General features: G+C 36.4%; 4 protein-coding genes across 8 annotated transcripts in view; 2 read left to right on the top strand and 2 right to left on the bottom strand.

The window, feature by feature from the left end:
• Positions 1-18,630: 18,630 nt before the first annotated feature.
• Positions 18,631-56,824, top strand: LOC121414170 (tumor necrosis factor receptor superfamily member EDAR-like). 2 transcript variants are annotated; one of them, XM_041607254.1, is made up of 9 exons: positions 18,631-18,883; positions 22,522-22,625; positions 23,047-23,202; positions 24,762-24,940; positions 27,289-27,524; positions 34,375-34,500; positions 45,885-45,971; positions 53,444-53,465; positions 54,166-54,342. In XM_041607254.1, the coding sequence occupies exons 2-9, from the start codon at positions 22,530-22,532 to the stop codon at positions 54,194-54,196; spliced, it is 933 nt and encodes a 310-aa protein (XP_041463188.1). In that variant the 5' UTR covers positions 18,631-18,883; positions 22,522-22,529; the 3' UTR covers positions 54,197-54,342. The 2 variants fall into 2 exon arrangements, with proteins under 2 accessions (XP_041463188.1, XP_041463182.1); XM_041607248.1 differs by having other exon boundaries at positions 18,639-18,883; positions 54,239-56,824.
• A 15,279-nt stretch (positions 56,825-72,103) lies between these two features.
• LOC121414154 (lengsin-like) lies at positions 72,104-77,105 on the top strand. 2 transcript variants are annotated; one of them, XM_041607237.1, is made up of 3 exons: positions 72,104-72,427; positions 74,373-74,439; positions 75,570-77,105. In XM_041607237.1, exon 3 carries the CDS (start codon positions 75,570-75,572, stop codon positions 76,914-76,916), a length of 1,347 nt encoding a protein of 448 aa, XP_041463171.1. In that variant the 5' UTR covers positions 72,104-72,427; positions 74,373-74,439; the 3' UTR covers positions 76,917-77,105. The 2 variants fall into 2 exon arrangements, with proteins under 2 accessions (XP_041463171.1, XP_041463164.1); XM_041607230.1 differs by having other exon boundaries at positions 75,564-77,105.
• Positions 77,106-80,149: 3,044 nt separating this feature from the next.
• On the bottom strand, positions 80,150-103,630 carry LOC121414130 (serine/threonine-protein kinase PLK4-like). 3 transcript variants are annotated; one of them, XM_041607202.1, is made up of 18 exons: positions 103,545-103,630; positions 97,831-97,930; positions 96,622-96,717; positions 94,978-95,073; positions 94,351-94,465; positions 93,859-93,971; positions 92,324-92,539; positions 91,191-91,364; positions 89,784-90,117; positions 88,746-89,527; positions 88,021-88,125; positions 86,968-87,226; positions 85,420-85,553; positions 84,911-85,002; positions 84,393-84,691; positions 83,265-83,374; positions 82,695-82,801; positions 80,150-81,051 (listed from the first exon to the last, which is right to left on the bottom strand). In XM_041607202.1, the coding sequence occupies exons 2-18, from the start codon at positions 97,846-97,848 to the stop codon at positions 80,952-80,954; spliced, it is 3,150 nt and encodes a 1,049-aa protein (XP_041463136.1). In that variant the 5' UTR covers positions 97,849-97,930; positions 103,545-103,630; the 3' UTR covers positions 80,150-80,951. The 3 variants fall into 3 exon arrangements, with proteins under 3 accessions (XP_041463136.1, XP_041463153.1, XP_041463144.1); XM_041607219.1 differs by lacking the exons at positions 96,622-96,717; positions 97,831-97,930 and having other exon boundaries at positions 103,545-103,573; XM_041607210.1 differs by lacking the exons at positions 97,831-97,930; positions 103,545-103,630 and having other exon boundaries at positions 96,328-96,710.
• A 2,561-nt stretch (positions 103,631-106,191) lies between these two features.
• The window catches only part of LOC121414122 (SH3 domain-containing protein 19-like), a 46,304-nt gene continuing 24,237 nt past the window's right edge, over positions 106,192-128,258 (bottom strand). The window contains exons 4-14 of the mRNA XM_041607191.1: positions 126,579-126,723; positions 125,881-125,996; positions 119,786-119,854; positions 119,155-119,283; positions 117,380-117,559; positions 115,384-115,424; positions 114,810-115,018; positions 114,044-114,105; positions 111,668-111,805; positions 111,021-111,290; positions 106,192-110,712 (exon numbers count right to left, since the gene is read on the bottom strand). Of these exons, the coding sequence (XP_041463125.1) occupies positions 110,605-110,712; positions 111,021-111,290; positions 111,668-111,805; positions 114,044-114,105; positions 114,810-115,018; positions 115,384-115,424; positions 117,380-117,559; positions 119,155-119,283; positions 119,786-119,854; positions 125,881-125,996; positions 126,579-126,723 (1,467 nt within the window). The 3' untranslated portion in view covers positions 106,192-110,604. The remainder of the gene's footprint in view (positions 110,713-111,020; positions 111,291-111,667; positions 111,806-114,043; positions 114,106-114,809; positions 115,019-115,383; positions 115,425-117,379; positions 117,560-119,154; positions 119,284-119,785; positions 119,855-125,880; positions 125,997-126,578; positions 126,724-128,258) is intronic.

Genomic DNA, 128,258 nt, shown 5'->3' with positions numbered 1-128,258 from the left:
AACGGTGGCGAGCGGTGATAATTTTTTCTCTCCGCTCCACGACCGCTCCAACAACGCTCGGGCGGTGTGACCAGGCCTTTAAGGCCTGGTCACACCGCTTCAAGATATACACCGCCCGAGCTTTGTTGGAGCGGTCGTGGAGCGGAGAGAAAAAATCATCACCGCTCGCTACCGTTCACCATTTTCGATTTCGATTGTTTTTAATTTGTTTTCGATTTTTCCCCAATTTTGTGAGCGAAATTCGACCCTCTCTCACTTCCGCTCCACGACCGCTCCAACAACGCTCGGGCGGTGTTACCAGGCCTTCAGATAGTTGATTGTACCAAAATTATTCAAGTTTATCTTTAATTAATTAATTCGCTGTAATTCCTTGACCATCGCTAAAAAATTGCTGCATCTCGGTCTGGACACTTTTTTAAGGATCATTAGTAAATCTATTTTGGATAAAAATGGCGAGACCATTTTTTTTTCTTAGATATTTGTTTTTTTGTTTTGTTTCATAAATTTCTTATGTATTTCTATGTCTTTCGACTTTATTGATTTTTATATGCAAATCCTCGGCGATACTATTTTAGCCATGAATAACATGTAGTCAATTGTTTTGATCATTACAAGTAAAAAAAGATACGTGTATGAATTTTGGCTAATTGCAGAATTTGCATTGGATTTGCACATGAAATCACGTTTTGAGCAATTTTGGATCTGACAAACTTACGAAATGTTGCGTAACCTTGGAATCGCGAATTTGATCTTAAAAGTTGAGCAACGAAAAAAAAAAGTCAAAGTGCGATTTTCAGGTGCGATATTTTTTTCGTTACAGATTTATCACGATAGATGTCGAGGGGGGGGTGGGTTGCGGGGTAAAAGGCCCTCGGGCTGGATAGGGTAAAGTTCAGTGAGGATTTTAGCGCTAGTTCTTACAAACATTTCATAAATTTGATCTACTAGCGGAGAATTTTAAAAGTGCAAATATTTTCTTTACTTTGTACATATCTATTTAATGTCAAATTAATCGTACTTAACTTTCGAAAGCACTTTAAAAAGCACTATTAAATTCATTATCATCTTGGTGCAAATGGGCTTGTTTACGATAAACAACTTTCGAGATGTGTAATTAGGGATGAGGACGTTTGATTTGAACACCATGAACATACTAATAACTTCAACGACGTTCAGATATTAGACGGTGACATCGAAGGCTGTCGATCTGCAATGATCTGTCTTGATGGTTTGTTAAACGTAATCATTCAAGGACAGAAATAAACTGGAATAAGATGATAAACATGGGAACCTATAGAGCTAAAGAACGTTCGGCAATTTACTTCATGGTAGGAGTATTGTGTTTGCCGCTTGCTTCATGCATCACCACAACGCCATCAGGTGGATTTATCAACCAACCATCTCGCACTGTCTCCAATTCTCTATTACAAACAACACCAGAGACACAAACTTTCGTCGGAAGCACAGCCAGTATTACAAAAGAGAACACATGCAACACGACTCTTGAAAAGGGACCATCCAATAAAACTCAATATGAGGGCGAGGAGGTGACTTTGGATTGTGATGTCAATGATAACAATAATCACAACATTCTTTGGAGACGTTCATCGGGTTTAGGAAATTGGCGAACCATCAGTAACAACATTACTATTTTGTATACACCTTCTGCTTCTTACAAAATAAAGTTTGATTCTGAAAAGCAAACGTACAGATTTGTAATAAGAAAAGCTGATATTTCTGATGATTCTGGAATTTATGAATGTGGGTATGAATGTGCTCCTGACGGAAACTTTTTTTCACTTGCGTCAGCAGAAGTTACAGTTATACGGAGACCGACTTGCGTCATTCACCGACTGCCTTCTTCAGTCGATCTTGCTTTGAACTGTGAATTTGAAGTCATATGTTCCTGGACTTACAGTCAGGTACACTATCCTTACTTTCAAAAACTTAATGGAGAAATAATCGATGGTGATATAAAATTCCCTGATCGTATCATCACCCGAGTGAGTTCAAGTGATGCTGATATTTCTTGTAAATCACCACTTAACGCCAATATGTCCAGAATAATTCTTACTACGCCATGTGTGGATGGCAGCCCCAGATTGGTCAGAGTGGATCCATTCATGTCTGAAGTAGCTGTCGGTTCTACTGCACTTATCACTTGTATTCTCAACGAAAACGGCAGAAAAGAGCTTTCCTGGATAGTGAAGTGCGATGGAAATACATCTGCCGTTAACATTGATAAACATAAGCTTTATCCCGACGTTACATTCTCTGTCTACCAGCGTGCAAGAGATTTGATATATGAGTGCCAGTTCACGAGGCCTAATATATTTGGTGGCAGAGTTAATTCGTCAAGTTATGGAGCTCTACGCGTTGTCGAAGGAACAACTACGGAATTCCAAAACCCATCTACCGTGTCTGATGAGACTAGTACAGCTATAGCAGCCATGCGAATAAGTGGGATATCAGAGTATATAAACATGCTAAACAAAGTGTCCGAAACTCATTCTGGACACAAGTTGCCATCTAAACAATTCTCCCCCAAATATGATAAGGAACAAACAACCGACAAAACCATTGGCGAAGAAGAAGTAAAAGCCACAACTTCTACCACAAATCACATGACAACAAACATAATAACAGATGGACAACGTACTCAGCCTGTCAATAAAATAGTAATAGTTCTAACTGTGGTAACAATCGCGTTGACATTTGTCATTGTTTTATTCATCTCCGTATCATTCGTTCAGAGCAAACTAAAGGCTAAACACAAAGTTAGTGGCAGAATGACAAATGATGAACGAAACACCTCGCCAGAGCAAAATCCGTCAGACATTAGCAGTGAACCACCATGCTCAATATCTTTGGATCGATACATTGACAGAAATGAGGTGTCCAGGTTGAAAAGTATATGTATGTCTACTTCGTCGGAGGTCGAAGGGTTTTTTTCTTCAGACTATGAGTCGAAAGGAGCTGAATCAAAATCGAATCAATTAATGGATATATCTAAGGGGCTGACAAGGAGCTCGAATCCCAGAGGAAATCCGCATGTATTGATTAATGGGCTCGAAGAGGAATATTCAACAATATCGGATTCTCAACCAATACCACATATTTATGTTGATCTGCGTAGAAGATCTTTGCCAAGGTGTCCAAAAAGCTCGCTAAGCCTCCACGCCTTGAAAGACCTTCCCCCATTTAATGGGGGAATGGCTAAAGAAATCAGCAGCAACAACAGTACCCGTGATACCTATCAAGCTTATGAAGACATGAACAGAGGACAATCATTTCCTCAAGAATTCCCTCAGTATTCCGGGATTGAAAATGACTACGAAAATTGTACTTCTACATATTTTGAACTTAAGGGGAATTCACATCAATCCTCCTGTGCCGGGGATATCTTGAATGAGGATTCACCTGAGGTCTCATTCTGCTCGGGAATGATCAACCATCCCTTAATAAGCTCCAATGGCATTGATGCGAGCCAATGTTCGGAACAACCTGAAGGTCCTGAAGATTATGTTGAAATGAAGGCAATATCAGGTAGCCCTCCGTATTTCAACATCAGGGGCTGATGGATTTCAAGATCCAGTATGTGATTTCAAACCGATGTGAAGGCAGAGTTACATCACTAAAAGGATAAATAAAACCTATTGATACTATTTATGAAAAGATCCCATCAGTACAAAATAATCATTCTTTTAACATCCTAGACAGAAAACACTAAATAGGAACAGTGGTATATCGATGTTGTAACGAGTTAAGGTGTAGATTTTTAATTCTCTTCATGATTATGTCGAACGCGCATTATCTTATATTCATAAAAACGAAAAAAATAAAGTACTAACTCTCTTCCGAATAAGGAAATAGAGCAGTGAAAGAGGCATCCGGCGTGCAGGCGCTGTTTATACTACTCGTGAAATTATGTATATGTTATTTAGGTATATGAATATGTTTAAAATACATCTTGATACCACTGTAAGGAAATGTTTCCAGCTTGGTATTTGCTGATTTCAATCTTTATGCACGAACACATTTTCTTAATTAAGAGTTCACCACGTGAAATTTTTGTGGTTCAATCTGTATATATATCATACATCATTGTCATGATGGTAAATATTTTTGTACTCATGTAAGGGAGTTATTCGATATTAGAGAAAACAAATTGAACGTGTATAGAGGAACATTGTATCATTTGTCATAGCATGTATATGGCCATATGTGGAGAGGGGGGGGGGGGGGGTTGCACGGGGCAGTTGCCCCGAAATGTAGAAACTTATTATTGTACTTAAAAAAATTACACTATTCACCCAAAGGTGTCCACCAAATCCGTAAATTTCATATTTCTTTATAAAATAAAAATGCGAAAGCGTCCTCATACCAAGATTGGTCGGTTCGCTCCCTCGATTGCAAGTTTCTTCGAATTTTATTTATGCGTTTTGATCAGCTAAGAAAAAAAAATCAGTGTACGGCCATGAACATATAGAGATACAAGATACTCGAAGTAGGCCTATATGGAGACAGTAACAATTCTGTAATTGTAAATACAACTAGCATTGGACGTTCAACACTAAATGCCAAAGTGAAGGCCCTATATTGGTAATATGTGTGTGTTGTATACACTAGTATTTTTTGCAAAGCAGATGATTTGACGCGATTTTTTATCAGTTTTAATCTTTACTTACTATGAATGAATAATTTAAGTGTAAGAATGTAAAGCTATAACATTAATGTAAGAAATGGAGTATAATGATATTAAAATAGGTAGACATGCATAGTACGTAATTTTGATCTCGATATTTCTAAAAGTATAAACGAAAAGGGACAATCTATTTAAGCATGCCATCCTGTAATTTTTTTGCGACTTGCACTCTAAAAAGTCCAGTTGTTTTTTTTTTACACCAAGCCCAACCAAAGTGTGTCATTATACTCAAAAACATAATCACCTGAAACTCTGAATAGGAATAAAGAAGTTACAAAATTGTCAAAACTCTGATTATTTTTATGAGTTTGAAATTGCACGATCCGATACTCTACGTTTCTTAAACCATTGGTTGCCTAAATATCTTGAAAATGTGAAATCGATTTTATTATGATTCAGTGAAGCGTTTTTTCATGGTCAAAATTATATTTCATCTAATAAAATGGAATAGTTCTGCATATACCTTTTTAAAATCAAACATGAATAATTATAACCTAACTTGCCTCAGATTCTCATATGATATTTCAGGATTGCAATCGTCGGAGTCTTCTTTATAAATCAATTAACTGCTTGGGTGAACTAAAGGATGGCACATGGGAGTGATGGACACCCAAAGGCAGCCCTCCCCGTCCAAAATTTGTTTTAGTAGTGGAAACTATATGGAAGAAAGAGGAGGAAGAAAATTGAAAGGTTGGGGTTAAGAAAAGAGAAGAAAGAATAAAGAATAAACTCGCAAAGGGATAGGCTGAGGTCGTGTAGCTATATACTATACAATGCTTTTAAAATTAATTTTAGTAAAATAATTCCCTTTTAGATCGCCGTGCTATTTTCGAAATATTTGTGGTCCACCCCTTTTGTATTTGACCTTGAAACAATATTTTAAGGATCAAGTAGATGAATCTTATCCATGTTATCAATGTTTTTGTGTTGACGTACGCTTTATGATAATGCAGCTTTTCTAAGAATCGATATTTTTGTGTTTAAATGTATAGTACAATATTGTGTACAAAACATTTTGTTGTTATTTCATCTTTGGCTGGAAAAACATCTGGGAGTGATCGAATAAACGATTCCTTAAATAAACAAATCTAAACTATTTCAGTCTGCAAGGCAGAGAGGCACACAAGAAGAAGAGAGAGAGAGAAAAAAACAACAACTAAGAGTCACAGAGTATGAATGACTCTAGTCTAGTCATGATAGTGTTCATTGTGTTGCAACGGAGAAAGTCTGACTGGTTATAAGATTGCCCAAAATATTTGCTTGGTTGTGAATATTTCATTTTTGAGGTTTTTATACATGTATTATGCCACTATTGTTGAATATTAGACACAGACGAGTATACATACATGTTTATTAACTAAAAGATTTTTTGGTGAAATATTCACATTGTAATTGGCGTTTATTTCATTTAATGTACATAAATAGGCTTTTGTTAAAATGTGATTTTAGATTGAAATAAATGAGTTGAATTTAACTACTACGTTAGATTTTATTATTTTTTAATTTATTCTTTCTTCAAATTCCCTGACAGCCAAAGAAAATAAAAGAATCTCGCCATTTTCGGTCTCAAGATTCTGATTTAAACGGATCGTCTTGGCTGAAAATATTTATATCTCAATAAATAGGGTAAAATTCACAAAGCAAAATATTGAAAATTTCTTCAAAATCGGATAAAAAATAACGAAGTTATTGAATTTTAAAGTTTATCAATATTTTGTGAAAACATTCATGCGCACATCGTCATAGATATTCATTATGGGCTGATGATGTCACATCCCTACTTTCCTTTTTCTTATGTTATTGCATGAAATCACATTTTCTTTCATTTTTTCATACATGTGTAAATGATGTGTCTCCATTATGATGAAATAAGTTGCGGCAATAAATAACTAATGCACTTAATCAGTTGTAAATCCGATTGTTTTATTTCTTGGTAGAAAATGTTTGAATACACCGGATTAATTGATGCGGGTGTGTGTGTGGCCGGGTGTGTGTGTTCATGTATGTGTAGAGCTACTAAAAACTTATTGGCAATGGCGTGATACCAATTGAGAAAGCAAAAGCTTTAAGGGAGAATGAGACCCTTCTTAAGTTGTGCGAAAGCAGAAAAATTGAAGGATAAGCTGAAGTTCAACGAAACTTTGAATGCAATTTCACAAGCAATACAAAATTAATTAAAAATTGAATGTCGAGATCAATAAAGATGTGGAGATCTTTCTATAGGCAATGGAAACAAGATCTGTGATATCACACTGGCACAACTCTCTTCTTTGGACAATTAATACGTGAATATCACAAAACAACTATTTATTGGATCACTCTAATGATATTGCGAACAATTCATCCATGATATAATGTTATGAAACTTCTATTACACGTCATCCCATAAAAAAGGAACACCTTGGCCCCGTCTTACAACGAGTTGCGATTGATATGATCAACCATAACTATAGACAGCCAGGAACGTGAACATCTAAAACTCATGTTTGCTCAAAATATTTTCTAGATATGATGTACATGTGTATATTCATACATCCACAGTTTTTACTTAAAAATTCAGTCTGCTTCTTTTTTGTTTTCAACATACATTGTGCAAATTTCCTGAAAAAAAATTGTTTGACGTGGATGGATTTCCATATAGGCCTACTCGAGGTTGATCGGATCAATCATAACTCGTTGTAAGACGGGGCCCTGATCTTGCGATAGACTATAACAGATAAGATAAAAGTGAAATGTGTCAATGCCGTAATGAGCCATAAATTTTGACGGGGTCAGATATGGAGTATCGGGAAAACTTAATTGGTTCAATAACAAAAGGTTTTGAGAAAGCAAAAAGAGCGAGCAAAATTTTGATTATTATTATTTTTGACAGATTTGGATATAAAATGATGCATTTATGAATTTGGCTAAATGCAGAATTTGCATTGGATTTGCACGTGAAATCGCGTTTTGAGACATTTCGGGTCTGACATGCACTTACGGAATGTTGCGTAACTTCGGAACCCGCGAATTTGATCTTAAAAGCTGTGCAAGGAAAAAAAAGTCTGAAACAATGAGGTGCGATTTGTTTGCGTTACAAATTTATCACGAAAAACGTCGAGAGGATGGGGCGGGCATAAAATAGCCACCGGGCTAGATAGGATAAAGTTCAGTGAGAAATGTGGCGCTCGTTCAAAACAAACTTTTCATGAATTTGATTTACTAGCGGAGAATTTTTGAATTGCAAATATTTTCTCTGTTTTGTACACATCTTTCTAAGGTCAAATTAATCGTACTTTACTTTCGAAAGCACTTCAAAAAAGTAGTGTACAAATCAAACTTTCGCATCATCTTGGCGCACATGAGCTTGTTCATGATTAACAGTTTTCCAGATGTGTAATAAAAGATGAGAAAGTCTGATATAAAAGAGCAAGATCATGAACATGATGAATACCTCAGTTGGCTAACAGCATCAACATGATGAAGCTAACAGCCAGGACGATGTTCAATTATTAAACAGTGGTATGTAGGGCCGTCCATCTGCATGCTCATTATGGTTCTGTTAGCGTGATTATTCCACAAAAAAGGAACAAAGTTTCAGCTAAACTGAAATCAGATGACAAACATGGGAATCCATTCAGCTAAAGAACATTCGGCAATTTACTTTTTGGTAGGAATATTGTGTTTGCCGCTTGCTTCATGCATCATCACAACGCCACCAGATGGATTTACCAACCAACCATCTCGCACTGTCACAAATTCTCTATTACAAACAACACCAGAGACACAAACTTTGGACGGAAGTACAGCCAGAATTACTAAAAACAACACATGCGACACGACTCTTGAAAAGGGACCATGCAATAAAACTCAATATGAGGGGGAGAGGGTGACGCTGAATTGTGATGTCAATGATAACAATACTCACAGAATAGTTTGGAGACGTTCATCAGGTTTAGGAAAATGGTGAGCCATAAGTAACAACACTATCATTTTGTACAAACCTTCTAATACTTACAAACTTAAGTTTGATTCTGATAAGCAAACGTATAGATTGGTAATAAGAAAAGTCGATATCTATGATGGTTCTGGCATTTATGAATGTGGATATGAATGCACCCCTGGTGGAATCTTTATTTCACTTGCGTCAGCAGAGGTTATAGTTATACGTAGACCAACTTGCGTCATCCAATCTCTCCCATCCTTAAAGATCAAATCCACCCCAGGAAAAGACTGACTTAAATAGATAGAGAAAAAAAATCAAACTAGCATAGTGCTGAAAATTTCATCAAAATTGGATGTAAAATAAGAAAGTTATGACATTTTAAAGTTTCTCTTATTTTTCACAAAACAGTCGGGTATGCACTACTAGGTGAGTCAGCCGATGATGTCCATCACTCACTATTTCTTTTGTTTTTTATTCTTTGAATTATACAATTTTCTTTTTTTATAGATTTGACAATAAGGACCATTTTGAATGAACCATATAGTATTAAATAATTCTAATTCCACATGTTCAGGGAGGAATTAATCGTTGTATCACTTGACAATGAGGAGAAAATTAGAATATTTCATATTTTATATAATAAAATACAAAAGAAATAGTGAGTGGATGACGTCATAGTCTCCTCATTTGCATACCAGACAGGATGTGCATATAACTGTTTAAGCGAAACTTTAAAATGTCATAACTTTCTTATTTTACACCGATTTTGATGAAATTTTCAGTTTTATGCTTGTTGGACTTTTCTCCTTTTATTCAAATCAGCTTTTTGTTGGGGTGGACTTGTCCTTTAAGAACAAACAGGAGGAATGAGTTTGAAGTCGTGTGTTCTTGGAAGCCAGAATAAGAAGGCGATCGAGGCATCGAGGCAGTTTAGACAAGAGAGCATCGAGAGTAGCGGAGCTCCAAAACACAAAACCACCCTTTCCTACAAAAATCGTATAAGCTAAGTTCACACCAACGGCGAATGCCGCGCTTTATATCGGCGATCAATTCGGCGTCATTTTTATTTAGGTTCACACCAACGCCGCTTTGATGGCGCTTTAAAGCGGCGTGCAAAGCGGTGGCAAAGCGTAACAAAGCTTAATTAAAGCGTAAAGACCGTAATAGAGCATGGGAAAGCTTTGAGCAATTCGGGACATTCGGCAAGAGCGCCAAATTTTTTTAAACTGTTTAAAAATTTGAGGCGATCTGTCACGGATTGAGAAAAGCGGGGAGAGCGTATTAAAGCTTATCAAGCCGTCACAAAGCTTATCAAAGTCGTAGGAAAGCTTAACAGAGTTTAAGAGAGCTTGGTTCAAAGCGGTGACCCCACTTTTGATACTTTGCCCATAGGCCCTACAGTTAAGGATTCGTTCAGCCTGATTTTTACCGGTTACAGACCTTTGCAAGAAGTACTTATAACACAAAAACCACTGAATGTGATTTGGTTATTTTTGGATCAATTACTAAATGAAGAGTTGGTCTTTTCAATGAAACAAAAAATAATGAAAAAAAAAACGACCAGAAGTGTATCGGGCATTTTTTAATGGGACACCCTGTATAAAACATGATAAAATAGAAAAGGCAATAGAATAAAAAAATAAATAAATAGAAAAACTCTTTAAAACTTGAAGTTTTCCAGAAAGTTTTTTTCTATTTATTTTTTTTATTATATTTCATTTTTTAATTCAATAATGTTTTATATTTTATTTCCTTTGTTTTATGTTCTCTTTTATAAAATTGATTTTCTAACTAATTTTTAATTAGTAAGAAAATCAATTTGAAATAATTTGTAATAATCAATTTAACACAAAATGCGTATTTTAAAAGTCTTTAATCGCACATGTCTAAATTTCGAATTCTGCAACTTGATTCCTTTAAATTTTCACTCCTGATGTACAATAGTAGTATTTTTTTATATTTAATGGGTAAGAAATCAATAAAGTCTGTATTTATATTTTTACAAGCAGATGAAATACATAACAACATTAACATCAATAATAATATTAAAATCTTCACAAGTACACACAATACAAAAATTATTTCAAACTTGTATTAAAAAAAACGAATGTGCATATGGGAGTATGTTCGTATTCCCAGACACAAAAGTCTTTATCTTCATCATTTGCTTCTGACGATATCTGAGCCACTCCTTTCTTGACTCAATCAGGAAGTACCACCCCAGCCATTTTTTGTTGCCAGTCAATAGCACCCACTGGAGAGTATTCTCTGAGATGATCTCTCTGATGTCTGGCATCCACAGTGGCGAGGTTCCCCCTTGCAGGTGGTTGCGGAACATCTTCCCAGTGAGGTCCCCCTCCCCTGGCCCCTAGTATGAAGCTGTGCTCTTCATCTTCGTGGTCCACTGCATTGGCTGCCAGCGCCACCCTCTTCCTCAGCTGGTTGTGGAGCACTACAGCAGTCTCCACCAAATCTCTGATGTTATCTACCTTCTGTTCCAGTGTTCACAACAGGCACCGGAACCTGTTGGTCATGATGCCAAAGGCATTCTCCACCACTCTTCTCCCCCTTGAGATCCTGTAGTTGCAGATCCTCTGTTCATCTGCCATCCCTCTTCTGCTGTATGGCTTCATCATGTAGCTCTTCAGGGCAAAAACATAGTCACCCTGGATGAAGTAGGGGTATCAAGCTGATTTTCTCCAGGGAGGGGGCATGATGGGGGCAGCCCTATGGACCCATCTTCTTGGCATTCGAAAAGCTCAGAGTGAGACATGTGTCATTTACCTCCCAGCTCAATCCAGATGAACTTGTACTCTGCATCTACCAATGCCAGCAGTGGTATAGAGAAGAAGCCCTTATAGTTGTGGTAGAGACTGTCTGTGATTGCTGGCTTCTTAATGGCTGTGTGCTTTCCATCCAATGTACCAATTGCATGGGGGATATTCCATCTCTGTTCAAACTGCTGGGCAAGGGTGCTCCATGCTCCAGGGGTGGTAGGTATGTTGAAGACCTCATCTTTATATGCCTCTGCAATGGCCCTGCACACTCCTGGAATCAGCTCTGATATGGTTGAGATACCACATCTGAAACCATATGCCAGTGATCTGTAGTTGTCCCCAGTGGCCAGATGTCTCAAGGTGATTGCCAGGCCAGCGGACAAAGGGTGCCTGCAGTTAGTCTCTTAGTCGCTTCTGGATGACTGGTGCAACTCTCGCAAGGATCTCATCGAACACCTCAGGGGTTACTCTGGTGAACGTTGTGAAGGCAAAAGGGTCCTCTAACCGCGGTTGTGTGTTTAAGAGGATAGTGTACTGGCCATATACTGCTGTCTTCTTTCTTCAGTGAGCCATGGCCTGCATGGTCCAGCAGCACCTGATGAATGGTCTTCTCCCTCCTGCTGGTAGTTCAATCTCCTCTTGTCGTTGCTGTTCTTTCTCCTCTGCCTAGAGGGCTATCATGTAGTTATACAGTGCGTATAAAAAAACGGGACAGATTTGAAAAGTCTATGAAATTTTTGTTTCAAATTATGATGTCTATATTTTGGTGTTAATAGGTGCTCTAAGGTGTTATCTTTCAAATGCTATAAAATTTTTTTAGTTTTGTTCATGCTTGAGCGAACACGGAATGTTTTTGTCTGGGGTTAAAAAGGAGGCTTGCGCCAAAATGGCATAAAATTATAAATTGATGATCGGACTGCTTGCTAATTAGCAGACTTCCTCTCAACCTGTTCGTTATCTTTGCCATAATTTTCAAATCATGCGGTCAAAATTCAATTTCAAATCTATTTATTTGCTTGAAATTATTCTAATGTTTCTTTTTAATATGCTCTCTGTTTGCTTGGAATATTCCTTCTTCAAGCTAAAACAATTTTGTTTCAACCGAATTATGGGAGAGCGTGGATTTTTTTCTCAAATCCTTTCATTGTGTGCTACAAAGTTTATGAAGCCTTTTGAACAGGGCCACACAGATGGGTGGGTGCTCAGGATGCTCCCCCCCCCCTCCTCTATTAAAACAAAAATCATGACCAAGAAAAAAAGTAGACAGGAAATAAAAGGAAAGATAGAAAATAAAATATGACATTATTTTCTGAATATTATGTCAAAATCTATCAGAAAATGTGATATTGTAATAAAAAAGTGGGAATATTTGCGTGCTCAATACATTTTACCCGATCTGCCATATCTAGCTCCTTCAAAATTGACTCAATACACCATTGTCATTGAAAGACATGAATCCCCTCTGTTCCTGTGTTTCCTGTCAAGCAATAAAACTTGGTCAAGGAATCAATGACCCCTTGAAAAAAAGATTCATGTCTTTTAAAGTTACATAATCTGTTTCACATAATAAAAGGATTTGAATAATCACAAGTTTTCGCAATTAATAATTCAAATCTTCTTGCTTGGGTTGACATTTTTTTTTCTTTTCTCAGTTACTTATGAAGGAAAATTAAAAGGTAAGAGAAGTTTAAATGAAAAAAAAACAAAATAATTCAATTTAATATATGAATTTGTAAATGAAATTTGACAGCATAACTCGAATATTGTGGCACAGATAATGAAAATGTCAAGAGGAAGTATCCTGATTAGCAAGAAGTCTGATCATCATATGACTTATATTCTGCAATTCTGGCGCAAGCCTCTTTTTGGACCCCCAACAAAAACGTCCCGTGTTCGCTCAAGCATGAACAAAAATTATTTTTTTTAATTGCATTTCAAAGATAAGACCTTAGAGCATCTATTAACACCAAAATATAGACATCATAATTTGAAACAAAAATTTTATAGACTTTCCAAATCTGTCCCGTTTTTTTTATACGCACTGTATACAGGGAGACAAAGGTCATGTCTACATCATAGGATGGTTCATAGTCTGGTATAATGAACTTCCACATCTCGTTCTTCTGCCAAAGATGAAATGATGTCGTGTATCTGCTGCATCTTTATATACTCTGGATCAGAGTCGGGATGCAATCAGAATCTCGAATTTCGTCATTGCGTAACAGAAATTCAATGCACAAGAGATCTTGATAATCGTATCAGAGCGTTATTTAAAGTGTGATAAGCACATCAAAGCTTATCATAGAGTAATAAAGCATATCAAAGCGTGATTTAAAGCGTAATAAATCCTGATCAATCGGCATCATAGCGTGAGAAGCCGTAGCTATTTCGGGAAATAATTTGTCGCACAAGCGGGAACGAACTTCGTATCAGAGCGCATCAGAGCTTATTAGAGCATAACATATCTGATGAGATCGTGAGATTTTTTAAAAGTTGAAAAAAAATGACGCCGAATTGATCGCCGATTTAAAGCGCGGCATTCGCCGTTGGTGTGAACTTAGCACTAAGTTCACACTAACGGCGCTTTGATGGCGCTTTAAAGCGGCGGCAAAGCGTAACAAATCTTAATCAAAGCGTAAAGACCGTAATAGAGCATGAGGAAGCTTTGAGCAATTCGGGACATTCGGCAAGAGCGCCAAAAATTTTTAAACTGTTTAAAAATTTGAAGCGATCTGTCATTGATTGCGTAAAGCGGAGAGAGCGTATTAAAGCTTATCAAAGCGTCACAAAGCTTAACAAAGTCGTAGAAAATCTTAACAGAGTTTAAGAGAGCTTGGTTAAAAGCGGTGACCCAACTTACAATAGAATAAAAAAATAAATAGAAAAACTCTGTTGAAAACTCTGAGTTTTTTCTATTTTTTTTTATATTATATTTCATTTTTTAATTTTATAATGTTTTATATTTTATGTCCTTTGTTTTTTTTCTCTGTTACAATAAGGGTTATTTATCTCACATATAGAATTTATTTTCTATACTAATTTTTTAATTAGTAAGAAAATCAATTTGTGATAATTTGTAATAATCAATTTAACAAAAAATTGCCTATTTTAAAGTTCTTTTATCGCACACAATTATTTAAATTTGAAATTCTGCAACTTGATTCCTTTAAATTTTTACTCCTGATTTACAATAGTAGTATTATCTGATTTTTCATGGGTAAAAAATCAATAAAGTCTGTATTTATATATATTTTTACAAGCGGATGAAATACATAACAACAACACTAACATCAATAATAATAATAACATCTTCACAAGTACACATAATACAAAAATTATTTCAAACTTATATTAAAAATAAACAAAGTGTGCATATGGGAGAATGTTCTTATTTCCAGACACAAAAGTCTTTAACTTCATCATATGCTTCTGACGATATCTGAGCCACTCATTTCTTAACTCAATCAGGAAGTACCACCCCAGCCATTCTTTCTTGCCAGTCAACAGCACCCACTGGAGAGACCAAGTACTATCTGAGATGATCTCTCTGATGTCTGGCACCCACAGTGGCGAGGTTCCCCCTTGCAGGTGGTTGCGGAACATCTTCCAAGTGAGGTCCATCTCTCCAGGCCCCTAGTGCGAAGTTGTGCTCTTCATCTTCGTGGTCCACCGCATTGGCTGCCAGCGCCACCCTCTTCCTCAGCAGGTTGTGGAGCACCACAGCAGTCTCCACCAAATCTCTAACGCTATCTACCTTCTGTTCCAGTGTTCCCAACAGGCACAGGAACCTAATGGCCATGATGCCAAAGGCATTCTCCACCACTCTTCTCCCCCTTGAGATCCTGTAGTTGCAGATCCTCTGTTCATCTATTATCCCTCTTCTACTGTATGGCTTCACCATGTAGCTCTTCGGGCAAAAAGCATCGTCACCCAGGATGAAGTAGAGAAAATCAGGCTGATTTTCTCCAGGGAGAGGGCATGGTGGGGGCAGCCCTATGGACCCATCTTCTAGGCATTCGAAGAGCTCAGAGTCTGTGAATATCTGAGAGTCAGACATGTGTCCTTTTTATACCTCCCAGCTCAATCCAGATGAACTTGCAGGGGCGGATCCAGCCTTCGCCAATAGGGGGGGGGGGGCCGGAATTTTTTTGAGCCATATTTTCCCCGATCGGCCGCTCGAATATGATTTTTGCCGGGATTTTTAGTTTCTTTGAAGGGGTAGTCCTAATGGTCACTTTTTAGCTTTATTCTTATGAAACATAAATGTATAATACCATAACCCTTATTTGTATAATGCGAGCGCAAAGCGCGAGCTAAATTTTTTTGGAAATCTTATGTACTTTTTCCTAAAATTTTGAACATTCTGGGAAATGTTTGTTTTCCTGAAAAAAAGTGTATGCAAGTTAATAATTACTACGAACGTAAAGAGTGAGCAAAAATGAAGTGATGGAAAAGGTACTATTAAATACTTGCTTGCAATTAGCCATGGAGACGTTACACATTTTAAAAAATCAAATAATGCGAGCGCGAAGCGCGAGCCGAATTTTTTTTGACATTTTTACCTAAGAAATTGAAATTCTTAGCACGTTTTGTAACTTAACAGAATAGGTATATAATGAAACATGCGAGCACGAAGCTTGAGCAAAAAATTTCGAGATTTAGACCTGCTGAACAAGACACTATTCATTTAGTATTGTAAATCATGAAAAGGATGAGTAAGTGGGGATCTTCCTTACATTAATAATGCGAGCGCAGAGCGCGAGCAGAAATGTTTTGTATACGTTTTGAACTGCTCGAAATTGTACCTGTTATGGACTGCTTGCATTTAGCCATGAAGACGTTACATATTTCAACATTCAAATATTGCGAGCGTGAAGCGCGAGCTGAAAAATTTTGACCTTTTTTACCTGAATAATGAAATGCTAAGCACTTTTTGTAATTTTGGAAGGACTCTAAGTATTTTATTGATGGGAAGCGCGAGCGGAAAAATTCTGGACACTCTATTCATGTTTTGTCATGAAAAAAGTTATTTATCCGCGAGCAGACACTTTTTGATATTGTGATCTGAAACTGGATAACGATTTAAATAGAGAACAATCTGCGTATCTGAATTAACGTCTGTTTTAGATTTCGACCTAGAATTTGGGTATTCTAAGTATACCTTTCTTATGAAAATCAATAAAGCGAGCGCAAAGCGCAAGCTAAAAATATATGATATTCCGATCTAACAAAGGTTCAATTTAAGCTCTGTATTGCAAACACTTTGTGGGAAATTGTGAATTGTGATGGATCACAGTTAAAAAAGAGCTGATGTATTTTATTATTATTACTTTGAGTTTTTACATATAGGACCGGGACATTCTATGAGGGCATTATGTCATCATATGAAAATGATGACTATATTCCTATTTCTCTTCCTAAGCATGAGAGCGCGAAATCTATTAATATTATCATGATTATGGCCTGAAAACTGGACATTTAAAGCACTTTGTAATTATGCATAAGACGCATTATATCTATCAATGCGAGCAGAAATCGCAAGCCGAATTTTTGATACACTGTCATCAAAGTAGTTTGATTTAGAATTAATATTGGGATATACAAAACCCACTAATCAAAATGCTAGCGTGCAGCGCTAGCTGATACTTTTTGACAATCTGACCTGAACTTTTTGAGAACTTTCTGAAATACATGAATGTAATAGGTACCTGAAAAATCAAATTTTGCGAGCGCGCAGCGCAAGCAGAAAATGATAATGTCGAGACCATAACACAGACATTTTTACAGAGCACTTTTTTTAAATTCAATTTGTAAATCAAACAAAATAATGAAAGTTCAATTTCCCAGCTGAAATATGTTTTGTATACTGACTTCAAAGTTTGATATTTCAAGCTCCATATTGAGCAAGATATGCAAATACCCTAAAAGACAATAAGAGCGTGAAGCGCGAGCGAAAATTTTATATCCCAACAAATAGATTTTTCAAAAAAAAAATTTCAAAGTCTTCCCCTCATGTTATTTTATTCAATCATGTTCCTCCTCTTACGTTTGCCTTTCTTCTTTTCTCTCTTTTCCCTTCCTTTTCTTTTTTTCCTTTTTTTTTGCTCCGCCAATAGGGGGGGCCCTGGCCCCTCGGGCCCCCCTGGATCCGCCTATGACGTTCATACTCTTCATAATTAAAGGGGAAGTTCACCCTGACAAAATGTTTATTGTAAAAATAGCAGAAAAAATAATAAAAAATATTGACGAAGGTTTGAGAAAAATTCATCAAATAATTAAAAAGTTATTTGAATTTCAATTATTTGATTTGTGACGTCATATGCGAGCAGCATTCCTACATGGTAAAAAATCAATGGTAAAATGGTAAAAAAAAAAAAAATTGTAAAAAAAAAAAAAAATCAATGGTAAAATGGTAAAAAATCAATGAAATGTCATTTTCTCAGGAAATTCAAATTTGTTTTCACTGTACCTTTTGTATATCAATAGACAAATCATTTCACACCCGATCATGAATAGAAAACATAATAAAGTCATCAGGAACCATAAAAAAATTTGAAATTAATGCATTTGATATTACATAACACATGGGGCAGCTGCTCGTTGATGACGTCACAAATCCAAAACTTTGAACTCTAATATCTTTCTTCTTCTTTAACGGATTTTCCTCAAACCTTTACAAATAATTTTTACTATTTTTTCTGCTATTTTTACAACAAAGTTTTTATCAGGGTGAACTTCCCCTTTAAGACTTTTGGGGAGGCTAGACTGCATTTTTGTATTTCATTTTAATTATTATTATCCACAATGCAGTTCGGGTTTTTTGGCAATGAACCATAGAGATATATACTAATAACGCAAACTAGTAATCCGGGCTAGTAACATGTCTCTATGGCTATGCAATGAACTGACCGAAATTATTGTTAGTCCTATTTCAGGCCCGGATTTCAGGCCATTTAACTTTTTGCTTGAGCTGGGCAAGCAGCCGATTAACATATCTACTGTTAATTGTGACTTATGTCAGTGAATCAAACAAAATCTATTGTGGGATTGATTTTTGATGAGCTATGATTTAACACGTGAGTGAATGGGGTCAATACTCGATCATGTGAGCCCTTTCATGTATCTATCCCGGGGTATCTATATGATCTAATCCTTTTTATCTCCACGGTATCATCGAAATGCGAACGTAGATGGCGTAAAGTCTCTTCCCAGGAAAAAACAAAGACAACAATTAGATCAGGGATTTCCCCTAGTCGTGAGTCATCATCACACGGCCACGGGTGAGCTTCTAGAACATTCGCATTGCAACATACGTATGCAATTCAATTAGAAACGTTGACTCGACGTTATGCATGACGTGTACTTTTTAAAGACGGATAAGTCCAGTGTCAATTGTCATCGTAATTAAGACGTAGAGAAAAAAAAATTAACGTTGGACAGATCTACTCGCCGCAAACAATTTTAATGTGTGATAAGGTAAGACTAAAACAGCTACAGTTGTACATCCTGCTGATATTTTAAGCGATAATTATTTCAACTTCGTCGAACTAGGCCTAGGCTAGAGAAGATTAAGTACCTGTAATATAGATAGTAGATGAGTCACTTAGTGATTAGTCAGAGTCATCACACATTAGTCATAATAACACTAAAAAGCCGTTGGCGTTGAAAGTGAAACCTACTCATTGATCGAACAAAGTTACATCAATCATGTACAATGTATGAGTCATGACATAACCTGGCTTGTTTACTGCTAGTCTTGAGCCTGAGGACTCCACGATAATGTTTTTTTAAGTAAACATGGAGTCCTCAAGACTAGTTAAGTAGTTTACTGCACTGAGCTGAGTGACTCCCTGACTAGAAGTTCAGTCTCTGACTCTGTTAGTACGGTTATTTGTTGTTCCGATGCTGTGTTACTCTTGTTGGCTCCAAATTATGGGGATGATAGTTATGATAGTAAAATGTCAGTTAATTAAATCCCCCAAAACGACAGTTATTCCTGTCTACTTACGTTACTCGTGTACTAGTGTCAGCTGTCCCCGTCTAGCTGCATGGTGTGTGGTGAAATTAACAATGATTAAGTTTGGCAATGTTTGGCTTAGACAGCTGGCAGCGGTCTATTTCGAGGAGTTGTTTGACAATTTATTTATTTTTATTTCTCCTCGTACACAAGATGGCTCACTATTGTGTAGCCAGGGGGTTAACAATTCAAATATATATATAAATATAAATTATATATATTATATGTATTATACATATTAAAAAAAACGCCAAATATCATCATGATTTTTGTTAGATTATTGGATTGTTTTTGTTTGCTTGAAGTTAGAACTTTTTTTCTCTCTCTTGTCTATCCTTTCTTCATCCTATCTTTCCTGCTCTTTTTTCCTGATCCTTTCTCTGCTCATTTTTCTTTCCTCCCTTCTTTCTCTTACCTGCCTTCTTTATTAAATTTCCTTTCTTTAATTTCCTTAATTCTTTCTTTCCTTGAACTTTTCTGTGCTTCCTCTCCCTTTTCTTTTTGTTCTTTGTCTCCTTCCATTTTTTTGTCTCACCTGCGAAGCAAAGTGAGACTATAGGCGCCGCTTTTCCGACGGCGACGGCGGCGGCGGCGGCGGCGGCGTCAACATCAAATCTTAACCTGAGGTTAAGTTTTTGAAATGACGCCATAACTTAGAAAGTATATGGACCTAGTTAATAAAACTTGGCCATAAGGTTAATCAAGTATTACTGAACATCCTTTTAGAGTTTCATGTCACATGACCAAGGTCAAAGGTCATTTAGGGTCAATGAACTTAGACCATGTTGGAGGAATCAACATCGAAATCTTAACCTGAGGTTAAGTTTTTGAAATGTCATCATAACTTAGAAAATATATGGACCTAGTTCATGAAACTTGGACATAAGCTTAATCAAGTATCACTAAACATCCTGCATGAGTTTCACGTCACATGACCAAGGTCAAAGGTCATTTAGGGTCAATGAACTTTGGCCGAATTGGGGATATCTGTTCCCATCATAACTTTGAAAGTTTATGGATCTGATTCATGAAACTTGGACATAATAGTAATCATGCATCACTGAAAATTTTGTGCAAGTTTCAGGTCTCATGATTAAGGTCAAAGGTCATTTAGGGTCAATGAACTTTGGCCGAATCGGGGGTTTCTGTTGAATTACCATCATAACTTTGAAAGTTTATTTGTCTAGTTCATTAAACTTGGACATTAGAGTAATCAAGTATCACTGAACATCCTGTGCGCGTTTCAGGTCACATGACCAAGGTCAAAGGTCAATGAACTTTGGCCGAATAGGGTGTATCTGTTGAATTACCATCATAACTTTGAAAGTTTATGGATCTGATTCATGAAACTTGTACATAAGAGTAATCAAGTATCACTGAACATCCTGTTCGAGTTTCAGGTCACATGATCAAGGTCAAAGGTCATGTAAGGTCAATGAACTTTGGCCATGTTGGGTTTTTTTGTTGAATAACCATCATATCTCTGTAAGTTTATTGGTCTAGTTCATAAAAAGTGGACATAAGAGTAACCATGTATCACTGAACATCTTGTGCGAGTTAGAGTAGTGTTCAAAGTCAGCACTGCTGCTATATTGAACCGCGTGATGCAGGTGAGACGGCCAGAGGCATTCCACTTGTTTTTTTTTCATTCTCTCCTCCCTTCATTCTTTCTTTCCTCCTCCTTTTTTCTGACTTTCTATTTTCCCTCCTTGTCTTTCACACATTTATTCATCTTGCCTTCCTTTCTTTTTTCTCTCTTGTTCTTTCTTTCATCCTGCTTTTGTTCTAATTTTCTTTTGTTATTTTTATTCTTTGCCCCTTCATATTCCCCTTCTTTTCTTTCTTTGGTCTTTTCTTTCAGACTTTATTCTTACATTCACCCTCCCTTCCAATTCTTTTTTTATATTTTTTCACAAGTCTAACACTGTGTAGCCTTCTTTGTTGATCTTTTTATTGATTGTCCCATATTTCATTTTGTGAAATCTGGTCACCCTGGTAGTACTTTTTGGTTACAAAAGTGATATTTAAAAAAAAATTAGATCTAAGTGTGTTTTGCTCGGGAGACATAGGGGGCGCTCACACTATATATACACATATATATGTATATATATATATATATATATATATGTTGCCTGAAAAATAAACCTGTATACAAATTTGTCAGCCTCCCAAATTTAGCATGTTTTATTTCCTGCTTCCTATGCTGTCTAAATTTGGTTACTTAGTGTTGATTTGAGTAAAGAGAAAAATTAAATAAACGTAATGCTGAAAATTTCATCAAAATCGGATGTAAAATCAAAAAGTTATGGCATTTTGAGTTTCCGCTTATTTTTTACATAACAGTGAGATGCACAACTCAGTGACATGCAAATCGGTCAGTCGATGTCTGTCACTATTTCTTTTATTATTTATTGTTTGAATTATACAATATTTCATTTTCACAATGCTAATTCCACATGTTCAGGGAAGAATCAATCGTTTCCCTTGACAATGAGGAGAAAAGTAGCATATTTCATAAAATAAAATGCAAAAGAAATAGTGAGTGGATGACATCACCTGTCTCATTTGCATACCGACCAGGATGTGCATATATAACTGTTTTGTAAAATTAAGCGAAACTTTAAAATGTCATAACTTTCTTATTTTTCATCCGATTTGGATTACATTTTCAGAGTTATGCTTGTTGGATTTTTCTCTTTTTATTCAAATCAGCTTTTTGTTGGGGTGGACTTGTCCTTTAAGTACTGAATGTTGTCCCATTGCCATTCGTTACCATTAAATGCAGTGTTCCATTGCTTACAACAGACGACATTATGCATAGAGTAAGCCTATACTTAAAAGTTTACAATTATACTTTAATTCTATTGATTTCTAAAAAAATATATATATTCACGTTTTATGATGCCACCTATATTAACTCTTTTACCTTGGATATCCCATTCAGTATCCCAGATTTTTTTCCCGTTCACGGCAGATTTCTCATTTTGAATTTCGATCTAATGTGAGATTGTAATTTGTGAATAAGCCATGACTTATTCTACAGCAGGCCTATAGATTAACCATTTGTATTTTACTCTACTCTACATTTTTTTTTCAGAAACTGGCATGGATAATTATGCTAGAAAAAGGTTGACATACATTCTTGCTACATTAACTTCTCTGTCCATTGTGGCCTTTAGTCACGGGAGGCCGATATCTCAGGTATGTTAAATTTTCATATGAACCATATTATACATCTGCTTGTAAAGATAGCTTTTCTTGTAAGGACATACATCATTTGAAAATACATTGAATGAAAGACCCTGGGTTGGTGAAAGACTTTGAGATGGTAATTAACATTAGTAATTATACAGAAATGATATATCATTCCAAAAAGTGTATCTAAACTTGATATGAACAAAGTAAATCTTCTACATATACCGGTACATACTTTTTGCAAAGTATTGAAATGCTTCTTATCTTTCCTTTTAATAACTTTAATGATGCTATAAGGACCAATCAAATCAGTAGTCATGATGAAAATTGTGTTTTTTGTCAATGTTGTATCAACGTGTAGTAATATTACTTGCTAAATACAATCAGAAATTAATGTTTGAAATACTATGATTGTTTGATTTTGAAGGTTGGGGAGACAAGAGGTTTACATCCTCCTGGGGACACCCAAGGGACCGACAGTGGTGAAGATTGTCTCCACAATCAATATTACAGTGATGAATTACAAATGTGCCAAAACTGCACGTATTGTTATCCGGGAACGCAACATTCCCCCACTGTTGAAGTAAGTATTGACAGTTATTAAGGTATATTGTGGTTTATTTTTGTATGTGTACTATATATTAGAGATGGTGAGGAACTTCTGATATAAAAGTGAGATATTATGGTAGTAGTATTATTCATTACCCGGTTGGCCACTTACATTGACGAGTGGATACCATGCGCGACCAAAAAAAAACACGTAAAAAGGATGTCTTTTTCACAATAGGGCACGTTACGTACATAACGTGATATGGGTATCAAGAAACACCACAATAATCTAAAAAGGGTGTCTATTTCGCTAGGAAAGCTACGTGTTTAGGGTCAAATTTTCGGGGATGATGGAACAAAATTAAAATGTTTGATAAAGGATTTCCTTTTTGCCCCAACACTACATGTTTAGAGTCCGATTTGCTCGAGTTGTGGAAGGTGGGGCCGTACGAAACCAAATGGTGTGGAAAGGTAAAACTGACTACCGACAGACCTGTACGTGACAATCATATCGCTGTACTTGTTTAGGGGTTCATTTCAGGGAATACTTGCCAAGAGTATTGTTTTGTTTTCAATACTTGTTAAGGGTAGGGTTTGAGACGCCAATACTTGTTAAGGGGTGCATTTTCAGAATATGGAAAATACATGTTTAGGGTGATCTTCGAGACCCCATGGTCGCGCATGGTATCCACTCGTCAATGGAAGTGCCCCCCCCCCCCCCGGTATCATTAGTAGTGGTGGTGGTAGTAATAGTAGTATTAGTAGAAGTAGTAGTAGAAGTAGTAGTAGTAGTAGAAGTAGTAGTAGTAGTAGTAGTAGTAGTAGTAGTAGTAGTAGTAGTAGTAGTAAGAGGAGGAGGAGAGTATGTTATTCGAAAAATGATTGTATCTCTGACCAATCTTATGTGTATTGTTTAAAGGGGAATTCTACCTCAATAAAATTTGATGGATAAAGAGAGAAAAATTAAACAAGCATTATTCTGGAAACATCAAAAATTGTATTTTATGACATTTCAATTTTTTCTATTAAGCATTTACATCTGCACAATGCTTAAAGATGTTGTTCAGATGTATAAATCACAATATATAAATGAAATATTACTATGCGAATGAGATAGATGATGATATCACACTTTCACTTTGTATTTTTGTATTTTATTATGTATGAAATTAAGCTGATTTCATTTTTTCCTTGTCATAAAAAACAAAGTTTGAATCTCCCTGAATATTGTCTGTAGAATTGTCATTGTTGACCTGGGGCCCGTTTCATAAAGAGTTACAACTGTTGTAACTTTGCCATTGTGGCAACTACTATGGCAACAGGGCTCAGCAGCCAATCAACATCAAGGTTACCATGGTAGTTCCCATAATGGCAAAGTTACAACAGTTGCAACTCTTTATGAAACAGGCCCCTGTTAATTACGGTTCAATCAAGATAGTCCTTTTTGCCATATCAGCAAAAAAAAATTTGATTCTACATATTTAAATGTATGTAATGAAATACCCCAAAATTGTGCCACCATTAGCTCTCTTTCTTAATCCATTAAGGTCTTGTCAGAGTTATGAATGCGATTTCTGACATTTTTTTCCATAGAAGTGTGGATTTAGCTCTGGCCATGAAACGACGTGTAGTCCCTGTGAGACAGGTTATTACCAACCCGGAGAAGGCTACTCAGATTTAAAATGTTACAGGTGTGTCACTTGCTATAATGCAGAAGTATTGAAGCAGTGCACACCAACCCAGAATGCTGAATGTGGTGACTGTTTCCCAGGGTGAGTTTACGTATGGCAGTGAGTCCAAACTTCGCGGACAGTCATTATCTGAGAAAAAATAGTCAATACCCTTAAAATCTGACATCATCAGCGTGAAGAGCAACCTAAAATTACCCTTTGACATGTAAGATGAGTTCAGTATTCATGAAAATATTGACAAAAGATTGGCAAATTTGTCATCGTTAGCACCTCTTTCAAAGAAATCTGATATTCTCAACAAGCATCACGATATTGTTTTTTAGCAGATATCATCAAAATGTGAGTTCAATGTGGTACTAATTTATTCTATAGCATTTTGTCGTCAATCTGATATAAATATCTCACCTTTTGAGCTCAAGTGTTTGTTTAAATCTCCACAAAAACTTTGGTCCGTGAAGTTAGGTCACACTTTTTCAGAATGGTTTTCCAGCACAGCGCGCATTCGTCGATCAAATAGAATTTTGAGATTGCGATACCAGCGAAACCCCTTGACCTACTTCACATTTTCGTCAGTGATTTTATCATTAATATTTTACGATTTTGCCGTCAATGTGGTAACTATATCTTGAATTGGTTTTGTATGAATTGTGAATATTTTGTGAACAAATTTAAGCCGGATGAATATTTTTGAAAAGTCCGCGAAGTTTGGATACCCCATCATACAGGCTCTAGGGCTCGTAATCTGAAGTACTACAGTTGAACTTAATTAGGCCATGGTCTACCTCTGTACTGAGATTATTGGTAGTTGAAATTTAAAAAAATTGTGTATTTTATGTTTCTTTTGTTTCCCATGTTGCCATGCTTAGAAAACTGTTGATAACATATGCTCAGACAGTTATGAATGTATTGAGCATCAAATTTGCTTAAAAATTTAACCTATTCTGTTTGCGATCAGTGTCACAGTTACCTATCCATAGTTAAATCTCAACTTAAGACCTAAACCCCTCAAAAAAAGTTTTGCAACTCAGTTTTGGGGGATGATATCTTTTTGGTTAATGAAGTATAAAAGATGAAACTGATATCATTGGGAAGCTGAATTATTCTTCTTTACAATGACATGCCATTTGCTGTGATTATGTAATCGTGGAATATGCAATCACCCTGAACATTGAGAAAAATCAGAAGTGAAATGTTGCAAAATGCATTGATTTCTAACAAGAGTCTCCATTTCTATAGAATTTCCACCATGCACGTGACAGTGAATGCACTCGGTCCATCTTCGAAACAATTGGAAATTCGCTATTGGAAACGACGCATTTTGCAACATATCATTTCTAACATTGCTGCGTATTATCATGTCTGTGTATTTCATGATAACACTAGCATTACAAATGACACATGATTGTAAAGAAGAATAATCATGCTTTTTAAAGATATCACTTTTACACATGATGATGGCACATTAAGAAGTTTATTAGCACTCAAACTTGCAGTTTGAGTTGCAGAACTCAAAGATGACATGGCAACGAATTTTGCAACATTTCATTTCTTACATTGCTGCATATTTATTATGTCTGTGTATTTCATGATAACATTAGCATTACAAATGACACCTGATCGTAAAGAAGAATAATCATACTTTCCAATGATACCACTTTTACATATGATGATGGCACACTGAGAAATTTATTAGCACTCAAACTTAAGTTGCAGGACTTTTGAGGGGTTTATTTTTGTCTTGCCTTAGCAAAGTTCAACAGAGACCTAGTGATCACTTCTCCTGTTTGTCTGTTAGTCTGTTTATACAAACAGGTTCAAGTTATTGTGCCCTAATTTCTTTATTTCTGCACATTATGTTAATACTTGGTACATGTACATATGATCCTTGAATAATACCACATTAGAGCTTATGAGAATGATGGGAGTGATAAGTCATCTAGTGGTAAAAAGAGAAAATTATATGGGGTTATGTCCATCCTTGTAATTTTTGTTCATTGCTCTAGTTTCTCTATTTTTGCATTAATTTTGATCCGTGGCTAATACCACATGTGTGTTGTCAAGGGTGTTCTTGAAGATGATAAGGTCAAATCATCTATGGGTCAAAAGATCATATTGCATATTTTATTGATAGAATTAAGGCGAGACTCATGGTTCGTGAACCACCTTGTATGAATATTATCTTGAATTTGAATACTTTCCTCCTTTTATTTTATGAACTTGTTCTTGGATTTAAAAGTGGAATTTGAATATGAAAAGCTTTTCTCCTCTTATTTTATGAATATGTTCTTGGATTTGAAAGTTGAATTTGAATATGAATAACTTTTCTCCTTTTATTTTATGAACATTTTCTTGGACTTGAAAGTTGAATTTGAATAACTTTTCACCTTTGATTCATGAACCTTTTCTCGCATTTACTCCGTATCCTCCAGGATGTATAAAATGGCGGAGAATACATGCATCGAGTGCATTTATGAACCATCTCACCGAGACTGCATCAAATCCATCCCTGTCCTTGTAAATGATCCAGCTTCAGGAACTCAGCCCTCTCCAAACCAGACTTCACCAACCCACCTAGCACCTACACCACATGAACCCACAATATCAAGGGATCTGACCCTTGAAAATGCAACAGGTGTGCCTCCTAATGTGACTGAAGTAAATGATGGTAGGTCTATTCAACAACTTTGTGCCTTTTGCTTTTTCTTTAGCCGTGTTATGTCATATTTAACACATTTTTAATTACATCATCCCTAAAAAGTCACAGTTTTAAGCACATGAAATATTTGAAGCTTTTGCCTTTAGCTTTTTACTTAGCAGTGCTATGTCATATTTAATAGCACATTTTTAAGTATGTCATCCCTATTAAAAAGTCACAATTTCAAGCACATGAAAAACTTGAAGTGAAGTTTAGAAAAATAATGTTGTATTTACTATGTATTTACAACATTGTTTTATAAATTTGGGGCTTAAAAACACAATTTTCACTGGTTTTGTACATGTAATCATGAGTTTAAGCAATTGGAGTTCGACATGCACTTGCAAAATGTTGTGGAATGTTGGGACCTCCTACCCACTACCCAGCCAATTCATGTTTTCAAAAGTTTCTGAGGTCAAAAATTTATTATACACCCATGAAATTCAGTGAAATTTGTTTGCTTGCCAAACATTGGAAAATTTACCATATCTTCAGAAATGTAAATACTACCATGACTGATTTGGTATCAAATGAAAGAGTGTATTCAGCTATTTCACATAATTGGGATGTCGATAGAATTAGATTATATTTCAGGTGGAATTTTCTTCGAAGAAAAAAAAGTAATATATGAGTGCTAATCGTATTCTGTGGTTTGTTATTATATTTCCTAAATTATGCAAATGAAATGAAGTATAATTAGAATTCTATTAATAATAACGAAATACAAGTCAAAGAGGGATAGCATATTCCAGGTGCTAAGGCAGTGCTTCACACAAAAGAATTTCAAAGTAATTTAAAATTCAAATGAGCTAATTCCCTACAAGGCTATAAAAGAGCGAGGATAGGGAAGGCATTCATCTTTTCGAAGTAAATGAGAGCAAGGTAAACAAAGAACATTGATTAAATGGTAATACACTTGATTCAACCAACCAACATGAACATTCATGAGTTTGAAGAAACAAAGTCATTCGGATCCTTTACTTTTCTAACAATAAACATTCAGATCAGTTTCATTCAAACAATTATCATTCGGATCAGTTTTATTCAAAACATAATAAACATTCACATCAGTTATATTCACAACAATCATTCAAATCTGCAGAAGTACATTCAGTCATTCATTCAGATCAAATATATTCAATCATTCAGATCAGATAAAACAATCATTCAGATTATCATACAAACAAGAACAAGATATTTGTCAACTTCTGTGATTGGATATATATGGGACGGGTATAGCACAAAATCTGCTGGATGGGACCCTCTTCGACTTGTATTTCGTTATTATTAATAGAATTCTAATTATACTTCATTTCATTTGCATAATTTACGAATTCTATTACATAACATCTCATACAAGTCTTCAGAGGGATAGCATGTTCAAAGTAAGACACAGAAGTTGACGTTTAGAAACAATTGAGAAACAGATAAAAGGGACATAGCCGAAAAAAATCAGGTTGAAATATCTGTTTAATGAAAATGCAAACCAGCCATATGGCTTTAAACTGTAAACGTGGTCATCAAGGTATGACACATCATTGGTATAAACAAAAAACTGAAAACGTGGAAGAACCAACAAACACCCATTGGGTAAAAGGTTCCTATAACCATTAACAGTTGTCTTGTTTTCTTTTTTGACATTTCGTACAAAGCAATCATTGAAAAAACAATATACTCTCCAGTTGGGAGAAGAAACTGTATGATATACATAACGAATATCAATATTTTTCTTTCATTTCTTTTTCCAAAAAGTTATGTTTGATATATTACATAATGGTGATAAATAAACTAGATTTCAGTCCGATTAAAAAACATTTCTTGTCAGGACATTACACAGAATCAAATGTCATCAACCCTCGAATTTACACCGTACATTCGATCCAAACAAAATGACAGTCATCATTGAGTGAATTAACGAGAATCGAGGACAGCTGATTGGAAGGAAGTTTCAACAGGTTTATGATAAAAAAGTCTGAACATGCGAGCATTCGACCACTTAGCAGTCGAAATAATGTCTTTAAGTGTTGCACCATGAGCGAATGCTGACGAAACAGCTGCACTACGATAACTATGGGCTTTGAATATAGCTGTGTCAATCCCAGACAAACGTAAAATATCTTTCATCCAACGAGCTAATGACGAAGAAGTTACACGTTTATGGGGAACATTCGTAGAAATGAAAAGTCTGCACTCACCATTTTCAATCCTTAAAGGGGTAGTACGTTTCACATACTCTAGCAGGGACGATATAACACAAACTTTCTTATCATGTGGATATGAATTAAATTCAACAGTCTGGTTAATCAAACTGTTTTTGGTAGAAGTTGTCTTTTGTAACTCTGTCAAGTAGAATACCGCATGATTATTTGATATAGAAGAGGAAATATCTAAACTATAACAACGTCTGAACCCGCTGGGCGGAAACAATTAGGGCCATCAAGGCCAGAAGTTTTTTACTTAACAGTGTTAGGGTTAATTGTTCATTATCGGGTAAAGACTTAATGTAGTTCAAAACAATTGACACATCCCACATACTACTGTACCTAGGCTTAGGGGGATTTTCATTGAATATCCCTTTCATTAAACGTACGACTAAAGGGTGTTGACCCACTGCAATGCATCTCAATGGGTGGAATGGCAGAAGATAAAGCAGATCTGTAAGAATTAATTGTGGAATAAGCTTTGCCTGAAGAATGTTCATGGGCAAGGAAGTTAATTACATCAACTATAGATGGTGAACAGGGATCAATTTGTTGTTTACAACACCAATCACACCATTGATTCCATGCAGATTGATATTGTTTAGACGTTCCTTGTCTCCAAGATCGGGCGAGTAAGTTGGCAGCTGATTTTGAAATGCCTGCTGCATTCCATCGTCTGCCGAGAGTATCCAAGCGGCTAGGTGCAGACTTACTGGATAGTTGTTGGGGCGACGTAGACAGTTTATTGGGAGAAGAAGGGGTGGGGCAACCAGCATGTGGAGAAGAGAAGGGAACCAGGGTTGCGCTCTCCACATTGGGACTATGACGAGGACCAGTCTTGTTTGGTCTGCTTTAAGTTTGAGAAGGATTCTAGGGATAAGGCAAAAGGGTGGAAAAATGTAAGGAGAAAAGAATTCCCACGAAATGGAAAAAGCATCAATAATATATGCAAATGGGTCGTACTTCCAAGAAGCATATTTTGGAAGTTGTTTATTTTCAGATGATGCAAACAAATCAATGTCAGGGGCAAATGTGGTATTGATAATGCTATTAAAAATACAGGGGAGTAGGCTTAATTCCTTGTTCATGTCCCTCCTTGAAAGGACATCAGCAAATGAATTATCTCTCCCTGCCACGTGAGAGGCGGAAATCCAAATTCCTTTTTTAATACACCAAAACCAAATGCGTAACGCTATGTCATTTAAAAACATAAGCGACCGAAGTGCTATTGTCAGAGAAAATACGAATATGGATATCCTGACATTGGCTACATAAGGTATGTAGTGCTTGTTCTATTGCTAGCAATTCAAGAGCATTGATATGCAAATCTTGTAACCCAGAAGACCAAAAACCTTGAGAGAAAGAATTATCTGAATGACGCACAGCTCCCCAACCTGATCTGCTTGCATCAGTGGATATTGTTATGGAAATAGGCAGGTCGTGAATACCGGTTGAAAAGGAAGCTGGTTCTTGACCAACCCACCAAAATATTTCCTTACTTCTGAACCTAATCTAATAAAAGAATCAAAATCGCCGAATGAGTTCTGGAGAACTCTTGTTTTTGCTTTTTCGAGAGATCGAAAATGTAATTTGCCAAGCGGGAAGGCAAAAAGGGAAGAAACAATTGAGCCAATGAAACTGGCAAAGTCTCCTATCTTTACATCGTCAGAATTTAATAACAAACTCCCTTTGGAGTGTATGCGATGAACTTTATCTTGAGGTAAAGAAATAGTCATTTTCTCAGTATTAATGTCAAAACCGAGATATAAAGCTGATTTCTGGGGAATCAAACACGATTTTTCAAAATTGATGATAAATCCTAAATCATTTAATAAATTACACACGTAGTTTGTATGATCTCTGCTTTCTTGACAGGAACGTGATTCGTCTAAATAAATCAAAATCCTAATACCCTTGCTGCGAACAGCTGCAATTACAAGTTTCAAAATCTTCGTGAATACCCTGGGTGCAGAACTAAGACCAAAAGGAAGGCATTTGAAAGCATAATATTTTCCATCCCACAAAAAGGAGAGATAACCCTGGGAATCACGATGAATAGGAACTGAAAAATAAGCGTCTTTAAGATCAATAGACGTCAGAAATTCATCTCTATGAATCATATTTTTTAACAAAGAAACATTCTCCATTTTGAAATGTTCATATCTCACAAAGAAATTCAAGTTCTTGAGATTGATAATTGGTCTCAGATCTCCGGATTTCTTGCGAATCGTAAATATGGTAGAAATGAACTTGCATTTTTCTCGAGAAATTTCCTTGACCGCATTCTTTTCTATTAGGATACAGATTTCACTGTCTATTGCCGCCTTTTCGTCTGATGAAAAGGGGAAATTGGAAGCCAATGAATATTGAAAGGGCTTATGCAAAAAATCAATCTTATATCCTGATATTGCCTCTAATATCCATCGATCAGAAGTTATATGAGACCATTTATCAACAAAAAACTTAAGTCTCCCTGCATGAGTAGGAATACTCACTAGTTTTTTGCATTATATCTTGATGGGTAATCGGTAGACTTTCCATGAGGTTTCTTCTGATAGTTGTAGGTCGACTGATGAGGAGGCCTCGACATCGTCGCCGCGGGACGGGATTTCTTGAAGGCTTCCCGGCGTGATGCTTGGAAGTCCCTTTGGTATGGGCTGAACTCCTTATCTCCGCGATTTCCTCGACGGGAAAAGGAGCCTCCGCGACTGGAGGTACCAGAGCGTTTAGGAAAGGCAACTTGACGACCGACGTTGAAGGCCTCAGCCACAGACTTCAATGTAGATGATAAGTCATTTCCAAATAGACCATCTGTTATTGGGATAGACTTTGAACATAGCCCTTGGTATTTTGGGTTAAGGAAGGGTCGTATGGATTCCCTTCGTTTCATACTTAGCAAGTAACTTGCATGACCAGTCAATGTCATGCCGTCAACAGCAAGACTCTTGAGTAAATCAAGGTCTAAAGCTTTTTTGCCTTTAGCCGACTCTTGGAGGTGTGAGATTATATGTAGGCCTACATAAGGCAATAGACCTTTGACCACATTAGATTGAAGTTTTTGAGTTTGCGAATCAAAAGCTCTCGCTTTGGTGGGGAGAGATTGCCACACCTCTCGCTCCACTTTGGGCACAGTTGCACTAGTCGCGTTGGATGGAGGATTATACTTCTCTTGGATTTTCGAAAGAGCCTCTTTCTGAGGAGGAAGGGTCACCGCCTTGTTAAGGCGCGTAGCCAGACCCTCTGAGATGGGTGGAGACAAGTTGTTCTGCTCATCATATATGTTACTAAACTCCATATCGTCTAGTAATGCTCTCTCCCCTTCAAGCGGGGAGGAAATTAATGAGGCTAGAGGATCGTAATCATTGCCTTCATTCATCATGGTCATATTAATAGGCTCAGCCCCTACAGGCGGGGACGAAATTTCACTCTGATTATCAGCGAATAAGCTAACGATATCATCCATATGGGCCTCCGAAGCCCCGGTTACAGCACCAGGGGTGTCACCCGTGTGTTCCCTCACACGACGGGGAGGTTGGCCAGCATTAATAGAGCTGGCAGTAAGGCGAGACACCGTCTCTGTCAATCGCCGAATCTCGTCTGCCTGGGCGGCTAGTTGGGTCTCCATTTCGATATCCTGTTGGGTAGAGGTCCCCTCTGATTGAGACATAATTCCGTCATAGGGCACTGCCGACACACGCTGAAAAGATGAATGCCTTCCCTATCCTCGCTCTTTTATAGCCTTGTGGGGAATTAGCTCATTTGAATTTTAAATTACTTTGAAATTCTTTTGTGTGAAGCACTGCCTTAGCACCTGGAATATGCTATCCCTCTGAAGACTTGTATGAGATGTTATGTAATAGAATTTCAAACAACGTTTCGTAGAAATATATAAATGTCATATTTATGATTTATATTACATTTTCTATCATGATATGTCACCACTGAACAAAAAATTGTAATCTGAAATGTTTGAGTAACTAGCACAAATATGACATGTTTTTGTCAAATTTGTATTTTTAATTTGTCTAAAATATGAAGGTTTTTGGGGGGGAATTGACAACTAAATAGCAGGTCCTGATGACAAAGCAATGTGATGAAGAGGCATGGTATACTCATTTGTTTGATGTCAAATTCGTCATAATAGCACAAATATTTTATAAGATAGAGTGAATTTTTATGATGTTTGGCAAGTGTCAAGTTTTCTTTAAATTTCCTGGGTGTGTGTAAATTTACGGCCTCAACTGTAAATGTTGAAGGGGGTAAAATATCCTCCTGCCTGCAAAGAGTTAAAGAAATTTGTTTATTTTGTTCTACATGCCCAATACAGATTACAGAACTTGCCGACATATAGCATATCTAATACAAAAAGTAAACAAATATCATGAAACAAATAATGTAGTGCAAGCTAAAATGAAATATATAACATAGTTTATGCAACATTGTATAATTCCAAATGTAGGACAGTTATCTTGAGCAATAATATGCTTGAAGATGCAACAGCCTCATTTATATATCCCAATTTTCCTAATACAGTTGTTGAAAAATGATGATGCATGTACAGTATGTACTGATTTTTACCCAGAATGACATACAATTTACATCTGTATATTCCATCCCAGACAAAGGGACTTCTACTACAAAATTTTCATGGAGAGAAGGGGTTTTTGTCACAGTAGGCGTGGTAGTAATTTGCATCATATTTCTGTTGGGGCTGCGTTACAAGAAGTGCTGCAGTGGAGACAGAGGTAAATTTCAATTAGAGATTAATCTTTTTTCTGTTTTGTATTAGTAAGGTCTTGTACAATGCTTCATTAAAAAGGAAACCCAACTAAACAACAAAAATCTTATCTCATAAGTTAGCAGTTAACATTTGAATGATACCTTTATCATGTTTCTAGAACCATAGATCACTGAACGCCATTTTCTATACGTCCATCCTAGACGGGACGTATTATGGTATCACGCTCGGTGTCCGTCTGTCCATTAACTTTTCCTTGTAAACGCGATAATTTCAGTTTCACTTATCCTAGGCTCATCATATAATTTAGTGTGTATGATGCTAGCATAGATCTCAGGAAGTCTATAAATTTGAGGTCAAAAGGTCGAAGGTCAAGGTCACAGTGACATATTTTCATCTTACCCTTCTGCAGTCCTTGTAAACGCAATAACGTCAGTTTAACTTAACCTAGGCTCATGCAATTTGGTGTGTATGATACTAGCATAGATCTCAGCGATTCTATTGATTTGAGGTCAAGGTAAAAGGTGAAGTCGCCACCTTCCACTTGCCTTGCTTGACCAATGACTCCATTTTCCATGTTACAGATGGGCATATTACATGTATGTACTCGATTTAATAGCGACACTCTTGTTTGAAAATATGATACAAAATTGCACTTGGATCACATGCACTATCAACAGAGTTGACATAATGAATAATTAATGAATGAGAATTAAATCTTAATCATTTTTTCATGTCACTTACTTTGTTTTTGCATTTATTTGAGAACATTTTGCTCAGATGAAGATATTATTTTAATGTACAGTCATGTTGACAGAAAATATAGACCAATTTCACAACGTGAGAGGGCAGCAGACTGGTCGCCATGCTGCGGTGGGCGAATCAACTTTTATAGTACACAAGTCAATAGGGTATTTGGTACATTCGTTCGATTTTTTTTTATTTTGGACCAATTGAGCAGATTTCTTGTAAGATTCACAATGAGCATTAATCGGAGAAGTTCAGGTCGCAGCTGTGCTGTGTTCAATTGCCACAACAATTGGAGAAAGCTTCAGGATTGTGAATGTGAAATTCACTCGCCTTGGACTCATGAAGCCTGTTTGTGTGTGAAGCCGTACTCCTTGCATAGGTTTCCAGGCCGTGATGAAGGAATGCGTCGCCAGTGGATAAAAAACATCAACAGAAAGGACTTTAAAGTTTAGAAAGATAGTGTGGAGTTGCTATCACAACAACTTTTTATGAAACAGGGCCCTGGCCCTCTCTTCCCCTTCCTCCTTTCTCTCTGTTTTATTCTCTTGCCCGGCCCTCCTTTTGGATACTTATAGGCCTGCATAAAATGTGGTGGTGGTGTTTTTTTTGGGGGGGAGGGAGGGGGGATTTATTTGATCATGCTTAGATGGAAATATCAGTCCCTCTCTCTCTCTCTCCCTCTCTATCTCACACTATCCCTCTCTCTCCCTCTCACTATCCCCTTCTCTGTATTACACTATCCCTCTCTCTCCCTCTCTCACACACTCTCTCGCAGCCCCCCCCCCCCCCCCCCCCCCCCCCCCCTCTCACTACCCCTCCCCTTTCTCACTATTCCCCTCTCCCCTCTTACTATCCCCCTCCTCTCACACATACTCTCCCCCCCCTCCCTCTCTCACTCTATGCCTCGTTCACTCTCCCGCTACTCTAACACAATTTACTAGCAACAAGAAGTGAGCTCCCAAATGAAAACCAACAGCGATTCTTTGTCATTATCAACTCACTTTTACTGACAAAACTAAGGGGAAAAAGTAGCCAAAGTGCAAAAATTCATCATACCTTCATCGGTCAGATATGGCCATTGTCTTACATCGTCTACCCAGGTGTCCATGCTTTATTTTATTGATTTATGATGAAGTTAATGACACAATATCAGAGCTTATCTGTAATCTTTCATTGAATTTGTACACAGAGCCAATCGCGGTCAGCGCACTTGCCCACCGCAGCAATGGCGTCGCCGATAGAGGGCCAAATACATAAACCGGCCGTGAAATTGGTCTATATGATTCAATTCTTCAAATGCGCATGCTTACAATTTGCGTATTTGAAGTATAGTAGAAGTGAACCACCTGCAGATATTTTGCACTTTGGGTAGAGCAATGGTGTTAAGTGTTGCTTGATCAAAGAAAACTAATTCAAGGTTGTTTTTTTTTGGGGGGGGGGATTTGAATGCTATACTTTTAATTACATGTAGTTCAAGTAGTAGTTTCACTGATGTTTATTTCTTTAAAAAATTCTCACAAACAAAATAAAATTCAGGGTTCTTTTTTATTGGTACACCCCGCATAAATTTATTTTATTTCTCAAGTCCGACTGTGATCCAATGTTTTGAAGAAAAAATGAAAATAGTATTTAATATGAAATTTTTAACCTGTAAAACCAAGATTATTAAAGTTTTGATTAGTGATGAATATTGCAATCAAATTTCTCAACCATTGCCAGCTTGAGAAGTGAATTAAAGTCCAAATCATAGTAGTCTTTGTCATCTGCTGTGATTTGAAACTGATTTGTACTTTAATACAAGGCTTGAAGTAAAGAGGAATTCATATTGTAATATTCTATGTACTAATCCAACCTTTAAAAGATATATTTTGTTTTTATTTAGTACAAATATGATTTGTTTAAAAATCACATCATAGTTTCCTCCGGGGGGGCCACTTACATTGACGAGTTGATACCATGCGCGATCAAAAAAACGTGTAAAAAGGATGTCTTTTTCACAATAGGGCATGTTACGTACATGTACGTAACGTGATAAGGGTGTCAAAAACACAAAAATAATGAAAAAGGGGTATCTATTTTGCTAGGAAAATTATGTGTTAAGGGTCGAATTTGCGGGGATGATAAAACAAAATTAAAATGTTTTATAAAGGATGTCCTGTTTGCCCCAACACCTCGTGTTTAGAGTCCGATTTGCACGAGGTGTAGAAGGTGGGGTTGTACTAAACCAAATAAGGTAAAGCCGACAACCGAAGAACCCGTAACTATAAAACATTCCTGCACTTGTTTTGGGGTTCATTTCAGGGAATATGTGCCAAGAGTATTGTTTTGTTTCCAATACTTGTTAAGGGTAGGGTTTCACACGCCAATAGGGATGCATTTTCAGAATATGGAAATTACGTGTTTAGGGTGCTTTTCGAGACCCATGGTCGCGCATGGTATCCACTCGTGAATGGAAGTGTTCCCCCCCCCCCCCCCCCCCGGAGTTACATTTAGGTTGCCTAGTGTGCAGCATGCTTTTAGTGATAAGAATTGATTTCTTAAATTTAAAGTGAAAGCTAATAACTTCGCGCTGTTAGACTGGGTTATTTCGACGCCTAATAAGACTGGGGGCCAGGCGCGCCGGAACACTTTCAGTTTTGGGGGGGGGCAAAATCCCGAAGGGGGCACAATATTTTTGACAGCGTGAGATACCAAAGCGATCGAGCGGGAGGGGGTATGGGACCCCCATGGTAAGGAATTTGTGTTAAAATGGAGTATAAAAGTTGCGTTCTAAGAGCATTCAAAAATAAATTTCTTAAAATTCAAACACAGAATTCACTACGAAAGACTATATTCAATTCAATTTCAATTCAATTCAATTTATTGACCATTAAAAAGACATCAAAAATATTTACAAAAATAACATGATACAACAAATTCAAAATATAACAGGTTACAAGTTTCTTAATGGTCAGGGCCCCTAAGAAGCAAGACTGCTTATAGCCGGGGCCCTACAAATATACAAATAATATAACTGATAAAAAGGGTTATAAACAAATACACACACACATACACACACATTCACACATCATCACACAATGCAAAAACACAGGAGATAGAACAGATTTCAACAGAATAGAAGATAAGACGAGATAGAAAAAGAAGATAAAATACTATTACAGGTTGGGATTTGAGTTCTTTAAATAATTGAACAAAAGTGACTTTGAAAGTAACTTGAAACGTGAGAGTGTTGTGCTGCTTTTTATATCAGAATTGAGAGAATTCCATTCTTTCACCCCAATATATCTGATGGAATTGCGAATAAAATTAATTTTAGAGAAAGGAATACGATAGTTGTTTTGATGTCTAGTAGAGTAATTATGAATTTGAGAATTTGTATAAAACATTTGTGAAAAATTTCTGGAAGGGTGCCTTTGTGAAATTTAAACATAAAAATCCATGTATTTAAACGAATTAACTCAAATAAAGGTAACACATTGTGTTTAACAAAAAGAGGCGCACTTTGACTCATATAATGAGAATTTGTTAATAAACAAAGAGCTTTCTTTTGTAAAATAAACAATTTAGATAAATTTGATTTAAAGGTGTTACCCCAAATAATATTACAATAGTTAAGATGGGGAAATAATATAGAATAATAAATATTAAGTAATATGCTGAGGGGCAAAAAATCCTTAAGTCTGTGAAAAACTCCAACACATTTTAGAACTTTGTTACAAACATTATCAATGTGTTTTTTCCATTCCAAGTTTTCTTGGATAGTGACACCTAAAAAATCAATACAATCTTTCCTTTCAATAGCAATGCCATCAATTTTAACATATTCAATATTACTTACAATTTTTTTCCTTTTGGAATGGAAGATAACATACTTTGTTTTTTCAAGATTAAGTTGTAGTTTATTACATTTGAACCAGGCATTTAAGTTACATAACTCAGAATTAACTGTAAAAATCAATTTAGGTAAATTAGAGTGAGAACATAAAACAGCAGTGTCGTCTGCAAACTAGGAGAATTTTAAATATTTTTGATGAGAAAAGAATATCATTTACATATAAAATAAACAAGAGCGGTCCTAAAACTGAACCTTGTGGAATACCGACATCAATATTCATGTGATTGGATTCGACACCATCGATCACCACATATTGTTTACGATTGGATAAATAACTGGCAAACCACTGCAGTGGAATACCACGAACCCCATAATAATTCATTTTTTTCAAAAGAATGTGGTGATCGATGGTGTCAAAAGCCTTGGATAAATCCATAAATACTACACAACAAAAGTGACCCCTATTAATTCTTCTAAGATATAATCTGTAAAATTTAATATACTGAGTGATGTGCTAAAATCTTTACGGAAACCAAATTGGTCGTTAATAAGAATCTTGAATCTATTTAAAAAATCATACAATCTTTTGTGCATCAGCTTTTCTAAAATTTTACTGAATACTGGTAATAAAGCCACAGGCCTATAATTTTCAATATTATCCACATTATTTTTTTTATGTATTGGTATTATCTTTGCAAGTTTTATACTGTCTGGCACGGTTCCTGTAATAAATGATTTATTAAACACATCACACAGAGGATGAACAAAATGATGAATACATTGTTTCACAATTTTTGGAGATATACCATCCGGTCCACATGCTTTATTAATTTTTAGAGATGATGATATTTCTATAATTTCGTTTACAGAGACTGGTTTGACAAAGAAGGAGTTGAATTGTTTATTTGGTAAAAAATCATTAAATGATTGGGTTGATACAATTGAATTTGAAATTTTTTTTCCTACATTGACGAAAAATGAATTAAAATATTGAGCAATATCTCTCTGAGAATCAAATTTCATGCTTCCATGAAACATTGTTTTAGGTATATTTTTTTGTTTTTTGTTACCTAATATTGAATTTATTTGTCTCCAAGTTTTTTTCAAATCACCCTTGACATTGTCAAACAAATCTCTGTAGTGTTTTCTTTTAGAAAATCTGATAATATTGGTTAGGTTGTTTTTATACAATAAATATTTTTTCTTATGTTGATCACTGGGTCTCTTTAAGTATGTTTGAAATAACCTATGTTTACGTTTAACTGATTGCAATATTCCTTTTGTGATCCAAGGCTTTTTGTATCTCTGTTTCTTATCTACATGGTTTACCCTCATGGGAAAACATTTATCATAGACTTTATAAAACTTTTCAAAAAATATATTATAACATTCATTTGCATGTTCACATTTATATCCATCCAACCAATTGACAGAATCTAGTTTTTCTTTAAACATATTTACATTTGCATCATTAAACAATCTATTCTTTTTAAAGTTATTAACATGAGTATATACAGATTTATGATGCGAAATGCAAAATATAGGGAAATGGTCAGAGCAGTCACTATATAGAATACCAATTTGCTGCTTTCTTTCTTCATTCACAGTATTAGTATAGATATTGTCAATTAAAGAAATTGTGCTATGTGTAACCCTTGTTGGTTTTGTTATTAATGGATACATATTATATGAAAACATAGTATCCAGGAAAAAGTTTGTCTTGTTGTGAATACCATAATTGATCAGATTTATATTATAATCACCCAATACATATATGTCCTTCTTCTCACATTCTAATGTATCAAACATTGTTTTTATTTTCTCAGTAAAGGGTGTGATATTAGTGTCAGGGCGACGATAAATACATCCAATTACAACTGATTTGTTATTTTGAACAGTTTCAATAAATAAGGTATCGGCATACTCAGTGGATGAAGAAAGATTAGCAAGAACTGTATATTCTATATTACATTTAACATATAAGGCTACACCTCCAGCTGTCTGTGTTGGTCTGCACACTTGCACTAATGAATAACCATCTATATTGTACATATCCTCATATACTCACAATCAATGAGAACCTATGATATCTACGTGCAAAACGATCGCTTTGGAATGTGTTTAATCAATTAAATTTCCTATATTGACTCAAAATATCAGACATTACATTTTTCATGCAATATCCTTTCAGGAAAAAGAAATATGTGAAGCTTAATTCTCTAACAATTTAGAACTTTTCTGAAAATCATTAAAGTTTAAAACATTCATTACTCGATTTATGTGTTTCCTTTTGCATGTTTTGTATGGCTGGGAAGCACTTTTAGATGACCCCTTCAAAGTCTTCTTTTTTTCTTTACATATTTTCTGGGGAAAATGTGACCATAACTAGGAAATGATGATTATCAAATTCCAAGAAATATTCATTTATAAATATGATTAAAGGGATGGTCTGGGCTGAAAATATTTATATCTTAATACATAGAGTAGAATTCACTGAGCAAAATGCCGAAAATTTCATAAAAATTGGATAACAAATAATAAAGTTATTGACGTTTGAAATTTAGCAATATTTTGTGAAAACAGTCATCATGAATATTCATTAGGTGGGCTGATGATGTCACATCTCCACTTTCAGTTTTTTTTTATGTTATTACATAAAATCATATTTTTTTTTATTATTTCATACTTGTGTGAATAATATGTCTCCCTTATAATGAAATAAGTTGCAGCAATAAATATCTAATGTACTAAATCGGATGTCAATCCAATTTTTCTAGTTCTTGGAGGAAAAAGTTTGAATAAACCTATTTTCATATAATAAAATACAAAAGAACAAGTGGAGATGTGACATCATCAGCCCACCTAATGAATATTCATGACAACTGTTTTCACAAAATATTGCTAAATGTTTAAATTTAATAAATTTGTTATTTGTTATCCGATTTTGATGAAATTTTCAACATTTTGCTTAGTGAATTCTACTCTATTTATTAAGCGATAAATACTTTCAGCCCAGACCATGCCTTTAACAAACTACCGCAGTTCATAATGTACATCGTGTAACATTATTAGAAGAAAACAATTACATTCCAATGAATAGCGGATATGGTTGTCGGTACACCATGTGGAGTTTTGGAAAAAGTGGATAGAGGAAGAAGTGAAATTGATAGGGGAGGAAGTGAACAGTTGATAGTCGAGTAATTTTTTGTTTAAATGCGCGTAGTCCTGAAAAAGACAGTAAACCAGAAAAGATAGAAGAGGATTGAGTATTTGATAGATAAGTACTCCTGCCCTGCACTCCATTCACCGACTCAATCTCGCATCTCATTTATCCAATAATCCAACTACTCAATCCTCTTGAACTCTTTAACCTTTTCTGTTTTACAGTCATTTTCAGATTCCATATGTTGCTCGAGTAACTAACGTTTCTGGGCGACCGCGCGTTTGTTAGCCGACACAACCAGCATTGCGTTGGTGAACCACTTTCAATTTGCCATTCGGTTTTAGTCTGAATGTATTCATTAAAAGGTTAAACGTTATCACACTGTAATAAGATGGAAAAGGGGCTTCTCAAAGGTATGTTTCTTAGAGGGACATGTTCGTCAAAAGACGCGAGGCTTACTATGATTATGTGATTGCCCCGTCAGGGGCGAAATTTTTTCATTTTTGACAATGGAAATGACAATTTTTAGGCAGAAAAGTGCCTTCATCTTTTACTTTTGTCCTTGAATAATTTATCATTTTTTTTCTTTAGGGGGGCACATGGGGGGCAAAATCTTGTTTTGCCCCCTCCAAATTTGCTTCCGGCACCCTTGCTGGGGGCTGATTCAGCCCCCCCCCCCACCTTTGGTCTTGTGACTCTTGTCCATTGATCGCGACAAAAATTGGCACTGCATTACCCATGGCATAATCTACAAAACTATTGGATGAAATTCTCCAAAAAATCTCTTTGCTAATTGTATCCCCCGAAATGAGTTCGGAGGATACTATGGATTTGGCCTCGTCGCGCCGCTGCGTCGGCCGCAGAGATTTCCTTGTGAGCGCTCTATCAGCGGCATTTCTAGTTCAATCGTCTTCAAATTTGGCATGAAGGTTGAGTATGGTATAGCGAAGAAGCTTATTATTTTGGTGTGGGCGGAGATCACATGATAAGGTCAAAGGTCATTTTCAGGTCAACATTTAAATGTTTACATGCAAGACTCTCTTATGGCACCTAACTCCGCAACCGTAAGTCACTTTTCAACCAAACTTGGGTGATAGATGGACTTGAGGAACCTGCATGTTATGCTGCAGTCAGAGGTCAAATGGTAAGGTCAAAGGTCATTTTCATGTTAACGTTAAAGTTTACATGCAAGACTCTCTTATGACACCTAACTCCGCAACCGTAAGTCACTTTTCAACCAAACTTGGATGATAGATGGACTTGGGGAACCTGCATGTTATGCTGCAGTCAGAGGTCACATGGTAAGGTCAAAGGTCATTTTCATGTCAACGTTAACGTTTACATTCAAGAATCTTATGACACCTAACTCTGCAACCATAAGTCACTTTTCAACCAAACTTGGACGGTAGATGGACTTGGGGGACCTGCATGTTATGCTGCAGTCAGAGGTCACATGGTAAGGTCAAAGGTCATTTTCAGGTCAACGTTGAAGTCAACATGCAAGATTCTCTTTCTCCGCAATCATAAGTCACTTTTCATCCACACTTGGATGGTAGATGGACTGCGGAGACCTGCATGCTAGGGTCATTGTCGCCATGATAATTGTATTTTTTGGTCAAATTTCTGTGTGAGGTCTACATGTATATCACAATGATGACGTGGTTGGTTCTGGGGATACATGTGCTCAGCTGTGCGATCCGCCGAGCATCTCTATTCTCTAGTTAATTATGCTTATTGATGATGGTAAACTCCATGACATCCCAAAAAATTTTAAGTGGCATTACATGGAAAAAGGACATGGACTATTCAGAGTACATGTAGAATTGTAGAAATCTGGATTTAACTAGAGATCTGCTATTGGGAAATTTAGGAAAGAATTTTATACACTACTCCACCTGTGGCGGTACCATGCACAAAAACCAATTTGTTGTAAGCTTCATGATGCACATTCCTCAAAATTTAATGCAGGTCCAATGATTAGAACTGAAGTTATTAAATTTTTCATGAGAAAACAACCTCTTTTTTGCTATAATTACAGATTATAATACACATTTGTTTTAGAAGTTCCATGTGTTTTACATAGTATAACTCTTTGAGCAATTTAAAAAAATAATTTGTCAATGATTAATTTTGACTCCCCCCCCCTTCTTATTGATAAAGAGGTAGAATATTAAAATAAAGTAGTAAAACTCCTTGCCCCATTTATATCAGAATAATATTATTGCAGATAAAGGATGAAAAGTTAGATCCATTTTTTGTCTCGCCTGCATAGCGAGACTGTTCATGTAGGTGCCGCTTTTATGCTGACCATTACGAAAATTTCCCGTTTGATTCTCGACCGCACTTCGGACTGCAAACTGCGGTCGGATACCCCGTTTTTCGTTTGGAAACTCTCAAACAACATTTCCAACCCCGATAAACCCATCTTGGCCAGGTAATCCCCTTGTCTCAATTTCACCACCACGGGCCAGCCAAACGAGCGTTGAGCCAAGGACGAAATGATAAACAACAGCTGTGCTATTACGTAAGACTTGTCTGCCTGTAGAAGGATCTTCGGAATGAAATTATTGTATTCGATATCAATCACGTTTTCAAAGGCATATTACATTCAGACATCCAATACTAGTCCATTTTCAATTTCGAACGAAGAAAATCGACCTCGAAATAAGGAAAGTAAGCGGAATAAAAATTACGGTATGCTTAGCATGCAAGGACCGCGATGCATCCCATATAGTTTCTGTCCGTCCAGCAAGAAAATATGGGATGCATGCCGTTCACTCACGCAATGATACAGTCTTAACGAAAGAAAGAAAGGAAGGAAGAGAGAGAGAGAGAGAGAAAGAAAGAAAGAAAGAAAGGAAGAAAAAGTTTCTATCAACGCATGTATACATGGAACTCCATGCACTCACCAGAACTACACACATTGCAATCCATCGTGTGTGGCCCCCTGCTGTGACCGTTGATGCTGGGGTGTATTATCTTCGGACCAAGGTCAAGAAACAGGTGTTTCTATACTTAAATTTCATGCTTGAGGGCAATAGGGTTTGTAGTACTGGGAGAAGAGATTTGATGATAAGGGAAACTGGGGTATACTGCTCTTAAAAGCAAGATTTTCGTCATGCGGCGGTGGCGGCGTTGTCAACATCAAATCTAAACCAAAGGTTAAGTTTTTGAAATGTCATCATAACTTAGAAAGTACTGGCCTAGTTGATGAAACTTGGACATACATGTAAGGGTAATCAAGTATCACTAATCATCTTGCACAAGTCTTTGGTCACATGATCAAGGTTGAATGTTATTTAGGGTTTATAGTGAAAGTGAACATAGTAATTTATCATATGAATGGGTTTTTTTGAATGATTATTCTATAGTCGTTTTCAAAGTCAGCACTGCTGCTATATGAAATCGCGTAATGCAGGTGAGTCTGCCAGAGGCACGTCCACTTGATTTTAGCAAAGAATCAACTGATAACACATACATGTATAATATAACCCCCCCCCCCCTTTTTTGGAAGATTCTTATAAAAGTCAAATGTAGTTCACAATTGAATTTTTATCTAAATTATGTATAGTTTTTTATATTAAAAAAATAAATCTTCTGAAATTGTGTTTCTTTTTTTCCTTTCACTTCATTTCAATTTAAGCTTCTGAACCCAGTAAAACATCTACATGTACTTCATCAAATCGGAAGGTTGCTTTTAGAGCTGTGCCAAATGGTGCACCCGACAGTGGTAAGTAGGCCTACATGCTATTCCTTTCTTAAGTAAGAGGGCTCGGTTATTTATTTTTCTTATCTGTTTGAAATTGTAGACAAGCTAGCTGTACTATGATGATTTAATTTCAATTTTATTTGCGTACCTGGGTTTTGCAATTAAATGTTGTATTTAGAAGTACTAACAATAATGACCCTATTAATGAAATATTTACTACACTGCGCTATACTTACCTATACCATCTCATCAAATTGCTATTCGTTACCCTGACTCGAATAGCCACCGGTAAAAAACTCCCCGAAAGAGGCTAACTGCAATCAGATAGCCTGGGAAACCCGTCACGGGACGAGACCCATAAAACCCCCTCGCCACATATAAGCCTCCTCTTTCGTTACCGCGACGTCGTTGAGTACACTCGAAACGTTTAGCCACCGCGCAATTTTTTTATGAATCACGATGTCTGAAGAAATAACTGAAATAAACATTATTAATTCCCAAGCCTCCCCCAACCCAAAAGATCTCAATAAAAAGGGGAGATCAACTCGGTCAAGATAAAGCCGAGGGCCATTATCTCGGTCAAGACAAAGCCGAGAAATAATAACAGCACGATGATAAGGCGGCCAAGATAAAGCCGAAGAATAAGAAGTCTAACACTTATAACCCGGCCAAGACAACGCCGGCGAATGACACTACACAATCAGACACCCAGCCCCTTAGGCGGGAGGTAGACAAGGGTACGGATAAATCGGAAGAGGCTGTTTACACTCCTTCCGATCGGGTTAGCTCCTCATCAAAGACTAGGGCGGGCAAGAAGAAGCCTCGCGATGACCACTCGTGTTCTAATGACAATCGGGCTCGAGTTAACGACCCACTACAACCCCTATATTTCATATAAGAAGCTTCGACTGGCCCGGGATTGTGACCGGTCAGTCCATTCATTGCCAGACCCCGCCGAGACGGGTCATCATCAGTTATCTATATTACAGTCCACCAGGTTGGTGTATCATCGTACTTGTAGAATTGTGCAGGAGTTCATACAGTGCTGTGGAATTAAGATCTATTCTACGTACATGCGGTTTAAAATAATAATAATAAAGAGGAATTATTAACAATTGTAGTAGTTGGATCTTGGAAGCCTTGCAGGCGATCCTCCCCCATCGGGTGCTGCAATCGACCCATCCCGAGCCGCTCGAGACAATGGGCTAATGAAAACTCGACTCATTCTAGACCATTTTTCAAGGCTCTAGACGTAGAGAGAGAGGCCTAGATCGCGCGCCTCATACAGATCGTGGAGTTGGGGCTAATGATAACTCGCCTCGTACTAGCCGTAGATAATAGGAGTTTTCTATCGTGGGAGAATCTGATTCGGAATTCGATTACCACCGACCCAATTCATTAGAAGAGATTGGGGACGATTTCCCCCCATCAAATTCTTATAGCAGCTCCTTGCATTACCTGAAACAGAGCTGCCAAGTAGTACTGGTTTTAAGTATTTAGTACCGAAAAGTGAGAAAAATACTGATTTCTAAAGTTTCAACTTTATGTGTTGTCCTATGGTATTTTTTTTTTGTAAAATACTGATTTCCTCACCAATATACTGATTTTCAACTTTAAATATACTGAAATGTTCTTTTTCTGGTTGGCAGCTCTGCTGAAAGCTGCCCAGAAAATGGGATTCGATCGAAGAGATTCACCATTAGGGGTACGAGAGAGTTCTGGCTTACTCAAACGCGATACTCCGACTAGTGGGAACATGCCTTTTAAATACTGCCCTCATCTTCGGGCCGAAAACAGTATACCAGTAGCGTAGCGAATAATGAGCGAGAGAGAAGTCAATCCTCCGCCTGAACTCGTCCGTCTACGATCAAGATGGACGCTCTGTATATAGATCCTGCTTTCGGGACGTCCGCTCCCAGATAAGCAACACTCTCGGCTTATACCCATCAGTAAAGAAGTCTCGACCTTTTATCGGTTTGCCGCTCAAGACTTTGAGGATTTTTTTTGTGCATCCCTTCGGCCCCGGACGTTGCTTTCCGTGTCGGGGATGCGGGAGCGAGGAAGACTAGATCGGGCCGTAACCCTCGCCGCGGCACTGGTTACCACTCAGCCGACTATCAGCTCACAGTTGCAGCGCTGGACGTGGCCGCCCGGAGCGGTATGGTTTTCGCGATGTACTAGGGGTATCTGATATCCGCTCGTAGTGAGGCTGAGCGGCTTGGACTGAGTCTCTACCAATGACAAGAACTTATTGCTAGAGTCACAAAATCGCTGATCTCCAGTATGAGCAAGCAGCAATCAACACTGCTATGCACAAGGGCAAGGAGGGCTAAAGACTAGATGCTCTCAAGATGATTGAGAAAGGGGCAGCTACTGAGCTGGACTTCTCATTCTCAATAAGTTTCCTTGCAAAGGTAAGGACTTGTTTCATGGACACTTTCAAGAGGTATTGCACAAGTCCTTTTCAGCCAGCACCACAGCTGACAAGACATTTTATTATAAGCTCTCCTCGAGTAGACCTAGTCCGCCAGGCCCTAGTCCAGGGCCAGACCAGAGACCTCCATACGCTAGCTCTAGCTCCATACCCTAGACCTATAATGAACTTAAAGGGTCATCCCCCTCTTCCCTCGCTCTGGTAGCGACGCCAGGAATGAAAGGGGCCGCTGGGAAAGTCATAGGAATCCTCATGGTGGGGGACGGGGCCGCCAGGCGTTCTTTCAATGCACCAAATTCAGGGCCCCCACTCGTAACCGGGACTTATGACAATCTAACACTAACCCTTCCCCACAAGCAGTAGGGAGAAGACTATTTCTTTGCCTTTACTTTTCATTATCTGAAATCTGTTCCAAGTCCACAGCAATATGTAATATTGAGGTGTTCATGTGCCAAAAAAAAAAAAAAAATACCCTTTCATATCAGAAGAACATAGAAAGGAGGAAATAGTGGTTGTCAAAATCATACCAGGCAAATCATACCGGCATAATGGTAAAACTTGCCAAACTTGGGTTACTTACAAAGTTGCGTTCACTTGTATAGAATGTAGTCTGTAGACCTAGTAATATTCTTCTTCTTCTTCCAGTAGTGTGCATAAACCTCCACGGAGTATCGTCGCACAACAGTTGGTTGTCTATCGGCTAATTAAACGTGTTGCTCGTAGCAAAGCTCGATGAAAATAAGTCCAAAAATGAACGCATATACACTATATACAAATTGTTCTCATATTTTGAGTTAGTTTAAGACGACATCTCTGACTCGTGTCTTGAAGATGTCGATCGATGGTGAGATGACCACATATTCAGGTAGACCGTTCCACAAACGGATGGTGTTTGGGAAGAACGTATCCTTCAGTAGTGATGTGCGTGATCGTGGGATTAGAAATCTCTTGCTGTGGCCTCTTGATAATTTTGTGGCATCTGAGGTATATATCTACACTATTTTTGGCTTATAAAGCAATGACAGAAGTAACTTGTAGATGTGGTTTATGGAGTGGTCTTTGGATGCTCAGACAGTCTTGAGATCTCAAACCAAGGCCTGAGGGTGGTGAACCCTTAAGAATTGCTGCTATTGTCACTTTCTACCACACTTGCCATAATGATATCAGCGTCTCCTTGGAAATATTTATGACATAAATCTACTGTGTGTTCCAATGATAAAGATTCCCATACAATCCCAGAGTTCTCAATCAGGGATTGTGATTAAGATAATATTTTAATGTTCGTAATAGAAATCTGAGTTTAGAAATATTCCAAAATTCTTTTTACACAATTTATTGTGAGCCCGGCAGCCACTGTGCAGTTCCAGACTGATGAGGCTCTATACTCTAAATGTTGAACGCCGAACAGGGTGGTAGCAAATACCCCCCCCCCCACACCTGTTTGTGAGAAGTACATTCTACCAACTGATCCAACTAACTGGTTCTGAAAGTGTACAAGGGGTGGTCATTTTTTTGCCTACATCAAATTGAAGGCCAATATGGTATCTCATATATTTTGCCTGCAACTTTCATTAGGAATTGGTTAATGATATTAAATCAGTTCTTGTTTAGCACATATCACATTATGTCCAAAGACCTGGATATTATTACCCTGGGTTTTCGAGGAATAAAGTCCTGCCAGGTACCCATTCATCTCTCTTGGATTGAGTGCTGCGCAATGTGGAAAAAAAAAAAAAAATTTTGCTGAAGGTAATTATGCCATGACTGGGATACGAGCCCACGACCCTCTGTTACAAAGTTGGAAGACTAATCCACAGGGCCACAACGCCCCACATCATCTGTACGATATTCATTACTATGCAAATGTCATTGGTTTGATCATGAAGCCCTCGTATGATATCAAAAAGTCGCTATGGACCTTGCAGCAATCCAACAACTATCAAAAGGGTTGAGCAAGTGCTGTGTAAAGACTAAAGAGGTTTCCATCCAAAATAACTATTTGAAAAGGATAGAAAAGATAATTCTAGATTTGTTAGGGATTCCACCAGAAAGGTTATATCTTATGATATGACAGGTTTGTTCTCAAACCAGGGCCCTGTCTTACAAAGAGTTACGATTGATCCAATCAATCGTCCAATTAATCGTAACTATATTGAAATCCATCAGTGTCATAAAATTTTTTCTACAGGAAATTTGCATAATGTCATTTGTAAACAAGAGAAGCTCACTGAAATTTTAAGGTAACAATGAATGCATGAATATACATCATAATTAGAACACTCATGATTCTAGACTCCAGAGATACTTCAGATGGTGTGGCAGTTTACAAATTGATCCAATTTCTGCCTCTTTAAGTCAGATAGCAGATTTATTTCCTTTATTATTTGATGAAGGTTTATCAGTCTCTTTTATAAGGGTTTACTGGTCAACCATAGCAGCCATTCATTCAGGCTTCTATAATAGGGAAACTACCTCAATTCAGCTGTCCTTACCAGACTAACAAGATCCTTCTTCTTAACAGATTCCTCCCAGCCGAAGACTCTTCCCCAATTGGAACCTGCCAAGAGTCCTTCGGTGCCCTAGCCAAATTCCCCTTTAAACCCATACATAATTGCTCCCTTCTTGATCTTTCCATTAAGACAGCCTTCTTGTTGACTATAACTTCAAGTCTAAGACGTAGTTTGCTTCATGCACCACGATGAGACCGGGTCATATTCGTTGGGAGAAGGACAGAGTCCGCTTGATCCCTAGACCTGATTTCCTAGCTAAGAAAAAGAAACCCCTAAATCCTGTGATGTTGTTCTTCCAACCATTAGGGGGATATCATGGCTGAATGGATAACGCACTTGACTAGCGTCCTTGGAGCCCCAGGTTCAAGTCCTGGGGTGAACAATGTGATTTTCAGTCTCTCGTCAGTTTCCGAAGATAGGTTATGTTGTCCCGTACGTGCCTTAAAGTGGAACATTGATTAAAGTACATTTGCACTTCCCACCAACTGTTCATTAGTTCAATAGAACCTCACAGCCCTGTTAATCCAATTACAATTTCTCGAAGGTTAGTGCAGGGGATCAGGTCAGATGGAGAAAATGCCATTTTATCAGGATCCTTTAGAGCCCACGATTCACGGGGCATAGCAGCATCTTGGGCGCTTTTCAGGGTACCTCTTTGGAGGAGATCCTCCAGGCATCCTATTGGACCTATTCAAGACCTTTGTATCTTATTACTTATTTGATGTAATAGCCAAGACACAGGTTTTGCCTTGGCGGTTCTTGTCTTGTCCTAATTTTTCCTAGGCTATTTCCAGTTGATATATTTCATTAACGTGGTTGATGATTCTTATCCCTTTATTACAAGAGTAGCTTCTCCAGTTGGGAGACTACTCCATTTTATAGTAAATCAGTTTCTTTATCATTGTTATGCCTACTTGTCTGGAAAGGGTCTCGTTTCTGCCCCTCCTCCAGTTTTTCCGTGCTATTCTAGCAATTTGATGAGATGGTATAGGTAAGTATAGCGCAGTGTAGTAAATCAGAATGCTCAGTAGTGAGCATATTATTTACTAATAAGCTATACTTACCTATAGCTCCCCACCCGTCCTCCCCAGCAGACCTCGCCCCTCCTTGGCAACGAAAGAGGAGGCTTATATGTGGCGAGGGGGTTTTATGGGTCTCGTCCCGTGACGGGTTTTCCTAGGCTATCTGATTGCAGTTAGCCTCTTTCGGGGAGTTTTTTACCGGTGGCTATTCGAGTCAGGGTAACGAATAGCAATTTCATGAGATGGTATAGGTAAGTATAGCTTGTTAGTAAATAATATGCTCACTACTGAGCATTCTGGTTGGTTATGAATATTGTGAAAATGATGAAAAATTATTAATGATGTTAATGATAATGATGTTATTAAGATATAGTAATAATAATTACACCAATAGTAGTAGTAGTAGTAGTAGTAGTAATGATAGTAATAATGATGAAGATGATGATAATCATAATAATGATGAATAATAATAATTTAATAATGAAAATATTAATATTAATAATAACAATATTGATAATGATAATAATTTTTTTATATGACAAGCCTGGCACTTCATATAATTGTTACCCTTAGCATCATTTAACAATGTAAAATACATATTTGCAAAAACTAAACAGAAAAAATACAAATATGATTTATTGTAGATATAGTTATAAATTTCAAACAGAAAAGAAAAATAAATTTGACTATATATGTCACTTTTTTCAAATATACCAGAAAGTTAATTCCTATTTTTTTTATTTTTATAAATCATCCTGAGCCCTCACCCTCCCCCCCCCCATCCCCGACAAAAAGATAATGGAATCCCGCAGTATATGCCCCAAAACAGATAAGATATTACTGCAATTTTACTGTAATTCATTTTGCTCAGATGCTCAATCAAGTGTGTTTTTTCTGTTTGATGGGAAACTTCTTCTTGAGCATTCCATGGTTTAAGGATATAATCTTCATAGCTTCCTGATATCAAATCACTAGATTTAGTAAGAAAAGTGCTCAAGGGGCCATTGGAAAGAAAAATGAAATTGTCACCAAGAGAGGACACCAGATACATAAAAAGTTTAACTTTCATGACGAATCAATGGTTAAAAAGATATGATTTCATGACCACTACACTATTGTAAGATTAGAATGTTAGATAATAAAAGTGTAATTTGCATTAGTGAACTTTTTCCAGACATGCTTTAATGCAAGATGCAAATATGCACTCAATCATCAAAGTCATGTTTAATTCTCAATGAAAAACCTTCTTCCTCAACAATTTTTCTACACAGTTGATGAAAAAATGATTGCAAGGCATGTGAATGTGTTCATTCTTCATGATACCAGAGAGTCAATGAAAAATCACTCTGATTAGTTGGAAATTGTACAGGTGCTCACCCTGTGTCCCACCTACATGTAACTCTTAATAACAAAGGATGTGAAAGGCAGTTGGTTTAGAAGTTGAGTTTTACATTGTAAATCAATTTGCAATCAGAGATAAAATAAATCATGCTTTTTGTTCTGTTTTTTTTTTCTTAAACAATTCAGGTGGAGAAAGTGAGCAACAAAGGTATGTGATTTTCCTAGTAAAAGATTATAACATCATTTTATCATCAATTAATTGAACTTTGCAATTTTTTAGTTTAACACCTTAACTACCGGTACATGTACGTGTGGTCCAATGGTTAGAGAATTAGACTCGTAATCGCAAGGTTGTGAGTTCGAATCCCAACTCTGCCATTGTCTCCACTTTGATAAAAAGGCCCGAGAGTGATATCTGTCGTCTATAACGTCAGCCACTATGACTGATTAACCTAGACGTAAAATGTTTCATTGGTAATTGGTTATACCAACTTGGCGTTTACCAGCAAAATGCTGTCCTGCCGAGTTCCTATGGGAGTTACCACCGTAAAACCTAAAACAAATAATGATAATTCAACGTATCTTTTATAGAATACTCACAATTCTGCCAAGTATCATTTACTTGAAGCCTGGACTTTCGATATTTTATCCTTTTATCTTCTTCATTGGTCCGGCTTTATGAAATTATTTGTCATCCACTTTTTCAAAAGCAGATTCATTTCATTTCAATTCAATTCTTTATTTCATTTTCATTGAAAACATTTCAATTCAATTCTTTATTTCATTTTCATTGAAAACATTTCAATTCAATTCTTTATTTCATTTTCCTTGAAAACGTGATACAAAATAATATAAATCAGATGCGATCAGATATTAATATCATTTCATTACATTTTTACTTTTTGCAGGATTCCATCTCCATATGGCACTCAAATATAATGCTTTGGTCATAAATGTGCAAAAATGCATTGTTATTTTCAGCCCTTGTGGATCAGGGTCTCAAGTACCTTCAAGTGTAGTACTTACTCCTCAACCTTCCCGATCTACACGTACACCTGTCACTGCCAGTGCCCCACTGGATAATGGAACACTCCAAGGTGCTGGACCACCCATGGATCCACTTCCTGACCCCCAGTCTTTGGAAGTCACCAACACGGAAGCATCTCTGCCAAGACCGCTGCTCAGTAATGGGGGCCCTAGCGGGGATGATGAAGTATATCAGCAGGAATTTAAGAGGCTTGCTGAAGATGATTCTGGTGATTACGATCTTGATGATGATGATGACAATGACAGATTGTCCCTGCCGGGGTCTCTGATGTCGTAGTCACCATGCTATCAAACATCGTGCAACTAACAACTCACCATAAAAAAGTCTAGGTTAAATTAGATTTTTTTTTATATTATCAAGTTTCATTTATCATTAATCACTAAAAATAGAGAATTTAAAAAAAATTATTATAATGTTACTGCCACTTATCAAGGATGATGAAACTGTAATGATCTTGATACCTTTAAAAAAGCAGAAGGTTGTAAACCAGTAAAATATAATATAGTACATGTATAGTGATCTTAAAAGAGCTTATAATAATATGTACATGTAAATTTAAATATAGAAAATTATAGACATATACACTGTATTCTGCCAATTTTATGTGAGAACTTACTTTGATAAAGTTCTTGCTATGTATTCTTTCTAAAAAAATATTTTAGTAAAATATTTAAAATCATAATATATTTTTAGTAAAGCTGTCTTAAAGTTTTGATATGAACTTGATAAATGAAAGATAAAGAACTTCTTTGATTCATGGTATGAACATGAAGCAGATATGCAAGCATGCTGTTTACCGGTACTAATGACATTAATTCTGAGGTAGCAGAGTATAAGGAAAAATGTGACCAGGCTTTCAGAATTAGGAGTTCACAATTTTGAATTTTGTCAATTATTTTATTGTTTTGACGATACTGAGTGTTGTATGATGATGATATTCATTTACTTAAATGCAGAAATAGCAGAATGATCTGTATCTGCATGGAATCATGTTCATTCGCTGGGACTGATTTCTAGTATGTTCGTCTCGCTCAAGGAGAGCTGTAAAAACGTATGACTGATTTATGTGCAGACTGCCATTCCGGATTAGGGGCAGTGTTGAGTGATCTCCAGAGTGGAGATGGTGCACATATGTTGTTGAAGCATACATTTTTCATGGGAGCTCAATGAAATTGCCTGTGGCGCTGTGCCAGGCAAGCAGTGAGTTGGACTTCGTGCCATTTTCGAAATGAGGTTGTTCATGGTGTCCAAATTGAGAGACCTCTCATGATTTTAAAATAAGTTGGCCTGAAAAGGACATTTGGAATTATATGACTGTGACGAGGTAGTCCGTTCATGATACTTGTCCGAGATGAGAGCCAAATATTCAGATGACTTTTTAAGGAAATATTTGCCATTAACTAACCACTTTTTGTGTGCTGCTTTAGTTCATGATGTCCCAAGCAGGTTGCCATTTCGTTGTGAATAAAGTTGAGCTGAAAATGGTTAAGTACTCTGTTTATGATATATGGCCACGATGAGAGCCAAAGTCAGAATTATATTGTTAGGAAATGTTTTTGGTTCTCACTTCTTACTACTATTTCTAAGATTAAGTGGTTCATGATATCAACATGAGATGTCGCATTTATGTTGAATTACAAATGCAAGACTTTGGGTCTGTACAATAATTCTTTTGATTGGACAGTTCATGATTGGTCAATTTCCTAACAAGCAGCCATTTTAAATTGGTTGTGATTGGAGGGCTGTGGGTTTGAGGCCCACCCATGGCCCAGAATTCTTTCAGCAAGAAATTTACTCACATTGTGCGGCACTCCACCCAGGTGAGTGTGAGGTGAGTGGGTACCCGGCAGGATGAATTCCTTGAATGCACCGAGTGCTGGACGTAGCTGTTCAAAAGAAAGCCGGGGTAATAATAATAGTGCATGTCAGAATAGCTCATTTCTAGGTAGCTAGGTAAATGCCTATTATTCTTAATTGGACTTAGTGCTATTTCGTATATGAGATAGTTAATGATGTTCCAAGCAAGAGGCCTCTTAAAGTGGTAATGACTGTTGAACTGACTGCTACTGTTGTTATAGTGTAGCACATGACGTTCCAAGCTGGAAGACCATTTTTATGAAAAAATTTTCAAGACGGTGTCTTTCTGCAAGGTTTGGAGTAGCAATGGAAGCATGGTCTCTAGAGGGTCAGTTCACATTGCCAACTGCTTTTTATGTTGGGCTAGTATTATCCAGGGGCCGCGCAATGACTTTGAAAGTTGAGGGGGGCTGAACGTGCATGTTCCTTTTCGTTTCGTGTTTTGGACACGTTTACTGAAAAAGTTGGGGCCTCAAATTTACCCACCCCCCCCCCCCAATTCTGTGGCCCCTGCTTTACCACTTTTTTATTAAAGTACATATTTAGATGTACTGCATCATGTATGTATTTATGTACAGAGGACCTGTGATGCCTTGTGGTACATGTTACACCTTGATAAAGTTACAAGTGTGTGATCTTGCATACCTTTTTGAATGGTCAGCCAAAAAAAAGGGGGGGGGGGAATCATTCAAATATGAATATATTCATAACTTGCATTCCTTTGCAGATATTGAATGTAGTGAGATTGCAAGCAAAAAATGTTGACTTATGAAAAAGTGACATAACATGAGTCAAATATGGCAACTTCAAGATATGCAGATTTAACTTTTAAATGAGTTTTTTCTAAAATAAGAAAATGCAAATCATTGCTATGCATATAGTATGGCATTAAAAAAAAAAATGGTGCATTTTGTTGGGTAGAGAGCAGACTTTATGGTATGCCTGTTATTGTCATGCAATACTATCCTTGTTGCCAAAATTGGGATGCTATTTTGCTAAAGGGCAAATTTAATTAAATCTAGAAAAAGAGAGTATTTTACCTAAATTATGAAAATAGAGAAGAGTTATTCTGGAATATATTTATAAATTTATATATTCATTCTGCTAGAGGAACATATTTATGCATATTTTTACATAAAATATCTATTTTCCATGTGACAAATGATTGTCTTTGATTACTGCATGGTGATGATATCGAAATCACACCTTGGCCTGGTAACAAAAAGGTTAGTGAATTATCGCTAAATGAAATGGCCTATCAAGATCATCGTTGCATGCGCATTTTGCTCATTGAACTGACTAGGAACCAATCAGAATCGTTCTTTCAAATCGACGATTAATCACCTACCTTAGGGTTACTGGGCCCTGATGGTCAGTTTCATGACAATGTTAATGGACGATGAGATGATATCGTCATGAGTTTGAATCCCAGCCATGGTGTTATTTCTTTCAGCAAAGATATGTATTCAAATTCTGCTGCACTCAACCCAGGTGAGGTAAATGGGTACCTGGCAGGAATTTATTCCTTGAAATGCAGATACAGCTGCTCTGCTGAGGCCGAGATAATCATGTCGCTTTTAATCTGGAGCATTTCTGATGAAACAAGTTTATATAAGCAAGTATGATTAATATGTGAATTTCTGACCAAATTTTGTGAGGATTTAGCTCAGCAAGAGCATTTGTTTCAAATAAGATCGTATGATCTCAAAAGTGTTTGGGTTCATACAAAAAGTGATGCACGTGTGTTTGCATCACTGCTGTATTCAGTGCAGGTGTGAACGCAGTTTGAAAACACTCTGTCAATCAGAAAGGACACTAATGTTGGTCCCGTGTATGGGAGATTCACAGCCTATGCACGTTAAATCCAGTACACTATTCATTATTAACAGACCAGGGTGTTCACCCGGTGTATTGTATATGCTAGTTCCCAGTACTACTAGAATCGTCAGAATTAAATAGGCTGTGTGAGAAAAACTTGCACTGTGTACAATCACATTCTCAATCATTGCTACGGTAACAGACAACTCTGATCAGAGAGGGAGACACCCTTAATCATTTAAATAGATTTAGACATGGTGCCTATATAAGTTGGAGCCCATAGATTACCCAGGTTTCCACTGTAAGTGTGTGAATACCACATTGGTAGAATTTGTATCCAGCTAATGGAATGACCCATCATTATCTGTTAACCCATCATTGCAGACACACTTGAAATTGCATGCAAGTGATGCATTTTAATCAGTTTTGAAAAAATCTGAAATGAATTTAAGTTGGCATCATTACTCTCTATTTGAGCCTCAGAACTGTTTTCAGATACATGTACGGTAAAATCATATGATTCTTTTTTAATGATAGAAAATCAAGTTCTATCCCCTGGTATTCAAAACTGTTTTGATTTGTTTGAAAATTTAAAAACTATTCTATATTATTTTTTTCTTTCTGCTATGGCCATGTCGCCAGAAGGGTTTAATCTAAAAGAGCAAAAAATAACAAATAAAAATATATTTATACATGACACAACAGTATAATGAATGTGACAATCTTCACTTTGACTTGTAATAATTTCATTTGTGGGGAATGAAATGATGGAACTCTAATAGGAGTTCACTTAATTGATTACCAAGAGACTGAAACTAAAAAAAATGTCCATTCTTTGAAGATGATAAAGTCAGATTTTTTTCACTTTCAAGCTTTTTTGATTCTCCAAATGTCCTTTGCATTTGAAGTATTATTCTACATGTAGCACTTGACATCAATTTTTTAGGTGCATCATTAATCAAGTTTTTATGTTCAAATAGCTGAATTGGTAGAGATATTCAATGAAGCAATGCCAATTGAACATATACCATTGCCAATCCGAGACTGAAATAATTATGTTAACTAGAAACTACCTTAGTTTTCTTTTGTGAAATTCATCTATGCACTGGTGTATAATAAACAAACAAATTAAATGTTGGGGTTGGGCTTCTTTTTTTTCTCTCTCTTATTTTGGGGTTTCACATTTTTAGAACAAACAATTGAACAAACACTAGTGATAATATTAATATGCAATACAAAAGTCAAATAGAAATTATATATGTCCAATCATGGTAATAACATAGGAAGATGCAGAGTGCATACAAATATAGAAAGATGAAATATGAAGGGAAAACTATGTAATTTTTATGACTGTGAGCAGTTGCTAATGTGGCAGGCTATCACATTTAATAATTGGTTTGTCAATGGGTTTGCTTCAGAAATAACGTCATTTTTTTTGTAGCAATTGTATATTCCAAGATGTATTTTAACCAATTTTATTTATAGTGACTATAATTACTGTATTCCTTGATGGGTCGATGTACACTTATTCCAGAAAATGTGGGTGATTGATGGCTTGAATGCCATGCCTGACATATTTCCAATGGATGGTGGCAATTGTAAGCTAGCATCCTGTATCTTTAGATTGCTGGAAAACTTCCGCGAATGACGTTTAAAAAAGCGGTAATCCTTTTGTAAAATCACCTCAAAACAATATGTCCTCCACAATTATTGGCTGTACTTCCTCACTTTCTGTAGGTCTTTCGTATTTGTATTCTATGCAGGGTTTTAAGCCCAATCTTTCTTTTTTTAGTTGTTTTATAAGATGAAACCAGTGTCCCGTCTTACAAAGAGTTACGATTGATCTGATCAACCTCAACTATATGGAAATCCATCATTGTCATAACTTTTTCTCCAAAAATTTGCACAATGACTGTTGTAATCGAAGAGGGAGCAATGCGCTGAATTGCCAAGACAACAAAGAATGTATGAGTATACACCATAACCAGAAAACATTGAACAAACATGTATTTCATAAATTAGCGTTGTTTGGTTTCCATAGCTGTTGTTGATCGGAGCGATCGTAAATCTTTGCAAGCCAGGGCCCAGTTTTCACATGAGGATACATGTACATATACGTGCCTTAAATTTCAATATTTTTAGGACGACACTTTTTAAAAGGGCACGTTTGTATATTACTGCACAAATTGGGAGAAGAAAAATCACCATGGCCGTGACAGGGGCATTTAGGCCAATCAAATCCTATGAATAGTGACTTTTACTTGTTTTAATACATAACTTTAATTCATAATCACCTTTTTTATATTTCATTAAAGATTTTACAATAATTACCCCATATGTGAGTGTTTTTATGGATGTCAGAATGTAGAATTATTTTATCAAATTTTCTTTGCTTTTGGGGGGGGGTGAGGAGAAATGATTTCAAAGTTTGGGTCAAATTAGATGTTAGATATTTCTGTTTACAGCTACATAAACACAATTTCAATGCTTACAAATATGTCATGTCTGCCATACACCTGTAAGAGTTTTATGCAGAAATTATGTACATGGAATTGCTTTTATTTTATGTAGCAATGGCCATTATGTTCGCATTAGAGAAAGGTTCTGATGTACAGAATTCCCCATCAAGGTTTTGAACAAAATACTCGTGGCACATTGATTTAGACTGGCCTTTGAAATTTTGATACAGAGTCCTGTTTGGTTTTATTTTTTTACATTGATTGGTATTGCTTAGAAGCTTTATGAAAAAATAGATGTCTTTGCAAAAGCTGAACTTTTCTTACAAAATAATAGCAGATATCAACTAAATTTATGATACAATTTCTTCACCGCAGTTATTTCTGTTTAGGTTAAGTATAGGACTCTAAAAAAAAATTAAATTTTTTTTTCTTGTTTGGCACTTTAAGAAAGCATTTTTTCCTCGTTTTAATCCTGCAAGCTTGTCAGAGGCTTACCAGATATAGCAACAATCACCTGCAGATTTTTTTTTTTTTTATTGTAGATCAAACATCAATTATTGTTTTTTCATTGTGATAGAAGACATGGGTTTATGCATATCTTATGGTATGATGTTCCCAAGTGAAAAATGATACCATAAATTCAGATTAGCAGACTGATTTTCTTTTTCATTTTGACTTGTTTATTATACCTTCAATAAAAGAAATGTTCTTAGGGGTATCAGCTTTCATTAATATAATTATGATAATACTAAATTTTGTAAATGTGAAAATTAAAGTAGTTTTCACTTTTATGTATTCACAAAGTCCTTTATTCAAATTGAAACCAAAGTCACAAAGAGTACTACTAATATGAAAGTATTAATGAGTAATTTTTTGAGGGATCACAAGATGATTTGATTAAGGTCAACAGTACAATAAAACAGTAGCTAAAAAATTGTAATTTCTTTTTACATCAGTGAAAAGTATTAATAATCAGCAAATCATTGAAGAATGTAATGCATGTTGATATTTCCTTCAATGTCTTTCATGTTTGTATTGTAAGCTTAGAACTGTCAACTGAGATTTTAGAATGATCAATTTAGAATTCAAATTTTTATTAATTTCTCATTTTTCAGATTTTAATAATGTCATGCATTTGATTTCTATTTGTACATGTATATATCAGTAAGAAAAGAAAACAGTATCTAGTTTAAATGTGTACATTTTTGCATGGTATGTAGCATAGAGAGTTGGACTTTACCTACTGTACCTTACTGTTCCTGTTCTTGATATAGAGGTTGGATGTTTCATGCAAAATACTGATTTCTGAAGTCTTAGTTTATGTGCTTTCCTATGGTGTTTCTTTGGGAATAATTATTTCTTCACCAAAATACTGATTTTCAGCTTTGAAAATAATTAAATTTTCTTCTTATGGTTTAGTCTGATAATTATGGTGGTGTAGATTTTGATTGCATTTTATTAATCTACAATATCGGGGGCCCGTTGCATAGAAATTACCATTATGGTACATGTAACTTTGCCTTGCCATGGTCACTTGCATGGAATCCTTGATTTTGATTGGCCGTTGATCATCATTACCATGGTAGTTACTATTGGATGGCAAAGTTACCATATTAGTAATTTTTTGTGCAATGGGGCCTCGGTCCCTGCAATGAATTACTTATTTTGATTACAATCAATTGTATATTATCGTAAAGGTAAATCTATTGCAATCCGTGAACAAAAATTTGCAATCAATTTTAAATATTATCGCATATCTCTATTTGTTATTCCCCCTGAAGAATTCTAGATGTGTTTTCTCAATTCAGTATGAATTCATGTAGTCATTACTGAGTAGATATACCACTTATAGTTTGCTTGTTATCTGCAGTTGTCTTGAAAAATATGTCAATCATTTGGTGACATTGTCACATTACCCCCAACAAGTAGATTGTGTATATATTGTGTATGAGTACCCTCCCTTGCCATAATAAATTGGGTTCCAAAAAGAAATTGATAAAACTTCACAAGGGCACTGCATACATCCACAATCTGAATACAGTGGTTATCTGTGTGTGGCTGAGTGAGGTACACACAGACACACAATTACGGGTATTCTGAACTGGGGTTTAACTCAGACCATGGTCTAAGGGGGTGTTGCAAGAAAATATTTGCAATCAATTGCAAATATTCTGTTGCAATTCAACAACTTGATAGATGAACGTTAGCTGTAGCAAATCAGACTAAACTTCTTGTTTCTAGGAGCAGATTAGCAATCAATCACTAATTTGCAATTGACTACAAGACATGTTGATTTAGGGACCAAAAATGGACTTGCAATTGATCGCAAGTTTGCAAGTTTCTTGCAACACCCCATAAGTTTGTCCCAGATTTATGGGAAGCCAAACATGTCAAAATTTGTTCACATAGTATGTTATGTTTACTGTACTCTTTGTACATTCTTTATTGGTGAAGAAAAATGTCTTACCGTTATTCATCATTCCCAGACAGTAAAGCATGATTTGAGAGTCAAATGAGCAGATACATTGAACCTCTACTGTTAATGATCTATGTAACAGCTATCCATAGTTACTCTGAAACTTTTAACCAGAGTTGCAATTAAACCTCGGTTCAGAATGAGGGCCACTGTGTTGAGATTATCCCTTATACTGGGACATCCCGGGGGGGGGGGGGGGTGTGGCTGTGTGATTTTTTTCCAGTAATTTAAAACATTGATGTTAATATCCTGTAGCTTCTGTTTGATTGAGCGAGTCACTACCTCATGCCCATGAAGATCATGTGTAATGTAAACTGGGAAGTTGTTCAATCCCATCTCATTTTCATTGGTCTTTATCTTGTGACTTTGGATTCTGAAACCGATTGATGTGAAGGGCTCTCTTCGCTTGTACCAATCTCTTAATTATTACATGTACTTAGTAAAGATTATCCAAGCTAGCCTGTGTAAAAATATTGTTCATTTTGACTGAGTGGAATTTGTGCAGTGCCCATTCAAAGTTTGATCAGTTTCTTTTGAAGCCCAGAATATATTGTCCCATTTTATACAAATTGTTGATTTGGGGTAAATTATTTTGTTGTTGCCATATTTTGTTCTGAATAATTCAAATGTGGCCGTAATTGTGGTATAAAAGGCAAGTGGATTCTACCCACTTTCTCAAATCATGTACTATAAAGTCTAATAAAAACTCACTTCTTTACATGTCAGAATTGTGTAAATATATGTGGCAAGTGCGGATATATCATTGATCACTTGACCTTGATAATGAAATACATCCCTCCTGATGTAAAGCTTTATTTCTCATTTCCCATTTTCTTAAATGAATTCTTATTTTCAATATTTAGATGAGTTTGAAATCATGCATTCCGTTTATGTTAATGTACAACATTCTATGGATTTTTAAATCTTTCTTAGATTTTTGTCTTTCTTTTCATGAAATGGAAAATGATGTAATTTTTTGTTAATGTTTCTACTACGAATTAAGGAAATAAATGTAGAATCTTTTCTTCTGGCTGAAAAAAAACTTGTTAAGGGAGTTATTATGGAGCGTTTAGAGTCGGATTGAAATATGCAAGAGGAATGAAAAGAGAGAGAGGGGGAGGGAGAGAGAAACAAAGGGGTCAAGTATTAAAGGGTCAGAAGCCAAGCAGGATGGGGGAGAGAGAGAGAGCGTGGGGGGAATGTTAAGAGGGGAGGGAGCGGGTGACATGTGGAGGGAGGAAGGAGGGAGAGAGAGATTGAGAGGGAAGGAGAAATGACGAGAGGGGAGGAAGGAGAGAGAGATTGAGAGGGAAGGAAGGGCGAATGGAGGAGGTGAAGGGTAGAGACAATGAGGGAAAACACAAAACGAGGGGAGCAGAGTGATCTGTCATCTTTAAAGGTCTTTTTTTTAAATCATAACTAAAAAGTAATTATCAAATTATTCTACAACGTGGGTTTTTATTGAGAAAACACAAAACTCTTGATAAAATAAAGGTTTTCACTGTTGTAGTGATAAACTTATTCATCAAAAAAAGAATTTATTTAAAAGCAAGATAAAATCGCGCCAAATTATTGATCCGTACCTCGCGAGTTGGACCCGTCGGCGGGTTTCATAAAGACTTTTAATTATGGTACTTTTTTATCATGCCATTATTATGGTGACTGTCGTGGAAGGTTTGATTGTCAGTGCATGGCTACTGATTCATATTACCATGGTAGCTGCCGGGTGGGAAATTTACAATTATTGAAAGGTTTCATGAAACCTGTTCTTGCATGGTGCGAGATTCATCCCAGGATAAGCTTCGAAATCGATGTTGGTGCATGATTGCACAAAAATCAACCCAATATTAATGCCCCACACCGATCCATCAAACCAAGTTTGACATATCACCCACTCACATGTTACGTCATTTCTGATTGAGCAACTCAAGTACGCGCCATGTCACAATGCAATAATACGTCATGAATGCGAAGGTGAAAGTCGCGAAACGTCCGCTAGCGCATAGCTATTGTTACCGAGACAGCCAAGCAAAACGCAACATTAGTGGCTTAAAACATCATGACACAATATAACTTTGGCAAATGGCAGACATCTCGCAAGATAACAACAAACAGACGTGAGTGATGCGACATCTGTATAAAAACATATTGATATTTTTGTATATTAAAAATATACATTTAGATCTATTTGCCTAGGATCTACCAGCAGTTTCATTTAAATTTCCAGAGGAAAAAAAAAAGTTTCTGTCCGATCAATATATTACTAATGCCGTCTCAAAGATAAAACTCATCGGGGGCCGCGGAACCAGCCCCGAGGGGGGGGGGGCTTTAGCGCCCACTTTTTTCATCCTTTTGTGATTTCGTTCATAGTCGATGAGCCCCGGGCCCGTAGCTCACAATTAAAAAAATCAAAGCTGTTATGAATCATCCGGCGCCCCCATTTTTGCCATTTCTTCCTGTTATATTAGTGCTTTATTTGGTTGTTAAATTTTACATGTTGATGATGTTTAGGAGGATGTCAATACATTTTTAGGTTAGATTAACGGCTCTTCATTGGAGTGCCGATTGTGTCACTTTTTTTGGCACCCATCTGTGTTTTTTCTCTCATTTATTCTTAATATAATGGTTAATAATAATATATAGCATTTACGCTCTCCATAGTTAACTGTATCACAGCGTTTACAAACGATTTAAAACAAAAGTACATAATAATTACAATCCAAATACATGCAAAAGAAATAAATCGGAAAAGAGGTATGTTTTTAAAAGTTTCTTAAATTGATCTAAAGAGTTTGATGATTTAAGAAAAGTGGGGATGTTGTTCCATTCTTTAGAAGCAGTAATACTAAATGTGCGATCACCTGTTTTTGTTCGAGTTTTGGGTATGGCAAGCAAATATGGGTCTTTAGATGAACGGAGGTGGGGCGTGTTGGTCTATGGGAAGCAAGGCTATCTTTGATATATTTTGGCATCTGGTTATTAAAGGCTTTGAAGACAAAAAGAAGTAATTTAAAGACAATTCTCTTCTTTACAGGGAGCCAATGAAGAGAAATAAGTAAAGGGCCAGGATCCGGTACTAGGCAGATACGATTCTGGGAACACTTTCACTAGATCGTGTTCCAACTTCGGCGGATTCAGAACATATTTCTCTTCGGCAGACATCGTTCTTGCTATCGTTTCTCGATCTGCATGCACACGATATCAATTTCCCTCAAATTGATAAAGGACCTAATTTGATTTGTATATTGTAATAGGAGAATGAATAATGATAGAATTGAACTGCGTCAACCCGGCAGACATGGTTCCGAGTAAAGAACGATATCTGCTGTTAAGAACCATACCTGGCTGATTCAGATCTGTCGCTATACACCGGACATAGCAACATTCATCATACAAAAAGTAGATTCTAAATATTAATAACAGGTTCAAATGATAACTCGGTACTAGTATATTACCTTGAAGTATATGCATAGATGTTATTGAGCAGCAAATGATTTTTAGAAGTCCTGCTCCACAAGTTTATGAAAGAATATTGATATGTTATATGGATCATAATAGTCAGTCATTAGATATTGATTGGTTGTGATTGTATTTTTTTATACCCTGGCATTGAGCCAAATGCGTTGCTATTTCAGTGTCTGAATTGTTTTCTGCATAAATTATATAGGCCTATTTAAGCAACCTCCCCCCCTCGTTAGAAATTAGCATATAGCGTTGTGGCCCAGTGGATTAGTCTTCTGACTTTGAAACAGAGGGTCGTGGGTTCGAATCCAAGCCATGGCGCTCTTTCCTTCAGCAAGGAATGCATCCACGTTGTTGTGCTGCTCTCAACCCAGAAAAGATGAATGGGTATACCCGGCAGGAATTTATTCCTTGAAATGCCACCGCGCTGTAAAAGGCTGCGGGGCTAAAGCCATGGTAATAAAATCCAAGTCCTTTGGAAGCGCATATCGGGACGTTATTATTATCTACCGAATGGTCTCTAGCACATAATAATTTTTATACGTGTTCTCCCTTTTAACATTTTCGATCTCTGGTAAAACATTTCTTTTGCCCTCTCTATACTATTTTGTCCCCTACAGAAGGTTCGGAGACCAAAGGATGCACAAATGACGAGAAGTTTATGTCAAAATTAGTGAACTGGAGCAGCAGTTTTGTCCTAGATTCAGAGTGATTGTTACATTTCCTATTTTGTCCGGCCCTTGTAATAATTTATATAACTTAAACTACTTCTTGGACAATCGATTGCTCTTCTTGAATCCTAGCTCCATACGTTGCTGGGCGAAAAACACGTCATTTAAATTTATCCTTTGAATCGCAGCCATGCACCCCTATCTTTTTTTATAGTAAAATACTACTTTACCAACTTTGTGCGTTTCTTACAATTATATTTTATTTTCTTGTTTTTTCGTCAGAGAACAAGACTCCATCCCACTTCCATCAGAATTATCTCCAGAATTTGACGATGGTTCAGAAGAAGCCATCTCATCCAAACACCAGGAAAGGCTCCAGAAACTAAAGTCCTGGTGGTCGAAGAAGGGGCCCACTGCATGCATAAACTTTCCAACCCTGTCCGATAGCAGCGACAGTGACGACGACTACGATGACGATGTAGATGACGTGATCTTCGCCCGTGCCCGATGTCGAGTCATGCGCGTGGTTGGAAAGCTGACCACCATCCAACAGAATGTCCAAATGGTTTCTGGAGCAAGGCATGGACCGACTGACCAGGATGGCGCACGTTCTCTTAATCTTGGTGTTCTGCAGAGGACTGAAGAACCCCTAGATGACATCAGCTGGGGTCAATTAATGCTTCTCAACTCGATAGATATCCTGCAAGCCAAGATCAGTTTGGTCCGAAGGCTCTTTCTAGACTACAAGATGAACATGATGTCCAAGGGTAAGTCAGACGTGACCGAAGACGTAAGCCAAGAAGATGAAGTCTCTCTCCTGCCAACGAAAATTGAAAAGAATGGTGATGAGGAGTATTGTCTAAGATCACACTTTGCTAGAAGGCGACACCGGATTGCTAAGTTGTTCTCATCTCGTCATCACCGTGAATTAATTCGTAAGTTTTCCGATCTGTTCTATTACCTAATCAAACCAAGTATCTTTCCCCAGAAGCAAATCGGTGAACGTAAAAGGAAAGTATTGGTGGAGGATGCATTTTATAAGATAAGGGTCACCGGGTTGCCAGACTCTTTAAACGATGACAGTTGGAACGTTCTTGACGTTTGCCACCTTCCTAATACCAGCGTTATCTCAAGATGCATTAACTTTTCGACATTCCTTACGATGATTTCGCAAGATGAAAGAAGTCTCATCCGAACTGTGAAGTCACAATGTGATGTCGCACAATCCCCGTCGTCGTTGATATCGCAGTATCAGGAAATCCTCATCTACTTCCGAAACACTGCTCTCTTCTGCGCCTACATCTTCAGAAGGCTCAAGATCTTAGAACAGGAGCTGTGTGCCGCGGGGAAACACCTCGGCGAGATGAGAGACAAGCGACTGAAAAATTGCAAGCCGGTGAGCGATGGTGACGAACTCCTGCGTCGTGTGATAATGAAGAGCGAGGCGGTCCTGGAGATGAACGAGATCGCTCAAACGAGCACGAGTCCTGAAGAATGCCGCGCTAAGAGATTCATGATCAAGGGTATTTTGCGTATCGAGAAGAGAGCAGAGAATCTGATGTACCGATTTGCTGGCTGGAGGCGATCTAGAGAATTTCCCTCACCTAAAAGAACCAACAACTTCTACTTAGATGGGATGACAAAAACGAAAGCGGAACCCATGGAATCTCGGGTGTTCTACAAAACAACTACCGACGGTTTGATCATCAAACGATTCTGCATTTCCAAAGATTCCTTGATCAGGAAAGCATTCAGTCAATCCACTATCGCAGGATTAAATGATGCCCTCCTGGTGGCAAGTGAGCCCCATTTCAATTCAACATCCAGACAGATGCGATCAATGCGCTTTAAAGGAAATTTGACGTTTTAGTGCTGTTTCATTATCAGGCAATTAATATTTCATGCCACTATGTATTCAATGTATATATATTCAGTGTATATATCAAATAAATAAAGGGAAGCAAAGTAGTTAAAACGCGTTTAACCCTATTATTTTGGCTTCTTTATTCGTCGACTGTCATCGCGTGAAGCATGACGTGAAATAATGCACGAGCGAATAAAGCGGACGAGAAGAAATTTTGACCTAGCTTTTTAAATGAAAATCCAATTTTGAGGTAGATTGCGATTAAAATGAACAAATTAACACCATATCTCACCAACTTTTCTTTCCATTTTTCCCTTTCCCCTTTTTCTTGGACGTTGAATTACTTTTTTGGGGGAGGGGCCATTCCCCCCCCAACTGTACGCCAGTGTCCACCTCGCCATTGCAGTGCCCCCCCCCCCCATATACGACAAATCAAGTCACATTCAAATCAAGAGTATTAGCCTATATATCTAGCATTTATTCTAAAGCTGATCGACAATGTGGAATATAAAAAATGAAAAATAAATTGTATACAGCAAACTAAGTCAAGAGTAATATAATAGACCTAACTAACACAAGTGAAGATAGAAATTGATATGAAAAATTGAAATAAATTGAAAAATCTTTATTATACAAACACGAACATGCATGCGCTTTAACTCAAATCCCACTCGTGTCGTACCCAATAATAGACTTAGAATTAGGGTTTTAAACATTTGGTGGTTTATTTTGTTACGTCACATCCGATCGAGAAGCTAGGTAACCATAACCAATAAGACATCTAAATTATTCCATAAATTCTCATTTATCAATTATTGTTGCTCATGATGACTTGAAATATTTTTTTCTCCAATCATGAATGGAACGATGTATTTGATTGCTCAGGTAATACTGCTCTCAATTAAGAAAATGGCATTCACTGGCGGATCCAGGGGGGGGGGCACATCCGACTAGTGCCCCCCCCCCTTGACAGCTATAATCAAAATTTAATGTAAATATACCATTTTCACCTAAGTGTGCCCCCCCCCCCTTGAAAGCGAGGATCCGTTTTCGGACGAAATGACCTTAGATTTTAGATGAAAACCTTATTTTTTGGCTTGTCATATTTTAATCCGGAAAATATGCCCGCCCCCTGGAAAATCTTGGATCAGCCCCTGATGGAATTTTATTTAATTTATATCCGATATGGCGGGCTTCTTTCATGTGACGTCACAAAATGAAATCTTAATCCGTAACTATGATATGGACGATAATTCTGTTTTTATTTATTTTCGCCAAACCTTTGTATATTTCTCATTGTTTGCCTCTCGGTGAATTAGTATAAATTTATCTCTTATTTATAATTTGAAGTCGTAAAAATGAAAGAGGCAATACGGGGGGGGGGGGGCACCCCGGCATTGGAAATGGTAGGATGGGTGACCCCAAAATCTGAAACCAGATGCTGATGAAACGAGGAGTTTGAGACCTATTAGATGGTCCTCTGCAAATGGGGTGCTAGAATTTAACATGAATGGAGGTCTTGAGAACTGACGCCAAAAATGAGGGGCTCATATAGGAACAAGAGGGGGGGGGCGCTGGTCAATAATATAAAAGGTGCAAATGACATGTTTAAGTTTATTTTGATTGATTTCAAATCCAAACATAAAGGATTACAATACAAATAAAGATTTAAAAAAAAAACAAATTATCAAACATAAATTATGATGATAAATTACAAAAAAAAAACAGAGTCACAAATTAAACGAAACGAAAACAAAAGGAAAAGCATAACAAAACAAATCAAATGCAGGAAAAAAACAACTATATGCTGTCAGAAACTGTTTCACTCGACAATCTGTCAATTAACAGGGCAGAATTATTCTTATCAAATCAATAATCATCAGGTATTAATACGTCGTTCTAATTTATCAACTGCAAAATTATCATATAATTTGTGAAATATTTGTTATTGCTTTAATTTGAGGCCATGCTATTGATATACTTAGACCGCAAATCATACATTCTATTTACTCGTATTCCAGTGATGCATATTTTAATTATATCCGTTTCTTTGGGCACTAACAAGAGGCATACTGAGAAAGAGGGGGTCCAATAAGGTCCACACATACCCATACTGCCACGCACAGTAAAAATGCTTTTTAAAGTTTTTAACAACGCCGTTTACTTTAATTATGAATCGCACAGTAGTTGTTTAACAGCTTAAAGAACTATGCTTAATTTATTGAGAAATAAATATTAAAACTTAAACTTTACTGTTTAAACAACTATTGTCCGCGTTCATATAGTAAACAGCGTTGTGAACAAAATTTAAACAACTTTTTGCTGTGCGCTGTGGGTGCTCACGCATGCGAACAGCCAAAGGGTATTTGCATATTTATATTAACATGTATGTATTACTTTGATGTATTAATTATTTGTGACTGATAAGTGATACTTTTTTTCCTATGCACCTTTTTGTTATAAGAGTCTGGCGACATTTTTGTGTTTGTTTTAAAATGACACGACAATAAAAAGAATCGATTTGAACTGAAATGAATATCCCCTCGAGGGGCAGCATAGTTTGACCCATTTCACCCAAGATTGAAACTTCTTTGAACATGTCTATCTTGTTTGGTTGTTTTTTTGCTTTTATCAATAAACCCACTTGGCATTTGGGCAAACTTCCACATTCATCGCATTCGTGGGGGTGGGAGGGGCAGGTGGTTCAAAATAGTACAGAGATAGTTTGTTAGAGTGGGCGGCATTTATAAATTTACAGGTACTTTAGAATGAAGCTCGTTGAGTCATTCTATTCTACCCATAGGCGGCGAATTAAGCGGGGGGACGGGGGGACGTGTCCCCCCTAAATTTCTTGTTGATGACCTTTTTTTTTTGGCTTGTCCCCTCCTAAAATTTTTGGCTTCCGCCGCCAATGATTCTACCTAACTGAACAAAAAAAGAGCTAGCCAAACTCGTTGATCGTTCACTGTTCCATCACTGATTTCATTCAGTTCCCCTCATAATAGTAACAATACCTAGTAGATAGCAATACTTATTAAAATCACCGTCTTTTCTCCGCATTCCACTACCATTATCACAACCCATCAGTCCATATCATCCATCTCAATCACAATCACACACCCGCTCTTAAAATGTACTTTTCTTCTTTTTAAAACGAATGCTCATTAACATGACAATGATTGACTCACCCTTTGCACAGCATTGAAAGTGAAATATATATGCGGTGATATACTTGAATTCTCTTTTCCCGGCAAACGAACTAGAAGTTTTGTTTGCTTGGGAGTAAGTTGGGGCCACTTTCACTGTATTGTTTCTTTGAATTGTGGTTTCTTTTTATACAATCGGGAGCCCGATCTGTTTGGATCGACTCTATATAGATACTACTCTTTTAACCACTGTCTTGGGCTTATAGTGGTATGTTGCATGAAGCTGCAGTGTGCGGACTTTTCACAAAGGAGCCGTTTTTAGTGGAGATCCCAGATTGAAAGCACACATGCACGCACGTATAATACAAGGTAAGATTTTATAAAAAAAAAATACTGGAATTGTTATGCGTTCGGTAAATTTCACTATGTTTCATAATTTACAACCGCGGAATGAACTGAATAATTAGAAATCTATATAAATGTGATGATATATGTGTTTATGATTTGTAATAGAAGTGAGTCTTCATGTCGAATCGGGTTGGACACATTATTAGGTCCTATCGTATTGATAAGGGGGTGGGGATGTCTATTGATCAAGATTATATAAAATATATCATTTTTGTCAAGATCGATCATTTTTATGTGAGTATATAGCTTAACCCGTGTCTGCACGGAGATGAATGATGAATTATCTAGCCTATGAATGATTAATAATCACTGTTTCATTTAAATATATTAGATATATTTGAACATTGCGTTTCTAGAAAAGAAGAGGAAAATTCTGAAAGATAATATATCAATTTAGAAACTACCCCCTCACTCTCTCTTTCTAAATAACGAAGATGTAAACCCACAATTCAAAAGCCAGTCAATCTGATTTGGTCAATCCTTATGCTATTAAACTGGTAAATATGACGAAAATGCTTCATTAGTGTCAGTGATAAACGGAATGCAGTTTACCATTGCTGCTGAGAAATAGACTTAACCAACATAAATTAAACTGTATTGCAGGTGCGATTAAGAAAAGGTATATAGATAGGCTTCATGATTTCAATAAAAAATATTGATAGTAAGATAATATTGATAACCGCGAGCTGAAAATAATTTTCACTGCTTTCTTGTATTTAGGGCGAAGCTGCTATAATTTTTTCTCATCCTCTTATCATCTCTCTCCTCCCTCTCCTAACGCTTTCCCAATTTTGGCCTTGTCATCAAACACATCCTCACTCATAACTCCTTTCCCGACAATTTTCGTCTTGATCTGCCTCTCTTCTTTCTCCCGTTCTCGACGGGTTCTCTCCCACTCTCATTCCTTTCACTCCCTCCTTCTCTTTCTCTCTCTCTCCTATTCCATTTCCCCGTTTTTTTTTTATTTTTAGGGAATGATACTTTCCGAAATATAAAGGAACATTATCATGATAATGTATTGTCCAAAATCTTTGCCACCCTTTCACACGGTAAACAAAAATCGCCTATTCTGAATGATGATTAGTGAAAAATGAGGCTATAATGACGAATATTTAGCACGTGTTAAACCAAAATAGAACATGATTAAAATCACCAACGCTAATCACAGTTACGATTCCAATGGCAATCATCATTACAATGATGAGTCAAGATTCACGTGTGAAAAGGCCAGGAGACTGGAAAGCTAAAAAAAATCAAAACAATGAGCCTTTGATGGGATCGCTGTATCTTCTTTTCTTGTCAATCATAATATAGTGGACTTACGTGACGTTTAAATATTACTATTTTCACAAAAGAATCTCATCGTGAATTTGTCTTTAAAAACAATTTCAAGCGAAATTGAACTTCTTTTGTGTATGTAAGTTTAGGCTCTGCCTCCAACAGTAGTTTTAGTAACTCCCGACAACAAATGCGTTTTCTATACCCAAAAGTTTTATTGTACTTTGGATGACTAATAAAAACGGGTCACATGATTTGAATCGAGGTAAATCTTGCCATTATTTGGTCTAAGAATTCTATTCAAATCGTCATGTGATCTTTCTTGCTCCAATGTCAAAGCACTTGTTCATTATCATCTTTTAACCTTTTGCTCTTTCCGCACATTATAAGTTCCTCAAGTTATCGTTCATTTGTTTTCTTCTGCCCCTGTTAATATTTCTACAGGCACACATATAATTCAATCTTAAGTTTCATTGGCCCTCATTCACTTTCCACTTCACAATCCCCCTTTCTTTCCGTTTTCACTTACCCCTTATCCCTCTCGTTTCTTTCAGAAAAAAATATTCTACTCCTTTTCAAGTCTTTATTGAAACAGGCTTAAGAAGTGTCTTTGACATTTTGTTTTCAGATTGAAACCGTTTATGACAGTTTGAGAATGAAGGTTCTTGCATATAATAGTTCTGCATGAAAACACGGTAAGACGATCACAAATTTTGTTCTGACATGGTATTTGTAGTATAAATTAAAGGACAAGTTGATTTGATAGAAAAATCCAACAAGCATAACACTGAAAAATTCATCAAAATCGGATGTAAACTAACAAAGTTATGACATTTTAAAGTTTCGCTTAATTTCACAAAACACTTATATGCACATCCTGGTCAGTATGCAAATGAGGAGACTGATGATGTTATCCACTCACTATTTCTTTTGTATTGTATTATATGAAATATTATATTTTTCTCCTCATTGTCAAGTGAAACGATTACTAGTAATTCCTCCTGAACATGTGGAATTAGCATTGTTTAATACTATATGGTTCAGTGAAGTTGATCCTTATAGTTAAGTCTGTAAAAAATGAAATATTGTATAATTTAAACAATAAAACCAAAAGAAATAGTGACATCATCGACTCTCTCATTTGCATGTCACTAAGTTGTGCATATTACTGTTGAAACACGAAACTTTAAAATGCCATAACTTTCTTATTTTACATCTAATTTTGATGAAATTTTCAGCATTATGCTAGCTTGATTTTTCTCTGTTTATTCAAATCAACATTTTTCTGGGGGTGAACTTAACCTTTAATGGTACGATTTTATTAAAAAATTATAATTATAATTCAAAAAATTATAATTCAACTATGAAATCTGAGTTTGATTTGAATTATTTTTCATTAGATTATTTCGTATAGAGTAGCTTCATAGCTACATGTGTTTTTGCTATTGTTTGGTAATATCTACCTAAAATAATCCTTAACAATGATTGACCAATGTTTGAAAAGCTGTTGACTGTAGGAAGCTGACTAACTATTGTATCAAATCCAAAAATATATAAATTTTTGGAAGTTCTAAAATTTCTTGTGAATACTCACATCAAATCAATGAATTCATCTGAGTATTTACTAAATATGTGCAACATGAACCAGGATTCCTTATGAATTAACAATCAGTATTTTGGGTTGCAAGAGCCACTTTTCAGAAGGTCCACTTACCAATATTGATAATATTTGTACATCCATAGCCATTCCTACTAAACCCTATATACTAAGTTTGACTCATGACAGAAGTTGATAATGAATTAATATGATTTATGACAGGAACAGATGGATGTGGACAAAATTCAAGCCATCATCAAGAAGAATGGTATCTCAACCATTCGCTATGAGATGCCCGATGTATATGGTATATCTCACTGCCGTCTATTCCCGGCTGCATCCTTTCAAAGAAGGACCACTGAAGGTGTCAAGTTCAGCATCAGCACCCTGATGTCCTCGGATCCTCAAGGTAACCTGGCGTCTGGCACCGGGTACGGAGAAGAGATTGGCTTCGGAAACTGTCTGGCGTTTCCAGACTTGGAGACCTTTCAAGTCGTGCCCTGGGCAAAGTCCTCTGCTCGGGTGCTGATGAATCCTACGATTGATGGCCAGCCTGTTGTAGGTTACCCGAGGTATGTGGCACGTCGTCAGATTGCAAGACTCAATGCAGTCGGTTACACGCTTCTTTCTACGAACAAATACGAGTTTTGTGTGGAGAATGCAGTGGAGAGAAAACCAATCTTTTCAGGGAGGAACTTCGGAGCAACGGTTCGGCTTCCGAAGGTGGAAGGCATCTTGGAGCCACTCTGCGATTACCTTCCGCAAGTTGGGTATGATATATTGAACATGGATACAGGATATGGACCTGGACAAATCGGGATGTCCTACAGACCAGCGTTTGGGCTGAAAGCAGCGGATACCGCATACACTTTCCGAACGTCAATTAAAGAAATCGCCCTGAGGAATTCTCATATTGCCAGTTTCATGACAAAACCATACAGCGATGGCAACGGATCGTCAGGGCACTTCATCCATTCTCTCTGGGATACGAAACGCAAGCATCCTATGCTGTTTGACAAGGATCATCCTACAGGGTTATCGAAGAATGGTCGTCACTGGGTGGCGGGGATTCTATCACATGTTCCGGGTTTAGCTGTCCTGATGTGTCCGACCATCAACTGCATGAAACGCTTCGTTCCAAATGAACAATCTCCCGTCAACGCATCATGGGGTTACGATAACCGCAGTACGGCCGTGCGGGTTCGGGTCATGGGAGATCGTGGAACATTCATTGAAAACCGCCTTCCAGGAAGTGGCTGCAACCCTTACATTGTCATGGCAGCGACAATTGCAGCGGGCATTGATGGCATCGCCAACAAACTTCCTTTGCCGCCTCCTGTGAAAGGCGACGTGATGGACGAGAAGTCCCTACCTCCTCTCACAGCTAGTATTCCAAACAACATACATGACGCTCTGAGCGCTCTGGTAGCCGATACTGTCCTTTGTGATGCCTTAGGAGATGAGTTCATTAACTGCTTCCTATCGCTGAAGCAGCAGGAGGATCAACTGATGACTACAGCAATGGCAACAGGAAACAAGAACTGGGAATATGATTACTATTTTGAATATATGTGATATTGAGCCTTCACACGATGATTTTATTTTTCATAGATGTATAGCATGTGTAGCATTATGATATCACTTTTAAATAGAAAACTAATGCTTTAGTTCAACATTTTTTTGGTACACCAGTTCTACAACTGAATATTAGATGAGATTTATCAATATACATATTTGTCTGAATAATGCATCATGTAATGCAAAGTCATATTTTTCAAGATTGAAATAAATTAATTTCTGATGAATTTCTTGTTACATTTGAACTTTTAAGCTACAACAAAGGTCCATGATCCAACACAATATCTGAAATTCAAACAGTTATGTTGTTTGTTACTTTGTTTTGATGGTATCATCAATATCTGACCTTCTCACCCTGGCCACAGGAAAATAAAGTCCTTGTTTTATCTAGCCTATCATTTATAAATACTCTAAAAGCATGATCTGATGGCTTCTTATAAATTGTAACAAAATTGCGGAAATTCTTACTGGTATAAAGTTTTTTTAATCTAATCCCAGACTACTTCTGTACAACTACAATTATAGTAAATTTGAGATTAATCAGGGTTCCATGACACAATGGTTAGCGATAAATCATTTATGCTTGGTTTTTAGGACTAATTGTACATTGTAGTCAATGCAATAAATCATTTTAAAAAATGTGCTATGATGATTGACCAAGTTTTGTGTTATGGGTCCTGGTTCGTGCTTTATAGAATTGAAAAAAAAAAAATTTATGACACCGATTAGAACAAGGGAAGCATTTAATAATAATAATGATATTTGTAGGACTCTTTATACTGGTGTTTCAAAGCACACAGGTTTGCAGATTATAATAACATACAGTCAATCCATTAAAAAAGAAAAAAAGGAAAAGAAAGCAACTTATGAGAAAGGACTTGTCAGGTTTTATCCGACAAGTCCTGTTTTATCCAACAGTTCCCGTAGTAACACTGCTTCCCAGCAAATCAAGATCGAGGAAAGCTGTTTACCTATGCATCTTCCCAACATTTGACAAATTAATAGTTTACTGTAACTATACTGTCATCAATCCAATCTTTTTGTGTCAGAGATGTTTATGTACAGTATATAGTCATATTCTTTTCATTCATAATGAAAAATAATACAAAGTAAAAACATGAAAAACATGAAACTGCAGTTTTGTAGTATTCTTTTCTGATTGAGGCCCAGTGGCTATATAATGGGAAGAACGATTGTTTCATTTCTACACCAATGGATGGGCTAAAGATCCAATGCCGTGGCCTTCGCTTCTCTCTTTCCCCTCTTTCCCTCTCCATTTAGATTGGATGCAATGGGTGTTTTCAAATGCAGTGTCAATCTTTTGGTGTTGGTGTTGCGCTGGTCCTTACACCAGCACAGCACCAAAATAAAAATATGTATCATCTTGGGGAAAGACATTTTACAAAAAAAGTGTAAATTTGGTTTCATAGAAACCAGGTCAAACCAATCATTCGCAACCAAAGCATGAAGAACCAAAAAATTAGCAACACAACAAATAGTTCATGATGAAAAACATATTATTCCATTTTAAATATTTCATTTATTCAAATGTAAATATATAAATATTCCTCCAAAAGGATATCTCATCCATCTACTTCTAGAATAGAATAAATGTACATTTCTGTTTTTTAGTATTTCTAATTCTTTATATATACATTGTATTTACATATGCATCATGCATTGATTAATAAAGTGCAATAAAAAAAGTGATAGAAAAAAATTATATTCGGTATTTTTGAAGGACACTTTAACTTGCAGGATAAGGATGACCTTATGAGAATATTTCATATTTCCATTCAGATTCTTTAAAGGGGAAGTGCACCCTGAAGAAAAGTTTGTTGTAAAAAGCAGAAAAATGATAAAAAATATTGAAGGTTAAAGGAAATCCATTAAAGATAAAGTTATTAGAATGATAAGTTTTGTGATGTCATAAAATAGCAGCTCCCCCATATGATATGAAATGCATAAATTTCATTTTTTTGAATGGTTCATGATGACTTGTTTTTGTTTTCTTTCTAGGAACAGTCGTGAAATGATTTGTCTATTGATATACTGAAGGTACAATAAAAGCCATTTCTAATTTTCTGAGAAAATGACATTTGATTTTTTTAACACACGATTTGTATGATCCCTGCTCGCATAGGACGTCACAAATTGAATAATCAAAATTCTAATAACTTCTTTTATACTTTGATGGATTTTTCTCAAACCTTTGGCAATATCTTTTATTTTTCTTCTGCTGATTTTACAATACACTTTTTGTCAAAACTTCTCCTTTAATTCATCACAACACTCTATCCCTATTAAACTGTCCATATTATATCAGGTTTTCCAGGGGGGGGGGGGGCTTTTTTTCTTGTACAGACATCATGAGAAGGGCATTTTATTAAACCAAATTAGTTTGTAATTTATTATACTATGCAATCCCATAATAATTAAAACTGAGAAATAGTGATGCACTCACTTAATCACAAATATAATTCAAAAATTACGTATTTTAAGTTAGAATCTCCTCTTTCATACAAATACATTTTCATTGATACATCATTTATTCATAAGTGAGTAAACACAATTTGAAAGTAGGTAAAACAAAATCATTTGGTAGATGGTATCTGAATTTCAAAAATAAAAGTAAATGTCTCCCGAAAATATGAAATCTGTTTTAAGAGTAAAGCAAACAGGTAACCTACAAATTTGCGAATTGCCAACAGGAAAACTATGAATCAATAAACACAAGCAAATAAAATGTGTGATTACTAATATGTAAAACTACTTCTATTTCAATGCTAAACAAAAGTAGTTGACCTTCTTTAGCGCAATGAGAACGAGGAAGCAGACACCAGTCATATCTACCAACTACATTATATATCCAACCCAATTTCCTCCATAATACAGGGTGATTACACACATAAATACATAAACCTTTCTGAAATGGGATTTAACAAATACCAGTGGCAGAGATACACAGATCATTGATAATAACGCCTATGTCGGGCGCGTCATGGTCTAGTGGTTCTGACTTGCCTTTCAAACAGAGGGTCATAGGTTCGATTCCTGGCCGTGGCGTGTTTTCCTTCAGCAAGAAATTTATCCACACTGTGCTGCACTCAACCCACATGAGGTAAATGGGTACTGGCAGAATAAAATTCCTCAAAAAGCTGTGTGCACCTGAATCGGTAGCCTAGCATGGTAATAATAATATTAGCAGGGCCCGCTGGGAGAACAGTTTTCGGAACTGAAGTTGCTACCCTGGGTAAATATACCATTATTATTATAATCATCATATTTCAAAATGCAATTTTTATACTGCATATAATACAATGTTTCCAAGAGCTGCATACTATTACCCCTGCATGAATCCTGGACCTTGTGGATAAAGTTCAGCAACATGTCCACCAAGCCACACAATCTGTGTTGATAACAAGGAATGTCAGTTAATACTGCATACGGGTCAAGGAGTGTTTCATGAAGCTGGACTGAAGGTTGAAGTTTTTCAATTTGTAATTGCACTAAAGCCCATTTCAACTTTGGATACACATCCTAAAGGTGCACACACTATTCCCGTTATTTACCAGATTACACGATTATGTATGCCCTAAAACAGATGTGGTGTAGAGAACATTAAAACAAAAATGTGTTTTCTAGGATGAATTTTGTGGATTTACATGTCTGTTTCAGGCATTAAATAATTATATTTTTAGGGAAAGGCAACTATTCCACTTGGCATATATTAATGATATAGCTCAAATGGGAAAAGGGCACAACAATTCACTAAGGCCGATGACAAAAAGCATCAAGGCCTCTCAACTGGCCATGGCCTTAGATTAAAATTTAAGCCCTGAGGTTTATATTTTATTGGACTCTTGATCAAAATACTACATTTACGAATCATTAAAGTACTTCTCGGGCACTGAATGGGATGAATATTTCATGATATAAATCATCACAAACTTGCTGATCACGAGCTCTGCTGAAACATGCCACCTTGATTTCAATGTTCATCACAAATTGCTGATTTTAAGTGAAATTATGTCATTTTGGTTTGTTCTGATTCACAAATAGCTGTATGATCTGAGGCATGTGAAGGAGCATCTCCCTGATGTGACTCGGTAACACTGCATTTCTACCATAGCTGCAAGAAGATAGCAGAGAATGATAAGAATTTAGAGTTCACAATAAATTTGATTTTTTTAAATGAGACATACATGTATGATCATTTATTTGACAAGCATCAAACATATTTGATATATTATATCAAAGAGTAGTAACACACACAAATTCATTTTCAATGAATCTAGCATCTAGCGTCCTTTGCAAAGGCGTTAATCCACAGTTTGCCACTCTCGACCCAGGTGCTAAATGGTACCCGGTAGGATGCGGAAGATATTGTATGTTTGAATTTGCCAGGGCCATAATGAGGCTGCGATGAATGCAAGGAATGCTCCCCAGGAAGAGGAAATTGTGCACTTTTCGTGCGGGATGAAATGAATCCAATGACGGGGGTAATAATACGCTGTAACATGCTTTGAGCCATTCTGGGAAAAGCGCTATATAAAAATTGGCTACTAATTATAACTTTCGGGTTTTTTATTTAATTCATATTTGATTGAAAATTCTATAAAAATAGGTTCAAATATATTTAGCCATGATGATGTTAGATCATATGCTAGAAAATGAAATGGATATCAAGTTAACATTGCCTAACATTGTGCTAGGATGTAAATATACATATATTATATCAAAGAGCATGCAACATACACTCAACTTTATTTTCAAAGAATCACATTTCTTACCTCTGTTTCTGCTTTTTTTGTGATTGATTGTAATTTCTATCAAATTAGGTTCAAATATATATAGCCACGATGGTTTAATACCTTCTGCTAGTCGACAAAGCGGTTACAAACCTAGTCCAGATTGGAAGTTGATGTGCGGGAGCGCTCTAAGACTCTTTACAAAAAATAAAATAGAGGGCCTTCATGACTCCTAATCCCTAACCAAGTACGCCTCTCATTTCCATGATGCAGATGGGGAGATAATAATAGGCATTTATATAGCGCCATCTATCTAGAAATATTCTATTCCAAGGCGCGATGTATCATTATTATTCTCCCGGCTTTAGCTCGAGCTGCCTTTCAGCGCTCACGCATTCAAGGTATTAATCCTGCCGGGTACCCATTCACCTCACCTGGGTTGAGTTCAGCACAATGTGGATACATTTCTTGCTGAAGGAAATTACCCCATGGCTTGAAAAAATGACATTTTAGCTATTTTATGTATTGGAGTACATGGAAGAGTAGTCCTTGCCTTGCATCACTGTGACATCACATATGCGGCCAATTTGAAGTCGCCTTGGGTATAGTGATTACCAATATTTACAACTTTTAAAAATTAATGACTCTCTCATTGATTGTCCGATATTTATTAAACTTTCACCTGTCAACATTCTTTTTCCTCTAAAAACAAGTTTTTATTTGGGTTTTGATTCCCCTTTAAAAGAGAGAGTCTGGCCGAACCAAATTGAATGGGTTACCAACATGGTACATAATGCTTTCTGAGTCAAGCCCAATGCAAAAGAAATTGCACCATTTTGGTAACTCATTGACACCGGGTTGGCCGAACTCTCTATATTATTGGCACTTGGTTATGGATTGGAATTAAGGAGGCTTTCTATTGTTAGCTTTGGGAAAGAGAGCTTCCATACATCCACATCCAATCTGCACTGATACAAACCTAACATTGTGCTAGGATGAGATAGTAAAAGGTATATACACTTACCTTTGAGTTTTGCCCTGTGTGTCCTTGTATCTAATGGTAGATGCAGTAGCATGAACTAGGATCATAGAACCGTCATTGTAATGAACTCTCACCTCACCAGAACTCATCTGCAAAATAAATTCATATGTATAACGTAAATTCGCCAATTATATGCAACACACACAAAGGAACGATTTAAAAGAATTCGGGAAGGACACAGAATTTCTTAGGTCCGACAAATTGAATTACAAAATGTCTGGTGAGAATATTAGAAAATTGAAACAAGGTAAAATTCTATAAAACAAAACTGTGCAGGAGAGGGATACATATATTGCCAATTAAACCTATTCACAGGTGTCTGCTTAGTTTTATCTCCATACTGCTGTTCACAGGTGCACTGGAACACTTTTATATATTTTCTTTTGGAGGGGGGGAGAGGGGCAAAATCTTGAAGGGGGCACAATATTGTGAGGGTCTACGATTCTCAGTGAGGGAGCGAAAAGACAAATGGGGGGGGAGTATCCAACAGTAAAAGTGCCAATATTCTTCAAATCATTCAAAGCAATGATACTGAAATCCTGGGCATATTACCTGAGATGCCCATCCAATGTTTGGGACAAAGACACTTTTTAGAACTTCTTCCTTGCCTTCTGGGTGTGAGGAGGCTTGCGATGTGACTTTAGTCTCCTTAGAACTTCCAGCTAAAAAAGAAAAAGGGCAAATTAATAGAAAAAAAGATTCTTACTGAATGGTAGCAGATAGGATAAAAACAAATTTCTAACCTATATTTCGTAGTTTAATTATCTTCATTGCAACAACACTTTATTCATACATCGATTATCTTCCTACGATACCGAGTCCACAAAGAAAATATTGTCAATGATGGTCAATCAGCACATTTTATAACAATTTCTTTCATTTGTATTTTGTTTTACTAATTTTTTGTGAGAGGGTCAAAATAGATTTAAAAATAAGTCAGTGTTATATTTGGTTAAAGGTCCGATGAAATACAGCAAAGATGCTGATTTATTTGTTAGCTTAGTGGTTACTAATTATGATTCCATCAAAATTTTACCCGAAAAACATCCCACATCAAGTTAAAATGCAGTTTCATATTGAAAATTGAGCCAAATTAGCCCCGTCCACAAAAATTCAGCCCGATTTGGTTTTGTATATCACGTGACAATTATGACGTCAGGGAAAGAAGCTGCTGAGTGTTGCTGACGTTTGGAGCGTGAAGTGCATTGTGGTTGCACGTGTGGATTCAAAGTAATTAAATTGTATTGCAGGAATTCAGAACCTGAATCTTCAAAGTCAGAAGAATCAGATGCAGCTGATGACGATGCTGCAGCCATGATCAAAACCTCATAAAAATCTAAAAAATCTGTTAAGGATGAGTTCGGTCGAAAGAGCAACTACATGAGAAACAAGAACAATAACTAGGGGTCCGGCTGCACAGCTGAGAAAGCCTGCCTTCGATGACGTCACAATGATTGACAGGTCGATCGGTCGACTCGAAAATTTTAGAGGGTGTTCCTGTTGAAGTTCATATCCATGGAATAACTCAACACCGGTTCGTCGTACACAGGAACCGAGGGCAAATTCGTATTTTTCAAGTAAAACTACCTAATAATAGATATGTAACTAGAATAAGATAGAATTGGTGTCATAGGACCTTTAAAGTAAATTTTCTATGCTGTTATTTCTCTAAATCTTTACCTGTTTTTCTGTGCTTCATCCTGTCCTTGCCGTGTGCACTCCTTGCTACACTGCATATAGTACCATCAAAGGAACACACGGAGGCCGTGGGTGGGGCCACTACGCTAGGGGAGGTGACAGACCCCTGGGGGCACCCCTTGGCGGGGTCACCTTGATGGGTACTGGTAGAAGGTGGCACCTTGTTACCAGTGGTTGTGGTGGTAGTGGTAGGGGTTGCTTGAGAGGTTGCTGCAAATGTTCTGATGTTTGTTGATGGTGGTACCTTTGCTCCTTGCTGGTAAGGTTCTTGTACTGGCTTCCTGTAAGATGGGTAAAATACCCATCAAATCAATCAAATCAAATCAAAATCAAATCAAATCAAAAACCGTGAAAAACTGACAAGGCTATGGGGGTAGCATTGCTTCCTTTATTAGAAATGTATTTCTTTCTTTCATTTTAGACTATTACAAGTATTTACTTCAGCATTTTTATTCATCAACCATTTTATTTTTCAAAGAAAGAAAAGCAAATCCACCTACCTTGAGAGGATAAGAGGAAAGAAAGGTCCATAGCCATGTCTGGATTCAAGACTAGCAATCGCAGATTCAACATCCACACAATGCTGCTGCCACTGAAATAAACAAAACACAATAAAATCCGTTATTAGCACATAACAACTCTGATGAGATTCATGATTATGAGTTCTAATTGTTTTTGTATTTTATGTTTAATTATTCCAACAAAAATACACAAAAAAACTAAACAATTACAATATTTACAGGTTAACCATGCAACCATCATAAAAACAAACCAATCCCTCAAAAATAGAAAGAAAAGCAGAAAATATTTGCCTACGATATCTCAATCTTAATACCGAAATTATGCATACACCAGAATCTGATCAGGTCCGACAGATTGCACTTTTCTGGAATCCTTCACTCAGGCCTAAAAGTATGTTGAAAAGCTACAAATTCCTACTTATGCCCGAAAAGTGGCATCCCTGCTCAAATTAAGCCCTCAGCCAAATGACAGGGAACTTTATACTCACTGTATAGAAGCTGGTGATGACTGGTTTGAGGTGGCTAGGTATCCGGTCACTGGTCGGGTCAGCCGGGAGTTTGCTTGTCTGACCGTTACTCTCAGTTACGTCCAGTTCTGCCGAGGTGGCATGGATTTTAGTTCCTAAAAGTAGAAATGATAAACCTAGAGACATTTTCTCTCAAGCCCCATAGATGCCAGGGAAAAAAATATATGGGGGCGCAAGCAATTTTACCCACACTGCAAAAACTCTGGTGTTGATTTAACACCAGCCCAGAATCTAAAAATGTCCACATCAGAGAAGTGTTACACAACACCAGTTTTGTTTTTGTCTAACACCAGAAAGGCGTTTATACAATACCGATTGGTATTAAAATGGCATCGGTTTGATTCCAAATGGGTGTTTCAATACTTCCCTGTTGTGGACATATATAGATTCCGGGCTGGTGTTAAATCAACACCATAGTTTTTGCAGTGCAAAAATGCTCAAAAGAGCCCCTTGAAAAAAAAAAAGCTTTTGAATACAAGGATTTTTCATTGGCCTAAGACTGATATAATGTTAAGCCAAATTAAACAAAAAAATTGAAAAGAAATGGAAAACTTATTAAAATGTTTATTATTTCATGTAAGCTTGCATGTGTCATTCTGCAATGCCTGATGTACTAACTGCTCATTGGGAACCGCTGATAGAGACTTATGTCTAGGGACAACGATTTTCCGTTTCTGAAAATTGCCTGTTCCGTTTCAGCATGTCTGAAAACGGAAATTCCGTTTCCCCATAGACTTTGTGTACATGAAAAAGTGACAATTCCGTTTACATAGAAAATCAATACGTAATGAGTAGGAATGCCAAAATGCTTGTGCTGGTCAAACTTTGTATCTGCCACTGTACTAACACTTTAAAATCGATTTAAATCGATGAGATTCTAGTACCAAAACTATTTAAAGAAACATTAATACATCCTAACCTTTCACATTTCATTTGTTTTTAAATGAGAGTTTATAGCTGATTTGGGGACTTTTCGTACATCGTTTAGAGCAGTCGACGACTTTTGCCTATCTGCCATTTTGGATTTGAGGAATACCGCGATATATAACGCAAAGGGCAGCAACACATGGCTGTGTTTCTGCCTTTATGCTGACGTGAGTGTAAACTAATTTTGATATGATTGAGTGATGGAGGGGCTCGAGTGCAGTCACTATGTGTGGATTGTCATGATTGCTGTAGCGAAGTGAGATTGTGTTTTTTGACCAGTTGATATTCGTATTTTGATGAAGAGTTGGGAGTAATTTCTGTTGCTATTCTGTGCATTTGAGAAAAATATACTTTCCATGACTTTCCCTTTCAAAGGCTGATTCCGAGAAATCTGTATGTTTTCCGCGATCGTGGAAAATCACTGTCCCTATATGTCGCAATTGGCTTTCCATAGTTAAAGCACTTCTTACGACCAGAATTTAAATTGAACCACAGTTCAGAATACAGGCCCAAGGATCCAAATCAACAGTCAATCACCAAGAAGATCAAGATGACCCTAAATCACACCAACTAAACACTCACCGTCATAGAAGCAGGCCTCAAAGTCTGCCGTTGGGCCGTTCTCCATCAGCATACACTTTGCTTCCGATGTATAGAGAGTGACCTTAGGGGTCTTGGACCTGACCAGCTGGATGAACCTGGAGGCATACTGGTACTTCTTCCAGTACTTGGATGGGAGGTCGTGGTAGCTGTGAGTGGTGATGCCGCTGTCCTGTGGCGGGGAGGGCGGGTCCTCCATGATGGGGAAACCTTTGCCCCCGTTGGGCTGGTAGATTGTAACCTAAAGGGGGTACAAACATAGCATCATCGTCTTAGTCATAAAATGAATCATGGTTTAGTGACATAGAGAAGGTGATAATGGTAGTAATGATACTTGGAAGGAAAGTTGTGGTTGCTATGAGTGGTGATGCCACTGTCTTCTTGGGGTGGGGAGGGTGGGTCCTCCATGATGGGCAAACCTTTGCCCCCACTGGGCTGGTAGATGGTAACCTGAAGGGGGTACAAAGAAAGTATCATTTTCTCTGTCATAATATGACTGATGGTGATGGTGGTGATTATATTGAAAAGGAATGTCATGGTTGCTATGGGTGGTGATGCCGCTGTCTTGGGGTGGGGAGGGTGGGTCCTCCATGATGGGCAAACCTTTGCCCCCATTGGGCTGGTAGATGGTAATCTGAAGGGGGTACAAACATAGCATCATTGTCTTTATGAATGATGGTTTATTGATATAGAGTAGGTGATGATGGTGGTGACATTACTTAAAAGGAAGGTTGCGGTAGCTATGAGTGGTGATGCCACTGTCTTGGGGTCAGGGAGGACGGGTCCTCCGTGACAGGGAAACCTTTGCCCCCGTTGGACTGGTAGATTTTAACCTAAAGGGGGTATAAACATAGCATCATTGTCTACGTCATAATATGGAAAATGATGATGATTCTCTGAATAAAGGTCGTGGTAGCTATTTCAGTGGGAATAGAATTCAGAGCAATGCAAGGAACTGACAACAAAGGGTTAGGATTGAGGTTAAGTATAAAATTACTCTTCAGATTATCGCTGGAGCCGATTTAAGATCCTTACCTGCATACCATCTTGTGATATCCTCAAGACCTCTACCACTCTGTCCTGACCATCTTTGGTCTTGAGAAATTCAAGACAAACCTCTCCGCCCGGCATGATGCTCACCTAACAATCAAACAATATATTCAAGTTAGGTGGGGAGTGTTTCATGAAATAAATAGGCAGTGATTTGTCACTGATGAATTTGCTCTGAGCCAATCAGATGCAAGAATTCGATAGCTTATAACAATTGTCAGTGAAACTCACTGATAAGTTTTCTTCATGAAATGCTCCCCAGATCAGCATAAAGAATATCAAAATGAAAAACAAAATACATTTCAATATTAAACGCAATGAATGGTTCTCTTACAAGTTAACTGTGGGTCCATTCTGCAGTTTTCACTATTCCATAAGAAATGTAAGGAAAGTGACCACTCTGCAGCGTATGGCTTCAAATGGACATGATACACACTGCCCTCTACTATAAGCATGTCATCTTTAATCGTTAAGTGGAGGGTTGGGGAGGTCTTAAAAAATGACACTGAAAACTCTTGAAAAAACTGAGAAACTCTACCAAAGATGGAGGATTTGGCAGGAATGGGTATGTTGTCCCTAACTTCAGCCACCACCATCCTATAAAAGAGCAATGCCATATGTAGATGGTGCTGTGGTCATCTACTAAATATGAGATAGTTACATTTACTTATATCTATCCCTTTCAAAGGGATTTTTTTTTAACAACTTACTACTGCATTTCTTGTCCTTTGCCTGATTGGTCGTAGTCTCGTAGCATTCAAAGGCGGGGTCAAATGAGCTAAGCTCTGAACACCAGCTCCGCCCTCTCCCCTACCACCACCTCCTCCTTCCCTTTTCTCATGCTTGCGTGTGTGTCTGTGCATCCAGTCGCCGCCTTTGTCAAGGTCATGTGACTTTGATTTGCTCCGTTTGTGGCTGCTCTTTTCTGCAGCCTTGCTGTCCTTATGCGATGCCCCATCCTGCTTCACCGATGATCCTCCAACCGATGCCGATGAATGCACGCCATGTATACTAGGATGGTCACTTATAGAGGATTGGGAACTTTGTTTCTTGTCCCCGCAAACACCTCTCGCATGGTCAGTCCTTAATATCTCAGTCTGTGTCCCTTCTGAATCAACATCTGCTTCAGAAAACAGTCTATGTTTGGCATCGTCGACCCTATCATAGTGTCCAGATATCTCTGTCCTGCTCTTCTCTCTGAAAATTGAGCCATGCTGTCCTAGGTGATCCTGTGAGTTCCAAGAGGCACTTCTCGCAGACTGAGGATCACCCTCGTAAAGGTGTCCTTGGCTTCTGTACACGTTCCTCTCGTGAGATTCATATGCACCTCTAGTCTTCGTATCAGCCCCTTTTATGCTTCCATCGCTGATCGACGGTTTCATGGTAAGGTTGTAGTCTCTGGACTGTGCTGAGTGGTAGGACGTCAGAGGTTGCGTCCCATCGCTGCTGGTCGACCTGAGGTCCTGAGAACTTGATGCCTTCTGCTTTAGACCTGTGACCAAGACAAAGATAATGATGATTATTATTATCATCAATATCATCATCAACTTTTATTTAATTTGCTACAACTGATTAGTTGAAGGCAATAGAATCCGATAGATAGGCTAATGTGTTAGGATCTAAGCAAATATAGTAAGCCTAGCAATCAAGTTTGGAAACTCTTGCTGGAATGCTCTCCATTCCCTCTCTACTAAGTCACTCTTTAGTGCGGAAACAAAACAAAAGAGAGAAGATATCGTTATAAGTACCTGATAGCCACGGTCTGGATTCTCTCTCTCCTCCTTGCTCACTGCTTGACTGCAAGGCTGCGCTATGATTGGCACGTTGCCTAACTGGCGGAGAGGGGGGATGCCTGTCGTACTGATTCCAACTTGACCCAATCCTGTCTCCATGACGATGATCTCGTTCTTGATCCTTGACCTGACCTCTTGACCCCTCACCCTGGGAGATGACCGGGGTCAAGGCTGACAATGGGAGGGCCCTCATAGGTCTGCTTCGGGATGATGTGCGGTTGGTTGTGTGGGAGGAGGATGTCGTAGCCATGGTGGCGAGACCACTGTCCAGAGATGATTCCACTGGCCTCTGAATACAGAAGAAACAGCAAAATTCAGTTTGCTTTGGAGCTTAAAAGAAAACATAGCATACTCTAGCTACTTTCCTATTTTCTTCAGCACAGATAACATTTTGAATTTTGCATCAATATAGCTAAATAAGTCCCATGAAAATGCAAAAAAATTATTCATTATTGTGAATGTTCATTTTTTAACATAAATTCAAACTTGTTGATATGTTCATTAATTATGCAAATATTTCTGTACATATGTTCATACTGAGACTCTCATACTCCCAATCACAGGTCGACAGGGTTTATTCAAATCTTATGGCACTTGGATTTCTATTACCATGTGCTAATGTCCATGAGTATATGCTCAATATTGACTTCCATCATTACAATGTCAATACTATGTCAATCAATGTCAATGTTAAAATAATAGTTAATATTAAGTCCACCCCACACTTCATAATCTGACTATGGTGCAATTTTTTAACAAATCTTACTATGAATTGAAGATGCACAGTCCAAACGTAAAATTACTTTATGAGAAATTTGGCATATTGCTAGCAATAATTAAGTCAGATTTGTGCTTTGCTGCAAGCCTTGTGATTGGAGCTCAATCCAAATCGGCTTCAAGTTGGAATTAAATTTGTTCGCAAAACAGAGATCGGGGGTGGGGGGCATTTCATGAAAGTAATAATCTGTGATTTCATTGACGACTGTTATAAGCTCCTGAAATCCTTGCATATGATTGACTCAGATCAAACTAATGAGTGAAAATCATCGATAAGATGCTTCATGGAACACTTCCCTGGGAAGCATTTAATGAAAGTTACAGTAAGTGATTTTCACTGCCAACTGTCATAAGCTACTGAAATCTTAGCATCTGATTGCCTCAGAAAAAAGTCAGTGAAAATCACTGGTAAAGTGCTCCATGAAACCCTTCCCTGGGAGTCATTCTAAGGAAACAAATAGTGATTTTCAATGAATAACTGTTATAAGCTACTGAAATCCTAGCATCTGATTGGCTGAGAGCAAATTAATCAGTGAAAATCACTGACAAAGTGCTCCATGATACATTCCCCAGAATCTTTACTACCTTGGAGATGGGTTTGTTCTTGGATCCATCGAAGCGGGTTTTGTCCATGAAAGGATGATCCAAGACGGATGATAAACTGATCCTTTCTGTTGGGTCCTTCCTCAACATCTTACTGATCAAATCCTGGGCTTCCATTGAGATGTGGGTGGGCATGATATACTCAGCCAACATCACCTGGTTTCATAATGATAAAAAGAGTGAAGGATATTAATATCAAATGAGAGAGAAAGTGACAATATTAATATCACCTTTATGATATTATAAATTTGGCATTTCAAATTATACGAAGAATGGCAAAATGAAAAAAAACAAGAAAAAAACAATATAGCACCACTGTCTGCAAAAAGAAAAAAATGAATATGAAATATCCCAGGCCGTAATCTTTTTTTTTTTACTCACAAGAATGCATATAGCATTTTACATAATCAGATTTAAAAACAAACAAATGTGAAATTAAAAGAGCAACTACGATAACACAGAAATAAACTTGAGAACAAAAAGGGATGGAGGAAAATAAAAATTTGAGATAGGGAAAGGACACATGTATGAAGAGTACCTTCTAAAGTGTTACTACAATGAGCCACTGCCAAAAAAAGAAGGTGTTAACATTACACCAGAAGAAAATTACACCAAATACCCTACCATGTACCTTTATATTAAGTGTATTCTTTACAGCCTCATTTTTATCAGTTAGAAAGGTGTAAAGCATGTGTGACTATGTAACACCTAACATTACCTACCTATTCAAGTGTTTCCTCAAAAGACTACATTGAACCATGGGCTGAAAAAGGAAGACAACATTACACCTCTCCTGAAGACGGACAGTCAACCTGTCCGAAACGTCGAGTCTCTCTACTACTCATCATCTCTACTCGCCGACGCAAGCCAGCATCTCCTCATCAGCTCTACTACTCAAGCTGTTCTCACTCAACATTCCTTCTGGTTTACAGTCCTTTTCAGGACTATTCTCAAGAAAGAATACTCTATTCTCAAATCTCCACTTTCTCGCCTATCCACTTCCTTCTCTTCCTCTATCCACTGCTTCTATAACACTCCACATGGTGTACCGTAAACCACATCAGGAAGACAACATTACACCTGAAGAAAAATACACCCAAAACCCTTCCACGTACCTTATTTAGTGTCTTCTTGACAGCTTCTGTATCAAAAGGAGGTTTACCGGTCAAAAAGGTGTAAAGCATACACCCTAACGACCATACATCAGACTGGAGACCATGTGGCCCTCTGGTGGCTATCTCCGGCGAGATGTAGTTCGGTGTTCCACACATGGTGTAGTGCTGCTCCTCTGGGAGCTTCAGCTGCGTCGCCAATCCAAAGTCGGCTATTTTCTGCAAGAGTATGATAAAGATATCAGGGGAGTGTTTCATGAAGTATCTTCATTTGCTATAAGCCAATCAGATGCAAGGATTTCAGTAGCTTACAACAAGTAGTCAATTAAAATCACTGGCAAAGCTCCCCAGATGTGAACAAATATGATTTGGTGAAACCTGATCTAATAAGTAATTGATGTTAATCATTGTTTCCATTTCATATGGTACTGGTTATGGGAAAATGCATAATTTGGAAGGCTGCAATAGAAACAGATGAAATCTTACAATTCCACTTCAATTCACACAGAAAAAAGTCATGAATAAATTGCAATCATTTAGATTTTCCAAACTTTATAACCTTTCATTCAAATATTGTTTTGCACATCTAAATGTAAATCAATTCCACAAAAATGTACAATAATATGAAATATGACGGAACCTACATTTATCAAATTATCATTATTTATTTCTGCTTTGAAAAGTATATCAAATTGGTACAATGTAATACCACAAAACGATGAACATAACATTCATTAGCATAGATTGTGCAACCACGGGACTGCCAGGACCAAATAAAGTTAACTGAATTACTGTAGTCAATAAAGACTACATGTATGTGACCCTATCAAGCAGTGCTGGCCGCAAAGAAACATTGAAAGCCTAACAGAGCACTAACAGTAAGCCCTGTCACATCTTTAAGATTGTGAAATCAAAACATTTATTTCAATGTGTAAGTATAAATGCATTGTTGTGACATCAGGCATCGCTGCCACATTTCCGGTTGTAACATGGCCTCTGTTAGCGCACTGTTAACACTAACAACGATTCTGTGTGGTCAGTAATAATAATAATAATCATCCGCTTTTATATAGCGCTTAATCCATCGGAACGACGTTTCTAAGCGCTTTACAGATATATTATTACCCCGGTCATCGGATTCAATCAGTCATTCCCGCACACAATGTGTGCACATCCTCCACTCCCTGGGGAGTATTCCAGTCAGTCGCCTGTGAGGCGCACACAATACTGGAAAGCTACAATGACTTTCACATCCTACCGGGTACCCATTTAGCACCTGGGTCGAGAGTGGCAAAGTGTGGATTAACGCCTTGCCAAAGGACGCCAGACCGCGGTGGGATTCGAACACACGACCCTCTGTTTACAAGGCCAGAGTCCGAACCACTACACCACGGCTCCTCCACGTCCACCTTCATGTCAGTACAGGTGTTTACATAAAAGAGAAAGAGTATAGCTTGTAAAACTTCGGTTCCCAGGAGAATTCAGTGATTAAATCTTGTCATATATTATAAGTAGAAATGACTGTAGTGTTGACTTACACAGTGCATATCTCTGGTGAGTAGAATGTTTGCTAATGTTAGATCTCTGTGTAGAATCCCATGGGAATGAAGATAAAGAAGACCTATCACTATCTCCTCCAGAAACTGACGAGCTGATCAGAAATGAAAAACAAAGTTTACAATAATACAATTTTTTTTAATTTGATTTGATTTCTATATTTCAATGACAAATGTATACAAATATAATCATTTTTCAACATAATACAACAATAAGCAAACATTTGACATCATGATAAACATAGTACATAGAGTTATTTTAATAAAAATAAAAATCATATTTTGAAAATAATATTTTTTTATTCTAAAAATATGTACAGTCACGTATATGGACTAAAACAAATAAAAACACATAATATAGAAATAGAAATCTGGAAGACCACAATCTTAAGCTAGGAGCAGGAAGACAATCTTACCAAAATAGGAACTTATGTGTAACAGGCTGAGAACTTTCATACAAATTTTGATACTGACCTTCCTCTTCACTGAAAACTCTTGCATTTTTCTTGAGATATCGTAAGAGCTCTCCATTCTGGGCCAGCTCTAAGACGAGGTACACATAGTTTAGGTCTTCAAAATAACTGTAAAGCTAAATGAATAAAAAAACATTTCAGTAATTACCCTAATGATTGTCCTTAATCTTCCATTTAAAAAAAAGAAAGATTAAATAGATATAGTAACAGCTTTAAGACAAGATTCACATAGTTGTGGTCTTCAAAATAGCTAAAAAGCTGGAAAATAGGAGATACATTTTGGTAATTTCACTAATATTGTCCTTAATCTTCCATTTAAATAAAATGTTAATTATCATTAGAGCTCTCCTAGGGCCAGCTCTGGGAAAAGATACTTACATTCGCGTTCTTTAATATAGCTACATGTATATAGCTGGAAAAGTAAAGAGACACATTTTGGTAATTGCATTAATATTATCCTTAAATCTTTCATTAAAAAAAATTGTAAGTTGACATTTTATTGTAACTCATCTATATCTAAATTTAATTTGTTCAAAGAATGACAAGGAATATGAAATAATGATTATTGCCAATTTGAAGAGCAAATGAAAATGAACCTTGAAAAATAAAATAAAATGTGAATACATACCTCCAGGATGGATGGGTGTTTCAGCTGACAATGAATTTCTACTTCATTCTTAACTCTGGTTACCATGCCACTGGACTGCATTAATTTTTTATCAATCTAACAAAAGAAAAGAATCAATGGGATAAAAATTGTGTATTACTACAGCTTTCATGAAGTCGAGGTAGAGTGGCTCACTGGATAAGTCTTCAGACTTTGAAACACAGGATCCGGGGTTCAAATCCCACCACAGCACTTGCGTTCTTTGGCAAGGCGTTTATCTACATTAGCCACTCTCCACCCTTGTGTAGTGAATGGGTACCCCATCAGAAAAAATTCCTGGAATACTTGAGCACTCGATCAGAGTAGCCATGCGAAAGCCAGGTATTAAACTGTAATGGTATACAGTGCTAAAAAAACATTGGGTTTTTGCTCTCTATATAATGTCATTATCATTATGATGAATCCAGAGAGGAGGGGGTATTTCATGAAAGTTGTGAGCAATAACTTAATCGTCAACTCTGACAAGTTCTGTGAAACCCTTTGTTTTAACTGGCTATGAAACAATAGTCTCTGATTGTTACTATGGTTACGGTCCGTACGGTTTGAAGCCAGTGCTGAATGAAATGCTGCCTAGGGGAGTGTTTCATGACACTAATAGTCAGTGATCTTAATTGACAAATTTGCTCTCGGCCAATCAGATGCAAGGATTTAGGTAGCTTATAACAATAGTCATTGAATATTACTTTGTTTCATGAAATGCCCCCCTCCCCCATAATCTCCCTATGATTTCTTGGCTTGGTATTTGCTACTCTGAGTAGAAAGAACATTGTCTCACAGATCCTGTATGTACATTTTGAAATTGCCAGTGAAATGTGAAAAGCAAACGTTTTGATACAGAATGCAACATTACTCAAATAATGCAAATATGTTTCCAAAGGCTAACATATACATATATTACATAATGCCATAATGAAAATGATTTAAACATGTCACTGGGAAAATTTATTTTTAATTAACTTCCGGCCATGGTAATGATCTCAAAATGAGTTTGAACAAAATCCATTAAAATAACTACCGAGTTAAATAAAGTAAAATAATTATCAAGACCTCATTCTTATGAGTCGGGGCATCGTGGTCTAGTGGTTATGACTCTTGTCTTTTCAATCTGAGGGACGTGGGTTCAATTCCAAGCAATGGCATGTTTTCCTTCAGCAAGAAATTCACCCACATTGGTCTGCACTCAACCCAGGTGAGGTGAATGGGTAATCGGCTGGAGCTTTCGCCAAGGTAATATACAGTGCATCTTTGAATAGGCAACTAGAAAATCAGCACCTCATAAATGCTGTATATTATTATCTTTCTCTTTCTCACCTTTCATTCTCATCTCTATCAATCTGCCATACAATGGTCCTGTCCAGGATTAACCCACATGGTGAACCATAAACCTCTCTCACATTATCTGTGCCACCATACAAACCTTCAAAGATCATCAACCACCAAATGTTTGTAAGCTTAAGCATTAAGATTTTTTTTTTAAATGGCAATAAAAGTAAAAATTCCTTCTTGTGGATGAAATAGAATGCTATCCAGGAATCGTTATGATAGACTCTGCCAATTAGGGTATGATGGTGTGCACATTGAAAATTTCAGACTTTTTTTTCTTACAAATTTGATAGCGACTTCCTGTCCAGTGCTGATGGTCTTAGCTCGGTATACGCAGGCAAAACCGCCTCTACCCAAAAGCTTGAGAACCTGGTAATTCTGTCAAGAAATACAGAATATACGTGTTAATTAAATGATTAGTATTACTTAGAATCAATGTTTCAATATACAGTATGAAAGCTGCATAATCATAACAACTACGATGATGATGATGATAATGACGATGAGAATGATGATAAAAATAAATAAACAAATAGTAATCATCACCATTCATCAGCATCTAATAAGAAAATCTAGAAGCTAATTGTATTCTTACCGTACCTATAACATTTATGAGTGGGGTATGACTAATTTAACCCAATCTAGGCCGGGGGCTCCGAGGCCCCCCTCAACGATTTGCGCAATATTTTTGCCGCGCGAAATTTTTTGACTGCACTGCTCGCTGACTTTTTACTTTCAAGTCTTGCGCAACTTTTGAGACCAATTTTGCATCGCCCGGGTACGTGGTTCCGAAATTACGCAACATTATGTAAGTGCATGTCAGACCAAAAATTGTTCAAAAACGTGATTTTGTGTACAAAGTCAATGTAAATTGTGTTTTCAACCAAAAATCATAAAAGTATGTTTATTTTTTAGTTTTGCTGATCACAGAAGTGTCCCCAATAAATTTCATTGAAAAAACAATGAAAAACAAATGGTAAAATAAACAACGAAATACATAAGAAATCGCCAAAAAAAATATAATACATAAGAAAATGATTTAATATCGCAATTTCGTTCATGTGCACTTGCTAAGAACACCACAAAGAGTTTCTATACAAAAAATTAGAACATTTGGAGCTTTACTTAGGGAGTTAGAGGAAAAAGTATGATTCCGCATACTAATTATGCATAAAGATCTCAAGGGGGGGGCCCTGGGAGCCCCCCCCCCCCAGCCATATGAACGCCCAAATTACCCCGGCCTAGATAGGGTTAAACACCAACAAAAAGTTTTTTTCTAAGTTAGTGGATATATGTAAATTTGTCATAGTTCTGGACCCTATAACACAAAGTTTTGTGTCGGATTCAAATATCGTAAAGAAATCTTGACTTAAAAAGAGACCACTTGGCTAATGAAGTCCTTGCCATTTCTGTCTCCAAAAGGATACATTTAAGATTAAATTAGCTGCGGAAAAAAAGTGATTTTGATTTTGAAGTGCTTAAATCATTTACCCCAATTTTGTCCTCCATGCTGATTTTCACTTCAGTAAAGCTTTTCTGATATACAACCCATGCAAGTTTCACTCAGACAACTCATTGTTGATGTCATCTCCTGAAAGGGGTAAGGAGACAGAAAGAAAGCTGTTGTAAAATATAGTATATGGTAGTACATACATGTATTTGGAACACGTACCTTCGCCTGTGCCGTATGACCATTGCCCTGACACGGGAGGGTTCACTTACTAGCAGAACTGGATTTGGATTTGGAACTGAAAGGACGTATATGGTCAGTTCCCCCATGTCTGCGCGGTCTCCCAAGTCTGCGCACCCGCGTATCTGCGCGATTCTAGTAAAAAAGGATACGCAATGAGCACGAACTTTACACATGCAATACATAGACAGGTATTCATAAAAAAATCCGACTCAAAATAGTGGAAAAATAATGAATTCAGGGCGTTTCATGCGAAAGCCTCAAAATGTAGCCTTTGTCATCAAAATCCCCGAAACGTGTGCAAAGTGAATGAGTGCGCAGACATGGGGTACCATTTTTTTTTCAATCTGAAAATGACAGCCCGAGGTTTTTTCCAGGAAAATCATATATTTCTTTCAAATTTTTATGAGATATTTGGCACACTAACTCATTATGATGTAAGGAACATTATCAACTGAAAGATTTTGTGAAATAAAAAGAAATTCACTTTAAATCTTAACTCAAATCGTTAGGTGCGCAGACTTGGGGCCCACCATCATACTACTTACCAATCCCTTGGTTCCCGGTTCTCAGCTTGATCTAATTCGTAAGTATCATGTATAACCACTCGGATATATTCACAACAAAGCCTACAAGTGGTAATATCTACTAATATGTATTTAAATCAGTTCACAAGGTCTAATGAACCTACAAAAGAAATGTCTCTTGAATGAAATACTAAAAAAAAGCAGTCATTCAGATAAATACAAGTATCCAGATTTTAGGGACCAAGTAGTTAAAACCATTTGTTTAAAGGTAAATTCCAGTTTTGGTAACGATATCAAAATGAGTTCGTACAGGATCCAATGAAATGACCACCAAAGTGTCTGTTTGTAAATAAAGAATATGTGCCAAAAGATTTTGGAAAAAATTGTGTAATTGCTGAGAAATTAGCAAATAAGCACAGGATTTGGGTCAAGCGTCGGGCCCGGGGGGGGGGGCCACTTCCATTCACGAGTGGATACCATGCGCGACCATGGGGTCTCGAAAAGCACCCTAAACACGTAATTTCCATATTCTGAAAATGCACCCCTTAACAAGTATTGGCGTGTGTAACCCTAACCTTAACAAGTATTGGAAACAAAACGATACTCGTGGCAAATATTCCCCGAAATGAACCTCTAAACAAGTACAGGAATGTTTTATTGTACGGGTCCTACGGTCGTAGGCTTTATCTTATTTGGTTTAATACGACCCCACCTTCTACACCTCGTGCAAATCGGACTCTTAACACAAAGTGTTGGGGTAAAAAGGACATCCTTTATAAAACGTTTTAATTTTGTTTTATCATCCCCGCGAATTCGACCCTAAACACGTAATTTTCAGAGCGAAATAGATACCCTTTTTTCATTATTTTTGTGTTTTGACACCCTTATCACGTTACGTACGTAACGTGCCCTATCGTGAAAAGGACATCCTTTTTACATGTTTTTTTGGTCGCGCATGGTATCCACTCGTCAATGTAAGTGGCCCCCCCGGGGCGTCGGGTATGACATTCAAAGCAATAATAATACACTGTCCCACGTGCGCTTATCTGTGTTGCATCTTCAGTGTGAATATTTTTCAGCGTAGATTTAAAGATTTCACAAAGTTCAGTTTATGTAACTGTACCAGATCTAGATCCTCGATGATATACTGACAATTAAGCCTGGTTTTAGAGACTTTCTCAAGAAATCAGTGTTTACTGCAACTACTGGTATTTCTCTTTAAGTCTTATGATATATCACAATAATAACAATAATATGTAACTTTTTATAAACCTCTCTTTAAGAATGTCGAATAATCCGTTCTTCTGACTGGTCAAAACTGAGGTCATGTAAACTACCATGCCTTCAAAACAACAAACTAAGGTGGTATCCAAGGGCAACGGCATCGTTAATAAGATTTCTGCCCGTTGCTCCCTGATCTGCCCCTTAGCGACGGGCATAGCAAAATTTGGCTGAAATCCCCATTTGATTGCATGCAAAATGTTCTGCGGTGATAACGGATACAATAAATATCCGCGTGATTTGATGCTTGTTAATTCCTGTTAAAATATATGGCATTTATTGAAAAGAAAACTAGCTTATTAAGGACATATGAAACGGATGTATCAATCATCAAGTCTTGTTGCAGTTCGCTCAAATGCATGCTCGCAAAAGGTGAGTCGGGTGAAAAGATTAGACGGTCACTGCACTTTCTAAAGTTAGATTCTAACAATAAACGTTACTCCTTCATGTCATTATGGTACCGTTACCGTACTTAACCTAAGCCTAGGACAGTATTGACAAACGACAACGTTAGGACGGGTAGATCTAATTTTAATTGTTAGCTTAGAAGTTAAGAGTAGACTCTAGATCTAACGTTAGGACATAGGTTTAGTCGACTACATCTAACGTTAGATTATACTCTAGTCTAAATTTTAAGACTGAACTTTAGATCTAGCTAGGCCCTAGACCCTATTCAGAATCAGACCCTAATTTGGTTCCTAAAAATATCTAGCCTAGGCTTTGTAGGGTCGACCGGTATGAACTGCTCGGGAACTGCTTCAGGGTCAGGGCTAAGTTAGGGCCTAGACCTAACGTTAGCTTGAGGCCAGGGGCAAGCTTTTTTGTTTTAGTTTTACTAGATCTAGACCTAGACTAGGCCCTAACGTTAGATCTAATGTTTAATAATTCGGTTCATAAAATATATATGGACTGCTTCCATATTCGAGACATGGTTGTTTCAATTCGGCTCGCGGGGTACCGCATCGGCCAGACCATGCCCTCGGGCATCGTCGCATTGCGGTCCCCTTGAGCCTCTAGAAACAACCATGCCTCTCAAAGCAGTCCATGTATCTATAATAGAGTGCAGAAACTATTCCATAAAATGTATATTCCACTGCACTTTTAAGGACTCCTAAAATGCTTGTTATTAATTAAATAGATGTTTTTTGAGCTTTGATTTAAAGTTGTTTATGGATGGTGCTTTCCTAACTTCCAGGGGTAAGCTATTCCAGAGCTTGGGGATGCACAACCAAAATACAGAGACTGAAGCTTTTGGTCTAATACATATACGTGCCTGGAAAGAAACCAGCAGTACAAGCTTTAACGAATGTCAAAATTACGTATACGGTATCCCAAAGTCTATACAATGAAAAGATTGGACACTTTACGGACTTCGCCTAATGCCTTGTGTCGATTTGCGTGTAAAAAAATAGTGTAGGTGCCTAGTCTTTCCCTCGTCGTGTCTTTGATATGAATATAAATCGCGTGCCCTCTTTAGGCGAAAATTGATATCCACGATGATCAGTTTTCATCCCCGTAAAATCTTCACTAAAGATCAAGAAAATATACATGTTTTTTAAAAGAAACTTCAAGAAGTCACAGAAGGATCTAAATGATTCGGTAAGTGTACGTCATAGCAGAATGTGATATAAAAAAAAATATTTTATGTGGGCAAAAGCCCAGAAAGTTTAAGAAATGTTGTGTGTGTCGCGTGCATACGACTGATATTCCTTCGCACGCGAGATGCTTTGAACCCATGGGTGCCTGTCTGGCTCACTCACACAACATGCGAGGTTAGTAATACTAACCTCGCACAACGCATGTGGTTTCATAGTGGACTTTGACGTTTTCATTCATCACACGAATGTGAGGGAATAAAAAACGCCAAACGTTTCAGTATTTCTCCACTAATGATTTCTTTTTAATAGTTTTAGTTTTTAAAAAAAATGAATTGGAAATTATTTATAAAACTGTTTTTATCGCTTACCTCCAAGTCTCAACCAGGATACTCCGTTCGATCCGTCCTTAATACTGCGGTGGAAAGTACGCAAACAACAATCGAAAAGCAATTTTTCGTATCGAACATTCTCAATTCAAGTCGTCAGCGCGTAATAGGAAATTGTACCAAAAATCAACAGGTTGCATCTCATGTATATACTTATTGGTAAAGTACGCCATCTTTTGACAAGATGATGATGAAAGTGGATTGAACGAGCAAGAAAATAATGCTGATCGCCTAGAATGCAGCTAGCTTGCAACACCGTAAACAAAGGTACGGTAGGCACTTAAGAACCAAGTTTGAAAGGACACTCGTAAAATTATGTCACTCTCGCGATGAATATTCATTAGATCCTGGTCGTGCGTGTTCAATACAAACTCTCTGCATGCATGCACTCGGTGTGTATTGAACACGCACGACCACGATCTAATGAATATTCATCGGCGAGAGTGACATAATTTTACGAGTATCCTTTCAAACTTGGTTCTTAAGTGCCTACCGGCTTGATGAATAATATCGCGCGCCCTCTTTAGGCAAAAGTTGATATCAACGCTGATCAAGAGGCATCTACGTGAAGATCACGAAAAATGCTCTTATTTTATTAAAACAAACAGCAAAGAGAATTCAACAAACGATCCATATGGTTCGGTAAGTGTTATAGAAAAATCATAATTCATAGCTATGATGTAAAGTCATAGTTATTTTAGTAAAAATGGTGTGAAAGATTCGCGTGCACCAGGTGCATATGAATCCTTCACACACGAGACGATTTGAAACCATGAGTGTGTCTGGCTAACAATTATTAGTCAGACTGAGTCGGCAGGATGTTCACGATTTTCATTTTTGAATGAACAGGGTCAGCTCAGACGTCAGTGACTCAGTCAGCATCAGCAGTAGAGGCGCACGGCCAATATGGGAGACTCTCCAATAGGGGAGACAATCTCCCACATTGGAGACTTGCTTTGCAAAAGGACAAAAGAAACAACACCAACAAAAGCATGATTTTTTCCACCCAAAATTTTGTCTCACTGAGGTCAGAAGCCCATTTGTTTTGTGTGTGATTGACAACAAAAATCCTTATCAAAACAAAAGTAGACGGTGAATTTTTAAAGTAGACGGTGAAAAGGGGTAATTTGTCATGAGGAATCTGCTTATCACATTTTTATTTGCCGCCAAGGTAATCCTTTTGCCGCAAATGTAAACAAAGGAAATTAGTCTCCAAAACTGGAGACTGTCTCTGAAATTGGATACCCAAATTCTTTACAAAAGTCTCTGATATTGGAGATAATTTCCCACATTGGAGACAGTCTCCAATATTGGCCGTGCGCCTCTACTGATCAGCGATCTAGGCCCTAGTTAATCTTTTCTTTTTAACTAATCGACTAATGTAATAATCTTCAGAATATTTAACAAAAAACAGTCTAAAACAATCTGTTTAAATATTCAATATTTCTTATTTTTTATCATTTGTAAACAAACCTAAAATAAAACTAACAGTTGGCTCCCTCCATCATAAATAGCAGGACATCATTATTAGCAAGTGGGACTGAGTAATACCCCGTAACCGTACGTTACACGCCCATCGCGGGAATTAAAAGTCTAAATTCTTAAACCAATCCTTAAAATTTAGTGGAGGCTTTAAAAGGCAAAGCTTTCATGAAATATATCGTTTCATTACGTAATACACAATGATATCTAAATGCCCAAATAACAAGAAAATTTAACTCACGGTGGTTGCATACTTCAACTTCAAGTTTCAACAAATTTGATTTTGAAAGCAGCGCTATTTTGCAGAGATTAAAACATTTGGCCGTAAGGGGCGTTGGACTCGATTTGTCAAGGCCCTATAGGGCACACATGAGTATTACAGAGCCCCATTCATTCACGTGTTATATCATAGCTCATCAAAAAATCATTAAAAATCAATCCCTCGATAGATTTTGCTTTAATTCACTGACATTAGTCACAATTAACAGTACATTAAGACTTGATATGTTAATCAGGTACTTGACCAGCTCAATCAAAAGTTAAATGGCCTGAAATAAGACTAACCATAATTTCGGCCAGTTCATCGCCAGAAAAAACAGAACTGCATTGTGGGTAATAATGATTAAAATGAAATACAAAAATGCAGTCTAGCCTTCCCAAACGCCTTGATTATGAAAGAGTATGAACATAGCATTATGTCTATCGTTTTTCTTTTGATATACAAACATTTGATCTATTTTTAATGAATTATTTTAATCAATAAAGTCATGTGATCTTTACTTACGCCTGTCCGGCATGCTTTGCGCGCGGTTGAATTACTCTCATGTGCCCTATATGAGTAGGGCTAGTATAGGGAAAGGCGGGGTAAGTTGAGCATAGGGGCAAGTTCAGCCACTACCCCAGGCCAATAATGAATGAGTCAGACATTGTGGTGGTGCCATGTATTGATGACCCATAGCATAACCCCTGACCCCACCACTGTTTTCCACTTTGAAACAAAAAGTACTTTTTTAGAGGAAAAAAATACAAATTTCAGCCAAAAAGTATAAAAAAGGGTGTAAAATAGATCAGTGCTTTTTACCTACACACATCTTTAAATATAGTAACAAAATAAGAACAATATTGGTAATTCTTATGGTAATGTATAGTAAAAAAAAATTTGAAAAGCCATTGATATGCAGGCAGAAAGGTGCAAATTCACATGACATTTATTTTACTTTTAAAGGATGTTAGAGAATTAGCAAGTGAGAAGACTTGAAATAAAATATTGACATAATGGTTCTTCTCGCATACATTGTACATAATTTTGACATAGGTTTTTTTCAAAGGTCACAATTAATTTCAGTATGGGGGTAGAAAGTTATATAGGTGAAAAATATTTCCCAAGAATCAAATTTAAAGGCAATGTACTTATTTCTACAATATTATTCATCATATCAATTCTAACATGCAAAACGTGTCACAACTTACCCCGCCTTCCCTTACTCTATTTTGGGAGCACTTTTTTGGCGACGTGGATGCAGCTCCTGCCTCCTTCTCCTTTTCCTCCTTCTCTTTCTTCTCAATCTTCTGCTCCTCTTCCTCCTTTTCTGCCTCCTCATTCTTCTCGTCCTTTTACTTCTCTAGCTCCTCCTCCTCTATATTCTCGTCCTTTTTCTTCTCTAACTCTTCCTTCTCCATTTACCCCTCCTCCTTCTCATCTTCCACCTTCTTCTCCTCCTCCTCCTCCGATCCTCCTCTTTCTCCATTTCCTCTCCTCCTCTTCATTCTTCTTTCTCTTCTACTTCTCCACCCCCATTTCTCTAATTCTCCATCTCTTTTTCCCTTTCCCGTCTTTATGCAAAAATGAAGTAAAATTTTTGGCAGGGGAAATTGTGACACAAAGATATATAGGCCTACCCTTTTATCCGCCCACAGTTTGCTTCAGTTCTGTGGCCTGGGATCTTGTGGATCAGCACCACAATACAGTGTTTCATTTACCAATCACTACAGACCAGGCAGATATTTGCTCTTATCCACCTCTGGCTTCCTTGTCATTCCAAAAGTTTCCATAACTTGGGGGTAAAGATCATTTGCTTTTGCATGCCCCACTTTGTGGAATAGCCTTCCTGAAGACATAAAAATGTACCTCTATTGAAAGTTTAAAAAATCTTCTAAAAACTTTGCTATTTAACTCTTAGCTCTTTATGCACCTTGAGCACTCTACAGAGTGGATTTGGCACTTTACAAGTCTCATTATTATTATTATTCTAGACCCCCCCCAACTGATTTTTGGCATTTCGGCCATAAATGTTATGTGCCTAGCAAGCCAAGACATATTTACTTTTTTTCTAGTTGCACATGCATACAACAAGGGAATACCAGTAAATGAATCCAGTGACCAAGTAATAATACTTGTGACGCGCTTTGAGCAGTCGTTGATTGAAATAGTGCTATATAAAAACCAATTATCCTTATTATTATAATTTAAAAAGGTATTTACAAATATACTGATGTTGTGTAGATACTACCCTCTCCATACATTGATCTCAAATATAATTATAAAGGAGACCCGTAATTGTACAACACCAAGATTGATCACACTTCTTTATACATGTATAGTAACAATCAAGTAATTTGATTTTTCAAAAGACACCAGGACAAACTTTGGTGATGTTTTCGTGTATTTATTTTAATAATGATACTATATATATTCAAAATTGTACAATCTCTGAAACATCATCATCATCATGCTGCCATATTTTACAACAAACATTTCTATATTCACATAGTTACTCCACAACAAAGAGAATTCATCATCTTTGTATTCTTATTGTTCATCAGTTAGTTACAGCGAATGCATGCCATGATGAAGTCAAAAACATTTTGCAACTGTTTTGGTGTTGGGCATACATACCAACAAGTAAGGTACATGATATCAAAACACAGCAGCATTTATCATGTGAACTAATTTTTTTTATAATATATTATTTGCAGTTAAAATTCAAGCCTACAGTAAAATCGTCATTGTATGTATAAATATGAAACAAAAAATTTTAATGATGTAATTAATCGATCCTCTGTCCTTTTAAACTCTTCCCAGTAAAATATGAGTATATTTTTGCATATTTCCTTTCCCCGGGTAAGTAATACTACCAGTTTTAATTTCTTCACTAGAATAATGTAACAAATCAATAAAACTTAACAAATCTACATGTATTTACTCTGGTGCAGATATGAAATATTAAAGAGAATTACGTTGCACAATTGCTAATTTTCATGCTGAATTTTTTTTATACTACTTTCAATAAAAAATAACAATTTGTTTCATGCTCTAATATAGCATAAACAACTAGAAAACTATTCAAAGTTGTTTTTACAGAAGACCTATGAACAGTTTAATAAAATTCTTAAAATTTACAATCAAGGACGTGACGCATAGTAACAAGGTAAATAGAAATAAGAAGGCATGCCCAGCATGGTTACAAGGAAGCTAAACTTATAATACTGATAGAGTTTTACCTGAAAATAACAGAGAGATAATCACAGAAGCAGTACATTATTGTAATTTGAAATTCTGATATTTAAGAGAAATTTGTGTTAAGAAAGTTAGAATTTGTGATCATAAGTGCATTTGGAGGATTTGCATCCCTGTTGTGAATGTTCATTGTAGGGTGGGGATGATGGGGGGGGGGGGTGTTACTATAACAAGTGCAAAAGATAAAATTGAACGCTAATCCACATCAATAATCTTTTTAACAACCAAATTGAATACTTGATGTGCACATAAAAAATAAGAAGTCTGCCGTAAACATTTACCATGTACATTATATAAAATGACAACATTGTAGAATATCAAGCAAGCTTTATTTACTTGACGGTGCAAAGTGAAAAAAAAGTGGTGGATCCAAGTGGGGGCACATTGGGCTCATATCCCTCACCCTCCCCCTCCCCCCCCCCCCCCTTGAGAGGGATAACAAAATTAAAGACAAAATGTCTTTTTGGTGGATTTTCTTTTTTTTTTGCTTTTAAAATTTATTTGTTTAAATCACTTTCATTCGGGAGTGAAGACCCTTTTGTCTTTTGGCTGGTCAAAAATTTTCTGGAAAAATCCTGGATCCGCCCCTAGAAAAGAAGATGAAAATTGGTCATTTAAACAAGGAAAATAGACTAAGGATAGAATATACATGTACCATACAGTAAACAAAACAATACATGCTCATGTTTTAACATTTTTTTTGACAAATTTAAAATTGAGAATGCCTAAAATCTCCATGAAAACTTGTCTAAAAATATATATAACTCTTGACAGATTTATTGGTTCCAAAACATATAATCCTTTATATTTTTTTCTTCATACAACACTAAAACTTTGTAACAAAATATATCTATGTTTTATACAATTCTTCAATTCTACACAAATGTAAGGCAAGAGTATGAATCTAAAGATATTAATAGCACTTTGACTAATTTTTAAAAACATTTGACTGTAGGTGAAATTCTTTTTTTTTTATTTATTATATATTACTTCTGTAACTTTGAAAGTATCAAAAACAATTTTAACAGAGGATTTTTAATAAACATGTAAAAAATTGTTTTAGTTTGTGATTGAAGGATTTTTCTATTTGGGGGGAAAGAAGGTTTGTTTCAAAGAGCAACTGCTTAGAGGCAATCAGATGTAGAAAATGAAAATATGTCAAGATACAAAGTATATATGATAATTCATCTTCAACTATAAAAGTAGAGGCATTTACAGTTGCATAGCATTTTGTTCAATGTCTTTTATCAATTATTTTATTTAAAAAAAACAACAGAACAATAATTAATGGGACATCTTGAATATTCAATCACAATAAATATTTGATCTTCAGTATTATTTCATGCAATCCATATACACCTTCTCAATACTTTATAAAGGATATCTAATATCTACAATTAATTTCAATTGATGTAACTCTGAGTGTTTGATGTAATAAAGGCCCTACCACACTTTAAAGAATCAAGTAACATATGGCTAGAGTACATATTTACTTAGTTGAAATTCCCTCCATTAGTTTTACACTTGAATTCTCTAACAAAATCTGGGGAGTGTTTCACAAAGCATCTTGCCAGTCATTTTAACTGACTCATTTGTTCTTAGCCAATCAGATACAAGGATTTCAGTAGCTTATAACTACCATTGATCATATGTTTCATTAAAAATGCTTCCCAGGTTAGTGTTTCATGAGGCATCTTGCCAGTGATTTTCTCAGAAAAACTTTTCTCTCAGCCAATCATACGCAAGTATTTAAGCAGCTTATAACAGTTGTCAGTGATAATAACTGACTTTTGTTTCCATGAAATACTCCCCAGGTACTCAGGGAATGAGTGAAGATATGCATGACAAATGAATGATGCGTGTGATCTCACAGTAATGAAATGCAGCACAAGGAAAATTCCCTATTGAAATCAAATGTATTTGTTCCAGCTAAATACCCTTTCAGTAGGAAATATTTGGAATAATTCTCACTAATGACAATCAAGATGAGAATCAACATTCCCTGATGTAGCTCACGCCATTTACATGTACTTGCATAACCCAGTGACTTCTGGTAGCTTGCAGGTAAGTATAGTACAAGGAAAGAGGGATAATACAGGTAGCAAGTTTTACAATGTTTCTTCCTTGAAATGTCAGAAGAGAATGAGAATGCAGTGCAAAAGCAGATGCGAGCGGACTGGAAATACCTACCTTATGATAAAGAGTAGACTGGGAGTTGTTGGGTCACACACATAGAGATATACACTTAACAGCAAGTAGAATGTCTACTTCAGTGCACAAATTGAATGGCAAGGTCATGCCGTGAGTTTCATCTACAAACTTTCAGTTTTTGCTGATTTGCTAGAACAAATAAGGAACGTAAATGTACTGCCAGCTGGTAAAACATTCAAGTACAAATTGTTCAAAGTAAACATAGCATATACATTTAATTTAGCATGTTGTATGATAAAAGATTGTTAACATGTCCAAAATCAAATTCAGCTTCAGTGTATGTCTGCACACCCTTACAAACAGCTAATGAATACAATGAACATTGAACATATCACAAATGACAAGCAACTGACAAATAGACATATAAGTTAACTCCATATAGAATATTGAGACTAAAGTCATCAAGATCAGAGTTGGCTGGAGTAGAAATAATGTTTGAAAATCACAGCAAATACTGCCTCAAGAATTATTTAGGAATATGGGATAATAGTTGGAAAAGCAGGGAAACACTTAATATACTTCTTGAATATTGCCCAGTTGTTTATCAAGCATATTCTAGCATTTCCCAGTGTATCCTAAAAAAGTACTTCCAAGGATTTATAGGGTTTTCCCAGTATTTCCTTCCTGGCTTGGAAATTTCTTTAAAACTGCCAACCCTACTTACGATGGTTCATTATCTGTTAGCAGACCATGCAGATGCAAACTACAAATTAACTAACCATCACTATTATTAAACTGCAAGCTTGATACATCAAATCTATTCACAGATTCATCCTTCCGATATGCAAATATGGGCATAGTTTAATATTGATCTTTCGAATCAATTGTCAGAAACTATGGGGAAAAAATGGAGGCACAAACAAGTCGATTCTGAACAAGGCTTGAATCTGTCCAATGAAATAAAGCATCATGCAGACACATCTTTAGAAAGGCTTATACGTAAACTTTGCACATACCATATATTTTATACAGCAATATACATCGTTTTACTAATTACAAATATACAATATTCCTAGAAACTGGTGAAAGTTTAATCTTCCCGTATTTCTTACACACTCTCATTTGTAATTATGAAGCTTTAACAACATCTTTTGGAGGATCCTTGTAAATGCTAAATCCAATGACTATGGTAATAATATATATTTAAAGTGCTCAAAGGATTGAACAGAGTGAATTTACATTAGGCATTCAATTAATTGTGGCAGCGGTGGGATGTTAACTCCATACCACTGAAATGAATGGTGACTCAGACCCAGTTCTCATCTACTTATTTAAATTAGTTTAGTGGAAACGACTTTAATGGGATTGCTCAAAGTGATCTTGGAAGTGATTTTAAGTGGTCTTTCAATCAGTTTGGAAAACCACCTCACGATGTGGTCTTCAAGGTCGCTTTGCCTCGTTAAACTGGTTTAAGCATAGGAGAGGAATCAACTCTTCTTTGGGAAGGGGTCTTTGTACGGAAGTTTCACGAATAAGTTGCTTGATACAAATACATACAGTATATTCAAGTTGAATTGTACCAATGTTCAATGAGAAGGAATTAATCTCTATCTACTGATTCTCCAAACACGCATCACGAGAGTTCAACGAATGCTGCGGGGAATCGCCCAGACTTGCCATTGACTGTGCCCATCAGCCATTCGTCATTCACACGCTCTGTGATGGAAATCACATCTCCAGCCTGTCAAATAAATAAAAAGAGAAAAATATGGTGTTGGTGTAAAGTCTTTTATTTTCACAACATGTGGGACAAAACTGTAAACAGATGGGCATTTTTCAGTAATTTTTCTGATCTTTATTTGCTCAATACTCTGTAATGAAACATTATCCTGAAAAACCATTTGGATGATAACATTTCTGTTTAGTTTTTATAATTCTGTGTAAAGTTTGTTAAAATCTGTAAACGTTTTATTTTCTGTTGTTGCCAGAAGCAGAATTATCTTTAAACTGTATTTGTGCTATAAAACCTAAATATTACATTAAACTCACTTTAAATGTCAGCTCATCCGCATCTTCTGCATCAAAGTCATGGAGCGCCTTAGCAGTAGACGGCGTAGCACCAGCAGACGGAAGATCTATGACGACGTCCACGAATGAACGAGGGAAGATACCTTCTCGCGAGTCAACCTTGCCGCGAAGCCACTCATCGCCGATCCTTTCAAGGAGGATGACCTTTTCACCCGCTTTCAGTCTGATCTCATCATCCCCGGCAGGTTCAAAGTCAAATGATACCACACAATGGGGATCGACTCCAGATGTCTAGTGGAGATAAAGGTTTTATACCTTGATAAGTCAGGACAAATTAGCACTGGCCTTGAGGTAAGTTGTATTACACCAACCATAACACAATATCTGTATATTTAACTACCTCACCTCTCTCACTCTAGCTTACAACAGCCATACCACTATATCAGTGGCTTGTGAGAGTATGCTATGTCTACAAATGCAGCAGGGAATATTCCTTTCTTTCCATTCATTTCTCCCTCTAACCAATGACCTTGTGGTAAGTTTGTAACCTACCATAACCCCGTTTCTGTTAATTTTCCTACCTTACCCCTATACACTACATCTTATATCAACCATACCTCTTTACCCCCCGCCCCCCACACACACATCATAGCTTTTAACAGCCGTACCTCAATATCAGTAGCTTGTGGAAGTCCAGGGGGTGTTCTATCTACAAATGCAGCTGGGAATCTTCCCTTCTTTCCATTTAGTTCTCCTTCCAACCAATCACCACTGACCTGTGCTGTCACAGTGATCCTATCTCCATCCTACAGGGGATAAAACGTGATTTAAAAGATACATGATCAGAATTACATCACGGGAAGAATTTACTTTAGTTGGTAAAGCGCCTGCCTATCAAACCCAAGGTTGTGGGTTTCAGTCATCCCAGGCAGATGACTGGCACCTGCTGTATATATTAACATGCCCCTTCCATGTTTCATAATCGAGGGCTATGTTACAGAGGAAAACCCAATGTTCCTCAGATAGGATGTTAAATGGAGGGCCTGTGTAGAATAGAGTCACCACCTTAAGTATTTAATGCACTATTCATATAATACAGGGTATAAGAGAGTCTGGAAACCCCAGTCAGGGTTCTCACAAGAATTTGAAAACAGAATTCCATGACTTTTCCATGACTTCCCGTGACGTCCCGGGGTTATATAGAATTTGGGATGTCACAAAACTGGGAAAAATGGAAATCATGAACACCGATTTAATAGCAGAGCATGATCACAGAGTAAGAGAGTTGCGAGACATGACAAACTGGAAAGCTGCCTTAGCCAAGAGGTAAATGCAATTCCATGACTTTTCCATGACTTTTCACAAATTTTACAAACTCCCCGACTTTTCCATGACCACAAATTTTTCTAGGATTTTCCATGACCGTGGGAACCCTGCCAGTGTAGTGGTCTGAAAACTGCCTATAATCCCTGAACATTACGTACCATGTTATTCAGCCTGTCACTCATTTTTCAAAATAGTCTCATCTATCTTTTATCTCCTCTCTTTCTTCTAGCTTCTCCTTTTCTTCTTTCTATCACCTCTCCTTCCCCTACCTTTCTATCTCTATTAAAGGGGAAGTTCACCCTGAAGAAAACTTTGTTGTAAAAATAGCAGAAAAAATAGTAAAAAATATTGGTGAAGGTTTGAGGAAAATCCGTTAAAGAGTAAGAAAGTTATTAGAGTTCAAAGTTTTGGATTTGTGACGTCATAAACGAGCAGCTGCCCCCATGTGTCATGTAATATAAAATGCATGAAATTGAAATTTTGTATGGTTCCTGATGCCTTAATTTTGTTTTCTATTCATGATCGGGTGTGAAATGATTTGCCTATTGATATACAAAAGGTACAGTGAAAACCATTTTCAATTTTCTGAGAAAATGACATTTCATTGATTTTTTACCATTCGCTATGTAGAAATGCTGCTCGCATATGACGTCACAAATCAAATAATTGAAATTCTAATAACTTTTTAATCACTTGATGAATTTTTCTCAAACCTTCGGCAATATTTTTTATTATTTTTTCTGCTATTTTTACAATAAACTTTTTGTCAGGGTGAACTTCCCCTTTAATTTTTCCCCATATCCTCCTTCACATTCCTCTTTCTAAAACCTCATTCATCTCTTTAAGGAAACCAAAACCCAAGAAGAGAAGCAATCTTATTGAAAAGAGTAAAATGAGAGGAACAATTTAAAAAAGTTTCATCAAAATTGGTTATGAAATAAGCAAGTTATGGACGTTAAAAAAGTCTTGTTATACATTCTATGGGGATACTCAAATTGGCAAACGTGCTTCAAATCATAATGGCTGATTTTGTGGACAACTCTCCATTTGTTTTGTACACAAATTTTCAGATTTTCCCCTTTATTTTACATATTTTACATTATCTCCTCCTGACCTTGACATATGTGGTGTGAATCAAATTTTCCCATGACATATGATGTGCTCAGGAGGCAAGATGCAATTTGAAAGATAATTAGGAAAATCTGAAAATTTGTGTACAAAACAAATGGAGATTTGTACACAAAATCAGCCATTTTGAAGCATGTTTGCCAATTTAAGGATCCCCATAGAAAGTACAAGATTTCTTAAACATCCATAACTTGCTTATTTCATAACCGATTTTGATGAAACTTTTTTTTTTTAATACAATTACTACTCTTCTTGGGTTTTGGTTTCCTTTAACTTGATCTTCCTCCTAGCATGAATTCATTTATAGTTACAGCTGACATTGATTACAACAAACTGTTTAGATCTTAGGTAATGTGACATGGTAGAATATGCTTATCAACAGACTAACCTTACTTGTACACATTATGACCCAAGCAATGAAAAGAGTCATAAAATCATAAACAAAACTCAAACTCACTGACACATGATGGGCTAATCTAATCAATGTATAAAGAAACTGTTATCAGGAGATGAAAACCTACCCAGACATTTGAGATGCATAATGCCAAAAGAAGTGTCAACAGAATAAAAATTTAGAAAGTGAAACTTACTTTGAAAGTAAGCTCTGTATTGTCTGCTCCATCAAAGTCATACATTGCACGGACTTCATTTCCTGTCATAAAATAAGAGAACGAAATGGTTAGCATCAAATAAAATACATTACACGACTTAATTTAAATACATGTTCTGGTATAGTGATTATAACATGGGTGGTACTAGAGTGTCTTCATTTTCATACTTTGAAAAAAAAAACCAAACAAATATGGATATAACAACATCAGTCAAAATGATTTTTAGTGAAGAGTTGCCAATTTTCATTAAAAAAAGTGATTATTGTTTTTCATTTCATGGTGTTGCCAATTTACAATGTGCAATAATTAACTTACATGTATATACTGCAGATTTCATTTAGAACCAGCATCAGATACAGCATTGGGAATGGAATCATTAAACTTATTTTTTTTCTTTCTGATCATATTCCACGTGTGAGTGCTAGCGTTCAGGATATAGAAAAATGTGAAATACATCGCCTAAACATTGGTGGAACTAGGCAGGGGTGCACACCCCTCTATATTTTGAGAATTTCCCCATTGAAAATACATATTGATATAGCTAAATCTATATAAAAATCAAAAGTTCATCTGCACCCCTCTAATTCAAAATTTGCTACTTGCAACCCTCAATTCAAAATTTTGAACAAATTTTCACCATTTTGCTCTGTGGATTTTACTCTATTTATTAAAATATAAATATCTTCAGCCTAGAGCATCCCTTTAAAATAATCCATTATATAGTGAAATGACAATGAGAGGCTACCTATAGTCGGAGAAGCCCTTCGGGAAGGAGGAAGATCTTCAATCACATCAACGAAAGCACCAGGGAAGATGCCAGATTGTCCGTTCAGCTCACCGCTAAACCATTCATCACCTACTCGGCCAGTTAGTTTGATTATGGCGCCCTCGTTGAAGGTCAGATCGTCCGCGCTGCTGCTGGTGTAGTCAAACTTGGCCTTGCAGCGAGGTCCGCTATTAATCAGAGAAAGTGAAAAGAAATAAAGTTAAGTCTGTCTTACTCAACCTTCTGTTTAAGGATCTAATGATTGGCTAAGTGGAACCAATTTCTCCGACAGGGAGCATTTCACAATTATTCCAAGTTGACTGCAGAACAAGATGCATAATTATTGGTCAGATCATGCTCAGGGGAGGGGCGCTACAGTTTGGGTAGAATAGGATAAAATTTTGTGCTGATTCAAAATATAAAGAACCTGTACATGTTCAAAATATTGCATTCTGGGTAATGATTCAAGAACTATACAAGTAGTTTTGGTCTCAAACTGGATTCAGAGTCACTGTGGTATAATTGTTTTGATTCTTAGGATCTGAATATTTACCTGATACTATCTGTGGATGGTGAACCATCTGGTAGAGGTATCTGGATTATAAAAAAAAGTAGGGTTAAATACATTTTGAATAATTAAGTTCCAGAACAGTTCCCAAGTTTTAGTAATAATTTTAAAAATCTCACAGAAAACCCAATTTTCCAGGTAAAAAAAAAGAAGAATGATACTGTAAACTTCAGGAAAATCAAACACAAATATCCAATAAAACAAAGATGTGCATAAGTGAACAATCTGCCATTCAATCTTTTCAGTGTTTAGTGTGTGCATGCCAATCTTCATCTCTATGGAAACAATTGCTTTATCCTATGTTTTGTACATGTCATTGAAAAACATGGAATTCAATGTTTAAAACAACAAAGAACATTGAATTTGGCAGTTTAGAATGTGGAAAACTGGGGTCTCTAGTATTTACTTTAAAGGAAAAGTCCACCCCAACAAAAACTTGATTTGAATAAAAAGAGAAAAATTCAACAAGCATAACACTGAAAATTTAATCAAAATTGGATGTAAAATAAGAAAGTTATGACATTTTAAAGTTTCGCTTCATTTCACAAAACAGTTATATGCACATTTCGGTCGGTATGCAAATGAGGGAACTGATGACATCACTCCCTATTTCTTTTGTATTTTATTATATGAAATATTTTTATTTTCTCGTCATTGTCATGTGAAATGAAGTTTCATACCTGCCTGAACACATGAAATTCCATTATTTTAACATTTTGTGCTTCAGGCAAGGAGGTCCTAATCATTAAATTTGTAAAAATTGAAATATTGTATAATTCAAATGATAAAAAACAAAATGAATAGTGAGTGAGTGACATCATCGACTCTCTCTCATTTGGATGTAACTGGCTCGTTCATATAACTATTTTGTTAAAAATAAGCGAAACTTTGAAATGTCATAACTTTCTTATTTTACATCCGATTTTGATGAAATTTTCAGCCTTTTTCTTGTCTGATTTTACTCTATTGGTTCAAATCAACATTTTCTGAGGTGGACTTGACCTTTAAGTTTATTTCTTTCTCACAAAATATAATACAGTATAGATTCAGATTTATTAGAAACAAATGATCGCAGCTTGTAACAGCTGAAATGGCAAATGTTTTATAAAACAGAGTAACAAATACACATACAATCAACAAATAAGCAACGTTACTAAAGAATCAAGAAATTAGAAAAGCAAAAACCTTGTGAACCACACAATAAAATGCATTCCTTCATGCTAAGTGTTGAATGTAGACAACAACACTACAATGTTCTACTCAAAACATGGCAGAACTTGAACACTTTCAAATGTGTTCATTTTCTGGTGGGGCACCACTGTACATGAAGGAAAATCATTTAAAAGTTAAGTCCACCCAAGAAAATGTTTATCTTAATAAATAGAGAAAAATCAATCTAGCAAAATGCTGAAAATTTCATCAAAATCGGATGTAAAATAAGAAAGTTATGACATTTTAAACTTTTGCTTATTTTTGACATGCAAATGAGACAGTCGATGATGTCCCTCACTCACTATTTCTTCTTTTTTTTTTTAATTATACAATATTTCATTTTTTATAGATTTGACAATAAGGAGCAACTTGATTAAATTATGTAGTATCAACTAATGCTCATTCCACATATTCAGGGAGGAATCTTTGTTTCACTTGACAATGAGGAGAAAAATGAAATATTCCATATTTCATATAATAAAATACAAAAGAAATAGTGAGTGGATGAGGTCATCAGTCTCCTCATTTGCATACCCACCAGGATGTGCATTTTTGTGAAATTAAGAAAAACTTTAAAATGTGATAACTTTCTTATTTTACATCCTATTTTGATAAAATTTTCAGCGTTTTGCTTGTTGGATTTTTTTTCTTTTAGTTCAAGTCAACTTTTTTGGGGGGTGGACTTGTCCTTTAAAAACCAAGCTTCTACTTGTCATTCATATTTTCCCTATATTAGTGGCAAATGAAGCAAAGAAAAGCAATGACTTACAATGACTTCCACATGATTGGAGGGGAAAATACCAGATTTTCCATTCAGTTCTCCCCTGAACCACACGGTGCCGACCGTTCCTAATAGTTTGATGGTATCACCCTCATCAAAGCTTAGCTCATCAGCCGCCGAGGCTAGGAACCCAAACAGTGCTACAGCCTGGGGGCCATTGTAATCATCCTGATGAAGGATACAAAATATAGCAATAAATAATTAATACAAAATGGAAACTAGAACATTTAGTAGGGTTGGAATGAAACTTATTTTCAGGGGCTATCCTTTTTTTACACATTTGGGCAATGGCAGAATTTGCTACGTTTTAGGGGCAAGAAGCAATTAAATGCAGTAAACACAAATATTATTCTGCCACATTATTCTGCCATAATTATAATATTGTCTATAAAATAAATTTTCAAAAAATTGTTTGTGACAGATCTTGGGGTAACTCTAAAAAGAATGGTCACCCCAAAGCATGCATTTTTGGGGAAAAAATTTTGGGGGGCGATTTGGGCTGTTATGAGGGCGAAATCACTCCAACGGTGATATCTAGGCATTAGACTACAAAATGGATATTAGACTCCTCAGAATCGCTCTCCTTGAGGAGCTCAAATCAATTCAATTATACATGTATGATAAATTGTAGATTTTTCTTAAAATTCTAAATGTATTAGCTGTGTAGCTATTAATTAATATGTGGTGAAATTAAGCCTTGGTCAATCCTTTTACAAAATATCGTGCTCCTGCATAACAAAAACTTTACCAAAAATACTGTACAAAAAATTGCTAGAATTTCACATTTTACATCTTTAAATCCATGAAATGGCCATCTATTTTCCATAATTCCTTGAAAATATTATGATTTAGTTAAAACTATCAGTAAAATGAAGAATATTCACCTCTTTCCCAACTCTGATTTGATTTTACACTTGGTAAATATTGTAGTCCCACATGTAGACTTCCATGGTGTTGCAACATTAACTGAAAATGATTGTTGATCGTTTTGATCGTTATTGATCCTTTTACACTTGGTCAACACCATGAAAATCTACATATGGGAATACAATATTTACCGAGTTTAAAATCAAATCAGAGTCAGGAAAGAGGTGAATATTCTTCATTTTTTTGGTCGTTTCCAACTAATTTCAAGGAATTCTGGAAAACAAATGCCTATTTCATGAATATAAAGATGTAAAATATGAAATTTCAGCAACTTTTTGTGAAGGCTTAAAATTTTTTTTTTTAGGAGCACGATGTTTTGTTCTCCTTAATTTTTTTTAGGAGCACTGTGGGAGTGCCGGCGCAATCACACTCCTCAAAAATGAAGGTCTGCCAAGTGAATAAAAAATATATGCATTGCTTATCAAACTATTAGAAATGCAACTGTTAAAATTTCATTAATATTACTAATTTATTTCATAAGTTTCCAAGTCGAATTAGTTAACAATCCTAACTTTAAAAAAATCAATATGGTAGTCTCTTTCCATGGACCATTTTTTAAACCTTTTTCATTATTTTTGTGTCACTCTATTATGGATTTCAATGTTATGCCTTATTATCATGACCATGTTCATATCTTTTTTTTTTTAATTGTGTAAGATTCAGCCACTGGCTGCGAGATACAATTTGAAATAAACCATGAATAATAATAATAATGATAAAACCTAAAATAATATCTGTAAACATCCATCCAATTTCATTATCATTCATGATTTTCTCTCTGCCAAAATTGAGACAAAGAAAAAGAAAGAATGCAATATTAAAAAATAAGAACGTACCTCCTTAGTTTCGTTGAGATCTTTCACGATTTTAACAAACTGAACTGGAAACATTCCTTCCTTGTTGTTGCATTTACCAACCAACCAATCAGCATCGATCCTCCTGACGAGAATGATGATGTCATCAGTCTAAAATGATAAAACAAAAACATCCATATCTTATCACTTTTGTAAAATAATTAAATGAAATAACACAAGCTGGAAATCTACATGTATATAACCTAACTTTTCTTGTGAAATAGTGCATTCTTAATACAGATTTATATGAATCATGAAAAAGAAAACAAATAGTGAATGAATAAATTAATCACTCCAATAAATGAACTTTGATTAGTATGAAAACTGAATCAAAATTAGTATCAATCATATGAAAGATGCATTTTTTTAATCAAATGCATGAATATACAAGCCTCCGGTGACCCACTCTGTCAGTACATAAATCACATGGGAACTGGCTTGAGATAGGACTTTGACGATAACCGCTTCCAAATATTGGAATAGGTCACCTTTGACTCTCAGACAATCACCATCAGTCTCTATTTCTCAAATGGAATTCAAAACATTTTTGTTCTTTTTAGTTCAGTGACCCTTTAAACATTGGATAAAAATTTATTTGAGACAAGTTTGATACCTTGAATGAGAGTTCATCGGCCTCAACTCCTTTATAATCAAATGTAGCAACAGCATGGGGTTCAGATCCCTGGTGACAAAAGAAGAAAAATACATATAAAAAAGATCATTTAAAGGGATGGTCCGGGCTGAAAGTATGTATAGCTTTAATAGAGTAGAATTCACTGAGCAAAATGCCAAAAATTTCATCAAAATCGGATAACAAATAACAAAGTTATTGAATTTTAAAGTTTAGCAATTATTCAAATTTTTTCCTCCAAGAACTAGAAAAAATTGGATTGACAACTGTTTTAGTGCATTAGATATTTATTGCTGCAACTTATTTCATTAGGAGAGACATATTACACAAGTATGAAATAATTGTGATTTTATGTAATGACATATAAAGAAAACGGAAAGTGGAGATGTGACATCATGAGCCCACCTAATGAATATTCATGACTATTTTCACAAAATATTGCTAAAGTTTAAACTTCAACAACTTTATTATTTGTTATCCGATTTTGATGAAATTTTCAGCATTTTGCTCAGTGAATTCTATTCTACAGTATGTATTAAGATATAAATATTTTCAGCCCGGACCATCCCTTTAATGATGAGATATAGTGACTGAAAATATGTGTACATTTCTTAAAGGTCAAGTCCACCTCAGAAAAATGTTGATTTGAATCAATAGAGAAAAATCAGACAAGCTCAATGCTCACTCACTATTTCTTTTTTTTTATTGTTTAAATTATACAATATATCAATTTTTATGAATTTGACGATTAGGACCTCCTTGCCTGAAGCACAAAATGTTCAAATAATGTAATTCCACGTGTTTAGGGAGGAATGAAACTTAATTTCACATGACAATGACGAGAAAATACAAATATTTCATATAATAAAATACAAAAGAAATAGTGAGTGAGTGATGTCATCGACTCTCTCATTTGGATGTAACTGGCTCGTTCATATAACTATTTTGTTAAAAATAAGCAAAACTTTGAAATGTCATAACTTTCTTATTTCACATCCAATTTTGATGAAATTTTCAATGTTATGCTTGTTAAATTTTTCTCTTTTTATTCAAATCAAGTTTTTGTTGGAGTGGACTTGTAAAAGAATCACATACAAAATTACATCTGGTATATTATTGAATGTGCAGGTAAATTTTTGAATTTTTAAATGGTATTTCATGAACATCAATTACATAATGAACGGTGGAGCTACTAGCAAGTGACATTTAAAAAAATAAAACTTTAAAATCCATATTTCTGAATTTCTGATACATAGATTTTCATCACATTGCCATCGACATAATTCTTTCAATTTCAGATAGCTTTAATTTTCAGTGGTCTTTTGAGCATTTCGGGGTGGGGGGGGGGGGCAAATCACCCCCAACCCTCTGTAATTCTTCCCCTGATAAAATGAAAGCCAAGGGTTCTTCCTCTACTGGGAAATATAACATTTAACTTCAGACCCTAACAGGTGTTGAAAGACAAGGGCAAACTGATCTAAAAATAAGTGACTCATACACACTGTAGTATCACACTTAACCACATTCTAATTATAGACTCTTGCAAACTATTCTTAGATGATTAGTATTCCCACATCACCCCTTTAAAGACTGTAGGCATAAGGAGTCTACATGTACAAAGTCATAAAAACTTCTGTATTCAAACAGAAATGTTGAATGGAATCATCTTTATTTATACCTTAATATAGAGATGATTAATATTTCTACATCACAACTTTAAAGAAGGATGAGTGAGTCTACACAAGCATGGTTACTACAATATTCAAAAAGAAATGTTTGTGAAAAATAATGGAATCATTTTATTATTTTACAGATGATTAACATTTCCACTTCACCCCAAGAGATAAAAAACAAAGGAAGAACATGGTAATGATAATCACTGTATTATTTTCTTCTACCGATGAAAAGTAGTTACATGTATGCATCACTCCTTCAGAGAAAAAAAAACATGTGAAGAAGGATGACTGAGTGTACAAAAGCATGGTAACTTTTGTATTCAAACAGAAATGTTTGTGAGAAGTAATGGAATCATCTTTATTCTTTAAAAGATGATACATTTCCACTTTACCCCTAAGAGACAAAGAACAAAGGAAGAAGGATGACTGACCTTCAATATACATAGTAATGATAATCACTGTCTTTATACAGAAATATTGATAATTATTTCAGAAATAATGGCATCATCTCTATTCTATCTAAAGATGAAAAAAGTTAAGCATCACTCCTTCAGAGAGAAAAAAAACATGCAGAAGGATGACTGAGTGTACAAAAGCATGGTAACTTTTGAATTCAACAGAAATGTTTATAAAGAAACAATGGAGTCAGATTATTAATATTACCTCTAAAAAAATAAAGATCATAGGATAAAGGATGAATGAGTCTATATAAACGTGGTAACATCAGTATTTTATACAAATATGAATAATGGAATCGTTTTTATTCTCATAGAGTATATTAATACTTCCACATCACCCCTTAAAAGAACATAGAACAAAGAATAACTAGGTCTATATTTTAACATGGTTAGCTCTGTATTTATGGAATCATTTCTATTTTTAATATTTTATTATTTCTGTACCACTCCTCAAGGAGATAAAGAATGTACATGTAAGAAGAATGACTGAGTCTATCAAAGCGGTATTAAAACTTCTGCATTCATACAGAAATATTCATGTAACAAATAATGGAATGTACATACTGGTTGGCTCAAGTTAAATGTTCACTACATGAATAAAAATGAAAACTTTGTTTCTGTTTCATAAGTATTCATGGCAAGTGCAATAAATCCTTAAAAGACTATGTACACATACTATGATGTATCTGTGACATGATTGAGACTTACAATGTACATGTATAGCATGATGTCATGTTTTTTTTTTTGGGGGGGGGTTATTATAAAGGTACCGGTGCGAAAAAACAATTTGTTTCACTGCAGACTTCTGCACAATCTGTTTCCAAAACACTGAATGTATATTCATTCAATACGACAAAAAAAAATTATCATTTCATTATAATGGGTGCCTTTGGGAGGGGTTACAAGGAACTTGACTGCAAATGTGAATTACAAATTTATAACAAGATCTTGTATTGAAACCCTGTCTATAAAAGGGAGACAAATAGGTGATCTTTATGACCACGTTCCTGTAATTCAATAGGGGAAATTTCAACCAAACTTTTGGTTCATTGACAACATTGCTAGAAGCAGGTTTGACTGAATTTGATAGTATGATTATAAAGTTGAAAGACATAGGGGGGGGGGAATAAATAGTGATCCAAGCAACCAAGCTACTGTTTCCTGTTTCACTTCGCTCTCATTCTCAAGAACCAAATTCAATTTCAACAGAATTCACAAAAATTGACAATATCATTAAGGAAGCAGGTCTGAAGGGTAAGAGATGGTTTACAAAAATACATTGATAAGAATTTACTCATATATGTTTTTAATTTATAAACCTTTCTCAAATAATAGAGGGAGCTGTCTTGACAAGACTTAGGATTTTTACAGCCATACCTAATTTCAATACACAACAGTAGTGTACGCAGATTGAAGGGGGGGGGGTTATTAAAGGGGTTCAACCCCCCCTCCCCCTTTCAAAAAGCCTATACCCAGATGGATTATTATCTAATAATGCTTTATTTCATTATTAATTGCATACTTCTATCCAATTTCTTGTAAAAAAAAATTTTTTTAATTGGAAATTAATAAAGTTGAACTTGAACTAGATTAGATTATGTCCAGTATCTATGCTACTATTTCTGTTTATGAGTATAAAACTCGAGCAAAATACAGAGTTCTAATACTAAGTGTTTTTAAATTATTGATACCTCAAATGTCATCATTTTTAATGCATACCTGTGCACATGTCATTTGGATAAAAATGAAGAAAAAAATGTATGGGAAATGTACCGCACGGTCAGATTGCTTAAATTGCCTTTTGTACTTGACACAGCGTAAAAATAATGAGCATTTCTGTGCAAATTGATTTCTGCGAGCTTTACAAATCAGGACAGTGCTCACTCAGTCGTAACATTCTGTCACAATTTCTTCTTTCATTTGATAGATGAGACCAAAATAAACCCAAGAAATTATGTGAGAAAATTATCCACATTTTGTATATTTTTCAGTTCCCAGGACTTTTTCAAAGAGTAGCTTTTTTATTGATACGCGCTGTATACTACCCAAAATGAGTGAAAATCTAACTGAAACTCTCATTGGACATAAATGGTAATCATTTTGTTTTTCCTTATTTACTCATTCTACATGTATTGTAGACTTGGGTTGTTCTTACAATGTATGGACTCAATTGTGTTACAATTACACAGTTCTTAACAACAATACAAGTATGTACAAAAAGAATGGTAAATGTGTACGATGTACATGATCTTTTATATTCAGTCACAGAAAACTAAATAAGGACAAAAACATTGGAACAGGATGACGGATAATTAATATTGAATCATTTCCTGATCATACACTGAAGGTAGGCGTGTCTGTGTAGTAGAACTACAATGTAGTTCAAGGATGCCAAATGATTATAATCTCTCTACAAAGAGTGTAAGTACAGCTTTAATTAGTGGCAGGTATACTTGACCTTTACGTTTTGTCATCTTTTTAATATAGGAGTCTGCAGATATAGGCCTACATGTAGATGCCCCCCTTGCTCTTTCTCTCTCTCTCTATCGGTGAATGTGTAAAATTATTCAATGTTATATGGGTTTTCCTTCATAGCCAAAGTCCTATACTTATGAAAGTGACTGGTAAGGATTGAAGAGTGAAATCATAAAACTCCTACTGCAAGGTTCGTTCACTGTCATTCTTATTTTCCATTTCTTTATACAGTTCTTACATGTAAATGGTTTGTATCACAAAAAGTAAACAAAAGAACAAATATATAATTTTGCCTTGGAAGTGTGAACTACTGTACACACAATCATGGAATATTAAATACCTTGATATTTTAATACATCATCTTTGAAGTATTCATTAAATATTTTTTCTGGAGGTTTTTTTCTTTGATTCAAATCTTTTAGATAATATATTTGTTAATAAATGAAATTATTGATTCGTTACTTCACTTTGTAAAAAAAAATGTAATTCAGTTCTCAGTTTCAGTCATATAATTTTCTTTTAATCTCACCAAAAACACGGGTCCGGTATATTTGCATTTGGGTATACAGTATATTCTAATTGAATTTTCCCCCTATTAAAATAATATGCATTGATTTCCTCATGCTGGTAAATGTATAAGGGTCTGTGATAAAAGACTATTAAAGGCTTCTAAATTCAATCAAAATTTACCCCTAAATCTTGACTACAGTTCCTACATGAAAACTAAAGAAGACATTTAAATCATCTTTAATAGCAAAATAACTTATCAAAATAGAAGTGATTGGTAAACTCAATTAACATCAAATTGATACTTCAAAGAAAACCATTAAAGAAAGGAAAGTTTCATTTACTCCAATGGCATGAAGTTTGCATGTATAATAGACATACATATACATGTAGTGTAACTTTTTTTTTCCGAAGGGAGGGGGTCGTTTTCCCGAAGAAAAATTTGACAAGATCATTAAAAAAAATGGTTTTCAACTAAAAATTAGGTAGATTTCGTCCACAAAAAAATTGGTCAAGGACAAAAAAAGGTCCTCACTTTCAAAAGTGGGTGGGGGGCACACTTGTGTTTTAAAAGCATTTTTACATTACAAATTCTAATTGTGCCTCTCAAAAGGGGGGCTTCAAGCCGGCTGTGCCCCATACCCCCACCCCCGTGGATCCGCCAGTGCCCTATAATATGATACGAACAACAATTTGAAAGACGTAACTGCAGGATCATGGGTGCGTTTTATAAAAAAAAAATCAGAGTAAACCCGTTTCCAATCACAAACACAGAAGAGGGACGTTTTGAAAAAAAAAGTTTTTACAGGATCACAGTCAAACAAAGTCAATAGCATCGTTACACTGATCTGAATCATGATTATACGACATCATTGTGCCATGCATGTATAAAAACATTGTGTTATGAATAAATACCTGTACATTCACAAATGAATGAATGGATGAATGAATGATATCTTACCATATATTTAGCATAAAGTGGATGTCCTGGTCCGGGCCTTGGTGGTAATTTCTTGGATGCCGCCCCTCCACCTCCGCCTCCTCCTCGTCCTGGGCCTTTGGGAGCATTCTTTTTACCTACAGGTACAACAAACCAGGTCAAAGTCAAGGTCAATGTAAGATGAACAAAAACTTAAATATTGCAAATATATGAAAACAAAAAAATCAAATGTTGAACATCATCAATAATGTTGTTAGAACATCAATAGAATGATAGATGTAAAAGAACACATATTGGTACCTTGTATTTTACGTATTATTATTCCTTGCACACAAAGGCCTGTATTCTGAACTCGGGTTTAAATCAAACCCTGGTTTAAATTTGTGGTTAACTATGGCGAACTCACTGGGGTACAAATCCTTAGCAGTACACTTCAATTTTATTAACTCATATGACACCCAAATTGTCTGAGAATGATAACTGAAGTATTTTGATGTATTTTCTTCATTATAAAAGCAAAAGGAAACAAAATAGTAGACATTAGAAATATACATGTACAATATAAAGATAATTATTTAGACCATGGTCTACATGTACATGTATTTATTAAAGTTAAACCTGATTTCAGAATACTGGCCTATAAAGTGTACATAGCTTAATGCATATTTTTCAGGTTCAACTTCTGGTCTGAGGTCTACACACAGCATTGGATGTCCTACCTTTCTGACTGCCAGGACGAGGAGGTGCTTTCCTCTTTGGTTGTAGGCCGCTGGGCCTGGGTGGTGTACTCCCGGCAGACCGGGTGCCATGGACGGCGCTGGGTCTCGCCGGAGCCAGCTTCTTCATCGGAGGACCACCGACGGGCTGCATTTCGTGAAGGAAAATACAACGAGGTTCGATTTTACAATGCTTCCTACTTGGACTGTACCTGAATTCTTGAATGTACTTTAGTTCATGTAACTACAATCTCTTCCTGTATTGAGCAAGTTCGGGCAGCACAATGTGGTAAATTTCTTTTAAAATGGCAACAGGAAGGCAAAAGGAAATTCAAAGGAAAGATAATAATCAGGCATATGCTCAGTTACAGGTATGATATGCAAATTGCAAAACATAAATAGGCTGCGTTTCCCAACTAATAATTTACTTAGAAAGGGAAAGTTCACCATGTCCTCTTTGGTGGTTTCAATTCTGCACAAAAAGCAATTGCCCATATTCATAGAACTTAAATAAGTCTGGTTATCATCAACTCCTACCTAAGCCATAGATTACTTATTAAGTTCTGTGAAAATGGGGCCAGGAATAAAACTACTTGTTCCTTTTCAAGTTCTCATTAATCAAACCAAATCTTACAATCCTTGTTAAGCCATTTGTTATTAGTGAAAGTACACCGGTATCATTCAAAACAAAAATATTGTTAGGATTTTTTTAAAGAAAAAAAATTACAGACTAAAATATGAGTTGTGTATATCTAATACATTTGATTAAAAAAATATCAAGATCTTTTATTTTGAAAAAAAGTTACAGCTACCTTGATCATCTTTCTGTTGATACCCAATGCTGAAATTCAAGACATGTGTTTACCCATTGACAGGGGGAGCACTTCATGAAACAAAAAGCCAGTTAATATTTTTCAATAACTTTTGTTATAAGCTACTGAAATCCTTGCATTTGATTGGCTCAGAAAATAAATAGTCATTGAAAATCATTGACAAGATGCTTCATGAAAAAACTCCCCAGGGTCCCATAACACAAGGGTTGGCGATTAATCGTACGCTTGATTTTCACGATTGATTGTACATTGTAGTCAATGGAATCAATCATAGAAAAATGTCCTACCATCATTTAAACCTTTGTGTTTAACACAGGGCCTAGGTCTCTCATCAGCATGAGTAGAAGTTTCTTTAATCAATAGAAATTAATTTTTTTGTCCTTCAAAATCTCTTTTTGGCAGAATTAAGCGAAGGAATAACTTGGTATTTCAATTCAATGGTACTGTCATGACCAAACTAATTTCTGTAAGTTAACTGTTTGATTTGTCACTTTTTAATCACCATACGACCAATTCGGGTGTGGTGAAATTACGTCACAGACCGCAAAACCACACTTACTTTTTTGGTCACTTGGGTCTGGGGGGGGGGGTATTCTGAAAAGTCTCGTAAGTTTCCACTTAACTTTCCTCATAAGTTACCCATTTCATGGAGCACTAAAGTACCTCCCAATTCGTAATCTGAAAACTCTATTTTAATAGCGCTCAAATAACTCCCTTTTTTAGGCCAGTCCCCTACTGAGCCGAATTAGCCAATCAAATGCGCTCTTACAATGTAAAATTTTCTACTAGCGCGCAGTGTTACTTCACTTTGCTGGCTTGCAGCGCAGCGCCCAGCTGCTGCAGGTGCACT

The sequence above is a fragment of the Lytechinus variegatus genome, chromosome 1 (assembly GCF_018143015.1).
Source record: "Lytechinus variegatus isolate NC3 chromosome 1, Lvar_3.0, whole genome shotgun sequence".
Classification (NCBI taxonomy): Eukaryota; Metazoa; Echinodermata; class Echinoidea; order Temnopleuroida; family Toxopneustidae; genus Lytechinus; species Lytechinus variegatus.
This window is presented reverse-complemented; position numbering and strand designations above follow the sequence as displayed.

Excerpts from the sequence above, each read along its gene's own strand:
- LOC121414170 (XM_041607248.1), top strand. The coding sequence starts at position 22,530 with ATGGATAATTATGCTAGAAAAAGGTTGACATACATTCTTGCTACATTA. Across the intron at positions 34,501-45,884 it reads GTGCTGCAGTGGAGACAGAG|CTTCTGAACCCAGTAAAACA; the intron begins GTAAATTTCAAT and ends TTTCAATTTAAG. Across the intron at positions 53,466-54,238 it reads GGAGAAAGTGAGCAACAAAG|CCCTTGTGGATCAGGGTCTC; the intron begins GTATGTGATTTT and ends TGTTATTTTCAG.
- LOC121414154 (XM_041607237.1), top strand. The coding sequence starts at position 75,570 with ATGGATGTGGACAAAATTCAAGCCATCATCAAGAAGAATGGTATCTCA.
- LOC121414130 (XM_041607202.1), bottom strand. Across the intron at positions 83,375-84,392 it reads GATGAAGCACAGAAAAACAG|CTGGAAGTTCTAAGGAGACT; the intron begins GTAAAGATTTAG and ends TTTCTTTTTTAG. Across the intron at positions 81,052-82,694 it reads ACACAGGGCAAAACTCAAAG|CTATGGTAGAAATGCAGTGT; the intron begins GTAAGTGTATAT and ends ATCTTCTTGCAG.